General features: G+C 56.7%; 1 protein-coding gene, 1 long non-coding RNA gene and 3 pseudogenes across 10 annotated transcripts; 2 read left to right on the forward strand and 3 right to left on the reverse strand.

Moving 5' to 3' along the window:
- The first annotated feature begins 9,596 nt into the window (after window positions 1-9,596).
- On the forward strand, window positions 9,597-47,033 carry LOC129523503 (alpha-2-macroglobulin receptor-associated protein-like). Of its 9 annotated transcripts, XR_010129860.1 has the most exons (10): window positions 9,631-9,859; window positions 17,070-17,214; window positions 21,975-22,096; window positions 23,182-23,302; window positions 23,966-24,124; window positions 25,963-26,045; window positions 27,299-27,475; window positions 32,067-32,178; window positions 32,574-32,738; window positions 34,609-35,338. XR_010129860.1 is itself a non-coding variant. In XM_063695515.1 (8 exons), the coding sequence occupies exons 1-8, from the start codon at window positions 9,656-9,658 to the stop codon at window positions 29,251-29,253; spliced, it is 1,098 nt and encodes a 365-aa protein (XP_063551585.1). In that variant the 5' UTR covers window positions 9,631-9,655; the 3' UTR covers window positions 29,254-29,660. The 9 variants fall into 9 exon arrangements, 1 of the variants encoding a protein (XP_063551585.1); XR_008677309.2 differs by lacking the exons at window positions 32,067-32,178; window positions 32,574-32,738; window positions 34,609-35,338 and adding exons at window positions 28,177-28,333; window positions 36,789-37,214 and having other exon boundaries at window positions 9,597-9,859; XR_010129859.1 differs by lacking the exons at window positions 32,574-32,738; window positions 34,609-35,338 and adding an exon at window positions 38,018-47,033.
- Window positions 47,034-47,970: 937 nt separating this feature from the next.
- On the reverse strand, window positions 47,971-78,755 carry LOC129523573 (protein Dok-7-like; annotated as a pseudogene).
- On the forward strand, window positions 56,470-67,021 carry LOC134756760 (uncharacterized). Its single transcript, XR_010129862.1, has 3 exons — window positions 56,470-61,519; window positions 61,945-66,249; window positions 66,379-67,021. It is a non-coding gene; the product is annotated as an uncharacterized lncRNA (long non-coding RNA).
- A 14,138-nt stretch (window positions 78,756-92,893) lies between the features above and the next one.
- On the reverse strand, window positions 92,894-100,396 carry LOC129531871 (hepatocyte growth factor activator-like; annotated as a pseudogene).
- A 2,080-nt stretch (window positions 100,397-102,476) lies between these two features.
- Window positions 102,477-114,788, reverse strand: LOC129531489 (regulator of G-protein signaling 12-like; annotated as a pseudogene).
- Between the last annotated feature and the right edge of the window lie 17,882 nt (window positions 114,789-132,670).

Consider the following 132,670-nt stretch of genomic DNA (forward strand, 5'->3'; position numbering starts at 1 on the left):
TTTTACCTTGAAGTTCGTGGTTCTTTAATTCGTGCTCCAAACTGTGAGTCAACCTTTAAAATATATGATATTGAAGTTCTCCTTCAGCCTCCAGTCTTTCATCAGAGTTAAATCCAGAGATTTCATGAGCAGTAGATAAATCTGCAGTAGAGAAAAGTGCTCCAAAGGTGGGCACGCCAGGCTCCCATTTGGAGCTGTTTATAAATGCTTTTATGTAGACCCCTCCTAGATGACGAGGAATGGCCTCAGAGCAACCCTGGGAAGGATGAGGAGGGGTCCGGGGACTCCAGACGAAATCGCACAGCCACCTACCGTGTGAGTGGAAACCCATGCTGCTTCTGCCCGGCCTCTAGGATCCGTGTTCAGGGGAAGCCACGTCCCTGCGGTCATAAGACGTGATTGTTCAGACCAATGGATGAGGCTGAGCAGAATCATTTCATTTCCCCCGCACTTGCCAAAGGCAGGGACTTTCCTGTTTGTCCCTGCCTGATATGCAGGAAGGGCTCAGAACTACTTAAGAACAAATCAATGAACCTATGGCTTTATGACAAATACCACAGAAACAACCTTAGAAATGGGCTGAGGAGGCTGTCTGGCCTCTAACAAATGACCTCATCTCTCTGAACCTTAATTTCCTCATCAGTAAAGTGGCAGTGCAGCCCCTCCCTCACAGGACGCTCCCTGGCAGAGTGCAGCCCTGCCGTGCAGCAGCCGGTATGACCTCGTCCTTGTGATCAGGAGGGCCCTGCTGAACTGTTTCCACCCCACAGGTGCCTACGAAGCCCGGGAAATGATGTGGCCTTCCTGGAGCCATGCAATTGCACTGTTGTCACCAGGAAAAGGGCCTGTGGCACCCACCTGGCCACTCATGTCCTAAATGAGACAGGCCCTCTTCATCGGCCTCAGTGGCTCATTGAGATGAGGACTCGGGAATTTTGCTGTTTAACAGAGCAACTGAGCACCCAGGTGGCTGCCCCACCAGAACCTGGAGACGTTTCAGGAGACCTGGGAGGGAGGCCCAAGCCTCTGCCACTGCACCAGGCCCTGGCCAGAGGGCTGGGCTCAGAGCCCTTTTCTTTTCATTTTTATTTTTTATTTTTTAGAGACAGAGTATTGCCCTGTCTCCCAGGCTGGAGCACAGCAGTTGAAACCATACCTCACTGCAGCCTCGATCTCCCAGGCTTAAATGATTCTCCTGCCTCAGCCTCCAAATAGCTGGGACCACAGGCATATGCCACCATGCCAGCCTTATTGTTAAATGTTTTGGGTAGATCCCATCTCCCTGTGTTGCTCAGGCTGGTCTTGAACTCCTGGGCTCAAGCGTTCCTCACATCTCAGCCTCTTGAGTAGCTGAGACGACAAGTGTGTGCCACCGCACCTGGCCCCAGAGCCCCTTTTAAACTGCAACTCACAGACTCCAAGTTAGACTCACACAGAGAAGATCTAAATATGTGTCTCCTTGAGGGAGGCTGAGGAGTGGAGGAGGATGAACTCTTACAAAACATCAACCTTTTTAAAAATGTGTTTTCAGTAATTGCTGTTCTGCGCCAAGTTTTATCCTAGTGGGAGTTTCATGTCGGAATTACTAAGTAGGAGTTCATAACAGACAAGTTAATCACCCTTGTGTAGGGGCGAGGCACCGAGCGATGATCTCTGTACCCAGGTAGGTGCTTCCTGGATCTGCACAAGCACAGGAGATGGCAGGTGGGGAGTGGGTGGGGGGTTATGAAGGGCAGCTGAGGAGGGGCAGGGGGCAGGGGGAAGCAGGATCTCTGATGGTAGAAGGGAGTGGTCACTACATCCCTAACACACCCCCTTCATGTCCCTGCTATAGCCACACACCACGGGGGAAAGGCTCCAGGCCAGCCCCCATCCCCTCAGGACCATGATGCGGGCATCTGCAGAAACGGGTGGGGGCTGTCTGGCCTGAGAGGCCTAGAGCCAGGAAGAGGTGGTTTAGAGCTGCCCTCCTCCTCCAACCTCAGCCCCAATCCCCTTCCTCAGCAGCAGATCCCACCTGAGTCTCTCCTAGGCCTGTTCTGGACACGAAGTGGGTATGAGACATTCACCATCTATTCCTTTGCTCCACCGTCACCAGAGGCTTTGTGGTACCTTATTTTTGAGAAGAGGCAACATATTCTAGGACTAGGCTGGGAACAACGGAGAAATTCATCATGCATCCCTCCATTTATCCATCCATCCATCCATCCATCATCCATTCTCCCACCTACCCACTCATTCCCCATCCAGCTACCCACTCATCCATCCATCCATTTGTCCATTCACCTACCAATCCATTTATCTATCCATCCATCCCCATCCATCCATCCATCAATTATCGATCCATCTATCCACTCATCCATCTATCCACCTACCAATCCATTCATTATCCATTCATCCCTGTCCATCCATCCATGTATCTACCTATCAATCCATTCATTATCCATCCACCTACCAATACATTCATTATCCATCTACCCCATCCATCCATTCACCTACCAATTCTTACATTATCCATCCATCCCCATCCATCCATCCATCCACCCACTCATCCACCTATCAATTCATTCATTATCAATCCCTCCCCATCCATCCACCCACCCACCCATCCATTCATCATCCATCTATCCCCATCCATCCATCAACCCACCCACCCATTCAGCATCCATCTATTCCCATCCATCCATCCACCCACTCAACCACCCATCCACCCATCCATCCATCCACCCATCCATCCACCTACCAATTCATTCATTATCCATCCATCCCCATCCATCTATCCCACCCACCCACCTATCAATTCATTCATTATCAATCCCTCCCCATCCATCTATCCATCCACCCACTCATCCATTCATCATCTATTCCCATCCATCCATCCACCTACCCATCCATCCATCCCCATCCATCCACCCACCCACCCACCTATCAATTCATTCATTATCAATCCCTCCCCATCCATCTACCCATCCACCCACTCATCCATTCATCATCTATTCCCATCCATCCATCCACTTACCCATCCATCCGTCCACCCCATCTACCCATCCATCCATCCACCCCATCTACCCATCCATCCACCCACCCACCTATCAATTCATTCATTATCAATCCCTCCCCATCCATCCACCCACCCACCCATCCATTCATCATCCATCTATCCCCATCTACCCATCCACCTACCCATCCATCCATCCACCCATCCATCCACCCACCCACCCACCTATCAATTCATTCATTATCAATCCCTCCCCATCCATCTACCCATCCACCCACTCATCCATTCATCATCTATTCTTATCCATCCATCCACTTACCCATCCAGCCGTCCACCCCATCTACCCATCCATCTATCCACCCATCCATCTACCAATGCATTCATTATCCATCTATCCACCCACCCACCCATCCATTCATCATCCATCTATCCCCATCCATCCATCAACCCACCCATCCATTCAGCATCCATCTATTCCCATCCATCCATCCACCCACTCATCCACCCATCCACCCACCCATCCATCCACCCACCCATCCACCTACCAATTCATTCATTATCCATCCATCCCCATCCATCTATCCCCCCACTCATCCATCCATCCATTCATCATCCATCTATCTCCATCCATCCATCTGTCCCCACCCATCCACCTACCCATCTACCCACTCATCATCCATCTGCCTACCCATCCAGCCACCCATCCATTCTTCATCTGGATGGACAAATCTTCATTGAGCACCAATTCTGTGCTGGGCAACAGGAGACAGAGATGCAGGAAACACAATCTCTACTCTCAGAGAACATGCTTTCCAGGGACAAGAAGACATGGACAGAAGCACCAGGTGAAGATGCTAGGACATGGCTGATCTGTGGTCCATATTCTGTTGGGGAAAACTGGGGGCCTGGGGACATTGGTCTAATGAAGAGAAGACTTGGAGGAACTGGCATATGCTGCTGAGAATGTTTGGTGTCCACCATAATACCTGGGAGGGGGGAGGGAGGACAGAGGGGTGACCACAGTGAAAATGTGGAGGGATCAGTGGATTGTAAGCCCAGCCATTGAATTAATGTTTAGGTGAGGCACTGCAGAAGTCAGCTGGACACAATCAGGAGTGTAAGTGTTAAAGAAAGAGGAAAGAAACACAAAACGCAGCCTTGGGGTTGACATATCTCTGGCCGGAGGGGAGGTTATCTCCGGGCTGGCATGCCTCTGGTGAGGGAGGGGTTTGGAATGTTTCTGGTCTGAGATGTTATTTGTGGTTTTTGGTCATGCTGACCTTAGCCATTAGGCTGATGCCCTTTGGATTTAGGCAGTTTTTGATCAGGGTGAACTTAAAATGGCAGTGCTTGTCCAAGATGGCGATACTCCTGCTCTGTCAAGGAGGTCACAGCTGCTGGTTGGCCACTCAGAATTGTCTTCGTGGAGAGAGAAGTCTTTATGGTTATGGGCCACAATATCTAGGGTGTGGCCATGGGAGAGGAGGGCTGGGGTAGTTTTGAGGTCAAGACCATGAAAGGAGAGCAGGCCAGGGTTTTGCAGGGATCACCCCCTGGAAACAGAAATCACCAAAAGTTATAAGAAGAGGAGGAGTGCTGGAGAGCGATGCGGTCCTTGAGGGGCGAGCGGGTGTCCATCTCCAGTTACAGCACAGTCAAGGGGATTCTCAAAGTGTCGACAAAAAAGAGTCAAACCCTGTAAAATATTTGAAGAGAGTTATTCTGAACCAAACCTGAGTGATCATGGCCCATGATGCAGCCCCCGGGAGGTCCTGAGAACATATGTCCAAGGTGGTCAGGGTGCAACTTCATTTTACACATTTTAGGGAGACATGAGACCTCAATCTAATACATTTAAGAAATAAATTGGTTCAGAAAAGCAAGAGAACTAGAAGGCGGGGGGTGGGTGAGGGGGGACTTCCAGGCTATAGGCAGATTTAAAAATTTTCTGGGTGACAATTGGTTGAGTTGATTTAAAGACCTGGGATCAATAGAAAGAAAATGTTTGGGTTAAGATAAAGGATTGTGGAAACCAAAGTTCTTATTTGCAGAGGAAGCCTTCAGGTGGCAGGCTTCAGAGAGAATAGACTGTGAAATATTTCTTATCAGACTAAAGTGTGTTGATGTTAATGCTGGAGCGATAATCATGCAAGTCCGATCCCCACTTCCCATCATGGCCTGAACCAGTCTTTCAGATTACATTTTAAGAGTGCCCTGGCAGAGGAGGAAGTCCATTCAGATGGCTGGGGGGCCCTCAGAGTTTTATTTTTGGTTTACAAAAAGTTCAGGATATGGGGGACGTTGCTCATGGCTGGTCAGGAGCTCGAGAGTGGAAGGGTTTGAGGGAACTGGGGATGGGGGAAGGGGTCTGAGAAGGGGATATACAGAGCTGTCTGGGGCAAGGGGTGGCCTGGGGGGACTCGAACTTTCCATACAGAGGGAGAAGCAGCATAATGAGCTTCATCCTGGGGTCCACAGTGGCAGACAGTGGGGAAAGCAGTGACAGGGAGTTTGCCAGCAGGGGAGGCAGCTGAGGGTGGTCTTACTCAAAGACCCTCCCTGAATGCTGGGAACTGGGAAGGGGTTGGTTTTGCCCAAGCACATGAGGTCTCACTTGTCTTCAGGCAATAGTGGCTGCCTGAGGATAGCGGAGGCTCATTGCCCTAGGCCAAGTGGGAAAACTGCCTCACCTAGAAGGTCACACCCTCCCCCACAACCCAGTGCCTGATTGATGAGGGGAGGGAGAGGAGACACAAAATGGTCCTGGCCTTAAGGCAGGGACAGCCATGAGGTGCAGTGCTCCCGAGCTCCCCTTCATCCAACCAGGCTGAAGCACTCACAGCCTTGCTCAGCTCTCTGCACCAGCTCTCTACCCCCACTCTCCTTTCCTAGGAGCACCCCCTCCATAATCACCTCCACAAGAATTCCATCTCAGCTTTGCTTCCAGGAAACCTGACCCAAGACAGAGGTTGTTGCAAGGGCAGAGGCCACAGGCATCCACACCAGCCTCTGTGCGTTCAGTCTGTGAGCGGCCCAACGCTCCCCATGCACTCCTCCTTAAAGCCTACTCAACCCTGGGGTCTGCAGGCAAATTCCTCGCGGGTGCCTTCCCTTGTCCTGGCTGCCGCTCTGCTTCCTTTGCAAGCTCCTTCTCGCACCCTTGCGCTGGCTCCCTCCAGAGGGCTCCATCCCCTGTCCACTGTGCCTTCGTGGGTGGTGCCCAGATCTCTGTCTCCTCTGCCCTGGACCCCTCTGCCCCTGACTGGCAGATCTATAGAGTTCAATGCCCCTGGAGGGCTCCACGTCCATCCCACACGGACCCGGACTCTCATCTTCCTCCTGAGCGTGCTCTCCCCGGAGACCTGGCATTGGAATTCGCCCTGCCACCTTCTGGTCTCCCCAAGTGGAAACCTGGGCGTCAGTCTGCACACTTGTCACCAAATTCTGTCCTTTCCACCTTCACATGGACTCTCCATCTTCACCTCCTCGGTGTCTCTATCTCGTCCCGATCACCGTCGCCTCTCCTCTGGCGGAGAGCACCAGCATTCCCACTGGTCTCTGCTTTTCCTCAAATGCATCTCTGTGTAAATCTCCCCTCAGGATCACTCTGTGGCCCCCACTGCTCTGGGTGGAATCTTCTTTCCAGTGGCGTTTCAGTCCCCTGGGTCTGCCTCACTCCTCACCACCGTCTTGTGCTTCTGCACTGAGCTCCAGCCAGACCACCTGCCTGCAGCCACCTGGCGCTACCTGTTCCCGTGTGCTTCCTGCCTTTGCCTGGAGAGAATAACAATCTATAGTCCAAACTCAAGGACAAAAACAAACTGCTTTTTGGCTGTGGTGGCATGAAACCCCAATAAGTCAATGACAATGCTGCATGCTTCTGAAAGCTGGCCAGTCAGGGATAGCCCCACACTACAGAACAGGACCAGGCAGCAAGAACCTTGTGCCCCTGAAGTCAGGCTGAACACTCACTTCTGAAAGCTGGACAATCCTCAATCCCAGGCTTCCCAAGAGACTCAATTTGTTTTGCTCTGAGAGATGGTCCTATAAGCACAGTTCCCCTTTGCTCTAGTAAGCAAGATACTCAGCTTCAGCACTGACCAGCCTCACAATTCGTCCTCACCAAGTGGAGGGCCCTCTCTCCGGGTTCCTCCACGGCCGTATCTGTCTCTGTTTATACACCTTCCCCTCAGCACTTAGAGACATGGGCTGGCATGGGGGGTGATGGCGGCAGGGGTGAGAAATAAACTTTCAGCCCTAGGTGAGGAGCCCAAGAGGAGAGCATGCCGTCACCTGGAGTCTCTGGTCTGTGCCTGGCACCTGTACTGATTGCATTAACCACTGTGATTTTTTAGAAGATGTACTACTTCGAAATGTATAATACATACGGAGAAGTGTATGAAATATGTACAATTTAAAGATAAGGAAAAATGCATGCCTGTGTGCCCACCACCTAGTGAAGAAATACAACCTGGACACCACTTTGGAAGCCTGTCTGTGTTCACCCATCGCATTCTCCCTCCTCCCCCAGCCCAGGTATCCTCCATCCTTTAGCCATCCCCTGAATTTCTTTAGTTTCATTGCCTGTGTATGCAGCCACGAATAAAACATTGCTTAGTTATCTGGGAAACCGGGCTGTATAGGAAAAGGGCTCTTAGAACCCCACACCACTGTCAGATGCAGGATCCCAGAAGACTCTGCTCCCAGTCCAGCTTCCAATTCCTGTGGGTTTATAACGGGCCTTTCTAGAGACACTGGGGGCAGGATTCACAGAGCTGGAACATTTGCAGTGAGGACCACATTCCAGATGACCAACAGGGACATGCTTGGGGGGGACAGGCCAATTTGGACTGTCCCCTTCTAAGCCCACCAAGACCTACCTGTAGCTCTCAGGAGTGGGGTCAGGGCAAAACATGTATGTGGGGTAAAACAGGTGACCTCTGATTCTAGGCACCAGGAGATGGAGAGAAGAGCAGGAATGAGGGAACAGAAGGGGAAGGCAGGCACAGGTGAGAATCTAGGCCAGGCTCACCTGGCCATTCTGTCCTGAGGCTTAAAAACATGCAACGATGGCAATGACAGCATTTGATCTGTCTCTGGAGTCACTTCGCATGAGGTCATTCTCCCTCCACCACCCTCCTGGGGGATTCCTTTACCTCCTCTCCCCCATACATCCCATATTGGGAACTTGTGCTTACAGCTAAGATGCAGTAACAGACTGAATTTACCCTCTTGCCTGAAACAACTCAACAGCTGGAAAAAAAGAAATGAAACGATGGCTCTGAAAATACTAGAAAAGCAGCACAGGACAGCAGCAGATCACCTTGATTCCAGGGACCTGAAATCTTCTCTGGAACAACACAAGATACAATTTAAATGTAAATTAGGGTAGGCCCAGTGGCCCACGCCTGTAATCCCAGCACTTTGGGGGACCAAGACAGGAGAGTTGCTTGAGCCCAGGAGTTGGAGAACAGCCTGGACAACATAGGGAGACCTAATTTCTACAAAAAAATTTCAAAAATTAGCTGGGCGTGGTGACACGTACCTATAGTCCCAGCTACTTGGGAGGCTGAGGCAGGAGGATCGCTTTACCCAGGAGGTCGAGGCTGCAGTGAGCCATGATCATGCCACTGCACTCCAGCCTAGATGACAGAGACCCTATCCCCCCACGCAAAAAAAGGAAATGAATTAACATTAATTCCTCTCAAGATGCCCAGGCTCTATTCACCCCCTTTGTCATTGTCCCTCCAGTTGGAAATTCCTCCCTCCCCCGGCAAAATCCCGCCCACCCTTGGAGGCCTTTTCAGATCATTCTTGCCAGATGAGCTCCCCTTGTCCCTTCTCTGAGCCCAAAGGGGCCCAGCTGCCGTCTGTCTCCCTCCTTCCCGTTGTTTCCCGCGCTACCTCCAGGGCACTTCCCAACTCACTGGCCAAGCCCCCAACGAGCGGTCTATGCTAACTTTGGCTCTGTGAATTTCCTAGAGTGTCATGGGTTGGGGAAAAGCGCGCGAAGTCCTTCCTGCCTTGCAGCAGGCGCGAGAGCAGGCGCTTGGGACGCGGGTTGGGGCAGGGGTCCCGGGACGTAGGGGGACGTCTGCGCGGTCCTGCGTCCCCGGGACAACCTGGCCTGGGCTCACCCACGGCCAGGCGCTCCGCGGAGGGCAGAAGCGGGCTGGGCCAGGCTCCTCAGCGCCAGGCCCGGGCGGCAGTGCCAACCCCGCAACAGCACTGGACATGCAAGAGTCGGCGTCAGTGCGCTTGAAGCCGGAGCATTATCAGGCTCAGCCAAACATGGCCCGGTTCTTGGGCTTTCCGCTCTTTCTGTGGGGCAGAGAGGGAAAGAGGCCTCGAGTCGTGCGGGCTCCAGGCTCCGGGCTCTGGGTGAGGCCTGATCCCTGCTCCCGCCCGGCCACCCTCATTCTCCAGTTGTATCCCCTGCCAGAGTCTGCAGCCTCGGGCCGCAGCGTGGTTGCCTGGGAAACGCTTGCGCCTGCGCAGGGCTTCCTAGGCGCTGGAGTCCGCCGGCGGCCTCGCCGCTGCCGGCCGCTCACGGAGGAACTACAATTCCCAGGAGACCGCGCGGTGGGTGGGGGCGGGGTAGTGGGCGGGGCATCGGCAGGCTAGGTTCTCTCCGCGCAGCGCCAGTCGCAGAGGAAGATGGCGCCGCGGAGGGTCAGGTCGTTTCTGCGCGGGCTCCCGGCGCTGCTACTGCTGCTGCTCTTCCTCGGGCCCTGGCCCGCGGCGAGCCACGGCGGCAAGTACTCGCGGGAGAAGAACCAGCCCAAGCCGTCCCCGAAACGCGAGTCCGGAGAGGAGTTCCGCATGGAGAAGTTGAACCAGCTGTGGGAGAAGGCCCAGCGGGTGAGCGCGGCCCGCGGGCGGTGGAGCGGGGCCTGGGGGCGGGGGCCGTGGTTGGGGTCGTTGGAGCGGGGCCCAGGGGTCGGAGGCGGAGGGGGGCGCAGCCGGGGCACCTGTGCCCCACGCGCCCTGTCCTTGGCACAGCCTCCCCCAAGTGTCAGGTGGGGCGCCCCGACCCCTTCTGCAGCAGGAAAGGTACCCGTGCCGGCGACGACGCCGTGTGAAGCAGGTGGCGGCCGGCACCCCGAGGGTCAGTGTCGCCCTCCCCAGCCTGGGCGGCCTACTGACCCGAGCGTAGGGACAGAACCAGGCTAGATCACAGGTCTCCTGCCTCCCGAGCCTTTGCCTGTTCCCTCAACCTTATCTCCCTATGTGGGGGAACAAGAAAAACAAAATGTTGGGTAGAAAGACGTGTCCAGGGACAGAAGGAATCCCAGTAGCAAGCCTGTGCTTGTTCATTTGAGCGAGAAATGAGGAGGTGAGGAGATGGGATCGGTTTAGAGCACATAAAACGCGACCTTGGGAATGCTGAAAGTCAGTCTTAACAGGGCGCTCACCTGACCTCTCCTTCATTTGAGAGATGAGGGTACGGAGGCCCCGAGGGGAAAGGGCACCCCCAAGGTGGCTCGGCCGGTGGGGCTCCCCGGGACAACAGCTTCCTAATTGGTGCGTGACCCTGGGCCAGCTGCTCTCTTCATTAAGATACGGTTGCTTCATTTGTTAGGTGTTCCTGAAAACACCTGAAATGGGTGTTTTCGAACTATGCCGACCATCTGGGCCTCATTATCTCATCCCAAATGCAGGAGTCAGATTAGATCTCTGTCTCAATAGTCCAGTTTTAAGCATTCCTGAGTCTTTGAGAGGGAAAGTAAATGATTTGCAGAATAAGAAGGAACTTTTGGAACGAAAAGGGAGAGGAGAAACAGGTGGGGGACAGATAGACGGTTATAAGACTGCGTGGGGATGGGGATTGACGCCTGGGCATCAGCTCCACAGGCCCTTCCTGAACTGCTCCTGGGACCAGCAGTCAAGCCCCATGCGTAATGTTCAGCCTGCGGAGGTGGGAGAACGCTCTGGGCTGGAGCGGCAGGGCGGCTTCTTGGAGGAAGGGATTCTGGAGGGGCTGGGGACACGGCTGGGTTTGGATGTGTTGATGGCCTCCCAGCAGCAGGGAACAGGTGTGACCAGGAGCAGCCGGGATGCAGTGCTGCCTCCCCGTGCCCACTGCACTGGGCATCTGTTGAGTGGGTGGAGTCCCCCCTCCCCATGAGGAATGGGGAGCCCGAAATAGACTCCCTGACCAATTGGAGGTGGCGCTGAGGAAGTGCACTCGGGCCCAGGAACCCCAGCGGCTCCCTTTACTTTTGGGTGCTGGCCCAAGTCTTCCACCTGCTCTGCAGGGCCGCCCTGGTGCGCTCCACCTTACCTCCAGCCACCTCCAGCTGGTCCTCTGTCTTTGTCAGCCCAGGCCCCCTGCAGCAATATGCCTGCCCTCAGGCTGCCCCTGCACTGGTCCGGCTACCCTCGGGCTGCCCCTGCACTGTCCCCCGGTGCTGGGTGCTCGCCTGACCAGTTTCAGTCTTGGGTCGGGTCATGTCTCCTGAACCTCCCTGAGGTTCACTGGGTACCATGGTAGGGCGAGCTGCTCACCTCCACTTTGGACTGAGCCTTGGACTAGATGATCTTTCTGGTCCCTTTAAGTCCTGAAGTTCTAGTTGTGTGGGCAAGTCTTTTTTGCTGAACAGAACGTGAAATTCTTCAAGGGTGAGAGTGTTTTGGGGGATTTTGTGTGTCTTCCCCCCTTCCAGAGAGCCTGGTACTATGGCAGGCAGGCCTGCAGAGCCCATTCGTCTTGATTTTCCTTCCAGATAACAGAAGCTTGGAGGGTGGCGGTGCTGTGAGGGTGTTCTATCCTGGAGCCAAGTGTGCAGGCGTCAGACCCGTCCGGGTCTTTTTGAGGTTCTCAGTGGCGGTAGCGCATCCCGAGTGGTCTTTGTGCTGTGGCTCTTGCTGCCGAGCGTGCCAGGGCCCAGAGTGGTCAGGAGGCAGGAGGAGCCACAGTCAGTTCGAACGTAGGGGCAGAGAATTGTTCGTGCAAACAGTCACTCCAGTTGGCTTCTTACCCCACCTGACTCGCCGCTGTAGGTAGGTATCAGACGGAGACGGGGTCTTGGATCGCCCCCTGGAAGATAACTGAGGTGAGGGCTGCTTTTTCAGAGAAGCACGTCCTGCCCGGCTCTGCAGCCACTGCTCTCAGCCTCCTGCGACCTGCGCTCAGCAGCCAGGATGGTCTTGTCCTTTCTTTGGTTTGCTTCATGAAAACATCGTGTCCCTGTTTTCTGCATGTAAAGCCACATCCTGGCATATAGGATTGCGTAGTGTGTCAGTAGGCATAGGGTGAAGGGAGCGTTTCAGGAAACCTTTGCCTTTGATGGGCTGTGAGACCTGCGTTGAGGTTGCCGCCAAGAAGATGCTGAGACCCGCTTTCATCAGGCGAGACCCGGCCGGGGGGTGCTGCTTCATCCTCTCCAGCAACTTGAATCTTGACTTTCTGTGACTCTCCCAGTTCCTCTTTCACAGGCGGGCTCCACTGTGTTGCAAGACTCCTGAGCAGAGGCTGTCCCTGGAGCTTTGGAGGTCGGAGGCCATGTAGAGCCCTTGTGCTCACAGACGCCTTCTGAGGACTCTGCCTCTTCAGAGCTCTGTGTGTTGTGTTGATGCTGAGGAGTAAGCTCCAGGGTCTGCATGGTCCAGCTGCGGTGCTCAGGGACACACTCGTGTACCTCTTGGTCTGGGCTGCACGGTGCCATGAGCTCGGAGTCCTTGGCCATAGGTCCTTAGTTTTTTTGGTTTTTTGTTTTTTTGTTTTTTTTTGAGACAGAGTCTCACTCTGTCGCCCAGGCTGGGGTGCAGTGGCGTGATCTCGGCTCACTGCAACCTCCGCCTCCCAGGTTCAAGCGATTCTCATGCCTCAGCCTCCTGAGTAGCTGGGATTACAGGCATGCACCACCATGCCCGGCTAATTTTTATATTTTTAGTAGAGACGGGGTTTCACCATGTTGGCCAGGCTGGTCTCGAACTCCTGGGCTCAAGTGATCCTCCCGCCTCTGCCTCCTAAAGTGTTGGGATTACAGGTGTAATCCCAGGAGGCACCACACGCAGACGGTCCTTTGTTCTGACATGAATGGTGACTGCAATGAGAGTGTGTGAAGCATCTTGTTCTCAGAGGTCTGACGAGTGGAAACTGAGATCTGCAGAGAGGAGCCCTTAGAGCCCCACCCCAGCTCTCAAGCATCCCCCCTGGCTTGAGAAGGGCCTCTGAGGATGGGCCAGCCAGTGGCCTCCATGGGCACCTAGGACTCGCCAGGCCAATGCATGACCTCACAGCAGCTCAAGGTGGGTATGGCTGTGCCCTTGTCCATGGAGCTCAGGTGGAAGGAGCTGGGGCACAGTGGCTGGGCTGGGACAGTGCATGCCACCTGCCGTGGTGAGACAGGTACAGCGTGCCAGGAAGCCTTAGTCACCGCCACAGCCTGCTCCTCATGGTGGGTGCCTTGCAGTCTGGTGCAGGCACTCAGGTGAGCGCTGGGAGGATGGCACGTGCCCTCTGAAGAGGTGGTCCATTGGCGGTCCTGGTGGCATTGGAACCTGCCCAGCCTGAACTGTGCTGTGTGTGCAGGTTGACACCAGTGGTGTAGCTGTGGACCCTGGCCTGGGTTTCCTGGGGCGTTGAGAAGCAGCAGCAGGTTATTGGAAAGTTCCAGAAAGCTCTGCTGGCATGCAGGTGGTGCTGTGTGGGGAAGGGCCACTGCTGAGGTCCCGAGCAGTGCTGGGCCCTTGGGTCTGGTCAGGAGGACATGGTCGGCTCTGCTTGTGTCTGAAGACACAGGACCGGCGTCGTTTGATCAGCTGAACCGGCTTTCTTGCTTGCATGTATACCCTGGCTGTTGATGATTTGCCTCGCTGCTTCATGTTTGACAGGTTCTTTTCTGCAGTTGGTCTCCACAGGGTACTTCTAACTTGATGCATTAACATTTAACTTGAGAGAGGTGAAAGAATCCAGACGTGGGGTCTGGGGTCTGCACGTGACCTGCTGGTCTTCCTCTGTGCAGATCTGGGGCTGCTTTCTGTGGTGGTGCTGCCAGGCTGGCCCCTTCCGCGCTGAGCACTGGCAGCCACACATCAGGGGAAAGGGAGCTGGCTTTTGTGAGACATGCGGTGTGAAATTTAGACCCCCTGTTGCCTGAGAGTTGGGGAATCAGAGGGAGAAAATGACTTTCCCCTGTGGGTTGCAGATTTTACAGCCCACGGAGCACCTGCCCTTGATTCTCCCAGCACCCTAGGGAGGCAGACAGGAAGCCAGTGAGGACCGCAAGTTACAGGGGTTGGTGCCTGGCTGTGAGCCTGCCAGGACGGGCCCAGGACTTCAGCAGCCCTGGGTCTTCAGCTCCGCTTTCCAGCGGGCAGCCCATGGGCAGTCATGGGACACCTGCGTCCTCTCCCCTGCAGCCAAAGAGGGCAGACCTGGGGCCCCTCAAGGCCAGCACACACTTGAGAGCATGGGCCTGGATTGCCTGCCCCAGGGTGCTGCTTCTGGCTTGGACCATCACTGTGGGCCTCGCATCTCAGACCCTCCTGGGCAGTGCAGCGCGGTAAGTAAGGTGTCTACAGGGTAGCAGCAGCCACGGGGAAGTAGAGATGGCAGCAGACCTGTTCCTCCAGGAGTTTGGGTCACAAACAAGATAGGCAGGTGTGGGCTCCCCCTCCTCCTGAGGCACAGACTGCCCCTCCTGAGAGTTCATCGTCACTCAGGTGCCTCATTGTCCTGGGTCCTCCTGCTGGGAATGCTCAGATCAGACCTCAGGTCTCCTAGGGCCTTCCAGTGGACGCCGCAGGCGAGTGTCCAGGGCACAGAGGGGCACGGGGTGGAGCTCTGGGGAGAAGGGGCTGGGTGGATGGGGCTGGCTGGGGAAGAGGCACGCAGGTAGGGGTGTGTCGAAGGCTGCCAGGGAAAGGGTTTTCAGGTCGGGACAATCCTGGAAAGCAGCCCCTGCAGAGATGGGGGCGCAGAGCATCTACCAGGAGGGCCCAGACAAAAGACTGCCCTGGGACCACCCACCAAGGGTTAGAGAACCTTCTAGAGAATTAGAAGCTTTCCTCTGCCCTAGGCCCTGCCATTCATTTTGTGCCTACCGTTTGCTATCTGTTTACCATTGGGGATCTTGGCTCAGTAATCTGAATTCGTCCCTAACTAAATTTTAAACTCCTGGAGGGTGGGGCCTGTGTGGCTACGGCAGCTGCGGATAGTCAGGCTGGGCTTCTGAGAGGAGAGAGGGCGGAGCTGACAGCCCCAGCACCCAGCTGGAGACAGGGCCTGTGGTCAGGGGTCTCCTTCCTCCCAGGCCCAACACAGACTGAGCTGCAGGGAGCAGGATGGGCTCAGTCTAGATACAGGCAGAGTGAGGCGAGGAGGTTCCGGAGTGTAGGTTGTGCCAAACACACAGAATTGGCTTCGTGTGAGTCTTGAAAGAAACGTGTGCCCCTGTGCGGCGTGGACCTGAGGGCTGGGCCTCCTGAGGTCTTGGGCTGCAAGGCAGTGTGGGCCACAAGGCGGCGCGGGCTGCGGGACACTGGGAAGGCTCGGGCCGCAAGGCGGCGCGGGCTGCGGGACACTGGGAAGGCTCTGGCTGCAAGGCGGTGCGGGCTGCGGGACACTGGGAAGGCAGCCGGCTCTTGACGCTTCCTGGGGATGTTCACTGTTTTACATAAACTTTATTGAAATATAACACACATACTTTGGATACTAGCTTGTGTTGTATTTATGTTAGAAAATAGCTAATGAAATATAGATAAAAGATTAATATTTCAAATCTCTAAGGGGAAACAGACTCCATATTGAAACACACATGATCAGAGGCAGGCGTTAGGTGATGGGCACCTGGAGCTCAGAGGCAGGAGCTGGGGTTCCCTCCTAGAGCCACGGGCAGCTCGTGAGGACCAGCCCCGGGGGAATGTGAGAATGCAGGTGCTCAGAGAGGGGGACCCTCCTGAGAGCTGAGAGATTTGGGGATCTGCACTGCACAGTGCCGAGCACTTCCTTTGCTGCAGGACTCCACAGAGCCTTTAATGCGCTGGCGTCACGACAGGCATGCGGTGCAGCCTCCCCAGTTAGCCAGGGACAGCACCCTGTCTCCGTGAACCCTGGTCCCACCTCATGACACGTTCTGGTTCACACAGCTGGGCCACTCTGCTCTGCACGGAAGAGCCTTCGCTTCCCTGAAGGGCTGGCCTGCCCCAGCACACGCCTCTTAGCGGCCGGGCCAGCCCCGAGGCCAGAGTTGATGAGAGCTGGCCGGTGGGTTTCCTTCTGCTGCTTGCCTCGGCCGCCTGGCATTCTGGCCCAGTCATTCTGACGTGGGGACACTCTTGGCCTAAATCCTGTCTTTGCAACCAAAAAGCAGTGTGCCCAGCGGTCACCTCACTTTTTCCCTTCTCTCACCCAGGGTCCCAGAGCTGGGAGAGCAGGGGTGGGATGAAGGAAGCGTGGCCTGCCCTGCGGAGAGGGATGAGGGTGGGGCGGGGAAGTTCCTCAGCCCCAGTGCGGCAGCTCGTTCCGGGGCGCTGCCTGTGTGGTCTACGCCAGCAGGTAAGTGAGAGGGTGACAGATTCCTGCTCCAGAAGGATCTGGGGCTGTGTAAGAACTGTCTCAGCAAGACAGTTCGGATCATGATACACTTGAGAGGTGGTGACTGAGGGTCTTTGGGAAATGAAGATGGGGCAGATCTGAGATTACAGTGATTTTTTTTAAAAAAGAGCTTCTAGGTGTCTGTGTCCTTGCAATGTGTATCTGCAATGGTAATGCAGTGGATATCTTCTTCCTGCTCTGTTTATCCGAGTGCCCGATGACTGTCCTCAGGTGCTAGGGTGGGGTGTCCTGTTACAGCCGGACAGGAATGAGCAGCCGCTGCTGGTGGGGAGCCCCCGACGGACTTGGGGTTTCCAGATCGTGTATACAGACAGGCCTAGAGAATGGTGTCCATGTTGAGTTCTTGTCTAAACCTGTGGGGTTTGAATCCTGCGGACAGTGACCCTGACTCCACCTCTTCCTGGTCTCCCAGGACCTCCCAGTGGCCAGCCTCTTCCGAGGTCAGTTTCCCGCTGTGTCCTGGTCCGTCCTGCTCGTGGCTCACAGGCTCCTCCCCTTCGTTCGCAGCTGCATCTTCCTCCCGTGAGGCTGGCCGAGCTCCACGCTGATCTGAAGATACAGGAGAGGGACGAACTCGCCTGGAAGAAACTAAAGCTTGACGGCTTGGACGAAGATGGGGAGAAGGAAGCGAGACTCATACGCAACCTCAGTGGTACGTTTGTTTCTTTCCTAATGCAGGTCGAGTATCCCTCTTCCTAAATGCTTGAGAGCGGCAGTGTTTTGGATGTCGGATTTTGTTTTTGGATTTGGGAATATTTGCATTATGCTTAATCTGGATATCCAAAACGAGCCTTTCCCCGAGCATCCTGAGTGCCCAGAAAGCTTAGGATTTGGGTTGGGGGCTCACCCTCATGAGGGAGGTGGCCACTGGCTTCAGAGGTTGGCGAGGCTAACCCTCATGAGGGATGGTGGCTGCTCGCCTCAGTGCTGTGGGCTACGCCTCTGACTCCTTGGCTCTTGGCCAAGGGGCCCATTGGGCACAGCCTGCGGGGGGCTCTCCTCTGAGCACAGATGCGCCCTTGGCCGTGGTCTCGGTTTGCTGTCACAGGTGCCATTGGCACGCCAGAGGGAGGGCCAAGGCAGGGGCACTGGGTGCAGGAAGGGACCGGAGGACAGCAGGAGGCTCTGTCACCCAGAGGAGGAAGCAGTCTCCCCTAGCATCTTGAAGTTTTGGGGACATACTCCAGATGTTTTCAGAATGGACACTTGGTTGTGATGCACTTAGTGAGCCCTCGTCCCTGTGGGTATTCAAGAAGAGGCAGGACAGTCGCCTGCTTGGTACCAGCATACGGAAGACAGGTGTGTCCTCAGAGCCAGGAGGGTTTTAAATGACAGAGTTGCGACTGTTCCTTTTGGACCCCTCTCCTCCACCATCTTCCCTCACCACGGGCCCGTCAGCAGGGCACTGGCGGGCAGAGGACGCACACCAGGTGGGCCCGTGGGACTGGGGTTGGGGCTGCTCCGGAGAGTCGAGTGCTCAGCTGCCTGCTGTCAGCTATGTGTAGCAGCCCTAGGAGCTGCTGCGCCTCCACCCAACTGCTGCCCCTGGGCCTGACCCCAGGCACCCCTTCCCTAATCCCCTCCCCCGCTGCTCCCTGTGTGACCTGGGCCCCCGGCATAGTCCCCTGCCCCCCACCTCCATTTCCTCCTCCTGTCTCACAGGACAGTGGTGTGAACCAAGTGGGATACTCCCCACTGGGGTGGGGGTGGGGGTGGCTGCCATCGCACTTGTTGCTGTCGTGAGGGTGGCCCCAGAGCCCTGGCCATGTCTGGAGTCTGCTGTAGCCCTGCTTTTCACATGTGCTGATGGCCTCAGGCATTGCAGCGCCCGGGTTGTCTCTGATAAGGAGAGGAGGTGTCTATGGAGTTCCTTCGTTAGGCCTGATGCTCTAACACCTACTCCTCAAAACTCATTGTCGTCCCATTTGACAGGCTCAGAGAGGGTGATTTGTCTGGCGTTGCAGAGCTGAGTAGTGCAGCAAAGATTTGGAGCCAGGGTTTTCTGACTCCTGAGCAGGTGGTCTGTTCCCAGCCACCCCTCTTCTACCATTGGCAGGCATCAGCAGACATGTCATGTGGCTGCGCCTGGGTTAAAGACAGAGGGCCGGCTTCATTTTTGCTGGTTTATGCCGCCATGTTCAAGAGTCTGGGTGGGACGTAAGCCAAGACATGGCGGTAGGGACTGCCTGGGGAACAGAGACATGGCTGAAACAATTCTGGATGGTTGCATCCCCACCAGCATGTCTAGTGGGCCATTCCCAAGGGCCAAGAAAGAGCCTGTCCTGGAGGTGCCCCCAGGAAGAAGGGACTGGCTATGCAGCAGGGCAGCATTCGGGGCCTGGAGGAGACAGAGCAGCTTGCAGGGGGCACAGAAGTGGGCTAAGAACCAGCTCCCTCCTGCATGCCAGGCAGTGTCCTTGCAGAGTGTCCAGGTCTGTGGCCCAAGTGGAGCTGTCTTGTTTTCTGCCATTGCCTAGTGACCTGGCAGAAAACTTAGTGGGACTCTAGGAGCCGGCGTCCCAGAAGCAGACCGTGCCCACGCTCAGGAGAGAGGCTCGTCCTGGCCGGTTGCCTGCCATCTTCTGGGTGTGGCCCCTGGACCCCCAAGGTCCCCCGTGCCATTATCAAGTCTGATACCATACCTGGGGGACCAGCCATAGCCAAGTGTGCCTGCCCTTGGCACCCTCCATGCTGAGGTCCACCCTGAGACAGACGGGCCACGCTCCACTCTGCCCTGCCCTGCTCTGCTCTGGGGTTCGCTCCTGTCCTCACCCCCACTGCGCCCCCAGGGCCACTTCACTCCCCAGGCAGGGAGTGTGGGGCGGCGTCCGTCCTCCCCAGGCAGGGAGTGTGGGGCGGCGTCCGTCCTCCCCAGGCAGGGGGTGTGGGGCGGCGTCCGTCCTCCCCAGGCAGGGGGTGTGGGGCCGCCTCCGTCCTCCCCAGGCTGGGGGTGTGGGGTGGCGTCTGTCCTCCCCAGGCAGGGGGTGTGGGGCGGCGTCCGTCCTCCCCAGGCAGGGGGTGTGGGGCCACCTCCGTCCTCCCCAGGCAGGGGGTGTGGGATGGCGTCCGTCCTCCCTAGGCAGGGAGTGTGGGGCCGTGTTCATCCTCCCCAGGAGCTCTAAGGGCTCGGTGCTCCTGAGGCCGCCTCCAGCTTCAGTGCTCTGTGACTCCATTCCATGCAGAACCCAGCACCTCCAGAATCCAGAACCTTCCATAGTCCCTGCTGCTGATCGCAGCCTTGGGCACTCTGCCTTTTGATGGGGTCTGACCAGCCACTTTGGGCTCTGGCTCAGAGCTTTTGGCTCCAACTAGGAAGGCTTGAGCCAGGCTAGCCTCAGAGCCCCAGGACATGGCCCACCCTCCCTGTCTCCCCCTCTCCTCCTCTCGGGCTCAGGGGTGCACAGCCTGGGATTGTGACCTCAGTGCTGCTGAGCAGTGGCTGGACTTGGGGGTCTGGGCAGGACGGCCTTCACAGGCAGGCCTGGCACTGGCTTTCTAAGGCCAGGAGGCATCCAGGCCACTTTTTTAAAAAGTTTGTGTATTTTTGTATGTATTTATTTCATTTATTTTCTCATCCCCCACAGCCGGTATTATTTATTTAATTATTTATTTATTTTAAAAGATGGGGTCTCACTTTGCTGCCCTGGCTGGTCTTGAACACCTGGGTTCAGACGGCCCTCCTGCCTTGGCCTCCCAAAGTGCTGGGATCACAGGCATGAGCCACCGCGCCTGGCCTAAAATAGTTATTTCAGGTATAAATTCCCTGCCATGGAAGACAGGCCCAGCATGTGGTTGAGCTTTGAAGCGTGCATCTACGGGACCCGTGCCCAGCGCCAGCAGCTCTTGACTGCTGTCAGGAGAGACGGCTTTCCTCAGGGACAAGACCACAGGCTGGTTTTTCACGCTTAGGAAGATCACAAGCGCTTCCAGGCTGGAACACGAGAAGCACATGCTGCGTGTGGCCTTGAGACCCCCATGGCCCAGGCTTCCAGACAGAATGAGACAGGAGGGATCAGAGGCCAGGGTGGTGTCGATGAGAAAGGAGGCCTGAGGCTTTCGGGGTGTCCCTGGAGCAGGGACAGTCCCCAGGGCTGGCAGTGACAGAGGATGGACCTTTGGGAGAGGTGCGGGGGGGGGGGCCTGCTGAGCCCAGAGCATGTGGAGGCCCCGCTGGGAGTAGTTCTGTCCAGTAGGGTCACGGGTGAAGGTGAAGGCCCAGAGGAGGCGCTGGGGTCCAGGAGTCACCATCTGGGTGAAGAGGTCCCGGGGTGAGGGGAAGTGTGAGGCGAAGGGAGGCTCCGAGCCCAGCATCTTGGGAGAGGCCTACTCAGGGCCCTCTCAGCCAGGAGGGGAAGGCAGGACCCCATTCTGTGGGAGGCGGGGCCCTGGGAGAATTCCCCCAGCCCCCAGGAAAGGGCCAGCAGGCAAGCCCACCGCCAGCTAAGGAGGCGGGTGGGGTTGCATGGGCCCCGGATTCCAGGGGACTTAGTAGAGGGCCTGTCACACAGAGCCACAGCACAGGACTTGGAAGTGGGAACTGGGGCCTGGGGAGAGCTACTGCCGGAGGGCGAGGCCAGCCCCCAGGCTCTGCTCTCACATCCCAAGTGCAGGACTTGTCTGCAGCTGAGTCCTGTCGGCACCAGGGCCCGTGTCGAGCGCCTGCTTTCATATCATGTTGGTGGCAGCGTGTGGTGACAGACACAGCCCACAGATGCCGAGTCCCCCCTAGGGAAGCGGGGCTAGGGGAGCACCACGTGGGCAGATCCTAGAGGGCTCCCCGAGTGGCTGGGCCACAGCACACTGCAGACTAATTATTCCTCCTGGCTGCTACCGGTAACTTTTTGTTAGAAGCTGCTGACACTGACGTTTCTCCTTTAGAAACTGTTTTTCCTCCCAATAAATATAAGATGTGTGCTGTCAGAAAGCCCTGCCACCCTGCACAGTCTGCAGGTGGCCTCTGTCCTGTGGTCCTTAAGAGTTTTTGCCCTATGGTAGCAGGTGAGGCTGCAAATTTTGTTCTTGAAAATCCGTGCAGCTGGTCGCTAAAGACGGGCCAATCGGTAACCACTCTTACAGCCCAGCCCACCAGCTGCTTCCGACAGCTGCGTCTCACGGGGACACAGCTTGATGGAGGACTCCAGCCGGTGTGTCCCTGGTAGGAAAGAGGGAGGTCCTGGGGGTGTCCCGTGAGTTGCCAGACCCTTTCCTAAGTGCTGGGAGACCACAGACCCCACGCTTGTTTATATTCTTGTTCTCCCCAGATCTCCAGTGGTCATCCAGGAAACGGGTGAAAGGAAACTACTGGAAAATGAGAGGCAAACCTGTCTCACCCACCGTGGCAACCCAGATGTGTTGGCTGTTGACTGTTTTTCACAGGAAACCATATCAAATAGAACCTCCCCTCTCTCCTAGTCATCTTGGCCAAGTATGGTCTGGACGGGAAGAAGGACGCTTGGCAGGTGACCAGCAACTCCCTCAGTGGCACCCAGGAAGATGGGCTGGATGACCCCAGGCTGGAAAAGCTGTGGCACAAGGTACTCTTCGATTGTTTGCATACCTTGCAGAATTGGTGCCGTTACGCCGAGTGTTAAGGCGGGGGCTGTGAGGGGCAGTCTCTGCTCTGCATGGGAGCCGGGGTTTGGGAAAGTCTCAGGAAGACGGCGGCTTCCTAAGGAAGCCATTCCACTGTCGTTCTGTGAATCTTTTCAGCTTTCCTGTTAAGAAGATTCCTTGCTCTTTGAGTAAAGGAGCTCTGTTTGGCCTGCAGCTGTCAGACCTTCAGCTCAGGTCACGTGTGGTTAGGGACGGTGATGTAGCATGGGCTGCGTTCTTTACTCCGTGTCGGATTTTTAGTGTAGTGAGTGGTGCCGTGGACGTGCCTCTGTGATTAGAAGGGTGCCCTCGTGTGTGGGGCTGGCCTTTCACCCTGTGCCTGGGAAGGGTGCGGGGGCCTGGTGCGGGGCCAGGCGCTGGGACCCAGCAGGGCCTGGTGGGCCGTGGCAGGGTGTTTACCTGCCGCAGCTCCCCCATTTCCAGCGGCTCCTGCTCCAGAACAGTTTCTCTGGATCACATTGATTTGGGGTCAACAGTTAGACTTCTTGTACTAGCCCAGTTGCAGCTCATTGTCCTTGGCCAGGAGAGATGGAGTCGGTAGAAGGGGGCTGAGAGGGAGAGAGGGCCCTGTGTGGCCTCCCTGGACGTGTGTGAGCCACGTCACCCCACAACCGGGAGGCAGGTGGGATGACAATGAGGGGCTGGCAGAGGTCCCCCTAGGAAGGTGGCCTTGCTGTCCTCACCACCTGCAGCTGGGAGAGCCAGGCAAGCCCAGGGTCACCGGGCTGCTGCCCTGTCCCCCTCCTTGGGATCTTCTGCTCCCCACCCCAGCCAGCTCGGTAGCCGTCCCCTGTTGAGCCTGGACACGTCCAGGAGAAGGGTGGTTGCCTGCCGGCAGCTCTTCTCCGGTTTGTTTTTTGTTTTCCTGCCCTTCGTGAGGCCAAGAACCTGGCCCGGCACTCACGTAGGCAAGGGCCTGCCTGGCCATGAGGAGTGGTCGGCTGAAGAGCGGCCCTGGCCACACGAGCCCGCGGCGGGTTCACTCCAGGCCTTGTTTCCCTCTTAGGCGAAGACCTCTGGGAAATTCTCCAGCGAAGAACTGGACAAGCTCTGGCGGGAGTTCCTGCATCACAAAGAGAAAGTTCACGAGTACAACGTCCTGCTGGAGACCCTGAGCAGGACCGAAGGTGCCCCCCGCCCCCACCCCCTCCTGCCCCCCACCCCTCCTGCACCTGAGGCTCGTTGTGCTCAGTGGGCAGCCTCGGCTCCCCTCGGGAACACGGCAGGGGCAGGGGGGCGGCACCAGACGCCCTCTCCCAGGGTTCCACCGGACTTGTGAGTGGGGAGGTTGCTGTGCAGGCAGGGCTGGCTCTGGGAGTCGCCCGCCTGCATTGGATGAACCAAGTCTCACCGGCGCCTGCCCCCACCATGGGCACAGCTGCTGCCTTTGTCAGACCTGAGCTTCACTGATGGGTCCTTCATTCTGGACTCGTGACCCTCCCCAAATGTGTGACTTTCCCACCCCACAAAGCTGGAGTAAAATGGAGGGTGACCCAGCAGAGAGGGGGCAGGGCAGGGGTCCAGAGTCAGCCCCCAGGGGACCTGGTGCCCCAGCTGTCACCGCCAGGCGCCACTTGGTGCGCGTGTCCCGGCGTCTCGCCTGTCTCGCCTGGAAAGGAAGCTGTGCCAACGGTCGTTTCTGCGGCACTGCAGGACCGCGGAAGGGGGACATTTTCAGCCCAGAAATGAGAGCGAGTTTGAGCTCCCCAGCAGTGGGCATTATAGACAGTGGTCTGGGCAGGCAGGGTGAGGACTCCCAGCCTCATGGCGTCCTGCCTTCGGTTTTACAGAAATCCACGAGAACGTCATTAGCCCCTCGGACCTGAGCGACATCAAGGGCAACGTCCTGCACAGCAGGCACACGGAGCTGGAGGAGAAGCTGCGCAGCATCAACCAGGGCCTGGACCGCCTGCGCAGGGTCAGCCACCAGGGCTACAGCACTGAGGCCGGTGAGTGCCCGCCGGGGACTGTTGGTTCCCGAGGGTGGGGCCGTCTCTGGTTGTGTTTTGGGGACAAGCAGGCAGGTGCTTGTAGCGACGGGAACCCGGGCCTGTGGACGCAGCGGAGACCCTCGGCGCGCTCAGTCTACCCAGGGGTGGTCACAGGCCTCGCTCCCAGGAGCTGCTCCATGAAGGTCACTCGCCGTCCCCAGCCTTGTACCTGGAGACTAGCGGAGGGCAGTGGCGGTAGCGGGCCTGGGAGCAGCCCTTCCCAGCGTCTCCCCAGCCTCAGCAGCACGGCCCCTCCCATGCTGCTGTTGGCCAAGAACAGAGACCACTTGTCAAACACAGCTCTGTCTCCATCTCATGCCACCCACACCGTCCATCAGTCCCCTTCAGCCTGGCAGGGGCAGGACGCCCGCTGAGGCCACAGAGCTTGTGGCTCCATCTCAGCAGCTCATCTCCCTCCACTGCAGGCCCTCAGTGGCCAGGCTCTGCACCACTGCTTCTTGCCCCGGACCCGGGCCAGAGCCTTGTGCAGGGTTTACCAGAAGCCTGCTGGCCTCACTCACACAGCTTCCGATTCTGTACCTCATCCTCCACGTGCACACTGAGCGCCAGCTGCACACCAGGCACTGCTCTAGGCTCGAGGAGGCAGCAGCCGCCAGGAGATGGCATCTGTGCCCTCATGGTGATAAGACAGCAGGGCTGGTCTCTGTCCCCGGTGCCAGGCAGAGCCACCGCCTCGTCTCCAGGATGGTCTGGCCAGAGGCAGCCTCCAGCACAGCAGTCAAATGTGTCCACGCGGGCCCAGGTCCCCTTGGTTGGCTGTGCTGCTGTCACCTGAGTGCCCTTGGGCAAGACCCCTCACCACCCACCCCCAAACCCAGGCTCCCTTAGCCTGACCTGGTGCTGGTGACTGTGTCAGCTGTAGGCTTTTGGCCGTAGTGTTGGGGGCTGGACCACCTTGTAGGCCTGCGATGCAGTTTGCTGAGTGCCTGTGCTGGAGAGACCCGGATGAGCCTGGCTATAGTCCATGCAGGAAAGGGCGACTCAGCCCCACACACTCCTCTTCCCACCTCGGGCTGTCCCCAAGGCAGTTGTGTCCAGCGGCTCCTGCAGTTCTCTTGCGGGTCTGCCTGGGCCTTCCAGCAAGCCCCTCCAGCCCAGGGTCCTCAGGGTCCTGAGCAGGAAGGGGTCAGCAGAGGAGGGAGCAGGGGCCACTGTTGCGGGGCTCCATGGGCAGGCGGCTCTGGACTACTCGCTCCTGGATGGAGAGTGGTGATGGCCCCGGAGTCTCTCACTGCGTCCCTTCGTGAGCACCAGGGTCCAGGAGCTGTCTTGGTTTGTTTGGCTCCTCCCAGGAGCCCGAATGTTTGACTTTCATGAGCACCACATCCTGCTGGAGACCCTGAGCAGGACCGAAGGGAAACAGCCTGTGCCTGCGTCTGGACCTGGCTGAACTTGCAGGCGCCCCCACCCGAGGTCCTGAGCAGCCTCTGCACACAGGCCACGTCCATCCTCTGCCTCCTGCTTCAGAGGCAGCCAGGGCGGGCTGTGGCGCTTCCCAGGCTCTGATGGAGGCAGGTGTTTCTGGACACAAAGGAGAAGCAGTTGTTTGGCCAAGGGGACAGAGAAGCCACATTTCAGCGAGGTCATGTGAGCTACTGAGCAGATGCCCTCTGTGCCCCACGAGACTTTGAGTGCACACACCCGTGTTTCACACACATGCAGGTCGCGCCTGCAAACCCTCATAGGCTCCACACACACTCAGCGTGGTTGCCGCGGGGCTGGCTGTGGTGTGCACCCCGGGTGCTGCTGAGGCCACTCTTGCTCCTCCCCTGCAGAGTTCGAGGAGCCCAGGGTGATTGACCTGTGGGACCTGGCGCAGTCCGCCAACCTCACGGACAAGGAGCTGGAGGCGTTCCAGGTAAGGAAACACGGCCCTCTCCTTCTAGCTCTCTCCTGTGGTGAAGATTCTCTTGCAGTTTCCGGGTAAGGAAATGCAGCCCTCTCCTTCTAGCTCTCTCCTGTGGTGAAGATTCTCTTGCAGTTTCCGGGTAAGGAAACGCAGCCCTCTCCTCCGAGCTCGCTCTCTCAAGATTCTCGCAGTTTCTTCCTTAACCACTCGGTGAACCTGCTTGCGTTTTCCTCCTCATCTGCGTGGGAACTCGTGTTTCAGGGGCGGGGCCAGGCTCTGGAGGGAGGGGCTTTGGTTCTTTTGTCCGTGTCCACGTCTGAGCGTGGCCTTGGTGCGGGTACTGTGGATGGTCAACAGTTGGTCGGGACCCAGCCACAGTCTGGGGGGAGGGGACCAAGGACACTACCGGGATCGTTTAGGGGTGTCACTGCTTCCTGAGATGGAGGCCCAGGGAGGGAAGGAGACCACCTCAGGTGGCAGGGGCTCCTGGGGCGTGTGGAGTGCCAGATCATTCTGAGGGTGGAGAATTCATCAGCTCGGTGAGCACCCAGCAGGGCTGTGAGGAGTGGGGAGTCCAGCGGGGGTCCTGGGTGGGCAGCCTTGGGTATGGTATCCGGCCGTGAGTTCACCCAGGGTCCCTATAGCTGGTGTCTGTTGGGAGGGAGGTGGGTGTGGTCCTGCCCTCATAGGACTTGGGACTTTCCTGGCCCCAGGAAGGGCCCTTAGCATCTCCCCCAGAAAGGGGTCAGGAGCTTCCCTCTGGGGCTGGGGCACCTTAGCTGGCCGCAGGCATGTGCATGGGGCTTGGCAGGTGGGGCCACATGGAGGGCCCTGGGTCTGGAGCGTGGGGTCAAGGCAGGGCAGGGCGCCTACAGGAGCAGGGACAGAGCTGCAGTCCAGCAGCAGTGGAGCCCAGGCAGGCTGGGGGGCAGGGTGCAGAGGCAGCCACCACAGAAGCACAGCCCCTGGACATGGGGTCTGGCTGGGAACGAACTGGAGGCCCCCCAGATTCGGGGGGCGGGGGTGCCATTTGCAGAGACAGGGAAGGGGTCGGCTTAGGGCTGCCGAGGAGGCGCGGGCTGGGACCCGTTGCTAGTGTGATGGCCTCCCAGCTGCCGCCCCCTCATTGCCCATGTCACCGCAAGGCCTGTCCTGCCCCGGGTATGGCGCCGTCCCTTGGCGTCCTTGCAGTTCACCCGGGACCACAAGATGGCATGGCGAGCATGGGGAGGGAACACTCACCTATGGAAACCTTGTTCCAGGAGGAGCTCAAGCACTTCGAAGCCAAAATCGAGAAGCACAACTACTACCAGAAGCAGCTGGAGATTGCGCACGAGAAGCTGAGGCACGCAGAGAGCGTGGGCGACGGCGAGCGTGTGAGCCGCAGCCGCGAGAAACACGCCCTGCTGGAGGGGCGGACCAAGGAGCTGGGCTACACGGTGCGCACGGGTTCCAGGACCGGGGAGGCCACAGTTCCCCTGCAGGAAAGATGAGGCTGCCCACATGCAGCTCAGGGCTTCCTGTAGATGGGGTGTGGGCCCCACGCTGTTGTCTTCCCTGTCCGAGTTGAACCCCAGGGCCACAAGTGTGTGGGGCACTGAAGGCCACAGCAGCCATGCTAGGGGAGCCCCCCGGGCTTGTAGTGCAGTCCCCCGACCCTCAGGTGTGAGTGCAGGCCCCGGCAGGCCACTGCCTCGTCCTCCTGTGACCAGGATGGGGCGTGACCTGGATACCCACAGCCAGCCCATGAGTCAGGGCACTCTCCAGCCCTTGAGACAGGCGAGCCCCCTTCCCCACAGCCCCTGGGATGTGAGGGGAGGAGGGGCAGAGCCCAGGAGAAGCCGAAGCCAGCGCACGGCCTTGCCACAGAGGCACAGAAAACCTTGGAAGCTCATGCCAAGTTCTTTCTGGAGGGAGCTGGGGCTCAGGAGCCCCATCTGTGCCCTTTAAACTTTGAACTGCAGGCATGTGTTACCGATTCAAAAATAGGAAAGGCCTAAAAAATAAATGAAGGTAGAAGTTCTGATAGGAGAGGGTGGTGCGGGTCTGCCTGGCAGAATGTGCAGGAGAGCAGCCTGCGGCCCTTGCCCGTGGGCAGGAGCTCAGGTCCAGGGTGAGCACCACCATGTGGGGTTTGCAGGGCGCTACCGCGAGACGCGGGGATGGAATGCTAGCGTGCACCTAGCTTCACCTGACCACGGCAAAGCTCGGTGTTGGTTAAGAAAGCCGTGTGGCACTGCCTGAGGCGCCCGCACCGTTGGAGCAGAGGTCAGGGCCGCTGAGAGAAGGGACCTTCGGTGAGTTATTCACCCTGAGCCACGGGCTCCTATGTGGAGAGGGAGGTGGTGCCCACGAGCAGGGTTTTGTGAGAATCCGGGGAGAGCTACAGTGACCCCGGCCCAGGCTGGGCTGACGCAGCACCTGCTGCCACTGGGGTGGTATCTGTGGGGATGCTCTGGGCTGTTGTGATGTGAGGAGCTGGAGGTCCCTCTCCTTCCCTCCCAGGCCCTGAGGAGGAAGGCGCCTTTCCCAGAGCTCTGTCCCAGTCTCTCTGGTCATTACTTTTAAAAATAACACTGTGGGGCTGGGCACAGTGGCTCACACCTGTAATCCCAGCACTTTGGGAGGCTGAGGTGGGTGGATCATCTGAGCTCAGGAGTTCGAGACCAGCCTGGGCAACGTGGTAGAACCCCATCTCTACCAAAAATAGAAAAAATTAGCCGGGCGTGGCGGTGGGCACCTGTAGTCCTAAGTACATGGGAGGCTGAGGTGGGAGGATCACTTGAGCCTGGGAGGCAGAGGTTGCAGTGAGCTGAGATCATGCCATTGCACTCCAGCCTGGGTGACAGAGCGAGACCCTTTCAGTAAGTAAATAAATAACACCATGGGCCTATCACAGAGACCCTGAGCTTTCCACTTCAGCATGAACTGCTCCTGGCTGGTGGCTCTTAGCGTTCTTTGGTGGGATTTTCTAGTTAGCACTGAGCTGCTTTTGTGATTTGAGCATTTCTGGGTGGGTGTGGAATTGGAAAGTCAGATGTGCAGGGCTTGCGCCTTTTCCTTTTGGATCGCGCGTCTCCTGACGTGAGGCTGAGCTCACAGAGCTGGCCTCGAGGCGCGCTGTCCCCAGCTGATGAGACGTTTCTGTCCACATGTGAAGAAGCATCTGCAGGACCTGTCCAGCAGGATCTCCAGAGCTTGGCACAACGAACTCTGAAGGCATTGGGGAGCCCAGCCAGGCAGGGAAGAGGCCAGCGTGAAGGACCTGGGCTCTTGGCCGTGGCATTTCCGTGGACAGCCCACCGTCAGGGTGGCTGGGGCTGGCACGGGTGTCGAGGCAGGAAGGATTGTTTCTGGTGACTGCAGCCGCTGCCGTCGCGACACAGGGCTTGGTGGTGGTAGCATTTGGGTCTGAGATCGGCCCAGCTCTGACTGAAGGGGCTTGGCTTCCACTCAGCATCAGTGTGGCAGTCACCACCCCAGTGAGGACCTCGATGTCCAGCTGCTGTCAGGTCTGATAGTCCTCTGCTAAAACAACACGATTTACATAAAAAATCTTACACATCTGCCACCGGAAATACTATGCACAGAGTCCTTAAAAAATAGAGTGCAGTATTTAAACCACCCGCTTGTTGGCTGGTCACTAAGTGTCCTGGTGGCTGGGGCCGGAGCCAGTGCTCGTGAAGGGATCGCGTCATAGCCAGCTTCCCCTCTGGGCCCCGTGGGTCTTTGCAGCCAACCTCCTTTTCCCGTGAGACGGCCCGGCCTGATTTAAAGCCAAGAGCGCTTGAGTTGAGTTTGAGGGGAAGATGTGGAGCGTGTGGTTCTGTGGACAGTCAGAGACTGTGGCCTGGAGGCAGCGTCTTTCAACTGTCACCTCTGCAGCTCAGGGACCTCAGGAGACCTCACCAAACCTGCAGGGCCTCCGTGTCCCTAAGTGTGCTGTGTAAACGCCCCATCTCACGGGGGAGAGACAGCCATGGAGGCCTTCCTCTGACCATAGCTGATGGACTGGCGGTTGCTCAGGTCCGGCTCCGAGCATGTTCCCGTGTCTGAGCCTGGAAGAGGCTCGGGTCCGGCTCCGAGCGTGGTTCCCTTCCCGTGTCTGAGCCTGGAAGAGGCTCGGGTCCGGCTCCAGGCATGGTTCCCTTCCCTTGTCTGAGCCTGGAAGAGGCTTGGATCCGGGTCCGGTTCCGAGCGTGGTTCCCGTGTTTGAACCTGGAAGAGGCTCCACCAGGCGTATTGTGTTTTGACTGCAGCTGAATCTTGGCTTGACTGTTGAGATCTGCCAAACATCTGCTAAGCTATCATTTCTGAGAAAGGTCAAGGCTAGAGGCAGCATGTCGGGAGTTGGTGCATCAGGGTTGGAAGGGCCCCAGGGTACAGCATGTGGGTGCCTGTTCCTATGTGGACTTGTGTGTGTGTGGCTGGTGGGGCGGGAGGTGGATTCTGGTTCTTTTTTTTCCCATTATCCTGAGAGCCTTAAGGTACTCAGTGTGTTGGTGAGACTCAGCCCTGTCATCTAGCAGAAGCGTGTTCCTTTTCATTGCTGTATAGTATTCCATTGCATGACTGTCCTGTGCTCTGATTTTAATGCACTTTATTGTGGGTGGATATTTGAGTTGCTTCCTTTCTGGGGTAATAACACTCACTTGGAAATAGCTGTGGTGAACACTCGTGTGGGGGTGGGGGTGGGGGCCGACTCTAGGAGCACCTAATGGATCTTACGAAGTGTGTTGTCCAAGTATAGAGATGATTCCAAAGTGGTTGGACTATGTTTCTTTCTCCCAGCCGGGTGGAAGGAGAACACTAGTGGATTGCTGAGACTTGGTGCTCGGTATTTTTAATTATGGACAGCCTGGCTGGCGTTTTGTGGTGTCTAATTGCGGAGTAGCGTGTCTTACTGTATAATGGCCTCTTTTGTATGTGGGAGACCATGGTGTTGAGGGGAGGCAGTTACACAAAAAGCCCAGATACCCAGTGTTAGTTCCATGGGTGTGGCTGGTCATGGTGCGCACTCACGAAGGACGTAGGTGATGCCCTCCACTCCGCAGAGCCAGTCCCACAGGGGTACCCATTCTGACTCCTACCACCGCAGCTCCCTACCTCCCGCCTGCCATGGGTTCCACGTGCATGGCTCTGGGCAGTCTGTGTCTTTGCGTGCGTCTGTGTATGTCTGCGTGTATCTGCTTACATTCGCTCAGCATCTGAGATTCACCCAGGCTTTTGCGTGGATCAGCGGCAGACTCCTGATTGCCGCGTGGCGGCCTGTTGTGTGGGTGTGTTCCGCGTGTGTATCCAGTCCCTACTCAGGAGTGTACGTTTCCAGTGTGGGTTGCAGTCAGGATCCATTTCTCCCTTAACTTTTCAGATTATTTGCTGCATAGGCTTTTTTCTCCTAATTTGGCGCCTTTGTCAGAAATCAACTGACCTACCTGTGTGGGTCTGTTTCTGTTTGTCCTTATGCTCTTGCCATTGCCACACTTTAGACAAGGTCTTGCTCTGTCCCTCAGGCTGGAGTGCAGTAGCGTGATCTCAGCTCACTGCACCCTCGACCTCCCATACTCCAGCAATCCTCTCGCCTCAGTCTCCTGAGTAGTAGCTGGGACCACAGGCGTGTGTCACCACACCGGGCTGATTTTATTTTTTTTATTTTTATTTTTTTTGTAGAGACGGGGTTTTACTATGTTGCCCAGGCGGGTCTTGATCTGGGCTCAAGTGATGCTCCTGTCTCAGCCTCCCAAACTACTGGGATTACAGGTTGTAGGTGTGAGCCATGGTGCCCGGCCGCCACACTGTCTTGGCTACATTTGGGTTTATAATAAACCCTGAATCGAGGTGATGTGCATTTTCCGACTCTTCTTTTTAAAGATTCTTGTGGCTGTTTATGTCCTTGGTGTTTCCATATATGTTTTACAATCAGTGTCTCAATTTCTACCAAAAAAACATGCCTTCTGGAATTTCAATAGCAATTCCCTTGAACGCATTTTTGAATACCTTTTCTGAATGTCTTGAATACATGTTGGGAAGAATCGGCGTCTTAACAGTCTCCAGTGTCCACGCGTTGACTGCCGTGTGTGACTCCAGTCGGCGTCTCAACAGTCTCCAGTGTCCACGCGTTGACTGCCGTGTGTGACTCCAGGTATTGAGTTCATCTTCAACTTCTCCCAACAGTGGCCTGGAGTTTTCTGTGCATGTGTCTGGCATGTTTTCCTTTAGATCTAGTCCTAGGTGTTCGATATGCTATTGAGGACTGTGTATTTTTATTTCATTTGTCACCTGTGCGTGGTGCTTTAATCCTGTGCCCTAAACTCCCGCCTTGGCCATGGCGGTGTTTCTGTGGACTCGTGGGGTTTCCGTGTGCACACGCGTGTCCTCTGTCTGACAGTGGCTTTGCTTCCCCTTGTCAGTCTGTGCCTCGGCTTCTCACTGCACTGGTGAGGTGAGCCGGCGCTTGCTTATCTTATTCCCAGTCTTGGTGAACATGGGCTCGGTCTCTCCCGGCTCAGTGTTGGGTTTGCACTGGTGCACTTACAGGCGGAAGAGCTTCCTCATTTGCTGAGGGCTTTTCCTGAATCCGTGTTGAATGTGGTCAGCTGCCTTTCCTGCACCTAGTGAGATGCTCATGAGGTCACTTCCTTACCGCATTACTGTAGTGAATTACGCTGACTTTCATATGCCAAGATGACCTGGCATTTCCAGGTAAGTCCCTGTGGCCGTGGTGCATTGGCCTTTTCTCTGCATGGCCAGATGAGATTTGCTCATACCGGGCTAAGGACCTCCTGTGTAGGAATGCTCATGAGGGACACTGGGCTTGGATGTTCATTGTCTTGTCATGTGATGTGTCTGTCATGGTTTGATATTGCATTAAGTGGGCCTCCTGAAACAAGTTCTGCTATAGTTTGTATAGGATTGGCATTATTTGTTTCATAGAGATGTGATGGGTGAAGCCATCTATGCCTGCCATTTTCTTTTTGCTTAGGTTTTTCATTAAGAACTTGATTTTTAAAAATAGACATGAGGCCTGGCATGGTGGCTCACGCTTGTAATCCCAGCACTTTGGGAGGCCAAGGTGGATGGATCACCTGAGGTCAGGAGTTTGAGACCAACCTAGTCAACATGGTGAAACCCCGTCTCCATTAAAAATATAAAAATTAGCAGGGTGTGGTGGTGCATGCCTGTAATCCCAGCTACTCTGGAGGCTGAGGCAGGAGAATCACTTGAACTCAGGAGGTGGAGGTTGCAGTGAGCTGAGATCACACCACTGCACTCCAGCCTGGGCAACAGAGTGAGGCTCTGTCTCAAAAAAAAAGACATGAGGCTTTTGGATTTTCTGTTTCTTCCTTTGTCATTTTTTTAAAGATAGATTTGTCGCAGAATTTCATCTAAGTTATCAAAACAATTTACATAAATCATTCACAGTTATCCTCTGTGCAGTGATGTCCATTCTCATTCCTGCTCTGGGCCATTTGTGTTTTCTTTTCCCCCTGATCAGACTAGCTAAGAGTTTATCATTTTTACAGATATTTTCCCCAAAGAAACCTACTTTTGGGTCCATTGATTTTTTTTTTCTGTTGTTTTCTTTTTCATTGACTTTTGCTCTTTTCTTATGAATTTCCTTTCTTCTACCTATTTTGTGTTCAGTTTGCTGTCCTTGTTTTAGGTTCTTTTGATAGAGGCTTAGATCATTGATGAAGAATATGAAAGAATGGGATAATACAGTTAAAAACTTGGTCTACTTATGCCCATTAGAGAAAACATTCTTAAGCACGCGTGGAATCTTTTAAAAATGGACGAGGTCCTAGGACCCAAAGCAAATGTCAGTAATTCGCAGATGATAATGTAATGTATAAATATATGATATGTAGGTAAATAATACAAATCACATTCTTTGGCCAGAGTGCAATTGAGGAGGAAATCAGTAACAAAAAGACAATTAAATCCATTTGATTTTTTTGTTTTCGTTTTGTAGTAACTTGCACTTCCCTGGTGCCAGAGGCACGACACCTTTTTGTCTGCTCTTGGCCATTTGGGTGGCGTCTTTGGGAAGGGCCTACTTAATTCTTTTGCCTATTTAAAAAACTGGGTCTTGGAAATCTTGTCTTTTTTTTTGAGTCAGGATCTTTCTTGCACAGGCTTGGAGTGCAGTGGTGCGATCATAGCTCACTGCAACCTCAAACTCCTGGGCTCAAGCGAGCCTCCCACCTGGGTCTCCTGAGTAGCTGGGACTACAGGCATGCATCACTATGCTCTGCTAATTTAAAGAAAAGGTTTTTTTTGTAGAGACTGGGTCTCGCTGTGTTGCCCAGGCTGGTCTCGGAGTCCTGGTCTCAAGTGATTCACCTGCCTCCACCTCGCGGAGTGCCAGGATTACAGGTGGCGGGAGCCGCCACACCCAGCCTGGTCTTAGCGTTATTCCCAGGTCTAGGTGTGAGTCCTTCCTCAGATATGTGTTGTGAATAATTTCCGGTCCTCTGGCTTGCTATTTTACTTTCTTAATGGTTATCTTTTGGAAAGCAAAGGTTTCCAGTTTGATGAAATCTAATTTTTATTTGTTATTTTTCCGTTCTAGTGGTCTTTCTATTTTCTCATCAAATTGAGACTTTGGGGAAACTACAGAGCAGCAAACCAGGATATATCCTCTTAAAAACAGCTCAAGCTGGCCGGGCGCAGTGGCTCACGCCTGTAATCCCAGCACTTTGGGAGGTGGAGGTGGGCGGATCACGTGAGGTCAGGAGTTTGAGACCAGCCTGGCCAACATGGTGAAACCCCATCTTTACTAAAAATAAAAAATTAGCCAGGCATGTTGGCAGGCACCTGTAATCCCAGTTACTTGGGAGGCTGAGGCAGGAGAATGGCTTGAACCTGGGAGGCAGAGGTTGCAGTGAGCCGAGATCGCGCCATTGCACTCCAGCCTGGGGGACAAGAGCAAGACTTCGCCTCAAAAAAAAAAAAAAAACCCAGCTTGAGCCAAGTGTGGGTGGCTCCCGCCTGGAATCCCAGCACTTTGGGAGGCTGAGGCGGGCAGATCACTTGAGGCCAGGAGTTTGAGACCAGCCTGGCCAACATCACAAAATCCCATCTCTACTAAAAATACAAAAATTAACCAGGAGTGGTGGCAGCATCTGCCTATAATCCCAGCTACTCGGGAGCCTAAGGCACGAGAATCACTTGAAGCTGGGAGACAGAGTTTGCAGTGAGCCAAAATTGTGCCACTGCTCTCCAGCATGGATGACAGAGCAAGACTCTGTTTCAAAAAAAAAAAAAAGCTTGAAAATTAAAAAATATCTCAATAATTATGAGATGCAGTGATTTTTTTTTTTACTTCCCTAAGCTGGGTTTCCAGGTATCTCTAGGTTCAGCTCCTCCGGGGCTGGAAGTACATGAAGGGCAGCATTGCCCACCTTGACCAGAGGAGGCTCGGAGCAGGGCAGTGGAAGAGCTGGTCCCAGCTCAGCCCAGCCTGCTGGGTCAGCATCCATCTGAAAGGTCATCTCTACCCAGGAACTTGGTGGCTTCCAGCTCCACCCTAACAGAAACCTCCCCAGCATCTTGCCGAGTTGTAATCTAGGGTGGTGGTATAGACGGTCTTGGGGTAGCTGGTATAGACGGTCTTGGGGTAGCTGGTATAGACGGTCTTGGGGTAGCTGGTATAGACGGGCTTGGGGTAGCTGGTATAGACGGGCTTGGGGTAGCTGGTATAGACGGGCTTGGGGTAGCTGGTATAGACGGTCTTGGGGTAGCTGGTATAGACGGGCTTGGGGTAGCTGGTATAGACGGGCTTGGGGTAGCTGGTATAGACGGGCTTGGGGTAGCTGGTATAGACGGGCTTGGGGTAGCTGGTATAGACGGTCTTGGGGTGGCTGGTAGTGGTGCCGAGGAGGTGTGTGGGCTGGTGCTGCAGCTGGAAGCGCACCTCAGCCATGGTGTTGTGCCAGGTGTGGTTGGGGATGCAGGGGACCTTCCGGCCGCAGGAGGCCCCTGCCAGGCACAGGCAGCTGCGCGGTGTGGAAGAAGTGCCGCTCAGAGTCGTGCTTGACAAGGAAGTACACCTTACTCCTCTCAGTGGTGAGGGGTCAAACCACTCCTTCCCAGCGATGGGGCCAGCAGCCTGGCGAGGGCTAGGCACCGGGGAGGGATGCTGGATTTGGAGCTGGGGGGAAGGGGTCACCCTGCATTGGGCTCCAGTGCTCCAGGTGCCATGCCTGCTCCCCCACCACTGCCCCCGCTGCCGCCGCGGGACCCCAGGGGCTGGGGCTGAAGAGCAGCCTCGAGCCGGGCTGTCCAGGATGCGGTCACCCTTCTTCCTCGTGTCCGTGAGCTCAGGCACAACCTGCAGCTTAGCCAGCCCACTATGGCTGCGTGCGTGGCAGGGCCCGGGCCACCATGGCTGCGTGCGTGGTAGGGCACATGATTATTTTAGCCTCTGGTATCACTAGCCATCCCTAAAGTCTCCAATGGTCTGTTCCTGTCTTTCCCTCTGGTTCACTTGTGGGGTCATGTTGTCTTCTGTTCTTTGTTATTTCTTATTTTTTTCTTGAGACGGAGTCTTGCTCTGTCGCCCAGGCTGGAGTGCGTTGGTGCGATCTCGGCTCACTGCAACCTCTGCCTCCCAGGTTCAAGCGATTCCCCTGCCTCAGCCTCCCAAGTAGCTGGGACTATGGGCACCTGCCACCATACCCAGCTAATTTTTCTGTGTGTGTGTGTGTGTGTGTGTGTTTTGTTTTTTTTTTTTTTTTTTTTTTTTTTCAGATGGAATCTCACTCAATTGCCCAGGCTGCAGTGCAATAGCGCAATCTTGGCTCACTGCAACCTCCACCTCCTGGGTTCAAGAAATTCTCCTGCCTCAGCCTCGCAAGTAGCTGGGATTACAGGCCCCTACCACCACAGTGGGCTAATTTTTGTATTTTTAGTAGAGACAGGGTTTCACCATGTTGGCCAGGCTGGTCTCGAACTCCTGACCTCAGGCAATCCGCCCACCTCGGCCTCCCAAAGTGCTGGGATTGTAGGCATGAGCCACCATGCTTGGCCTAATTTTTCTATTTTTAGTAGAGACAGGACTTCACCATGTTGGCCAGGCTGGTCTCAAATTCCTGACCTCAAGTGATGTGCCCACCTCGGCTGCCCAAAGTGCTGGGATTACAGGCGTGAGCTTCCGTGCCCGGCCTGAACTGTTAAGTGTTTGTGAAGAATTATTTGGGGGCCTATTTGAGAGCTGTTATATGGATCATCCTCCTGGAGAGGGTTCTTAGCCTGTGAGACCGGGTTTGGGGCTGAGGCTTTCTGACCCACACAGGTCATGCTGACCCCTGAAGGGCCGCAGGCCACATCTTGCCAGGTGAGCACTTTCCCCGCTCACATTCAGGATAGGGCGAGGGGGTTGGTACCGATTCACCCTGAGGGCCTAGATTTGGGGGCTTCAGCTTGCTGCAGATAGGTGCTCCCTTCACTCTCACCTGAGGCTGGGCTGGAGCCTGGTGTCTGCCCCACCCTGCTGGTCAGCCCCCCAGGACCTGAGCCCCGTAAGCCTGGACTGGCCACGCCCTGGGGCAGCAGCACTGGGTGCTTGGCGCTCACGACCTTCCTGGGCCCCTGCGTCCCTCACTTCTCCCTTGTTTCTACCGTCCTGGCTTGTCAGATTCCCACAGCTCTTAAGGAGAAATTCAGTATTTACTGCAGCATGTGTTTTCAGTGTGATGGTTCGTTCAGGTACCCTAGCCTGTCGTTGCTGGAATTGGAAATCTTTGTTGTCTGCTGTTGTTTTGTGAAACAAGCGTGTGAGGTTATAAGTTTCCCTCAGCGTACCACACTAACCACATTTCCCGAAGTTTTGATGTGTAGTATTTTCACTGCCATTCAGTTCAAAATATTTTCTCATTTCAAGTATGATTTCTTCTTTGATCCATGTGTATTTTTAAGTTGCTAAGTGTACTTACTTTGGCCGGGCATGGTGGCTTACGCATGTAATCCCAACACTTTAGGAAACTGCGGGGGAAGGATCACTTGAACGCAGGAGGCTGAGGCTGCACGTCACAGGGAGAGACGGGCCGCGGTGATGTACGAGCTTCCTGTTGATAGGCAGTTAAGTTGGTTCAGGATAACGTGGCCTGCCTGGCACGGGTATTCCCAGAGTCACAGATGCTCACCCGTGCCAGCGTTGGCTGCTTGGGACATGGGGACGGCGAGGTCCCCACACCCCACATGTGAGCTGCTGGTAGCTGGGCTGAGCCCAGGTCCCATCCGTGTGTGGGGCGTGAGTGTGCGGTGCCATCGGGTCTGCACGGGCCCCGCCTCATCCCAGATGCTCCAGGCTTCCTGCGGCACAGGTGCCGAGAGGGACCAGCCTGGGCCTGCTGAACAGAGGGGGTGGTCTAGGGCAGAGGCTCCTGCTCTGACAAAAGGGAAGGTGACAGGCAGGAGCACCAGGAGGGACAGCACGAGGACAGGGCGTGGGGTGGCAGCCGAATGGGTGGTGTAGCTCGAGGGCAGTGGGCCAAGGCCGGGGCAGTCTCAGGCCCAGGGATGGAAGCCCCATGCAGGCACAGGTTGGAGTCCTGGGTGCCTGAGACACGATGGCCCGTGTGCTCCACCTCCTCACATCTTCAACAGCTTTGCAGAGATGACCCTGTTGGGCTTTGGCTGCCGGTCACAACTCCAGGGGAAGGTCAGCCTTCCTGTTCAGTTTGTCCAGTCACAGCTCTGGCCTTGAGTGGCTGTCCTGGGCCAAGGGCAGCTGCCCTGAGATCAGAGCGACCCCGCCTTGGCCAGCATCATCCCTTCCCACGGCTCCTCCACCACACAACTGGGACCCATGGGTGCCAGATACAGCGTGGGCCATCACAGCCTCCCCGGGCACTCTGCTGGAGGCCTGGGTGTACCTGAGCCCCATACCACGCCCCGCCGTGGTGCCCTGGCTAGGTCTGACTCTGACCCCTGCTTCCTGGCTTCCCACAGCCGTGGGACCAGCCCCAGCCCCACATCCACACTCTTCGTGTGGCCATTTCCTCAGGACATGGCCTGGCCACTCCATCGTGCCGAGAGGATGTGGCCCAAGGCACACCCAGACACAACTGGGTCTAGGCTCCAAACCCGCCCCCACAGCCCCACGATCCCATCAGCAGCAGAGGGGCTGACCCTTTCTCCCACTTTGTGAACAGGAAGCCTGAGCTCCAGCAAGCTAGGGTCACGGGGAGGGGTGGGGCTGTGCCACCCAGGTTGCGTGTCTGAGCTGGTGCATGTGGCCAGCCCCGGAGGTGGACATCTCAACTCTGCCACCCTAAGGGCCCGACACGGCTGCAGCCCTGGATCAGGGTGCAGGCCATGCCTTGCCCCAACTTGCAGCTGAAAGTCTTGTCCATGGACCCTCCAGGCTGAGAGCCCAGCCCTGCCCTGTCTGTCAGAATGCTCCCCAGGGCCTTTGCGTCTAAGCGGGAGATCTCTGTCCTGGCCCCAGCTGGCTCCGGTTGACCCTGCATCCTGCCACCTTGACGCCAAGCGTCCTCAGCAGTCACATGTGGAGCGGGGGCGCCAGGAGGGCCAGTGCTCTGAGCCTGCCCACTGAGGGCCCCGCTGAGCAGCAGTGGCAGCTGCCTGCCATACCCGGGGCAGGCCAACCACAGACTCTCTGGGTCCTTGGTGGGCTCCTGGGGGAGGGGCGGGGGAAGGACGGGCAGGAAGATGAAGGAAAGGGACGAATACGGATGGAGCCAGGCAGAGCAGAGAGCCCCATCTCCAGGAGCAAGGCAGGGGGCCCGCCCGGTGCTTCCTCCTGCCACAGGGGTTGAGGGCATGCAGGACGCCCACCACCTATGCACATAGCCCCGTCACCTCACCCACCCCCAAGCCACAGCACCGCATCGACGCAGGAGGAAGCCCCAACCCCGTGCCACCAAGGAAGGCAGCTCTGCTCGCCCCAACCCCAAGCACCCCCAGGTGAAGACATCAGACCCATGTCCAGGAGCAGAAACCAGGAGAGAGAAAATAGGCATTGTCAGAAACAGAACAGTCACAATTTTAAGCTCTTTACATGACTGGCTGTAATAGGTCCCAAGAAGTGGAGCAGTCAGGTGGCTGGGAGAGTCCAGGCTCCGTCCCCAGGTGCAGGGTGGCGGTGGCCCAGGCAGGACAGCCGGGAGGCGGGGAGGGGATGCCGGGAGTGTCTGAGCCGCCAGTCTCAGGAGCGGGCATGGTGCCGACAGTGGGAGCGGGCACTGGGTCCTGGCTCTACAGGGCCGCAACACCCAGGTGAAGGGATGAGCATTTTGCCAGGACACGGCTGTCATCCGTGCAGTCACCCCCAGGGTGAGAGGGCAGTTTGCCTCCCAGGCACCACAAACCATGCTCCCAAACTCCTGGGCAGCGGCCTCTGCCTGAGACGCCACAGCAGCGACCAGAGCTGCCTGATGCCTGGAAGCAGGGCCTCAGTCGGCCTGGGGTCCAGAGCAACTCTTTCAGGCCGAAGGAAGGGTCAGCCCCAGACACCTGCGAGGCAGGAGGCCTGGCCGTGGGCCCTGAAAACTTCCTGTTTGCACCATGGCCCGGAGACCGGCCATGCCTGCTCCCGCGACTGGGGGCTCCCTGGGGACCAGACCACGGCCAACAGAAGGGGCCGGCCTGCCGGGGGCCACGGGGCCGCACAGCGCACCGGGTTTGCGGTCAGCTCCTGGCGCTGTGACCTCACTGCGGGGCTGCCTTCCTCTGCTCCAGCTCCGACAGCTGCTCCTCCCGGGCCCGTGCGTGCCACGTCCCCACTCTGTGCGCCGTCTCGGTGGCCGTGATGTCGATCTGGGCGTAGAGGGAGGCGCCAGCCCCTGAAAGAATTCTGCAGTGAGCGGCAGCCTGCGCCCCCGAGCCACCCAGCCTTGTGACCCTGCCCTCCACACCAGTCCCCCAGCCAGGCCCTCGGAAGCATCTGAGTGGGGACACCTTCAGGGGATGTGGCCTGGCCAGGGATGGAGTTGGGGACGTTTGCCTCCTGGGGGGAGGCTGTAGGAAAAGCTCCCTGGCCAAGGACTGCTGGGTGGGGCTGGGGGCTCAGGGCCCTGAGGCTGTGGTCCCAGCCCCCCACTGTCAGGGCTTCCACGCAGGGCGGGGACCCACCTTGGACACCCTCGCTGGCCGCCTGGAGCTCCAGGCCCATGTAGTGCAGCTGCTTTCTGGAGGATGGGCTGATGGGGATGTTCACGTAAGTGGGCGACTCACCGCGCGGCCTCTCTGGCCCTGGGCTGTCCACAGCCACGGGTCCTGGGGATCCTGTGGGGGGAGCGGCTGTGAAGACCCGGTGGGGACCGAGAGGGGCACAGATCCCAAAGATTGTGCAGTAAAGAGCTGCCCACTCTGCTTAGCCCCTCCTCCCCGCTCCACCTCTCCTGCACCTTGGAGGTTCCCGCTCCATTTTCCTGACCATCCATCTTTGGCCCAGCGCTGCCCCATCCTGAGGCCCCCCCACACTGTCCACTCCTGGTCCAAGTACCCACAGAGCAGAAGGAAGCGCTGTCCCCTCCACTGTGCCGCCTCCCCTGCAGGAATTGCCGACCCCCCCATGGGCCCCCCAAGGCCCACTCTTCTGTCCCTGCGCCCCTCGCCCCGCACCTTCCCAACTCTCTCCACCAACCGCCCCTCCTTGGCTGTCCCAGCACCTTCTCTCCCTAACCCTCCCAGGCCAGCACAGCCCTGCTTTGTCCTGGCCCCCAGCACCTCCCCCTCACTGTCCTCCTGGGTCACCCCCACCTGCTGCAGGCTCCAGGGACCCCCTCCTCTCCTGCACACAGGCCCACGCTCCCTCTGCGTCCCCTCCAGGACACCCAGGTGCCCCACACCCTCTCTCCCCTCATAGGAGCTACTCCCTTCCCCCCACCCCCTTCCTAATAGCTGATGGTTCTGTCTGCAAACCCCATTGGTGCTGGGGAGGGCAGAGCAGGAGCAGGATAGGAGGGGACCCCACAGGCCCGGCTGGGTGGGACTTGAGGCAGGCTCCCACCTTAGGGGGTTGGACACACACTGGCCCCTCCTCTGCAGGCCTGAGGGCTCCACACCGTGGGCACCCAGGTCCTACAGGAAGGACCCCGTTCTCCAGTGCCGCCTCCCATTCTTGTCATCAGGACCTCGTGAGGGAATGCACAGCCACGTGAGGCAGGGGAGGTAACAGCAAGTCCCCCCCATTCCCTGAGCCAGTGGCTGGGAGACACAGTCAAGCCCCACCCACGGTGACCTCCCCACCCCCAGCACACTCCGAGCCCTCAGAATTCAGGTGGGGGCTGGGATCCAGGGGGTGACAGCCCTGCAGGTCGGCCTCCCTGAAACACCTGCCTGTCCGGGGGAGGGGCCTGACTCGAGGCTGGGCCTCCCTGCCCCAGGGATGCATCCTCAGCAGATCAGGTTCTCCTGTGGCCACCCGCTGCCCGGCACCTGCTGCAGACATCCACTCTGCCTGGCTTCTCTCACCCTTGTCCCCGTCACTCTCTGCAGCAGGGCTAGGGGTTAGGAACTTTCACTTGCTTGCTCCCAGTGGGGAAACTGAGGCCAGAGAGACCTGACTCGCTGATTCTGCAGGCAGCAGCCGGGACAGAGCGAGACGGAGCCCAGGTCAACGAGGGTTCGCTCACCTGATTCCATGAACTAAAGCAACCAACACAATTCTGCCCCAACCCTGCCTGGCCCTGAGGCCCTGGGGAGACCCCCCTCCTGCAAATGTGTGGTCCTAGAGGGCTGGTCCCCTCGGAATGCCAGGACCCCTTCATCGAGATGAGCCACAGAACATAGCGGCCAAGTTCTGGTGCCCAGGCAGGCACCTGGGCCAGCAGGGACAGGGCCGGCAGGGCCAGCTGCCTAGAGGAGGGGGCATGGCTGAGGGGCTGAGGCCAAGAGGGGGTGGTGGGAGAGGCAGGTGGGGTGAGGGCCTGGGGAGAGCTGAGGGAGCGCCGGGGCCTGGCGTCTGGAAAGGGGACCTTGAACCCAAGGGGCAGGGCCGGGGCTTGCCCACGGTGGGGCTGGACACCCCCCTGCAGCCTGGTACCTTGTTTTAGGATTGCATCCGTTCTTCCAAGTTTGCTCCCAAGGGTGGGCGGTGAGGGGTGAGGGTGGAAGCAGGAAGGAGCATGAGGTCTGACTGCAGGGAAAGGGGACGAATGTTCCCAACACCACTCGGAGTCACACGGGGGCTGTAAGCAGCGCTGGGCCAGCAGTGTGTCCATATCTGCATCTCCCCCAAGGCCACTGGCTCCAGGGCCCTCAGTGCTCCTCCTCCCGTCCCCTCCTTGGGACTTGGATTTTGCTTCGGCTTCTGTGAGCATCGCTTCCAGTACCTCGGATACTCTTTCAGTGAAGCAGCAACCGGGAATCGGCTGGTCCTTCTGCACCCTCCTCCCAGACCCCGCCCTGGGCTGGTGGCCCGACATTACCACTTGGGCCTGGCTCACCTCTGTCCCATGACAGACCCCAGGCGCCCCTCCTGAGTCCCCTGCCTCTGTGGAAAAGATTCACATCCTCCAGCAGATACTGGGCCTGTCCCCTTGATCCCCACACCTGTGTCCCAGGGCACCCCTGTCTGGGTAAAAGACATCTGAAGGGTATGGGTGGCCTCGGGGAGGCAACAGCAGGCTGCCCAGGAGGACCCTTGGGGCAGGGCTGGCCCCACCACCTCTGGTCTGGTGGCCGCCTCAGCACGCTGGACTGCAGGGATCGGTGTCCAGCCCAGGGCCAAGGCCAACTGGTGGGGGCTTACCCAAGCTGCCCCTGCCTGCCTGTGGCCTCGCCCCCATCCCTGACTGTCTTCTCCAGGCCTGCCTGGGCCCCTCCCCCAACCCTGGGTGTCCCCTCCAGGCCTGCCTGGACCCTGCCCCCCTGTAGGTGCCACCTGCCTGGGAAGAAGGGATTGAGGAATCCAGGGTTCCGCCCGCAGTGGCTCCTATTCCACAAGGAAACAGGCACAGAACTGGCCCGATGCCACCCATCTACCCCATGCCAGCCGCCCTCACCTCCAGCCTCTCTCAGCCCTGCCCAACCTTCAGCAGGGCTCTGGCCCCAGTGACTGCCAGGCTTCTCTAGGGAGACCCTGGGGATCTGTACCTTCCCATTGCCTCCCTGCCTGGCCCTCCCTCCCAACCTGGCCCCAAAACTGCACCTGCCAGGGCACCAATGCCCTGCCCCTCGCCGAGTCGCTTACCAGCAGCCCAGCCTCCACAGGCCCCCTCCGCTGTCTGAGGACACAGCCCCTCCTCCCTGAGCTGGGGCTCCTCGACCCCAACCCTGACTGCCTTCCTGCCATGCCCCCTCCCAGGAACAGGTCCACACTCAGGGCTTGGGGGACCCACGGACCCCAGTCTGTGTCTCCCAACCTTCAGTCCATCCTCCAGCAGCCTGCCCTCTACCCACTGCCCTGCTGTCCACACCTGGGCTGGGACTCACCCCCACTGCCACCCAACACCCACTGCCACCCAGCAACCACTGTCACCTGTCACCCAATATCCACTGTCAGCCAACAACCACTTTCACCACATTGCCCACATTCCCTGCTGGCAGTGGGCCCCCCACCCTCCCCACCTAGCCAAACTCTGGCTGCCATCTGCACCCACCCAGACTCCCGCCTCCCTGTCCCCGAGCTCTGGGGGACCTGCTCCAGGTGCCTACCTGAATGTGCTGTCGCAGGTCCCGGGGCTGAGGCTGCTGCTCCCTAGACCAAAGAGAACCTGGGTCAGTGCATCCTTCAGTCTTCCCCTCATCCTGTGCCCGGGGGGCCCCCGAGAACAAGGACACTACCCCCCAAGAGTGACACAGGCTGGGGGACCCGGGCCACCTGCAGGGAGTCCAGCCCACAATACCTGATGCCTTCTCTCCAGGGCCCTTTGCCCCACAGCCCCCAGATCTCCGGGCCACCCACTGCCTTGACCACCCAGCCTGGTGGTAGCCCCCATAACCACCCATGGGGGAGCTGGAGGCCTCAGCATCTGGGAAGGGGGCGGTTCCGAGCCCCGAGGCCCAGTCCAGCCGCACTATTTTGCTATTAGAGCTTTACTGGAGGAGGACCGTGCCCATGCAAGGTAGTGTCTGGGCTCCAACCTCAGAGCTGAGCGGCTGCTCCGAGGGCGCCTGTGATTTCCTTTCCTGTCCTTGAGGGTGTGGGCCCTGCTCTCAGCAGCTGGCGGGGAAGGCTCCACAGGGGGGTGCCCCTGGAAAATGCCCCACTGGGAGGCCCCAAGTGAGATGAGCAAAGTTCCCTGACACTGCAGGTGACCTTCTCCTGGGCCTCTGAAGTGGGCCATGCCTAACGGGGTGCCCCAAGTCCCTGGAGGAGCCTCTGGTGGGGTCTGAAGGGCGCTTGCAGGAGGGACAGCGGCCCACAGCTGAGCAGAGGCTTCCTGCCCGCCTCCAGCCCGGATGAGCAGAAGCGGGGCCAGCCCAAGACGATGTCCCACATGGGCTCCGGCAGCCGGCAGCTAGAAAGAAGGCGCAGCACCCTCCTGTTCTGAGGGGCCTTGTGGGTGGGGGCTGGGAGGCCGGAAATGGGGGCTCAGCACCTAGCACTGGTGCAGGCCAGACTCAAGGGCAGACAGTCACAGGGCTGGGACCCTCACACGAGGCCCCCTGAGCAAACTGAGCTGGTCTAGACTTTGAGAACCTTCGACAACAGGCCGACACCCCCTGAGCTCATCACATACACAGGCTCCTGAGGGGGGCCCTCCCCAGCTGCTCCTGGGGGGGCCAGGCGGGCAGGTGTGGATGGTGCAGAGCCCGAACCAGCGAAGGTCCACCCTGTCCCCTGCCTGGCCAGGCCCAGGTGCTCCAGAGGCGTCAAGAAAATAGAACCAGTGTCTGCCCCATCTGGTTGCCCCTGGCCTGAGGAGAAGCCCCCAGCCTGTTGGCCACCCACCTGGGAACTGGGTACTGAGGCTGGAGACCCTGGGCTGCCATAGCAGGCGGTGGCCGGAACCTTCAGACGCCCGGAGCGAGGCCCACTCACGAGCATAGTGACGACAGGCAGATGGCCCGGCTGCATCCCCACAGGGAAAGGCTGTCCAGGGGCCCAGCCCCCACCAGGCAAGAGGCCCCATGACTCCACGCCACCCCCAGGCCACCGCTGTGGGGTGCCTCAGTCTGCTCTAATCAGAGGGACCTTGCCCCCACTAGCCTTGGGCAGGTGACCCGTGGGAACACAGAGGGCTGAGCGTGGATGAAGAAGACTCCGGCGGGAAGGGCCTGGCTCCCCAGCAAAGGAGCCACAGCCTCACTCGTCCTGCAACAAGACTGGCACGGCCACCTCCGGAGGTGACAGCAGCAGGGGTAATGGTGACAGGCAGCTATTGAGCGCCTGAAGAGTGACCTCATCAGACCCTCAGTGCAGCCCAGTGAGGCGGGGTCTGTCATCCCGTTTGCAAGAGGAAACTGAGGCTGAGAGGGGTGGGGCTTGCTAGGGTCACCCAGCCAGCAGGTAGTGGATGTGGCCCAAACTCAGTCCCCAAAGCCCACACTTGCTCACCAGGCACTGCTGCAGAAGCCCTCCAGAACTCCCCGCTCAGTCAGTCCCCGACAGGGTGGCAGGCAAGGGGGCAGGCGGGCACCCACACAGATGTGCAGGGGTGACGACTGAGACAAGCCTGGAACTTGGCCCCATGTTGGGGAGACAGGCAGGGCAGGGGCCCTGGGCTCAGAGCCAGCCTCCTCCTGAGGTCCGCCCTCACCGGGACCTGAGGAGCCCCGTGCCTGAGCCTGAGGGACTACTGCAGACCCCACTGTGGTCTCCAGGACACACCCAGGGATGTGCCACACATGGACACACCACACATGCACATCCCTGCCCGGAGCTGCCTCTCCGCACACCACAGCATTCAGGCCCAAGGCTCACAAGACGGACGAGGCCTCTTGCACTCTCTGAGATAAAGGCCAAGGAGGCTGGGCCCGGGGACTTTGCATCCAGGCAGAGGCCCCACGTGGAGGGCGGGCGAGGAGGCGGAGAGAGCTGGGCAATGGACTAGGACAAGGTGGTAAGAAAAGAACATTTTATTTCCAGTCTAAGAATGTATTACAAACAGTGTCTGGGTTTAGAAGCGGACGACAGTGAAGGGACAAAGAGAGGTGTTCACAGGGAGCTGCTGGGCTGTGGTCAGGGCAGGCTCCAGGCTGTGCAAGAGGAAGCCACCCAGGGCGGGGGACAATGGGCCCAACACAGCCCCACCTCTGACGCAGGTGAGCCCAGCTGCTGAGCACCAAGCAGGGGCTGAGGCCTGGGCCAGGGGAAACACAGGCCAAACCAGCCTTCGGCCCTGCGAGGAGGGTCAGACGGGAGCCAGCAGAGCTCCCACCAGGGGCCCGAGGCACAGGGCCTCTCCGAGTGGGGTCAGCAGGCGAGGCTGTTCTGAGGACACCACCTGCCCCCGGAACCTTCCCACGAGGGATTCACTGGGGAACAGTGGGGCCCAGAACCCCGAAAGCCATGCAGCCTCCTGAGCTTCAGTTTCCTCCCATAGATGGGGATGAGGCCCAGTGCACACCGAGCCCAGGGGGGCTGGGCTGGTGGAGCCCAGGTGGCCGGAGCCTCTGTGGTAGCTTGGTGCTTAACAGGTGGTGTGACTGCCCCAGAGAGGTGATGGGGAGAACCGGCCACCCACGAAGGGGGCGTGAGGCCCAAGGAGGACAAGGCCAGCGGCAGGGCCTCCAGCCCTTGGCACCCCAGTGCAAGGCGTGAGCCAGCAGAGGTGCAGCACTCACCTGATCCTCAGGGGTGGGGGACACAGAGTGAAACAGCTGGGCCTTGGGGCTCTGGTGACCCCGACCTGCCGGACCCAGAGCCCCTGCCTTCCAGAACTCACCTCCCCAAGTCAGCCCCTTCCTCCACTGGCAGCCACTGGGCACGCCCTCCAGCTCCCCTCTCCGGGAGACCCCTGGTCCCTCCCACAGAACGCAGAGCACCCGTCTGCAAGGAGGCTGGCACCACCACCTCTCCCATCTGGGGGCAAATTCAGCCCCTTTGCAGCCGCAGGGCCGGATCTGTGGCTCTCAAGGAGGGGGGTTTACCTTGAGTCCTCCACAGACTGGACATGCCAAAAAGAAAGCCAGGGGTGGCCCCGCGTGGGAGCTGCCTGCATCCTAGGGCTCGCCGGGGGCAGGGCCAGGCAGTGTGGCCTCACTGCCCTGGGGTCCTCCATCACCAGGCCCCGCCGTCTCGTGCCCAGCCAGCCAGAGGGCCACCCGGCGGACGTCTGGCTGCCTGAGTCCCTGGCCGCACTGTTGCCGGGGCTGCCCTGCGAGGTGGGGCTGTGGTCTCTGGGAGCCAGGCGAAGGCTGCGTGGTGTGTCATAGTGGGGCCGCAGGGAGGTGGGCACCTGGTACTCGACTGTCCCAGGCAGGCAGATGCACAGGCTGGGCTCAGGGGCCCCCGCTGCTGGCAGGCTGAGCAGTGAGCCCAGTTCGTCCGTGGCCCGCCACACGTCCAGGCTGCTGTCCGCGTAGGACGAGAGGCTGCCGGAGTAAGAGGAGTGGCTGCCAGTGGTGATGCCGCTGTCCGAGGAGCTCTGGCGGCCAACCTCCTGCAGCTGCCGCGGACGCAGCGGCTTGGGGGGTGGCCTTGAGGCACCCACCATGGCTTCCCCGGGGGCCTGGGCAGCTGTTGGTCTAGGCCCCTCCTGCGACGTGCTGGCCGACGACGAGGATTGCTCTGGCCATGCGGTGAGCCGGCTGCTGGTGCTGACGTCCAAGTGACTGGCCTCCGAGGATGAGCTGGACAGGCTGCGGTCATCCCCTGAGACAGAGCAGGAAGCCAAGGCAGTTGTGGGGGTACAGGGGTCTGGGCAGGACGTGGCTGATGCCTGGTGGACCCCCACAGGCCAGCACTCTCTGGTCTCGCCTCACCCCTTCCAGCCCCCAAGCCCCAGGGGCTACAGCAGAAACCTGGCTTCACCAACAACAACCCCTCTGCCCCTCATCCACTCCTGTTCTTTATCCGTTCCTGTCCTTCTGCCACCTGCTCTCCTAGGGCCTGCGCCCCTCCCTCTCAGCACCCCTGCCACTACCTTGGTCCCAGCCTCCTCCCCTAGAGCTCCCCACCCTCCCTGCCTAACAGACCCACGCTCCATACCCAGCCATCCCGACTACCTTCCAGGGCCACCTGGGGCAGCTCACCCTCCGCACCGTCACAGCCCCAAGGCTGGTCTGGACATCCCTTCCCCGAGAACTTCCCAGGCCCTGCCAGCCTGGACACGAGGCACCAGCTGTGCCCACACACCTCGACTCGCCCCCTGCCCTCACCATGCTGGCATCCTTCCCTCACTCCCGGTCTCCCTCCCCGCGGGGGATGAGAAGCACACCCAATGCATATCTCAGGCTGCCTCCTGCCTGCCAGGCCGGGCCCCTCCCGTGCTCTTGGGAAAGCCACTTTCATCTCTGCTGCGTCTCTAAGCTGCCTGCTCTGCCTTCCAGGGCTCCCAAGTGGAAAGCAGTTGTGAGTCACCCCCAGGAAGGCAAAAGCTCATTGCAAACCTGAGTCCCCTCCTCCTGGGGCAGGGCAGGAGGGGAGACGACCACTGTCTGCTCGGTGCCCTCTGGGGGACAAGCAGTGATCAGAGGGCACTGGCCGGAGCAGCATGGCTCCTGCACTTGGCCCTGGGAACACAGGTCACCCATGCAGCCACCCTTTTGGGAGCACAGCGGCCCCTCCTGCTCTGCCAGCCCCTTCCACCACCTCCTCTCCCCACAATGGCAACAGAGCCAGAGCCACTGGCAGCTGAGGAGGTGCCTCTGCTCCTGGGCAGCCAGGCAGCCAGCTCACCTGCCTTAGAGCCTTTTATCTGGGCACAGAAGGTAAAACCAACACGCAGGGCCTTGGTCTCCCCCGGCCACAAGCTGGTGGGGGAGGAAAGGATTCAAAGGCTCTCAGGGCAGAACCACCCTTCCCATCAGCACCTCAGACCAGAGTTTAGTAAATGTGGAACCGTAAGTGAAGGAAGGAATGAATGAATGGGTGGGAGAAGGAAGAAATGAATGAATAGAGAAGGAAGGAAGGAATAAGCAGGAGGGAAATGAAGGAGCAGGGGGAGAAGGAAGGAATGAATGAGCAGGGGAGAGAAGGAAGGAATGAGTGGGGGGAAATGGAGGAATGAATGGGGGGGAGGAAGGAATGAATGAGCAGGGGGGTGGGGAAGGAAGGAAGGAATGGGGGGAAGGGAGGAATGGGGGGAAGGAAGGAATGAATGACAAGGGGGAGAAGGAAGGATGAATGAGCAGGAAGAAGAAGGAAGGAATGAATGAGTGGGGGGGGGAAGGCATGAATGGGAGGAAGGCAGGAATGAATGAGTGGGGGGGCAGAGGAAGGAATGAGCGGGGGGGGTGGAGGAAGGAATGAATGAGCAGGCGGGGGAGGAAGGAATGAATGAGCAGCGGGAGGAGGAAGGAATGAGCAGGGGAGGAAGGAAGGAATGAGCAGGGGGTGGGGAAGGAAGGAATGGGGGGAAGGGAGGAATGAATGAGCAGGAGGGAAATGAAGAACGAGCAGGGGAAGAAGAAAGGAGTGAACGAGCAGGGGGAGCGGGAAGGGGTGAACAAGCAGGAGAGAGGGAAGGAGTGAATGAGCAGGGGAGAGAAGGAAGAAATTAATAAGCAGGAGAGTAATGAAGGAATGAATGAGTGGGGGGGCAAGGAAAGAATGAGTGAGCAGGGTAGGGGGAAGGAAGCAATGAATGAGCAGGGGGAAAAGGAATGAATGGGGAAGGCAGGAATGAATGAGCGGGGGAGAAGGAAGGAATGAATGATCGAGGTGGGGAAGGAAGGAAGGAATGAATGAGCAGCAGGAGAAGGAAGGAATGAGCAGGGAAGGAAGGAATGAATGAGCAGGGAGAAAAGGAAGGAATGAATGAGGGGGTGAAAGAAGGAACGAATGAGGGGGGAAGGAAGGAATGAGCAGGGGGGTGGAGGAAGGAATGAATGAGCAGGGGCGTGGGGAAGGAAGGAATGGGGGGAAGGGAGGAATGAATGAGCAGGGGCGTGGGGAAGGAAGGAATGGGGGGAAGGGAGGAATGAATGAGCAGGAGGGAAATGAAGAAATGAACGAGCAGGGGGAGAGGGAAGGAATGAACGAGCAGGGGGGAGAAGAAAGGAAGGAATGAAGCAGGGGAGAAGAAAGGAAGGAATGAAGCAGGGAGAGCAGAAATGAAGGAATAAGCAGGGAGAGAAGGAAAAAACGAATGAGCAGGGGGAGAAGGAAGGAACAAATGAGCAGGGGAAGAAGGAAGGAATGAGCAGGGTGAGAAGGAAGGAATGAATGAGCGGGGGGGGGAGGAAGGAATGAATGAGTGGGGGAAAAGGAAGGAATGAATGGGAAGGCAGGAATGAATGAGCAGGGGGAGAAGGAAGGAATGAATGAGCAGGAGGGTAATGAAGGACTGAATGAGCAGGGGGTGGGGGGAAGGAAGGAATGAATGGGGGTAAGGCAAGAATGAATGAGCGGGGGGGCAGAGGAAGAAATGAATGAGCAGGTGTAGAAGGAATGAATGAGCAGAAGGAAGAAGGAAGGAATGAATGAGCAGAAGGAAGGAATGAATGAGCAGTGGGAGAAGGAAGGAATTAATGAGCAGTGGGAGAAGGAAGGAATGAATGAGCAGGGAGAAAAGGAAGGAATGAATGAGAGGGTGAAGACAGGAATGAATGAGGGGGGAAAGAATGAGCGGGGGGGTGGAGGAAGGAATGAATGAGCAGGGTGGGGAAGGAAGGAATGAATGAGCAGGGTGGGGAAGGAAGGAATGAATGAGCAGGGGAAGGAAGGAATGAATGAGCAGGGAGAAAAGGAAGGAATGAAAGGGGGTGAAGAAAGGAACGGGGGGGAAGGAAGGAATGAAGGGGGAAGGAATTAATGAGTAGGAGGAAGAAGGAAGGAATGAATGAGCAGGGGGGTGGGGAAGGAAGGAATGAATGAGCAGGGGGGTGGGGAAGGAAGGAATGAATGAGCAGGGGGGTGGGGAAGGAAGGAATGAAGGAGCAGGGGGTTGGGGAAGGAAGGAATGGGAGGAAGGAAGGAATGAGCAGGAGGGAAATGAAATGAATGAGCAGGGGGAGAAGGAATGAATGGGGGAAATGAAGGAATGAATGAACAGGAGGAAGGAAGGAATGAATGAGCAGGAGGGAAATGAAGAAATGAATGAGTAGGGGGAGAAGGAATGAATGAATGAGCAGGGGGGAGAAGGAAGGAATGAATGAGTGGGGGGAAATGAAGGAATGAATGAACAGGAGGAAGGAAGGAATGAATGAGCAGGAGGAGAAGGAAGGAATGAGCGGGGTGGTGGGGGAAGGATGAATGAGTAGCGGGCGGGGCGGGGTGGGGGGGGAGTTGGGGGAAGAATGAATGAGCAGAGGGAGCCTGCAGCCCCCACACATGCATGGATGCCTCCTGAGCTCTCCCGCTGGAGGCTTAGCCGAGGTCCCACAGCCCAGGTCAGCCCCTGGCCCTACCTCCACTGCCCGGCCTGCCCGCATGTGAGAGGAGGCTCAGCCGCTTCTCCAGCTGTAGGGTTTCCAGGGCTTCCTGGGCCACACGCTCCTCCACAGTCGAGGGTCCCGGGGGACTTGGGTCTGCAGCAGAAAGAAGACTCGGTGGAGGAGGTGGCCACCACTGCCCACCCTCGCCCGCAGGCACCAGGCCCAGCCTGACTCAGTGGTTATCCCCCTCTATGGAGTGGCAGTCCCCTGGGAGTCCCCGCTCCTCCCGATGCCTCATCCCAGAGGCTGGGCCTCAAACGCAGACACCCACACCACCCCTATCCAGGCCACCATCTGCCCAGCTGGGTCCCTGTGCCCGTGGATGGCCCTGCCACCTGCCCACTCACCAGGACCCCACGCCGGCCAGACCCCTCTTCCTCATCTTCCTCACCACTGAGTTTTTCAATTTTCTGTTCCAAAAAATGACCAGCCCCTCCCCCACCCCCAGGGCCGGCCTCGCTGCAAGAGGGGCTGCCTGCCCCTCATTCACGGTGCCCATTTCTCACAGGCTCCCCTTCGCCTGGGGAAATGCCCGCCCACCTTGCAGTGGCCCCACCATTCCCTGGGGTCTCGGATGGAGACTCATACTGTGCCCAAGGCTTGGAGCATGGTGGTCTGCGGACCCTCGGCCCCACCTAGCCCCTCCCCTCAGGGCTGCATCCAGGGAGCACCAGCCTAGCCCTCTCTATTCATCGTCCATGTGTCCTCTGGGACTGAGTGGCAGGAAACCTCCCCTTCCTGCCCAGGCAGAGTGGGACCTCTCACTGGCCCCTCAGCACCGCTGCGGCGAGCCTCAGCATCACTGCCTTGGTCCCCAAGCCCCCGCCCATGCTGGGATGTCCCAGGCACTAAGTGATGTGAACACTGGGCCAAGTGGCTACCTTGCTCCAAACAGCAGGGCTCAAGACCCTGCCCCTTCCACATCCACAGCACCCACGGCCACAGCCATCCCAAAGAGTTTCCCTGGCAGGGAAGCCACAGCCACACCCACAAGAGCAAACCGACCCCGTCCTGCTCCAAGTGGCCTCCTCTGGGCCTCCAGAACACACCTCCTGACACCCACCTTGGGGGCACCTGCAGGACTGAGCCGAAACAGGTCCAAGGACCTGCTCTCCCCAAAGTCCAGGAGCAGTGGCAGCATGAAAAGTTTACACCAAATTCTGCAGCACACAGAGGACCAGAAGGTACAGTCCCCAGCCTGGGACACCTAGATCAGAGCCTCAGCGGACAGAACCCAGCCTGGCGGAGGCTGGAGCCGGACATCCCGACCCCATAGTCAGCGCTCCGGAGAAACAAACAGAGAAAGCAATGGTGTCCCTGTCCAGGTTCATATCTAGGCTGAAGAGGCCCTGTCCCTGATAGGACACTGTCCTCTGCTGACACCTTCAGCCCACACAGGTGCTCAGCTGGGGCCTGTGTGCAGTCAGGATGCAGGACACAACCTCCCACCATTTCCCGTCCAGTAACTGGTGGGCCAGCAAGACACGGATCGACTCCCAGCTCCACCACACACCCCCTGAGCCTCTCACCCTCGTCTGCAAAATGGGGTGCAGCAACGGTGCACCCCCGTGGAGGCCAGGCCAAGAAGGTAACATGCACACCATGCTCAGAGCGTGGTGGACCCCGGACCTCTGAGCCCTTCCCTCCTGCTCCTGGTGGGTCTGGCTGCCTCTGGGCCTCGGTGTCCACATGCGGAAGACCAAGGGGCTGGACTTCCTGCATCTCTTGGCCCCTCCAGTGGGTCACAGCGGGCTCAGCACAGGAGGACGGCAGAAAGCCCAGAGCTTGAGGATGCCGCCCGCAGGGCTCTATTGTGGGAGTCCTGTGATCACGGGGCTCCAGTGTGCTGCCAGCACAGGCAGACGAACCCATCAGCCCAGACCCTCCAGTAAGTCCAGCCTGCGGGCGTTGGGCCCATGGCTTCTCTGGCGGGGTGCTGCCCAGCATAGTGTCCCAGCTCAACCAGCACCTCCGGGTGGCCTGAGGCCCCCACACACCTGCAGAGGCACAGCTTGGGGGCACAGCTAGCGGGGGGGGGGGGGGGGGCACAGCTGCAGGCCAAGGCCCTGACAACAGAGCTTTCTGAGAGCTCCCAGCTGACTCTGACAAAGATGTCCTGTGGAGTGGGGTCTGGGACTTCTGGTCAGCCCCACCCCCTCCAGCCGTCAGCAATGGCCCTGCCTGGGGCCGGCCCGCGTGCTGCCTGCGGTGGAGCCTGTCCCATCTAGTGGCTGTCCCAGGCAAACCCTCCCTGGCATCCTCTGCCCAGTACTGCTTCCCTGCTTCCCTCTGCTCCCCGGGAACTGCCTGAGGGGAGCAGGAGAGAGCAGGGAGCCCTGCTCAGCCTCCTGCTGCCCCTGCCCGGCCCTGTCCCCGCCCTGCACTCTGCACACCCTCGCCTTGCACAGCCAAACACACCGACCACGTCATCCACGCTGACCACACCATTTACTCCTGCCTGCAGCCGCTAGGCAGGAAGACACCTGCAGGGGTGCATCCACTAGGCAGGAAGACACCTGCAGGGGTGCAGCTGCACCATCCAGCATGGCAGGGCAGCGGGGAGGGCGCTGGCCATAGGTGCCACCTCCCCACTCCCAGGGCTGCCCCCAACGGGACTTTGCTGGTGTGGGCAGGGGGCGTTGGGGGCTGTGGCCAGGAGAAGGGAGGCCCAGGTCCCGCCCCATATGCCGCTCGCCTCTGCCCTCCCAGTCACCCTTCCCTGCCACGCCAGGGCGGGTGTGCCAGTGCCAGGAGGCGCCACATGTGAGCTTGCTGCTCACCCGCCACGTGGCCTAGGCCTTGGCCTCACTTGGACATTGGGTGAAGCGCTGCCCTCGTGGAGCTAGAGGAGCATTTGAGAGAGCCCATGGAGGCACCTGGCCCCGCACCTGCCCCGACCTGGGGAGCCCCACCGTGCCCAGGCACCAGAGCCCCTCTGGGGTCCAGCAACATCCCTGGCCAAGGACTCCTGCAGAGAGTGCCGCAGCCACAGCCAAGGAAGTGTGGGTGAGACAACACGAGACCCCCTCAGCCCAACGTGTCCTGAGACCCCCTCAGCCAGGGGACCTCCCGAGGTGGCCTTGGGCCTAAACACCGGGCTCAGGCAGAGCCAGTCCGGACCCCAGCTGCAGAGTCAGACCAGCTGCCCCCGGGCCACCGAGCTCGGGCAAGGCCTTCCCTGCTCCTGGGCGTGGAAGATGGTGGTGGTGGGTCAGAGGGTCTCTTACTGCACAGTGGCAGCTGTGGCTGACTGTCCCAGTCAGAAAGCTCTAGGCCCAAGCATTCCAACAGCTCGGACCCCCGAGGGAGAGCACCTGCAGGTACGAGCCCAGCCCCCGCTGCTCTGAATCCCTCAGCAGGGCTTGCGGAAGCCCAGGCTGCAGTCCTGGCCTGGAAAGGCTCTGGTTCCTTAGCTGGGGTTGGGGAGGGTGGCCATCTAACTGGGCTGACAAATCACTGTCGCTCCCCGCCCCAGGACGTCGCACAGCCCGCTGAGCGCACCCTCCCCGGCCGGCCAGGCTCCCACACGCACCTGGTAGAACCCGCCGCAGCCCAAAGGGGCCCTTGGTGGGGGAGATGCCTCGGACGATGCAGTCGAACAGGAAGCTGATCTACTCCCCCTCAGCCGAGGACAGGAAGAAGACGCCAGCCCCTGCAGAGGAAGGACAGAGACAGGTCAGCCTGGCCCGAGCGCAGGCTGGGGACCCTGAAGAGGAGGAACGCAGGAAACCGGAGCAAACTCCACCAAGAGCTGACAACGGCACCCCGCCTGGCCCCACGAAGTCAGATGCCCAGAGCCGACACCCTGCCTGGCCCCATGAAGCCAGGTGCCCAGAGCCGACATTCCGCCTGGCCCCGCGAATCCGGGTGCCCAGAGCCGACACCCCGCCTGGCTCTGTGAAGCTGGGTCCCCAGAGCCTTTGGACTCCCCAGGGACCCCGCCGCACCCTTCAAACTTGGGCGTTGGGGTGAGTGCTGCCCCGCCCATCCTAGGTCCTGCAGCCGACAGGGCATGGGGAGGAGGAGGGAGGGGGTGCCCTGCCCTGGACAGTTGGGTGCCCCCGCCCACATACCTGCCTTCTGGGCTGGCTTGGGGGGATGGGGGGATGTGGCTGCTCTGCCACCCAGCAGGCGCTTGATCAGTCCCTCCTCTGCCCCAAGGTCCCAGCAACCCTGCCCCCACAGCTGTCTTGATGGCAAATGAAGCAGCCAGGAGACCCCAGAGACATCAAGTAGGGTCCTCTCAGGGCTCCAAGGCCACAGGAGAAGGGAGCTGTGCCACCTGGAGCTGGGGTCACATCCCAGGACGGCTGCCATGTGACCACACTTCCTTCCCCCGGGCTGTCGTGAGGGCTGTGTTCAGATGTTTGTAAAAGGTGTGGCACGGCACCTGCCCACACATGCCGCAGCCATCACTGCTGGCCAGCACCGCGTCCTCCCCACCTCCTCGGTCATCTTTCAGGGGAAGCTGGAGCTGCCAGTGTGTGGGTGCCGCCCTGAGGCCATGTGCAGCATCCTGGGGCCAACATCCACCCCTGCACCCCCACAGCAGCAGGAGGGCCCCCGGGGACCAGCCCAGTGTCACTGGCAGAGCGATGCGGCCGCCACCCGTGGAGAAGCCCCTGCTGCGAGTCACGGGGGCGCTGCCCTCCCGGCCAGGGGTGAATGAAGCCCTGGCGGCCGCGTGAATGGGCCACTGGGCTGGCTGCACCCGGCTGGACACTCCCGCTGGCGTCACCTCACAGGAATCCCGCCTGCTCCGGGGCCTCTGCCCATTGCCCAAAGAAAGGTACGCAGGAGGGAAGGCGCCGGGGCGGGCAGGAGTCGGGGGGAAGGGAAATCTCGGCATTAGAACCCCCGCTGCCTGCTGCCCAGTCACTCTCTGCCTTCACGGAACACAGGCTGTAGATTCCAGGGACACGGAACTTGGGCCAGCCCCGACACGTGGCGACGCTGCCGGCCCCTTGGCAGCCACCCTGGGCACACGAGGGCGAGCGGCACCTTGTGCTGTGGATGCTTCCTTCCACATAGTGTCCCCAAACCGGGTCACGGGACAGCGCCATTCCTACTTTAGCAAAAAGGACACTGAGGCCCAGAGAGGGCACGCCACCTGTCCACCATCACACAGCCACGAGGTGGACTCAAGTCCAAGTCCCCTGGCCCCCTGAGCACCTCCTGGCCCGACAGAGCTTCCAGTCCTGCTGTGGGTGAGGGGTGCTCCTGATCAGAAGTGGAGGTGGGGCATGGAGGGGAGGCCAATGCCTGCTGCGATGCCATCCAGGAGGATGCCCCGAGAGGCTCATGAGGGCTGTGATGGGGTGGGGCCCCCAAGCTGGGTAGGGTGGGCAGAAGAGAGCCCGCACCAGGCCCTGGGGGCAGGCAAGGAGAAGGCCGTCATGCTGTCTGCTGGCTGGCTCACTCAGTGCCAGGCAGTCGCTCCCTGTCCCCGTGGTCCACCCCTCCCTGTGAAGGGCTCAGCGGGCCCAGCCCCAGCTCTCACGAAAGGCCAGGCTCTCTAATCCTGAGCTTACAGACAGCTGGCAGTGGCCGCAGGACAATGAGTCCCCCGACTATAAAAAACCACATTACGGAAGGAGTGGAGCCGGCCCCGCATTCCATGGGGCGTCTGCAGAGCGTCACTCACCCTGAAGACACGGTCAACCGGGCAAGGCCTGGAGCACAGCCCACCGCCAGCCTCGGGCTCCCACGTGCCCACGCGACACCCTTGCCAGCCACCCCCATCATCCATGCCAGCAGAGCTGACATCAGTGGCCCTGGAGGAAGATGCCCATCTCCAATGCTGGTCTGCCAAGGTCTTGGGCCATGGCCTCCCAGGACACCACACGACTAGGCTCTCGCTGGGCCTCCCTGGGTTCATGCTCCACCCCTGCCCGCAGCCTCCCCGCTCCCACCCAGCCCCCACAGTCTTGGGAATGCGCAAAGCTCCCTCTGCACACCAGGTCTGCCTGCCATCTCCACTCAGGAGGCTGCCGTCCCCACCCTCCACACCCCTACATCTCCACTCAGGAGGCTGCCACCCCCACCCTCCACACCCCTACATCTCCACTCAGGAGGCTGCCACCCCCACCCTCCACACCCCTGGCCACCTAGAACACCCCGGACCTTTCCAGACTCAGGCCACATAACGACACCTTTCATGATGCTTTTCTTGGCCTCTGGCCCCCTTCAGTCCCCTGACCCCGACAGCCCCTCTGTGGTGCGCTCACGGATGCCTCCTCTGGGGCAGAGCCCCACCTGCTGCTGTCCCGGCCGCCAGGCTGAGCACCTTGCCAGCAGGGAGCCCAAGCCGTCTGTGGTCTCAGTGTCCACCCAAGCGCCCATAACCAGGAGACCCCCAGTGCTCAGCCTTGGGTGGAAAGACATAGGTGAGAGGCTGCTGACCGCCCCCCTGCCCCTTCCCCAAGACAGGGTGCGCATGTTTCCTGTTTGCCTGTGTGTTTGGGGAAAGGGGGGAGAACAGGGCCTGCCCCATTTTGCGGTACCACACAGGTGTGACTGCAGCAAAGCCGGCCACTCTGTTTCCCCTATCCCTGCCCTCGGAGGCTGCTCCTTCTCCAGAGGCTGGTCCACTCCCTCCCCGGAATCAAAGCCAGCCAGTGATGGCTCTGGCATAAAGTGGCACGAGGGATGCTCTCCCAGCCCTGCCCCAAGACCATCAGAGGCCTGGCAGCTTCTGCTTCTGCCCTCTTGGAACCTATTGAGAAGCCCAAGGTGTCCTATCGGAGGGTGAGGTTCCTGGAGGGAAACTGAGGCAACCCAGCCAACAGCCGGCACAGCGCTTTCCTGGGCCTTTGGGCCCCACCATAGCCAAATGCCACTGCCCGAGGGACCCCAGGCAGCACCTCATGGGGCAGAGATGAGCTGTCCTCACTGAGCCCCGTCCAGATCCCTGGCCCACAGAATTGCCAGCCAGGGAACAGCCACCAGCCGCTAGGTGTGGCAAGGTAAATAGGAGTTAGCTCAGCTGTTAGAGCGTAAGGGGTGGAGTGGGGTGAAAAGGGCACGTCAGACATCTTTGAGCACAAACGGGTGTCCCAAAGGGCTGTGTAGGAGCCCTGTTGGGGGGGATAGGAGGCATGAGGGTAAGAGGAAAGAGCATGGGAGACGCAGAGAAGCAGGACAGAGTCAGCACAACACAAGCAGAAGGCCAGGACCTGCGGGGCTCAGGGCGGCGCCAACTCTGGACAGAGGCTGGGGTTGCTGAGCGGCGGGCAAACCTCACCCACGTTACAGACGCACCTGCTTCCTGAGAAACACGTCTCCAGTGAAAAAGCTGTTGCACTAACTCCAGGACTCACCGGATTGAGAAAGAAAATGCTCCTCCACGCAGACATTTAATGAGCCAATTAGATCTAAGATGGTTTCCATCTGAATATTCTTGAGTGCCCTCGTGGCTTCCACGCAGACATTCAATGAGCCAATTAGATCTAGGACGGTTTCCGTTTGAATAATCTTGAGTGCCCTCGTGGCTGCCCCTTGATGTCAGAATCTTAAGTGCTCATAATCCCAGCTCCTCAGAGAACAAACATCGGGGTGACCAGGGTGTCCTGCATGGCTCATGCCAGATAGGCGTGGGCAGGACTGAGAAGTCTTGATAACATGACCCTCAGCCCTCTCCATCCCCCAAGGTGGCAGCTTCTTGTACACTTGGGAGTGGCCCCACCTGGTGGGTCTCGGGCGGAGGAAGGCCTGGAGCCTGGCAGTGGGTGTTGGCTCCCACCCCTCCTCTGCCCTCCTGAAGCAGCCCCAGTCCAGGGGCACCACTCTAGAAGGCCCCCCTTCCCGGGCCGGCCCTCCTTCCCTTTTCCATCACCACCTTGTTAACATTCCTGCAATCCACAGGGTTCCCATCCCCCAACCAGTCAGCTGCTGCCTGGGGCAGCCTCGCCCTCCATCTTCTGGACCTCAACCAGAACCTTCTCTGGCCCCTGCCAGCCTCTTCCTCCAAGCTCATCTGCACCCCGGGGTCAACATTAGCATATAAAACACTCCCCCTGCTCAAGCACCTTCAATGGCTCCCTGCTGCTCCGAGACAATGGTGCAAACACTGGTCCAATTAGCCAGCTCTCTACAACCCAGCCCTGTCTCCTCCTCCTCCTCTACCCTCACGCCTCCTATCCCCACCTAACAGGGCTCCTACACAGCCCTTCGGGACACCCATTCGTGCTCAAAGATGTCTGAAGTGCCCTTTTCACCCCCCTCCACCCCTTACCCTCTGACAGCTGAGCTAACTCCTATTCACCCTGCAGAAGTCCCCTGAGGCTCACCCCTCCAGAGAGCTTCCCCCCAGTGCCCCAGCCTGGGGTCTGTGCCCCTCCTGGCTCCCCTCGCACCCTCTGAGGACTGAAAATGCCTCATTCAGTCTCACGCAGCCTCTGAGGCCGAACCATCTGATCCCTAGGCCCAGCGCCCGGCAATGAGAAACCGCTGAAGGCGCTCCCTGCTGCCTGACAGAGGCCAGGGTTCCAGCCAGCTCTGTCCAGGCTGCCCCCGCAGGCTGCAGTGGCCAAAGGTGGCCGGCAGGGGGCTCTCCAGAGCTGGGCAGATGCCGCGTTCATGTAGCAAGAGCCTCCCTAGTTCAGGTTTTCATTCTTTACTCTTTTTTTTTGAGACAGAGCCTGGCTCTGTTGCCTTGGTTGGACTGCAATGGCGGGATCTCAGCTCACTGCAACCTCCAACTCCCAGGTTCAAGTGATTTTCCCACCTCAGCCTCTGGAGTAGCTGGGATTACAGGCACCTGCCACCACACCTGCCTAATTTTTGTATTTTTAGTAGAGATAGGGTTTCACCATGTTGACCAGGCTGGTCTCGAACTCCTGACCTCAGGTGATCCTCCCACCTCCGCCTCCCAAAGTGCTGGGATTACAGGCATGAGCCACTGTGACTGGCCACATTCTTAATCATTTTTAAAAGTCAAAATGAGTTTCAAATGCTCCCGGTGGCCCCCAGAGGCTGGGCGAAGAGGCAGATATGGTCCTTGGACTAGACCCAGCTGGAGAGAGCAGGTAAGGGGGGAAAAAGGGGGCACCTCCAAAAGTTTCCATTCACCCTCAAGGCCCAGCTCAAACGTCCCCCTGCGCCTCCAAAGCCCTCCCTTCCTAGGCTCTGGGTGGGCTCACCCTCTCTGGGGCCCACCACTGTCTGTGCTGCAAGCTGAGCCTGTCCCAGGGCGAGTGGCCCTCTCTGCATCACTCTCCACCACGCACAGTCCGTCCCCGAAGGCGGGGCCCAGTCACTTGCCCGTGTGTGAGGCTGGAGCCCGCAGCCCTGAGCTGTCCACAGACCATAGCCTGCCATGTGCCAAGTGCGCTCGAGCCAAGCTCCAGGAGTCCACACTACAGGCCCGTGACCAACAGAGATGGGGAATTGGGCCACACTGGGGACCCGGGGGTTGCTGTCACCAAGCCACCTCCTGTCCCATTCTGAACAGGCAGCTGTCCACAGACCTCCGCTCCCCAGGCACCAAGACCAGCCAGGCCTGTCTCCACCCGACCCCACCAGGGCCCCCGTGATGCACACCCACGCCCAGCGTCTCAGGATGAGTGAGGCGCAGCCATCGCCTTGGGCCAGGGTCACCCTTTCTGCTCTCTGCAGAGCTGGCTGTGGTGGGGCCAAGTGAGGCGATTCTGGGGATCGGGGGCCAGGCTAGGACCTGTCCCTGGGGAAGGAGGGAATGTGAATTTCCTACACCCAAGAACTTCCAGGGCCTTCCCACGACTCCAGCCCAGCTGTGACCTCCAGACTGAATGTGACGACACCCACAGACTTATTGGGATTCAGATTCTGGATATTTCTCCATCCCAGTGGCCCCGGTTGTTGGTCAAATGGTGGCCCACAAAATGTGTTCACATACCAGGGCCTGTGAACAGGAGCCTCTGCAGATGGAATTGATGGTCTCGGGATGGGGTCACCCTGGGTCATCCAGGTGGGCCCTAAGTCCACAGACTGCAAGACTGAAGAGGAGGCCCATGCAGGAGCCAGCAGGCGCAGGGACTGGAGTGGCACAGCCACGAGCCGAGGCCGCCAGGGCCACTAGCGGCTGGAAGGGGCAGGAAGGACCTTCCCATGGGTCCTCCCCAAGAGCTTTTGGAAAAAGCCAACCCTGAGGACCCCTTGATTTGGGACTTCTGGCCTCCAGGCTGCAGAAGGAACCTGTTCTGGACACTTGGCCCTCTCTTGGGGGTCATCTGCTACAGAAGCCCCAGGAAGCTGATGCCGCTGCCCCTGGACCACCCGAGTTGCCGGCTCCCTCCCGCCAGAGGCCCCAGGCTGCCCACACATGCCGCAGACGCCCCGTCCCTCCAGCCACACGGCCTGCACTCAGTGCTGCGTTGAGAACACCATCGCGTGGCGGAGTCTAAGACCCAGCCTAAACCACCCAGGGTGGTGGCCACGCCTGTCTCCAGGAGGATACAGCCCAGCAGGGCCTGCCGGGGACAGGGATGGGTGGCTCGGCCAAGCCTTCCAGCCTGGCCTCCAGAACCCACCTGCCCTACGGGGTGTGCAGCCATCGGTGACCGAATTCCCAGAGCCCTTCCTCTCTCAGGCCAGGGTACCACCGGGGACGAGAACATTCAGCACTGAGCTGCAAAGGCAGGTTCTGTGGGGCCAGCCCCTGTTTGCAGGTTCTGTGGGGCCAGCCCAGTTTGCAGGCTTGTGGGTTCTGTGGGGCCAGCCCGGTTTGCAGGTTTGCAGGTTCTGTGGGGCCAGCCCAGTTTGCGGGCTTGTGGGTTCTGTGGGGCCAGCCCCCATTTGCAGGTTCTGTGGGGCCAGCCTGGTTTGCAGGTTTGCAGGTGGGGCTGCTCTAACAGCTTGCCCCGGAGAGGCAGCAGTGACACAGACGGCCCCACAAGAGTGCCCCCGGCTTTTGAGCAGCCCAGGAAAACGGCACAGTAGCCTCGCCCTGGGGAGAAGCACAGCCCCAGGTGTGGGATTGTTTACCAGCGGAAAAGGGGCCACCCACACCTCGGCAGGGATGTGAACCTCCACGGCCTCAGAGGAAAAACATCCAGTGTCCCCATTCCATTATGGCCCAGACAAAATAAGCAGGTCTCCAAGGAAACGGGTCCTCCTGCTGTGCCCCGGCTTAGAGGGTGAGCACGCGGCGCCACCCCGGCCGGCTGCCTGCCCGTGCCAAGGAATTCCACAGACAGAAAGGAAGGTATGGGTCCCCCTCCTCCAGGCACCCCCAAACCTAGCACACAACAGACAGGACAGGCTGCCCGTGCCAGGACAACTACAGCCTGCAGCTCTGGCTTCCCACACGACAAAGGACAGGGACGCTGGGCCCACCCACTGTGCCCAGCCACCGCCAACCCACTCCCCAGTGGCTCCCGAAGCCCCAGTACTGAACCTCTGGCCTGCCGCAGGGAGGGCCTGGGGGCAGATGGGACCCCGACAGGTGTCCTAGCTCTCCCGGGAACCACCCCCCACCCCACCCCGCTGCACCAGCTCACAGCTGGCGTAGGCCGCAGCCTTGCCCATCCATACTGGCTCTCCAATCCCAGAGGGGCCAAGGCCCTTTGGACTCTGGCTATGGCCCCTGCCAGCCCCAAGGGCCGAGACTCCGGGCCAGCTCTGCCCCACGTGCCTCCTGCAGCTGGCTGTGTATGCCCCCAGTCCGTGGAGCCTAAGCCTCACTGCCCTGTTCCCCTTTCAAGGGTTAGATGTCGTCTCCTCAAAGGCCCCAGCAGGGCTGGCTCCTGCCACAAGGCCCACTGGGTTTGCTCCCAGCGCCCAGCGCAGAAGGTGGCAGAACATGGCACCCAGACGGGCTTGCGCCCGTGCCCCAGCTGGCCTTTGCAGGATGAGGTCCCAGGCGGCCAGTGTGGCCCGTGTCCTTGCCTGCGTTTCCTCCACCCAGACACATCCAGGCTCCACCAGAGCCCCCACCAGTGTGAGCCAAGTGCAGTCCCTCAGTCCTCTCAGCCCCAAACCAGGCCCACAGGAGGTCCCTCTGCCCGCCTTCAGCCCGGCCAATGAGCAGCTGCCCCTCCAGAGAGAAGAGAGGAGGCGTCACACCCTCCGCGGGGACTGCAGGTCCACAGGGCAACCTGGCGCATCTGCACCCAACATGGAAGAAAGTGGAGGGGGTTGCTGGAACAACCTGCTCCTGCAGCAGCCCCGGCGGGCACCTCAGACTCTCTGGGGAGGGCCGGGTGCCTTCCTGCTCCCATTTCCCTCACTCCCCTGGCTGAGGACAGCTCTCAGGCCTTCACAGGCCCAGAGGACTCAGGCCATCCCCACCCACGGCCTGGCCACCTCACTGGGGACATTAGGGCCGCTCTGGGCGGCCCACAGGTGGGGTGGCTGGCATGTCCACCAGGAATTCTTGGTCCAGGAATGTGTTTCTGCGGTGCTTATGCAAGAGCTCACACTCCCCACTGCTAAATGCGTTTGTTCTTTGTTTTTTCCTTTCCATGAAATCTGGATATGAGCGGCTCTGAGGCTATGTGGCCTCAGGCCCCGCCTCGTATCCCTGAACTCTCTCCCTCCAGTGAGGAAGAGCAGAGGTAGCCAAGGCCCAGCCTCGACACTCCACCCTGAGGTTCCTGCAGGCAGAGGACCTCGGACATCGAGCATGGGGAGACTCCGTCCACCTGCCGGCGCATTCTGGAAATGCCAGCAGGCCAGCCTGCAAGTGGGGTCGGCCGGCCCGAAGCCAGCAGTTCTCGGGGGAAGTGGGGGGTGCTGCTGCTGCCCAGTGACCCCACACATCCGTACTTACAGTACCCACACCTGGTCCCACCTTCAAAGATGAATCCGCTTGGCACGGCCCCGTAGCGCTGGAGGTCGGACAGCTTCCACTGCCCCGTGACAGCCAGGGGGATGTCCCTGGCCAAGACGAGGACATCATTGCAGAGGTGCAGGGTAGCCGGGCCGCTCTCCAACTTGGTGCCTGGAGCCACTGTCACATGGAACCTATGCACTGCGGGCAGGCGGGGCGAGAGGGCATCATGGGTGGGCAGTGTGAGAGGACATCATGGGCGGGTGGGGTGAGAGGGCATCACGGTCAGGCTGGGCGAGAGGGCATCATGGGCAGGCGGGGTGAGAGGGCATCATGGGCAGGCGGGGTGAGAGGGCATCATGGGCAGGCGGGGTGAGAGGGCATCACGGGCGGGTGAGGTGAAAGGGCATCACGGGCAGGTGGGGTGAGAGGGCATCATGGCCAGGTGGGGCGAGAGGGCATCATGGGCAGGTGGGGCGAGAGGGCATCATGAGAGGAGGCAACAGGGGCCACTGTGGACAGGTGGGGTGAGAAGGCATCTCAGGAGGAGGCAGCAGGGGCAGGGGCCAGGCTGGGGCAGGTGGGGGCAGCCGCCCAGGTGTCAGCCGGGGAGGCAGCGACGGCAGGATGAGCAAATGGCACTCCTCACAGCCACGAGGGGGACTGGTGGCTGCACTTCTCTCCTTGCCATCCTCCCAGGAACTATCTTTGTTCAGGGGCAAGGAAGTCTCAGAGGGGCCTGACCTCGGACCTCCACCTCCCTCCCCTCCACCACGGAGGTGCTAGGGAGGACAGGGCAGCTGAGTGCCCTGGCTGGGCTCCCACCCCCAGCACCTCCTCTCCAGGAAGGCTCTCTCTCCACAGCTGTGTGGCTCCATCACAGAAGGGGAAACTGAGGCTCAGGGAACCCCCAGCCTCCAGTTCGGGTGTGGAGAGTCTGGAGTCTGCATCGAGGCCCCAGCCTGGCCACGGGAACCTCAGGGCACCACCGGCCCTCTCTCCATCCAGGTGGCCATTCACCCGAACCCTGAGCACCCCCATGGTCCTGTCCACTGGCTCTGCCCAGGCCCCTGCCCCTGAAAGCCTCAGAGACGACAGTGGTCCTGAATGCTGTCCCCGCCTCCCCTGTCTTCCCAGGTCAGCACGCCAGGCAGACAGCAGCCTCCCCACCAGGGGCCCCACCTGCTCCATCTCCAACCCCCAGAGCCAAAGGGACCCCTGTTCCCATCCCACCTCCCCCTTCTCTGCCTCCTCCACCTGCTCCAAGCTGTGGCCTCAGGCGCATCCTTGTCAGGCCACGTTCTATCAAGATGAAACTGCCTGGGCGGTGCCCAGCAGCCTCTGTGCCATGGCCCTGCGCCAGCGGATGAAGGAAGCAGACCCATGCCGCTGAGCCAGGCTGGAGGGAACCCCCAACGGGAGAACTTTCTGGAAAGATGCAGTTCTTCCCTCCTAATGTCTCCTTCCCCTGCGCCCTCCTGCAGAGCCAACCGCACCTCCGCCCACTAAGCTCCCAGCTTCTCTTTCCCCACTCAATGGAGCAGGAGGGGCTGCTGCCTTGGGGCCAAGACTGGGGGAGCGGGACACTCACCTCCAAGGCCAAAGAACTCAGCCATCAAGGGCCAGGATATTTTAATCAGTATTTTAAAAAGTAAAGTTATGCAGAGTCCATGCTGATCAAAATAGCAAGTTTTTTTGTGTTTGTTTTTTTGAGACAGGGTCTCACTCTGTCGCCCAGGCTGGAGGGCAGTGGCACAACCTCAGGTCACCGCAACTTCCACCTCCCAGCTCTTTTTTTTTTTTTTTGAGATGGAGTCTTACTCTGTTGCCCAGGCTGGAGTGCAATGACGCGATCTCAGCTCATTGCAACCTCTGCCTCCCATGTTCAAGCGATTCTCTTGTCTCAGCCTCCTGAGTAGCTGGGATTACATGTGCCCACCACCACACCAGGCTAATTTTTCTATTTTTAGTAGAGACGGGGTTTCACTATGTTGGCCAGGCTGGTCTTGAACTCCTGACCTCAGGTGATCTGCCCGCCTTGGCCTCCCAAAGCACAAGGTTTACAGGCATGAGCCACTGCACCTGGCCATCATTTTTGTATTTTTAGTAGAGACGAGGTTTCGCCACGTTGCCCAGGGTGGTCTGGTCTCTATCTCCTGGGCTCAGGTGATCCACCCACCTCAGCCACCCGAAGCACTGGAATTACAGGTATGAGCCACCGCGCCCAGCCTAAAATAGCAAGTTTTTAAAGCGAGGGCAGCTGGGGCTGCTGGGATTATTGGGTGGGTGCCAGGGTAGGACCAGGACTCAACTCAGTGGACATTCTACTGTTTTGCTCATTATGGGGTTTTGGCACTGATTTTGGTTTCTTAGGAGATGCAGGATTATGCTTGCTCTGCCGCTGAGTGCCCAGGGCCCCATCACCACCCACCTCTGCTCACAGCCCCAGGGCAGCTCAGCCCCCAGAGGCCCCCAGGCACCCATTCGAAGCCCCTGCAGGGCTGGGACTGACATTCCACCTCTTCCTGGGCCGGTTCCGCAGGGGAGCACTCCCTTCCCCTCCCTCTCCCCTCCTTCTATTCCCTCCCTCCCTCCCATCCTGTTTTGGGGGGAAGCTGGGGTGGGACCGCCCAGCCTGGGGCTCTCCTTCCTACCCAGGCTCTGGGCTCCACTGTCCAGTGTAGGAAGCAAAGGGCAGGGCTTTGGGAAGCCACGTCCCTCCAAAGGCCACCAGCTTGGGTTAAAGGCTCCAGTTGTAACTAACAGTCAGGCTAGGGAGCTCTAAAGACACCATAGCCCAGCAGACTCCCCCTCCCAAACCCTCGTGGGCACCCCCAGGCTGGAGCTCAGTCCACCCTAAGGCACCCATGAATGTCCCATCTTCCTGCACGGTTCCCTGGAGCCACTCCCACCTCCGCAGCCCATGTTGGTGAGGGGCCCCGGCACACCTGAACAGGGAGCCCCCGCCCGGCCCCGGCCCCTGTCACTCACCCTCACCGAGCGCATAGCGGATCCGGGCATCCCACGCACACATGGCCTCGTGGCTGTCAAAGCCCAGCATGATGGCCTGGGACAGGCAGACAATGGCCAGCGTGTGGGCCAGGCCCTCGTAGGGCAGGCCGGGCTCCAGCCCGCAGATGTCCTCTAGCGTCAGGCTGCTGCGCTCCCACAGGCCCTTGGTATGCTCCGACTTGTCCTTGTAGACCAGCATCAGCAGGCAGTCTGCAAGGAGCGCGGCCATCAGGGACGCCAGCCAACACCGCCTGCCCGCACCCTTGGCGTCCCCGGGGAGGCCGTGACAGTGCAGAGACCCGGGCTGGGGTCATGACCTCAAGCCAGCCACTCAGCCATGCCAAGGCTTCGACTCCCGGCATACAAAATGGGGCGATCCCCTCCCCTTGCAAGACCCACGGGCTGCAAGAGCAGAAATGAACTCAGAATATTCATGTCTGTGCCCGGCCCCCGACGCTGGCTCCCATGACTCGGTTCTGGACCTTCACCTGCGGATTTGCCCTGTCCCAGGCCCTGGAGCGCCCTGGGCCACACTGAGGGCTGCAGGATCTGTGGTCAGGGGCTTGGGGGCCCAGCGTGGGGCCTGCCCGGTGGCTGTGGCCTCCTGCCCTGGTTCTGCCAGCCCGCTCCTATCCTGCCGCCCTGCCAGCCACACCTGTGCCCACTCCCTGCTGCCTCGAGACCCACCGCCCCTCCTGGTTCCTTTAGTTCTCAGGGTGTGGCTGAGCTTCAGCCCCAGGGAGTAGGGGAGGTCAATGGGCCTTGGGTCCCATCCCCATCCACCCGGCCACTGCCCAGCTCAGCAGGCCCTAGTCTCTTCCTCGGCTGCTGGGGACCTGCCTGCGTTCTGCCTCCCGGACCCTCCAGGGCAACTCGGGTCCCCGTCCCCACCCCCACCTTCCCATTTTCCAACATCACTGTCACCACAAGCAACCGGCTGGTGCCATCCACTCCACCAGGTGCAGCTGAAACCTGGCACAGCACAGTCCCTGTGTGGCCTTGGGTGAACCACCTGGCCCGGGGACACTCCTGTGAATGGCGGGGGCAGCAGGTCTGCCTGAGAGAGCAGAGAGGATGGCGCAGGAAGACTCCCGGCCCTCCCGCCATGGCTCCAGGCTTGACAACCAGGCCTCCTCCCACCTAGGCCCCGGCAGCTGGGCTCCAGGATACCCGGCTTCGGCGAGGGTGTAGGTTTTGGGACCTCATACAAACACCCCAAATCCCTGTGAGCATGCAGGAGGGGATGGGGGAGAATGTCCCCGAAGAGGATTGCAGAATGACATGTCATCTGAAGCTCTGAAAAGCAGGTGCTCACTTCACACAGGCCCTGCAAAGCCACGTGAGAACCAAAATCCCAAATGAATTTGACGCAGACACTCATTTTTGCAATGGAGTCCAGAGCAGACATGGTGCTCAGCTTCCCTCCCCAGCCGTGCCCACCTCCCCGGGCCACATGGCCACAGCCCGCAGAGCCAGGGTGTCTGTGTGACCACAGGGGCCAGCGGTCAGCAAGCTTCCTCTGCAAGGGGCCAGAGGGCAAGCATGCAGCTTTCAGGGCCACACAGGCTCTGCGGCCACTGCTCAGCACCGCCACCCTTGCTGCGTGAAAGCAGCCTCAGACCATGTGTAGACCCGTGGGCGCAGCTGCATGCCGGGAAACTTGATTCACAAAAGCAAGGCGCGGTGTGGGCGCGGCGACAGGGCGTTCACTTCCCATTGGAGGATCTGTCCGCAGTGTCTGAAACGTTTACAGCTAGAAAAAAGCTAGGCATTCCCAATTTGAGAAAGAAGCCCCCTCATTCCCGCACCTACAGAACTCTGCCTGCCCAGCTGAGGCTTTCCAGACAATCTACTGGCCCCCTCTGGAAACTCCAAGGCAGGAAGCAGGACGCCCGGCCCCAAGAGAGAAATCAAACACAGCGGCGTAATCGGAATTCGCTGTAACAGCAATGTCCCCCAAATGCAAAGTCCCCCAAATGCAATGTCCCCCAAATGCGTCACCAGAGCACCCAAGAAATGACGGTGTGTGGGAACAGCATGAACACGGTTGGCTCCGCGCAGGATGGGGGCCCCAGGGCCGCTTGAGCCGGAGGACAGCCCACAGTGTCCACCCTCTGCAGTTGAAGTATGTTGTGAGATCGCTGCAGGGGCCCGGGCCACCTCTGCCTCGGGGGACCCTAAAAAGCTGAGCCACACCCATGTGGAAACTTCCACTGAGGATAATCACGCACCACACAGACCACCCCTTCACTCCCTTCCCCTAAGGGGCAAGGCCCCTGGGAATCCCTGCTCTGACCTCCCAGCTGCATGGCCTTGGGATCTTGGCCTCAGTTTCCTCATCTGTGACCTGGGGACAGTGGCACCCCCACCTGCAGCAATGCCGTAAGGACCATCTGCAGGAAGGTGTGGAGGCCCTGTGTGCAGCAAGCACTCAGTACATGCTTGCATATTCAGGTACACATCTGTCTGCATTACCAGCTGTAAGGCCAGACCGGCTTCCCTGCAATCTGGCTGCCCACGCACAGAGGGACCAGGTGACCCATGGCTCACCCTCAGTGCTCAGCAAGGGGCACACACTGGCCAACCATCCACCACCTTCCACCTCGAGGGCCTCAGTTTCCTCGGAGCCTTGGTGGGCTGATCACCCAGAAGTCAGGCAGGGACCTTTCCTCCCCTGTGGCTCTGCTCTGTGGTGGTGGCACCTTGGCCACACCCTGGCAGACAGCTCCGGCACCTGATGACAACCAGTTCCTTCCATTGCCCCCAACAAGCACCTCCTTTGTTCAACAAGTTACATTCCCAATAATACAGTCAGGACTGGGGTCAGGAGCTTGCCTGTAAAGAGCCCGACGTCACCCTTTTGGCTTGATTGAGCTTTAAGTCTCCTTTACCATACTTAGCTGGAAAGCAGCCACAGATGACACGTGTGGGAATGGCTGCGAGCCAATAAAACTTTATTTACAAAAACAGGTTCCGGCAGGATTTGGCCCAGAGACCACAGTGAGCTGACTCCTGGCCAGGAGTTGAATTTGCCACAACGGCTTCTCACACCTTCTACAAGCCAGCCAGCCCCACCCTAGACGTCTACCCCTGCAAGGCTGGTGGTGGCGCGCATGCTGAACCCATGCTCGACCCTCAGACCTTTTTCTGATTCACGGACGCCACCCCTCAGCCTGATTTTTCTGGACTCTGTCTACAAATGCAGACTCACACCCTGCACCTTGGGAACGCCTGAGAATCCAGGAGCACTTACGTGGAGGGGCTGAGCGTGGCCCCCAGCAAGACGTGTCCACTCCCGACCCCGGAACCTGTATGTCCTTATTTGGGAACAGGGTTTCTGCATATGTAATCGAGTTCACGATCCTGGATTATCTGAACGCAGCAGCAAGTGTCCTTGTAAGGGGCAGAACAGGAGGCGCAGACACAGGGAAGGTCACCTGAATGGGGACGGAGGCAGGGACTGGAGCGCTGAGGCCACAGCCAAGGGACACCTGTGTCTAGCAGGAGCTGGGAGAGGCAGGAAGGAGCCCCTCTGGGAAGCCTGGAGGGAGCGTGGCCCTACCGCCCCCTCGACTGCAGAGCTCTAACTCCCAGGACTCAGTGGGTGAATTCTCGTTGTTTGAAGGCCCAGCTGTGGTGCTTTCTTCTGTCGGCCACAGGAAACTGACGACCACCCAAACCACCGATTTCATTTTCAAACATGAACACAGAAGCGGAGAGGTCAGAGCTGGGGTTCCACTCGCCCCTCCTGCCTGGCGGAAGCTTCTCCGGCAGCTGACGCCCACCCCCTCATGCTCAGGCCGCCCTCTCCTCATCACTGACAATAAATCGATCCTGTTTTTAAAGTGCATCTCTCGGGGAGTGCCAGGGGGCAAAGCGCTGCAGGAACTGGAACCAGAGAGATGGAAGCTCCAGGCCCAGGGCTGAGACCAAGCCAGGTCAAGGCCGGGACACCAGAGCCCCAGGATGCAGCGGCTCTCCCTGGGACACAGCACGTGTGCCGGGGAGACACAGGTCTGAGGGACTCAGGAGTGGATGGCCACCAGCCAGCTCCCTGGGCGCCAGGCCCAGAGGGCCCCAGCCACACCCTCCCAGGAGGCCTGGGCACCTGGGGGTCTCTCACCCAGCGGCTGAGGAAGCACTATCTGCCCTGCCCACCCACCCTCCGGCTGGGGGTCTCTTGCCCGGCGGCTGAGGAACCACCATCAGCCCTGCCCACCCACCCTCTGGCTGCGGGCATTGGCTGCAACCTGGCCAGGGAAGGCTTTTGCAGAACTTGGAGGGTTCCCGGGGCTCTGGCAGGCAGCACTGGGCTGGGTGGAGGGCACCGGGTCGTGATGGTGAAAGGAGACAAACGAGGAAGAGGCACCAGGAGAGGCCAACCAAGGCACAGAGACCATGTGGAACAAGCAGGCACACACGCACACTCTCACACACACACTCATAGAGGCACACTCACGGACACGCACACACATACATGCACACTCATACACACAGACACACGCACACTCACACAGATGTGCACACACACTCATACATGCATGCATACACAGGCACACTCACAGGCACACACACACTAATACATGCACACACACTCAGACATGCACTCATACACAGGCACACTCATACACGCACACTCACACACACATGCATACACAGGCACATGTACACTCATACAGGCACCACACACACGTGCACAAAAGCACGCACACTCATACACACTTATACACACACAGACATGCACTCTCATACACAGGCACACACATGCACACACACAGAGGCATGCACACTCATGCACACAAACATACACGCACACACACACTCCTACATGCATACACACACAGGCACACACAGACATACATGAACACACACAGGCACACATACATGCACACACACGCACACAGACACACACAGGCACACATACAGGCACACACACTCATACAGACACATACACAGGCACACATACATGCACACACACAGGCACGCACACTCATACACACAGACACACAGACACAGGCACATACACTCATACGTGCACACACACACAGGCACATGCACACTCATACATGCACACACACACAAAGCACGCACACGCCAATACATGCACACTGACAGACAAGCACACACATTCATACATGCTCACACAGGCACACTCACACTCATACACTCACACAAGTCACACACTCATACACACACACACGCACATGCACACTCATACATGCACACAGAGGCACACTCATACATGCATACACAGGCACACAGACACACTTGTACATGTACATTCACACACAGGCACACACACTGCTGCACACCCATGCAGACACCGGCACACACTTGCACACACAGACACATGCACACAGACAAGCATTTGAGCTCACACACAGACACACACTCACACACACAGGTATTCACACGCATGTGCACACGTGCACACACTCCCACAGGTATTCACATGCACACGCACACACACTTGCACACATACACCCCTACACAGGTATTCACATGCACGCACACACACTTGCGTGCACACACCCCCACACACAGGTATTCACATGCACGCACACACACACTTGCACACACACCCACACACAGGTATTCACATGCACACACACACGTGGACACAGACATGCACTTGCACTCATGCTTGTGCACACACACACAGAAACGTGCACTCACGCACTCAGTGCTGGGGTCTGAATCTGAAATTCCAGTGTTGAAATCTTCACCCCCAAGGCGATGGGTTAGGTGGTGGGGCCTTTGGGATGCGATGAGGTCATCAGGGTGGAGCCTCAAGAACGGGACCAGTACCTGATGAGGGGGCCCCAGGGCGCTTCCTCCCCCTACCCCATATAAGGACAGAGAAAGCGCCACCTATGCAGCAGGACATGGTCCTTACGAGACACCCAGGACGCGGATCCTCACCAGACACCCAGGCTGCCTTGATCTTGGACCTCCAGCCCCCAGAACCGTGAGCAGTGACTGGCTGTCGTCTGAGCTACCCAGGCTGTGGCATTCGCTAAGAGCCGCCTGAGCTAAGACAGCCACATAAGCCCACACTCACACATTCACTCTTACACACACCCAAATGCTCACACTTGCTCACACGTGCACACGCTCCCACGGTGTGTACAGGTGCACATGTACATCCTCACACACACGCACGTGCACACACGCTCCCCCTGCATTCACCTCCACAGCCACAGGGAAACGAGGAATCCAGGATGAGCCCTGGGACTTGGGTGGGGGAGGGATGCCTGGGGACCCTTCTGGGGTGGGGGCTGGGGTGGGGGGGTCTTCCCTGGACACGTGGGGCTGAGAAGCCCACCAGACACTGGGCGTCGATGCACACAGGCAGTTGGACGCAGGCTTCTGGAGATGTAAAAATAACTGTGGAGTCATGAGCACACGGAAGGCCTTACAGCCAGGGCGGAGAGCCGGGGAGGGTGGGAGGGAAGGAGGAGGAGGGGGAGAAGCCGCAGGGAAGATGGAGTGAGTAGGCGTGGTGACCCAGGGAAGGCAGGGGCGTGTGTGGGCCAGGGACGCAGTGGCGGGGGGGGGGGGGGGGGCCCGCCCACACTGAACACGATGGGAGTCCGCAGAAGTGGCTGCGGGACAGCCTTTGGAGGTCACAGTGACCTTGAGGCTGTGCCCTTAGCAACGCAGGTGGTAGCCGCCTGAGGGGACCCTGCTGGGGGTGCAGCAGCCTGGAGCCGCCCCCAGAAGCCGGGCAGGAGCAAGGGGGGCGGCCATCGACCAGGCCGGCCTGCTGATGCCTCCTCGGGCCAGGCCACAGCCAGGACACACGAGACCAAGATCCAGTGCCTAGCCCTGGACCCATTCACAATCTGGTTCGGGAAGGAAACGCGTGAGGGTGCCCCTGCCCGGCACAGGTGTTGGAGGTGTGGTGCAGGTGGGCCCCCCAGACCACAGACATCACCAAGGGCAGTCCAGGACGAGGCTCCAAATGCCAGGGCCAGGCCCCCGCGCCCACCTCTCCATCGCCCTCAAGAGCCCTGTGAGTAGACGAGGACGCAGGTGGGGAAGGAGCCGTCCCAGGTCACCGCTCCCACATGTGGAGCTGAGAGCTGCACCCCAGCTCTCTGATTCCCTGTCCTGACGCGGGGGCTGAGGGAAGGTCGCCCTGTTCTTGATGTTTCTATGGGGAGAGGATAACTGGCCACCACCCACGCCCGGTCTTCAGCCCGGAGCTGGGATGTCAGCCCCAGTCCGTTGGGGCAGGAGCCAGACGTACAGGAAATCCACCACCAGGAGGCTCTGCTCCGGAAGGGCCGACCCAGTGTCCACCCCCAGCCCCTCGTTAGCAGGGGAGCTGTGGAGGGCAGGGCCCCAGGACAGCACTAGCCGTGGGGCAGCTCCGGGGCTCACAGGGCACCTGCCAGGGGGCTCCCGGCTCCTGCGCCATCTCCGTGGGGTCCCTCCTGCAGGCCGGGCTCAGTCCCACCAGGCTACCTTTGAGGGCGATGCAGAACTGGGAACCCTGCCCTCCGGGAACTCAGCATTAGAACCGAGAGCAGGGATAGGGGAGACTAAGCAAGGGCCCAGCCATCAGCCCGGGGGCAGGCGCAGAACTTCCAGCCAGCTGTGGGGGGCAAGGTTTGGGTTGGTTGGGGGGAACTGGGCTCTGCCCAGCAGTCCGTGTCTTGGGCCAGATCCCTCGGGTTTCTGAGCTTCAGCTTCCCCCCACCATGGTGACTCCAAGACCCTGCCAGCTCCAGGACTCGGGCCCTCCCGGTGGCTTTTCTGAGCTGGATGAAGCCCCCAGGGGCAGCCCCTGTGGGAAGCAGGCCCCCTCAAGTGTCTGGCCCGGGGCCACACCCTCCACAGGATGTCAAGAACACTTTCCTCACCACCCCCAGCCGCCGCACCAGGGAGGAAGAAGAGAGGGGCTGGGCCAGGCGCCGCTGGCATGCAGGGCCACCAGCAGTGAGTCCTGGGCCACGACTGGACACAGACCACCCTCCTCCCCCGGGGCCCTGCCCAGAGAAGGGACGCAGACACACATTCCGCCGTGAGGACGCGGTGGAGACCTCGAGGAACGTGGTCCCACTGCAGGGCACCCTGCAGTCCCACACCAAGGCAGACGGCCTGACGTCCACTGGCCATGCCGGGCGCTGCGGCTGAGCAGCCCTTTGATAAAAGGGTTTCCCTTTCATTCGCTAAACCTTGTCATAACAGAAAGACGTGCTCACGATTGAGAAAAACGCAAGGAGGAGAAAGGAGCCAGTGGAAAAGGTGCACATCGGGGCCCTTCCCAGAAGGAAATCACCACTGGTAACAAAAAGAACCCTGCCTGTCTTACAAGGAAGCAGACGGGACCCTTCCTCTCTCCCTCACACCAGGAGTGCAGGGTCTGTGCTGTCTGCTCCTCCAGGGCTGGAGCCTGCTCCCTCCACGCCGGGCCCATCCACAAGGGAGGTGGTCTCCAGCGCTGAGCGGGAAGGCAGCTGGGTGAAGGCAAAGGGGGCAGCATCCAGGGAGGCTTATGAGGGGCCGGGGGAAGAGGCATCAGGGCCTCTGAGCAGAGAGGAGGTGCCAGGCTGGCCTGGTCAGGGTGGGGAGGTGGGCGTGAGAACTCCGCTCTGTCCCATCCCCTCATCTGACCGACCTCTGGGTAACCCCACAGGGTGTCAGTTTCAACCCTAGGCTGCTGGAGTGACCAACACAGAAAGCAGGTGTCCAAAGCAATGGGTCCCAGGCCAGTGAGTCAGTGGGTGCTAGGGACACCTGGCCGCAAGGCTTGGAATGAATATCCACCCAGAGGGGGCATGGCACCTTCCACTACCCCACATCACCTCCCACGCCAGCCCCACAAGGCTGCAGATCTCAACTGCGCGGGATACGGGATAACCCAGCAGACGCTCGGGAGCCACCATGTTCACCTACAGACTCACAGATTGTCCCACCTGGGGGACCCATTGCAAACTCCTGTCACTCCACTCAGGCACTCACCGGCCGGGGGAGCACACCCTCTTGAGGCTGGCAGGCCCTGCCTCCTGGGACTGTCTGATCCAGAAAGAAAATCCCTCCAAGAGGGACAAAGACCTCTCCCCCAACACTCCTCTTTGGGGGCTGCTGTCCCGGGTGCCTTCCTGGGCTGCGGCCTCTCTGGAGGGTCTGCACTGGCTCCAGCCCAGCACCGTCCACCAAGCATCACCTGCCCCACCACGGCCCCGACCCAGCCACAGCTGACTAAAGCCTGTCATCCGCCCAGCCTGGCAGGGCCTCTCACTCTGCCCAGACCCCATCCCTTCCTATACCAGGTCCCCTGCAGCCCCGGAGGACAAAGACGCCCTCCCAGGCTCTGTTGGTGCCCCCACAGCTCCAGGCAGGAGGTCTGGGCATGGAGGGCTGAGTGGAGAAGTGACCAGCGTGCAGTCCAGGCCCTGCAAGGGGAGGCGGAGGCAGGCAGCAAGTGCTTTCCTCCAGGACCACCTGAGGCCCTGCAGAGGGGACGCAGGAGGCATCCCTGCCCCACACCCTCCCTGGGAGTCACAGACACCCGTCCTGGAGGGCGCTCTGGCAGCCCCCTGGCGTACAGCCCCCCATGCACGCAGGCCGAGCATCCCACCCAGACCCGGGCCTGGCCGGCTCCGCCGCACCTGTCCTCTGGAGCAGCTGCAGGCCCGGCTCAGCCCTCCCTACAGGCCCAGCGCTGCAGGCGGCCTGGGCTGCCAGACCTGGGGGCTCCGTGCTGACCCTCCCCAAGCTGGGGTGCTGGCTCAGAGTGGGGACTGCGGGGGACCCCTGCCTCCTCCCAGACGACTTTTCCCCCAGCAATGTGGCAGTCACTCTGCCCTGCCCCACCGCAGCCCAGCCTCTCCTCTGCCTGGGAGAGGTCCAGGGTCAGCGCTAACCCACGCAGCACCCCTGGAGGCTGGGTTCGGGGTCCCTGCTCTGAGCGTTTCCACAAGCACAGCTCAACCCTCAGGCATGTGGGGCTTTGCTTCTGGGGGGCCCCTTGCTGCTCTGCTGGGGGTCTCAGGGCCTGCGTCCCCTCCGCCTACAGGGCCACCAGGCAGCCCCCTCGGGCCTCAGTCTGCCCTCCTGGAAAGAGGGTTCTTCCGTCCAGGGCCCCCACCTGCGCTCCCAGGGGCGCCGTGGGGTCCGGGTCCGCGCGGGGCTCTAGGGTTTCCCGGCGGGGTGACAGCGGCGGCGATTTTGGGCAAGCTGGCATTACTGCCCCGGGCCTCGGTAACCCGTGTCGCTAGGCCCCCCGCGCCCACCATCCCCCGCCCGCCCCGCTCACCTGCCACGGGCGACGGCTTGCGCAGCACCAGCCACCTACTCTTCCACTGTGGGGACAGGGGGGAGCGTGAGCCGCCGCCCGCGCCCGCGCCCCACCCCCGCGCCCCCGACGCGCCCCGACCTTCTTGCGGTCCCGCAGCTTGACCTGGCCCTCCTCCACCAGCGCCGCCTCGGTCATCTTCTGTCATGGTTCCGCGCCGCCGCGCTCGCCCCGGCGCCCCAGCCCAGGGTCACTTTCAAAATAGCTCCCAGGGCCCTGGGCTGGGCCAGGAGGGCGGGCCCGCGGGCAGGGCGGCGACACCGGCGACTCCACGGCCGGCGCGGGCGGGGCTCCTTCTCCTGCGGGCGGCTCCCCCACCCCCACGGGCCCCTCTGGCCCCACCGTCCCGCGGCGGCCACTGGAGCCGCCCGCCCTCTGGAGCAAGCGCGCCCTCTGGAGCAAGCGCACCATCTGGGCTCAAACGCTCAGACCAGCGCCTGGGGTGGGGGGTCGGGCGGGGACTTCTCTTTCAAAAAGCAGAGAAAACCACCCAGCAGACATCGGCCCGGCTCTGGGCACTGCTCCCAACTTTAAAGTTGCTCTTCAAACAATCCGGCTTCCCAGACTGGCATCTGCCCCTCCCACTACCCCAGGGGTCACCAGACACCCCGACAACAGACTGGCCACGGGCAGCCCAGGCCCAGGATGCTCTCACATCCCCAGGCTTCCCCCACACTGAGGTGACCCCTCCCCAGGCAGGCAGTAGGGGTCGAGGAGCCCCTGGCAGCCTCTGTCTCTTCCTCCATTTCTGTTCCCATTAAAAGCCTGCAGGGACCCCAGTGCAGGTGGGCGGGTCCAGGACCCACATTGCCACCTCAGGTCCCCAGGTCTCCACCTCTTCTGCCCCCATCCCAGGCAAGAGCAGGCCCTGGTTAGGCCAGCCGGCTCCGATGGGCAGAGGAGCTGCCTGCTTTGTAAAGGACCCGCCAGCAGCCCTCCCAGCTGGGTGGACTTTGCGTTTCTGGACTCCCCCTCCTTGACCCTGTGGCTCCAGTCCAGCTGTCCCCAAGCTCTGGCCTGGGCATTAGATGTCACACCCAGGTTCTTTTGCAGAGAGGCCATGTGCTTTGGGGAACCTGGCAGGTCTGTGCCTTGGGTGTCAGCCCCATCCGAGAGACGGCCTCCACCACCCTGGGGTTGGGAACACCCAGCAGATACGGGAACAGCAGTGGGGAGGGGCGATGGCACCCTAGAAGATAAGCACCTGGACAAACAGCAAAGCTCCGTCCACATGCCCTACCCTAGACCCCATCCTCACGGGGCTGACGGTTCTCGGGGGAGAAGAAGGAAGGGGTAGACAGTGTCCCGTTAGGGAGGAGACTTCTTCATTTCATCCCATCCAGACCCTAGGCTGGGCTCTGTCTGCCTCGTACTGAAGAGGAAATGGAATCAAGGCAGCGTGAGGCCTCACAGCCAGGACTGAGCCACATCGGCTGACCTCAGAGCAGGGCTCAGAGGCATCGGGAGCCCTGGGCGCCCCTCCCCACTGCCCCTGTGATCCAAGAGACAGGTCTCCGGTGGGCCACAAGGGTTGGCTTTGATGCTTCGGTGATGTCTTATCAGGGCCTCATGTAAGGCAGGAGACACCAGGCCCAGGAAGCAGAATTTTGCATCCCCCACCCACCCCCGCAGTCACCTGTGCAGCCACCAGCCGCCTTCTGCACAACAGTTGCTGGGTCACAGAGCCCCATTCATGCTCCCCACACATCCCAGGCCCCCAAGGGGCTGGCCCAGGACAGCCGGTGCGGAGGTGGGGGCCGTTGGGGCTGTAGCCACAGACACATCCGCTGCCCTGGGCGCCTGGCACTTGCTCATCCCTACAGGGAGAGGCAGGGCCCCGCTGCATTTCTGAGTGCTGGCCTGGGCCCAGGCTCCTGCCATGCCTGGCAGCTGCACCTGCTCCCACCCAGCCTGGAACACACAGGATGCCGGAGGGTAGACAACTCCCTTCCCTGCTCCACGCGGCTCCAGGGCTGCTGAAAGGTGGAGGAAGCTTCCTGCAGGAGGAGGAGGTGGCCTGGCTGCCACTCCCGGACTGGCCGAGAGCACTGTGACCCTGGGCAAGCTCCTGCCCCGCTCTGTGCCTCAGAAGTTATAGCCAGAAGTTTCCCCAGAAGTTATAGCCAGGGTTGCTGGTTGCAAATGGAGAAATAGGCTGGCCACTGAGTAGGAAGGGGTTGATTGGAAGCAAATCAGGTCTCCAAGAACCAAGGGGAAGGCTGGAGAGCTGGTAGGCAGTGAAAACAGAGCCACGTCCTGAAAGAGGAGGACACCACAGCTCAGCCCCACAGCACAGCTGGGCTCCACACGAGGGGCAGGGTCACCACCTTCAAAGGAGCCCACAGTCTCAGGTCACAGCAGCACCCCTGTCTGACCACAGAGCCCTGCTGCGGCTGCCATGCTGCTGCTGGACACTGGCCAGGGACACTGCCATCTCTGCCAGACCCCATGGTCGTGGCACATTGCCGCCCGCCAGTGGCTCTGTGGCCAAGGGACCTGTCCCTGACTAGCCACACCACCTTCAGCCACCGTGTGATCTTACTGGTCTCAGCTTCCTCTTCTACCTTGATACTGTGATGAGCCCCAATAAGATGGTGTCCATGAGCATCTTTCAAAATGATCCAGGGTTTTCCAAGGTGATTCCAAGGGGATGATGGGGACCAGGGGTGGGCTGCTTTGTCTTGCATCTCCAAGTGGCCTGGTGTGTTGGAGAGAAACACGTCAGCTGAGTGTGGCAAGCACTGTACCCTGTGGTCACACCCGTTTGTGCATCCACATTTCCCAGTACCACCACCCCCGCCCCCATCAGGTAAGGCTGTATGAGTGAGTTCTGGCCAGTAAGGCATGGGTGGAAGGGGTAACCAACACTTCCGGCCTGCCCATAGGATGCCTGATACAGTTCGGCTGTGTCCCCACCCAAATCTCATCTTGAATTGTATTAATAATATTAGCTCCCGTAATCCTCATGTGTTGTGGGAGGGACCCAGTGGGAGGTAATTTAATCATGGGGGTGGGGTTTTCCTGTGCTATTCTCATGAGAGTGAATAAGTCTCATGAGATCTCATGGTTTTATGAAGGGCAGTTCCCTGCACATGCTCTTTGCCTGCCGCCATGTAAGAGGTGCCTTTGCTCCTCCTTCACCTTCACCATTTCCCTTTGCCTTCAGCAAGCACCTCAGCAGTTCATGTTTTTTTTTTTTTCCTGGTGGAGTGACCCAAACCTTCATTCCTGAAGTGTCTGGGTGATTTGTAGTCCTGCCTGGATTGGGCTGTTGTAGTTTCCCATTGACCTTAATCACAGGGCATGGTAATATTAATAGACACCCTAATGGATCTTTTGTAATTCTATGCATACTCTTACTTACCTCCTTTGTGGAGTTGTAGACTGATTTCATCTCGAGAGTCTGGGTCAATCACCCCAGCCAACACCGTAACTCCTTCTTAGCCTGTTGACTTAAAGGTAGGAGGATCCCAGAGTGTCCAGGTGGCAATCTTAACTTCTAGCTTAATGGAATAGTTGTGTCTCCTGGTGGCAGCGTTCCTCCCTCTGGAACTAAGACCTCTAGGCCAGCAGAACATAATGTCATGGGAACAGGAAGCAAACATTTTGCTAGTGGATCACTAGGGGTGATGGCAAGTGGTGCCACTTCCACTTCAGTGCCTTGATTCCTGGACCCGTGCATCCTGGCTAAGGGAGAAACAATATCATATCTTGGATGCTGATTCAGAGCATATGTGGCCTTCTGGAGAACTTGGCCCCAGCCCTGCAAAGTATTGTCACCTAGTTGGTGGTGTAATTGTGACTTCAGAAGGCCATTCCACCGTTCTATCAATCCAGCTGCTTCAGGATTATGGGGAACGTGGTAAGACCAGTGAATTCCATGAGCATGAGCCCACTACCACACTTCTTTAGCTGTAAAGTGAGTGCCTTGCTCAGAGGCAATGCTGTGTGGAACACCATGATGGTGGATGAGGCATTCCGTGAGTCCATGGATGGTAGTCTTGGCAGAAGCACTGCGTGCAAGATAGGCAAACCCATATCAGGAGTAAGTGTCTATTCCAGTGAGGACAAACCTCTGCCCTTTCCATGGTGGAAGAGGTCCAATATAATCAACCTGCCACCGGGTAGCTGGCTGATCACCCTGAGGAATGGTGCCATATTGAGGCTCAGTGTTAGTCTCTGCTGCTGCCAAATTGGGCACTCAGCAGTGGCTGTAGACAGGTCAGCCTTGGCTAGTGGAGGTCCATGTTGCTAAATCTCCATGTGTAATCTCCATCCCTGCCACCATGGCCACTCTGTTCACGGGCCCACTGGGCAATGACAGGGGTGGCTGGGGAAAGAAGCTGAGTGGTGTCCACAGAACAGGTCATCCTACCCACTTGATTATTAAAATCCTCCTCTGCTGAGTTCACCCATTGGTGAGCACTCACAGGGGATACAAATATCTTCCATTTTTGACCACTCGGAGAGGTCCATCCACATACCTCTTCCCCAAATTTCTTTGTCACCAATTTTCCAATCATGCTTCTTCCAAGTCCCTGACCATCCAGGCAAACCATTGTCTACGGCCCATGAATCAGTACATAATCACACACCTGGCCATTTCTCCTCCCATGCAAAGTGCACAACCAGGTGCACCGCTCCAACTTCTGCCCACTGGGAAGATTTCCCTTCACTGCTGTCCTTCAGGCATGTCCTAAAAAGGGGCTGTAGTGCCGCAGCTGGCCACTTTCGGGTGGTGCCTGCATATCCTGCAGAAGCATCTGTGAACCAGGTCCTAGTCTTCTCTTCCTCTGTCAAATGATTGTTGCAGGCCGAAAGAGTGAGGGTCACGATCAACTCAGTATACCACCAGAGGCTATACGAGTAAACAGCAAACTGTTCTCATAAAAGCAGGTTGTTGGTGAAAAGACAAACCACATATGCTGCCCAGAAGGACTGCTGACAGCAGTCACGACCCACGCACAAGTGTTTCTTGTGATTAGGCAACTACGAAGCCTGTTAGCAATAATGTGAACCTGTGATCAGTTAAGGAGCTGACCAATCGTTACCTCCTGCTCCCTGCTCTTTCTACCCAACATGAAGGGCTATAGAAGCTCAGGGTGGCTGCCCTTGCTCACTGGAAACTGGGAGCCCTCTTCTTCCCCTTGCTCTTCCTTTAAAATAGTTTCTTGTTTTTTGTTTTCATTTCTACATTCATCCTCCTTCGTTCAGTCCCGTAGTAACCATGGCAAACCACGGCAAATGATCACAGGGAACTCCCCATGAGGCCATCGGTGCAGGCTGGGGGAGAGGAGGCAGGGTGGCAGGAGTGGAGACCATGGGCATTTGAGCCACTTCCTCATGTAAAACTTACTTGTGCCTTCAGGATCTGCTTGAGCCCAGTCACACATATACCACTTCTCTTTGATGACGGAATGCTGCTGTGCATGACCCACTTTATGGCTAGATGGGTAGGAAAGCACCCAGTTCATGACGGGCAGTTCAGGTCGCATGGTGACTTGATGACCCATAGTCAAATGTTCAGTTTCCACCAAAGCCCAGTAACAGGCCAAGAGCTGTCTTTCAAAAGGAGAGTAGTTATCTGCGGAAGATGGCAGGGCCTTGCCCCAAAATCTGAGAGGCCTGTGCTGTGATTCACCTATGGGGGCCTGCCAGAGACTCCCAACAGCATCCCTATCTGCCACTGACACCTCAAGCACCATTGGATCTGCTGGGTCATATGGCCCAAGTGGCAGAGCAGCTTGCACAGCAGCCTGGACCTGTTGCAGAGCCTTCTCCTGTTCTGGACCCCACCCAAAGCTGGCAGCCTTTCAGGTCACTCAGTAAATGTGCCATAGTAACACACCCAAATGAGGACTGTGTTACCTCCAAAATCCATATAGGCCCACTAAGCATTGTGCCTCTTTCTTGGTTGTAAGAGGGTCCAAATGCAGCAACTTATCCTTCACCTTAGGAATATCTCGACAGGCCCCAAACCACTGGACCCCTAGAAATTTTGTTGATGTAGAAGTTCCCTGAATTTTAGTCAGATTTATTTCCCATCCTCTGGCACACAAATGTCTCACCAATAAGTCCAGTGTGTTTGCTACTTCTTGCTCACTGAATCCAGTCACCGTAATGTCATCAATGTAATGGACCAGTGTGATATCTTGCAGAAGCGAAAAGCGATCAAGGTCTCTCCGAATAAGATTATGACACAAAGCCGGAGAATTGATATACCCCTGAGGGAGGACAGTAAAGGTATATTGCTGGCTTTGCCAGCTGAAGGCAAATTGCTTCTGGTGGGCCTTATCGACAGGAATGGAGAAAAAGGCATTTGCCAAGACAACGGCTGCATACCAGGTACCAGGAGATGTGTTAATTTGCTCAAGCAATGAAACCACATCTGGTACAGCAGCTGCAACTGGAGTGACCACTTGCTTAAGCTTACGGTAATCCACTGTCATTCCCCAAGATCCATCTGTCTTCTGCACAGGCCAAATGGGAGAGTTGAGTGGGGATGTGGTGGGAATCACCACCCCTGCATCTTTCAAGTCCTTGATGGTGGCACTAATCTCTGCAGACCCTCCAGGGATGTGATATTGTTTTTGATTTACTCTTTTTGTAGGTAGAGGCAGCTCTAATGGCTTCCATTTGGCCTTCCCCACCATAATAACCCTCACTCTACCTGTCAGGGAGCTAATGTGGGGGTTCTGCCTGCTACTAAGTATGTCTATACCAATTACGCATTCTGGCACTGGGGAAATGACCACAGGATGAGCCCGGGGACCCACTGGACCCACTGTAAGTCAGACCTGAGCTAAAACTCCATTAATTACCTGACCTCCATAAGCGCCTACTTTAACTGGAGGACCACAATGACGTTTTGGGTCTCCTGGAATCAATGTCATCTTAGAGCCAGTGTCCAGTAGTCCCCAAAATGTCTGATCATTTCCCTTTCCCCAACATAGTTACCCTGGTATAAGGCTGGAGGTCTCCTTGGGGAAGGATGGGAGAAAGATTAACAGCATAGGCCGGGTGTGGTGGCTCACGCCTGTAATCCCAGCACTTTGGGAGGCCGAGGTGGGTGGATCATGAGGTCAGGAGATCGAGACCATCCAGACTAACACGATGAAACCCCATCTTTACTAAAAATACAAAAAATTAGCTGGGTGTGGTGGCAGGCACCTGTAGTCCCAGCTACTTGGGAGGTTGAGGCAGGAGAATGGCGTGAACCCGGGAGGCGGAGCTTGCAGTGAGCCGAGATTGCACCACTGCACTCCAGCCTAGGTGACAGAGCAAGACTCTGTCTCAAAAAAAAAAAAAAAAAAGAAAGAAAGAAAGATTAACAGCATAAATTGTCAGTACTGTAGTGGAGTCCTTCCTCAAGGTGACCCGGCCTCCCCTTCATTCACGGGGTTCTGGGTCTGTAAACTGTCTAAAGTCTGGAAATTGATTGAGGGGCTGTGACTCTCTGTTTTTATAATTCATATTAGTCTTTTGTCCATTCGACCTAGAAGTTTTCTGCTTATATAAATTAAGCAGGATTGCAGTAGGCTTCCAGTCAATTTCACTTTTAGGAACACCGTGATTAATTAGCCAACGCCAGAGCTCTACACAACTCAGACTATTCTGATTGCCACTTTGCCTCTGCTGTCCATTATGGTAGCTGTGCCCACCCTGCCTTTGATGGTTGAGTGCCGCCACTTGGCCCCTGCCACCTCAGGATCCAGTTATTCCCATCATCCCATTAAATCATATTTAAATTTTGTAGTTGAGTGACTGTGGTTCCCACTGTTAGATCTGACATACAGAGAAGAGCAATTACAGGGCCCTTCAAAGACGCAGGTGCTGCCCTCAAAAATCTATTTCGCAAGGCATTGGTCAAGGGTATATCTTCAGGACCCTCCCAGCTGGGATGAGTAGGTCTAAAGTGACTAATCCACTCCACCACCTCAATCTCCCTAAGCCTTTGGATCCCTTCCTCTACATTAAGCCAAGGGAGATCAGGCATTTCCAACTTGCTCACAGTGGGCCATCTTTTAATCCATATTTCAGCTAACCAAGCAAATAAACTATTAGAACCTTTTTGAACTCCTGAGCTGTGACATTAAATGCAGAGTCCCTGCTTAGTGGGCCCAAATCAATAAATCCAGCCTGATCCAACTCTATGTTCCTTCCACCATTATCCCACACCCTTAATATCCATTCCCATGCCTGTTCTCCAGATTTCTGTTTATATCGATTAGAGAACTCAAATGGTTATTTTCAAGTGTAGCACACCTCCTTATGGGTCACACTCTCAACCTCACCTCTAGGCACCCACTGGGACTTTAGTCTAGTTATAGGTCGAGAAACAAACAGGGGTGTTAGGGGTGGCTCCTCAGGAGAATCAACATTATCTTGTCTGGCAACTGCCTCAGGGGAGGCCATCACTGTTGCTTCAGGCAGTGCAGGATTTATCTCCTCAGACAATGGTGGAAAGGCTGATGGCAGCATGGGTTAGGGAGGGAATGTTGCCACTACTGGGGATGGGGAAGCTCTTTCTTCTGGTGAAAAATATTCATCAGAGTTTACAAACTCAGTGTCCCCAGCTTCATCAGGGTCCTCCCACACATCCCCATTCCAAGTTGCAGGGTCCTATTCTTTTCCAATCAGTGCCCTCACTTTAACAGTAGACACCTGGCGAGGCTGTGCACGTACCTTTCATTGCAGGTCAGTCACTCGCATGGTAAGAGCTTGTGTCTGTTTTTCCACGATTTCAGCTCTTTCTCTAAAGGAGATAAGACTCTCAATGAGGGCAATCTTAGAAGATTTGAGGCTCAGTGTCTGCTTCTGAAGCTGAGAGTTAGAATCCCTGAGTTCATCATTTTCTTTCATCACTTTGTCCACTGAACTTTAGGAGCAACCAACCAGCTTCATTAGTTCTTTGGTTCTCCACATGTGGTCAAAGGTATTATGTATAGAGTCACTAAACTCATTGCCTCTCATGAGCAGTGAATCAAGAGTGTCAAATGCATTTAGTTTGCATAACTCTCTAAATAGTTCATGCCAAGGACTATCGGTGTTCTCCATGCCATTAGAAGTAGAGTCCTTAGCATTTTTGGGTCTAGTCATATTAAGCAGGCAACTCCAGAAATCCCAAAACCAACAAAAGAACTCCATCCTTAATATTCTGTTCTTCTAGAACCACTCCTGGTACCAGGGCTCTCTAGAGGGACAGAACTAATAAGATAGATAGACATATATAAAGGGGAGTTTATGAAGTATTAACTCACATGATTGCAAGGTCCCGCAATAGGCTATCTGCAAGCTGAGGAGCAAAGAAAGCCAGTCTGAGTCCAAAAACTGAAGAACTTGAAGTCCAATGTACAAGGGCAGGAAGCAGCCAGCACATGAGAAAGATGTAGGCTGGGAGGCTAGGCCAGTCTAGTCTTTTCATTTTTGTGCCTGCTTATATTCGAGCCACACTGGCAGCTGATTAGATGGTACCCACCCGGATAAAGGGTGGATATGCCTTCCCCAGCCAAATGACTCAAATGTTAATCTCTTTTGGCCACACTCTAACAGACATACCAAGGATCAATACTTTGTATGCTTCAATCCAATCAAGTTGACACTCAGTATTAAACATCACAGTGGAACTTCCTGAGAGTGGGTCTTCCTCTCCCAGTCCACTGACTCAATTGTTAATCTCTTCTGGCAACACCCAGAAACACCCAGATACACTCAGAAACAACAATTTATATCCTTCGACCCAGTCAAGTGACACTTCATATTAACCATCACAACCAGGAACAACTTTGTGTCAACGAATATAAAAAATTAGACAGATGAATTTTTTTTTTCTGTGAGACAGAGTCTTGCTTTGTCACCCAGGCTGGAATGCAGTGGCAGGATCTCAGCCCACTGCAATCTCCGCCTCCCACGTTCAAGCAATTCTCTTGCCTCAGCCTCCTGAGTAGCTGGGATTACAGACACCTGCCACCACACCCAGCTAATTTTTGTATTTTTAGTAGAGATGGGGTTTCACCATGTTGGCCAGGCTGGTCTCAAACTCCTAACCTTGTGATCCACCCGCCTCGGCCTCCCAAAGTGCTGGCATTACAGGCATAAGCCACCACACCTGGCTGACAGATAAATTTATAAAAGCATAACTTCCTGTAACTGACTCAAGAAGAAATAAAACTAGTCCCATAACTATTAAAGACATTGAATCAGTAGTTAAATACAATCCTGTAAAGAAAACACCAAGACAGGTAATTTTATGGGTGAATTCCATTTAACTTTCAAAGGATAGATCCTTCCAACTATATACAGAATTTTCCAGTGAATTTTGCTAAAAGAAGAACTTATTTTACGAGGCTGGGATAGCCTTGATAACAGTCATTCAGAGAATATAGGAAAGGAAAATTATAGGCCAATCTCATAAACATACATGCAAAACCCTAAATAAAATATAAATTTTAAAAAGTTTTTAAAAACCAATACAGCATGTATCAGTCAGGGTCCCAATAGGCGGGCACACACAGTGGAACAGTTCAAGGAGGGTTTTTATATACAAAGCTGTGGTCAAAATGTAGACAATCACAGTCAGAAACTCCGGAGCCCAGGGCTGGTTAAGGTGGAGGGGCCACACCAGTTCTAGAATGCTGGCAATGGCAGGAGTGGACCCCGGAGCCTCAGAAGGAGAAAGTTATTTACATCCTGAGAGCAGCGCTGACCTTCAGTCCCAGGATGCAGCCAACCTGAGGGTATTTGTTTGCTACGGGGACCATAATAAACTGCCACAGATTGGGTGCCTTCGACAAGAGAAGCTTATCACCTTGCAGTTCTGGAAGCCAGAAGTCCAAAACCCAGGGGGCAGCAGGCTTGGCTCCCTTGGAGTCCAGCAGGGGGCACCTGCTCTAGGCCTCTGGCCCTGGTTTGTGGACGGCCATCTTCTCTCCAGGTGTCTCCCATCGCCTTCCCACTGTACATGTCTGCGTCCTGTAAAAAGAAGCCATTCAAAACCAAAGCTGTTGGAACTTTAAATTATTTTGCATCTTCAAGGAACATGATTATAGGACCTGAGTTGCGTATGACAGGCAGCTGTAGCTTAGGCAGCTGTAACCTTTGTTCCTCTGATTATATATTAGCTTTTTCTTTACCTACATTGTTCTGTAAAATGTTATAAAAGACTACAGGACACCAGGGGAAGACCCCTTCCCTCTTCATGTTGATCTTCACTGTAGATTTGCTCCCCTCTGACTTCTCTTACACAGAGACCTCACTGGCCACCACGTTGTCTAAGACAGAACGTTCAATAGACTCTTTCAAATTGGAAAAGGAAAAGAAAACAAGCTGTGATTAATCAAATTGCTGTGACTCATAAACCAGCCTTGCATGGGAAGCACTGTAACTCTGTTCAATTTGTTTATTTTCTGCCTGTATAAGCAAGACCTTCACTTTTTGGCTTTGGGGTACTGGCTCTAATCCTCTGGAGTCTGTGTGTCCCGAGTGGCTATTTTCAGCTTCGTGCCTGCATATGCTCTTTTAAACTGGATTCTGATCCTTTTGATTATTTCAGGTGGATAGTCCAAATTTTCTCTTCTCATTAGGACACCAGTCATATTGAGTTGGTGCCCATCCTAATAACCTAATTTGAACTTGATTGCCTTTTTAAACATTCTATCTCCAAATACAGTCACATGCTGGGCTATTAGGGGTTAGGACTTCAACATATGAATTAATTAATTTATTAAAACAGGATCCTGCTCTGTACCCAGGCTGGAGTGCAGTGGCGTGATCATGGCTCACTGCAACCTCCACGTCCTGTGCTCAGGTGATCCTTCCCCTTCAGCCTCCTGAGTAGCTGAGACTACAGGTGCATGCCACCATGCCCGGCTAATTTTTTTGTAGAGACTGGGTTTCGTCCTGTTGCCCAGGCTGGTCTTGAATTCCCACCTGGGCCTCCCAAAGTGCTGGGATGACAGGTGTGAGCCACTGCGCCCAGCCATCATATGAATTCTAGAAGGACATAATTCCACCTGAAACACTGAGGTGACTGACCCCAAAGAAAGGGAGCCAGGAAAATACATGCCCAGTCTCTCTCCCCTGCCTCTGATCTCCCAATAGCCCAACAAGAAACAAGAGAGTGCACAGCCCATTGCAGACCAGAGAGGCCAGCCTCCCGTGGCAGAGCACGATGGGAACAAGCAGGGCACAAGTGGGAGGGGCAAAGGGAAGACCCCAGCTCGCACTTCAGCTCAATACCATCCACTCCAGGAATACAAGGCCAACCTGAGTTAGAAAACCTATCATGTGCCAGGCGCAGTGACTCACGCCTATAATCCCAGCACTTTGGGTGGCCGAGTTGGGCGGATCATTTGAAGTCAGGAGTTCAAGACCAGCCTGGGCAACGTGGTGAAACCCCATCTCTACTAAAAATACAAAAATTAGCCAGGCGTGGTGTCAGGCACCTGTAATCCCAGCTACTCGGGAGGATGAGGCAGAAGAATCACTTGAGCCTGGGAGGCAGAGGTTGTGGTAAGCCAAGATCGTGCCACTGCACTCCAGGCTGGGTGGCACAGCGAGACCCTGTCTCAGAAAGAAAGAAAAAAAATGAAGAAAAGAAAGAAAGAAAGAGAGAGAGAGAGAGAAGAAAGAAAGAAGAAAAAAGAAGAAAGAGAGAGAGAGAAAGAAGAAAGAAAGGAAGAAAAGGAAGGAAAGAAGGAAGAAGGGAGGGAGGGAGGAAGGAAGGAAGAAGGGAGGGAGGGAGGAAGGGAGGGAGGGAGGAAGGGAGGGAGGAAGGAAGGAAGGAAGAAGGGAGGGAGGGAGGGAGGAAGGAAGGAAGGAAGAAGGGAGGGAGGGAGGGAGGAAGGAAGGAAGAAGGGAGGGAGGGAGGAAGGGAGGGAGGGAGGAAGGGAGGGAGGAAGGAAGGAAGGAAGAAGGGAGGGAGGGAGGAAGGAAGGAAGGAAGAAGGGAGGGAGGGAGGGAGGAAGCAAGGAAGGAAGAAGGGAGGGAGGGAGGAAGGGAGGAAGGAAGAAGGGAGGGAGGGAGGAAGGAAGGAAGGGAGGGAGGGAGGGAGGGAGGAAGGAAACCTATCATGGAAGTCATCATGTTAGTGAAGCCAAAGGGAAAATGTGTACATTGATCTCAACGGAGGCCGAGGAAGCATGTGAAAATGCTCACCGCTCACGGGGGAAGGGTCAGGGACGGCTCACATCGGATGTGGGTGAAGTGGGGCTGAAGCCATGCGGTTCAGAGCCCCAGAACCAGCTGCTGGAGGCCCCCACACTCAGGAGGAAGAGCGGCTCCACTCTCAGGATCCTGGGGCACAGGTGCCGACCTCAGTCCCCCAGCCACTGCCCAGGCTGCACCAACACTGTGGCGGGGGCAGGGGTCTTCAGTGGCAAGTTCGTTCTGTGAGCTCGAAGGCTCTGAGGCCCATGCACGGCAGCAGGGGCCGTGGGAAGAAGGGCCTGGCCATGTCTCTCTTCCCTCTTTGCTCAGAACCCGGCTTTGCTTGGGGCGGTAACTGTGTGGCCCCAATGCCCCCGTTTCCTGCCCTCCCAGCCTCCTGTGCAGCCTGGGGTGGCACCAATCTGCTGGGGAAGGGGCTCCTGACAAAAGGGAACAGCTGTAACTGCAAACCACCGCCTCCCCGAGACCAGGACGCCAGGAAGGAGGTGGGGCGCAGGAGAGAAGGTCCTGGGTGCCTCGAAGCAGGGAGGAGGCCTGCCCCACACCAGCCACACTCCCGCCCTCTCCGCTCTCTGGCCCCACCTCCCCCTGTCTCCTGTCCTCCCTGGCTGGAGGGAGGGTACGGCCTCTGCCAGCCCAGCAGTGACCCTCTAACTGGGCCCCATCTAGCACGTGGGCCCCTCCCTCCCTCAGCCCCCACAGAGGCAGCCTGTGGCCTCCTCCCTCCGGGCAAGTGCAGCCCAGGCTCAGGCAGGCGGGCTGCCATCTGGAAGGCCAACGATGGCCTACGGGTGTTCCCGTGGGGCCGCTCTTTCTTCTTCGGGTTCAGTACTCCGTGCACCACGCGGATCGGACCCCTCCACGCCTGGGGGCCTGGACTTGGTTTCCACTTCCTGCCCTGGGACAACCCAGGTGCTGAGCCCGGGCCTGGGGCTGGCCTGGGAGGGGGCTGGACTCTGCTGGGGCCTGGAGAGGCCCAGACCTCATCCCCTGACAACTCTCTGGGCCGTGGGGCCAGACCCCACTGTGGGGCCACAGGCTCCGTCTCCACTGAGGACTGTGTGGGCTCCAGAACGGCAGCCTAAGGCCTGCTGCGCATAGACCTGGGCCCCAGTCATGGCCTGGAGGGGAAGGCGGGGCCGCAGGCAGGGGCCAGGCAGCGTGGGCCGGGTTCTTGGAAATATCTTTATTGTCAGCAAGGCAGGGAATGGTGGGAACCAGGGTGTCCCGCTGGAGGGTCAGGAGGGAGCCACAAGCCGCCTGGGAGGCCGTATCCGGTCGTTGATCCAGTCCACATAGTTGGCCACGCGGGTGTAGACCCCCGGCTTGTGGAGCCGCCCGCAGCCGTCACCCCAGCTGATGATGCCGTAGAGGTAAGCCACGCCGTTCTTCTCGCAGGCCAGGGGCCCCCCTGAGTCCTCCTGGGCAGAGACACCAGTCAGAGCCACCCTCCCAGGGGCCTGGTTCAGGGACCCCCCTCTCCCCCAAGTGGCAGCTTGGGGACAGAGGACAAAGGCATTTCTGAGCAAGGGAGCTGATCCACTCTCCTGAACCTCATGAAAAGATGTCTCATTCCCTGGGGGCAGCACTGGCTGGGCCAGGGCATCCAACCACGTTATTCCCCTTCCTGAAGCCACGGTCCCCCTCTTCCCACCAGCATGAACCCTGTGTGGACCACACAGCCACCCTGTGTCCCAGCATCTCCTGAAATGACTTCTTCACTCCCTGGAAAACTCCTACGCATCACTCAGGACCAGTGCAAACACTCCGTCTTCCAGGAAACCATCCTGACTTCCCCTATCGAGGTCCAGTGACAAGCCCTACCCACTCTACCACTCCTGGGCTTTGTGGCCTTGGAAGAGTGAATTGACTGCCTGGGGCTCAGTCTCCCCAGCTATAAAATGGGGCATAAAAGAGCTGTCGCATGCCAGGGTTGCCGTGCCGCCTGAGCACACAGGCCTGCAGAGCCCAGGACGTGGTTGGGCTGTTGGGCTTATTGAAGGTTGAAGAACTTATTGAAGGTTGAAGAGCTGGCTTGAGAGAACTCGGGGCAAAGGGGCCTTTGGTGCCTAGTGTCACACGGAAAGCACTGCCTTGGGCTGGACAGCCAGGAACTGTCCGGGCTCTGTGGGAACCCAGGCCCCTCTCAGAGCCTGGGTCTCCCCTTCTGTGTGGGGAGGATGCCCTTCCGGCAGGGCTCTGGGTGGCCCTGGGGTGCTGGCCACCGACAGTAAGTGTGCTCCCTGCCCAGGGGTCCCTGGCTGGCCCTGCCAGGTTGGGGTGCCACCAGGCTCTGGGCTCCCCAGGGGCAAGCATCTCGGAGACTCAGGACCAGCTGAGCCCCCACCAGTCGGGTCCTGGTGGGGCGGGCACCAGCTCACCTGGCAGGCGTTGGACTTGCAGTCGAAGTAGCCAGCACAGAGCATGTTGGGGCTGATGTCGGCGCCGTAGACCTCAGGGCTGCTGCACTTGTGGTCGGCGACCAGGGGGACCAGGGCCTCCCGCAGGGAGCTGGAGTAGCCGCTCACGTCTGTGGGACATGATGCCCTCAGCATGACACGCACACCGTGGCTGGCCACTGTCCACCCTGGCGGGGCGCTGGGCGCCCCTCTCCCAACTCACTCTCATCCAAGTGGCCCCAGCCCGCAATCTGGCACTTGTGTCCTGCAGGGAAGGTGCTGCCGGGCTCGGGCAGGCAGATGGGCTGCACGAACTGTGAGCGTGTGGCACAGCGGTCCCCTTTCTTCTTCAGCCGGATCAGGACTGATCAGAAGAGCGGCCAGGGTCAGCCTGTGGTGTGCGGGCTGAACGGGAGGCTGTCGGGGCCCGTGATGGAGGGAGGGTAGCCAGTGGGTTCCACGGGGCAGCTGGGAGATCCAGAAGGGAGCGGTGCCCTGTCCTCCCTGCCCTGCCCCCAGCTTACCCCGCACCACATGTCTGCCCAGCTCCTGCCCCTGTCTGGGCCTGGCCTGGGGAGCACAGGGCCCACCTACCCAGAGTGCGGCCACGACATGCCGGAGCTCACCAAGGTCATGGTCGCTGGGGTTGAACACCGAGTACAGGGTGTACGGGATGTACTTCTCGATGCCGAAGGTCTGTGTCACGTCCGTCGTGCGGTTGAAGAAGTGCTGGCCCAGCACCACAGAGACGCTGTCCCTGGGGGGGCTGTGCAAAGGAGGCTGGAGGCTGCATGGACCAGCCCTCCCCCGGCCACCGGGCTCACCTCTCCCCACCCCCTGTCGGGCCCACGGAGGCCAACGGTGTGGGACCCTGGTCCCGGGGAGGGGTCTGAGCAGGTGCCCGGGTGTGGGCTGTTGATACTGGGGAGACAGGGACCACCAAGCAGGGGCTATTGTCAGTCACCCCCAGATCCAGGCATGGGAGCTGAAGTGCGGTGCCATCCCTCCTGACAACACTGGTCACAAGCCCTGGGGGGAGTCTCAGGCCAAGCCCAGGCAGGATCGGCTGCAAGGCCGACCCGAGTGGGTGGAGACCTGGCCTGCTCAGGCCCTGCCCCAGCTTCCATCCACATTGTGGGGTCCCCAGATGCAGCCCTCACTCCTGCTGGGCACAGAGCCCGGGCCCCTGAGCCTGGCTCCCATCTGCTGTGTGGAGGTCGCTCCACCCTGCCTCGGCCTCCTGCCCTGGGCTCCATGTGGGGAACCCCATTTCTCCACATTTGTAGGCCCAGGAGCTGCCTGCTGCAGGTTCTGCAGGGCCACGCAAGACCCCACCCTGGGAGCTGTGGTCCTCGAAAGGCCGCCAGACCCTCGGCTGGCCGGACCCCTGCCCCTAATTACTGGGGTGCCCATCGAAGGTGGAAGGGCGTCTGGCCCAGGCTGCTCCATCTCAGGGTCTCCCCACTTGAGGCCCGCCTCCCAGAGTGTGGGCCTGGGTGGCTGTGCGCCCCCACTGAGGGGAGCCGGCTGAGTGGGCTGGGCCTCAGTTTCCCTGGCTGTGCTTGGGCTCCTAGGGCTCTGACGCATTGTCACTGCGCTCCCTGGCTCCCTACTGAGAGCCAGGACTCTGGGAGGGGCGGGGCCTGCGGAGAGGACAGGACCTGGCCCACTGCACCCTCCGCAGGCGCTGGGTCCTCTGTGGAAACGCCACTGACCCCTGGCCTCCCTCAATAGGGACAAGGTTTCTGGAGTGTCCATGCATGCCCAGCTCAGGACTGAGCCCCAAGACCCAGAGGGGTCAGAGAGGGTTACCGGGGACCCCGGGAAGGGGTCAGCAGAGGCACCAGGATGCGGTCCGCAAGCAGGTGGGGACAGGTGCATAGTGACGCTGGATGGTGTGCGGGGCCTCAGGGCAGGTGACTGGGGCCCAGAGGAGGTGCACCTGTGGGAGAAGCAGTGGGCGGCCGACACCACCCAGCAGGTGTGGACCAGGCTCCCGGCGCAGAAGCTGTCCCTGATGTAGATGGCGGCCAGCCAGGGGTGCGAGCCGGGCAGCGAGGAGGAGCTGCCGATGATACGTGGCCGCAGGAACGTCCTCTTCTTGTGCCTCCTGCCGCAGGCCTGGCACCCCGGGGAGGCTGGCTCAGACAGGGTCGCCAGGAGATCCGGTGACAGTTGGACTCTGGTGAGGGATTCTGGGAGCAAAGGTCACTGGGTCACACCCCTGGGGTTCACAGGGCCAGCCCCCTTCCACACACAGGCCCTACCCGGCATGAGGCGCTGCAGAGGGCCATGGCCGGACCCCCTGTCCACGCTGCTCAGGCCCTGGCGCCCGCCCATCTCTGCCCTCAGTTTCCAAATCTGTAGAATGGGGTTTGGTGCCCAATCCCGAGGCTCTGTGAGGGCCAGAGGGGCTGGACACACGGAGGCCTTTGTGGCCCCCTCAGCAGCCTGGAACCCCACAGCCAGCCCCAGCATAGTCAGAGACCCCCACATGAGAGCCCCGGGCTGGCCCCGCCGGGGTCCTAGGGAGCCGGGGGGCCTCTCCCCAGGGCAGGAAGCAGGTGGCCTCTGGGGGGGCCTGCCCGCCCAGGGTCTGATGCCAGGGGTGCCTGTGGGGAGCCTGCACGCTGTCCTCCCTGCACCTCCCTGAAAGCCTTCTGGGGCCATCCTGGGCATGGTCCAGGCTGGGCAGGTGCCACCCCAAGGCCGTCGCCTGGTGACCAGCCCCCTGCAGCGGGCTGCTTCCCCACTGTGACCCCAGTACCGACCCACTGCGTGACCTTGGACCAGCCTGATCCCGTGAGCTCCAGTTTCCCCATTTGTCAGAGATGCAGTAGCCAGGTGTGGGGAGGGGCTAGGAGGATCACAGGGAAAACTGCTGTGACCTCGGTGGGGCCCAAGGCAGCACCCCCTGCCAGCCGCGCACCGCAGGCCTCCAGGCGGCAGTACTCCCAGGAGAGCGCGCTGTCCTTCACCAGGTAGCACCAGGGCCTCTCGTCATTGTCCGGATTCCTGCGGTGCATAAGCGCGGGCTGGCAGGGAGTCACACTGTCCCTCAAAGAGGGCATGGGGAGGGGGCATCGGAACCCCCAGCAGGGCGGCTCCCCACACCTGGAGCAGTGGGAAGACAGTGGCCCTCCCTCGGGCAGCCTCCCAGGCAGAGGTTCCGGGGCCTGTCTGGACGGAGCTGGCCCTGCCTGGGTCCTAGGGAGCCGGGGGGCCTCTCCCCAGGACAAATCCTGCCTGTCCCGCGTGCGGCGGCCTGGAGTGGCGTGGTGCTGACCGGCAGTAGGCATGGGGGCCCAGGCCCAGCAGGGCCGCGGCGCCCACTGAGTCCACGTGCAGCTCCTGGTAGAGCAGATCGGAGTTCCAGGCCAGGCAGCTGAGGCCCGAGGCTGAGGTGCTGGCCACGCCATGGTACCCAGTGCCGTTCCCCAAGAAGCAGCGCTCATCAGGCTCTGCGGGCAGAGGGGCAGTGAAGGCGGCCCACGGTGGGTCCACCCGGCACTGCCCCAGGGCACCCCGGGGGGCTGACCCACTCACCGATGTTGCAGAGCCATCCAGCGAAGCCTGGTGGGCAGGCACACATGGTGGTCCCGGTGGCCACGATCAGGTGGCAGGTGCCCCCGTTCAGGCAAGGGCTGCTCAGACAAGCTGGGGGCAGGGCCGAGGAGCTGGGCCAGGGGCCGTGCAGTGCCCCACGACAGCGGAGTCGGGGTCCACCCCTTGTCCCTTGTTTCTGGGTGACCTCAGGCCATTCCTCCCACTCGGGTGGGGACAGGGACACCCGTCGGGGGTCAGCGGCACGGCTCACACCCCATGGCACACCTGTACGTCGGGTGCCTCCGCACCAGGCCCGGCCCCCCAAGCACTGGCACTGTTCCACGTGGCCCTGGCGCACGCGGGCCCAGCGGTCGCCCGCCTCCAGGTACTCGTAGTGGGTCTCATCAAAGCATTTCTCTGAGGGGTGCACGGTAAGCCCTCACACCCTGCCACCTGCTGTCCCCATGCAGGGCCCCTGCCCTGCGCTCGGGAGCCACCTGTTCTCCCATCCTCCGGGGGCTTGCTCCGGCCCCTGGACCCCCGCGGACCTCCGAGGCCCAGCTCACCTGTGCCGCAGTCCTTGCCGGTGAAGGCCCGGGGGCAGCTGCAGTGATAGGACTGGGGGTCCTGGGTATTGGAGCAGGAGCCTCCATTGAGGCAGGGGCCGGAGGCACAGGGATCCAGGGCAGCTGGGGACATGCGGGAGGGGACGTGAGGGGTGGAATGGGAGGCTCAGGGTCCCTCTGTGACATCCTCTGCTTGCTAAGGCCTCCATCAGGCCCCAGTGAGGGGCTCTGAAAGCAAAGGGGCCCTCTCTACTCCCCTCGGGGTGCAAGGTCCCTGGGAGGGGCACAGACCTCCCCTTCCTCCCAGCGTCCCCCACTCAACACCTGGGCCACTGGCCCAGCTGTGCACGTGGCTTCCTGGAAGCCTGACACCCACACTGTCAGGCAGCAGCCCCCTCCCATGTGTCCCAGGACCCGTGTGAGCAGGGCGGCTGGCACCGCACCCCACAGACCCTGCCCACCTGTCCCCTGCCTGGGGCACGCCTGTGTGGCTGCAGGGCCCGGCCTCACCACCAGGCGGCGCCTTGGCCCCAGCGATGGCCGCGCAGCCACCATGAGACGCAGGTCCCGCCTGGGAGAGGCTCTGGCCCTAAGTGGCACCCACCGGGGTTAATCCCAGAGCCCCTCTTCTGCTCCCCTCCAGCCAGGACCCCTGCCCGGGTCCGCCCCATCGTTCCCTTGGCACTTCTGGCCTGGCCCAGTGCCCCCTGCCCGCCCCAGGCTACCCAACCCAGCACCCACCTGGGCCCCCTGGAGGCGGGGTGGCCTCCACACAGTAGCCCCAGGCCCTGTGCCGGTCCTAGTTGTGAGTTGTGGCACACCTGGGGGGCGACACCTGCGTGCGTGGGGGTCCCAGGCAGAGGCCCCCCACCCCACCCCACCACCCTGGAGGTTCTCTGGGTTCACTGGGTCTGCCTGCTGCGTGGTGAGCGCCTACTGTGTGCCCGGCTCCCAGAAAAGCAGGCAGCGTGGGGCAGGTGACCCCAGCTCGGGTGCCCCGGCTGCCCGGACCCACCACTTCCTGTGTGCACTGCCCTCCGAAGTGCAGGTGTGCAGCATGCGGCCCCCGTAGCGGAAGGGGAACCTGCAGGGCCTCCCGTCCTCGGTGAGTGCTGTGGGGAGGGGGTGGCAGGGTCAGGGCTCCCTTGAGGGGCACCCGAGCCCCTCAGGACCTCCAGCCGCAGCCATGCTCCTCCCACCCAGCCCTAAGGTGAAGCATGACACCTCCTCCCAGGCCCACCTGACCCACCTTGGGCCTGGGGGCTACTGCTCCAAGGAACTGCCCTGGGCCGGGGCGGGAGCCCCCCACTTTGGGATCCCTCTGCCTCTGGAGCACTTGTTGCTGGGGTCTCAGAGGTCACAGAGGTCACCAGGATAGTGGGGATCGCAGGGGTCGCTGTGGCATTAGGTTCTGGGGACTCCGTACGGTTCTAGGAGGAGCAGAAAGGGTGTCAGTGTGGGACAGACCCTCACACTCAGGTCCTGCCGGGCAGGAGGTCATAGCTCTGAGCCTGTTTCCATACTGGGGCCCCCAGATCTCGGAGCAGGTTCCAGGAGGACACACGACATTCCTGAGGCCTCAGCCAGGCTCTGACACCTTCCCCGCCCTCGGCCCCTAGTTAACACCTGCTCAGGGTCACTGCCCAGGCCCAGGCACTGCTACCCACCAGGCTTAAACCCTGACGTCAGTTTTTGGTGATGGGAGCAGCTAGGAGGCCCTGGGAGGTTCCCCCAACCTCACGCATCCAGACCCAAAAGAGGTCCAGAGAGAGGGGGCAGCCCCCAGACCCATAGGGGCCCAGGCCGGCCGCACAGGGATGACAGCCCCCAGGTGGGGCTCCGTGAGCCCAGGCCCCAGCCTCCAAGGCCAGTCCAGCACCCACCTGCCCTGTGAGGGCCAGCTTTCAACGTGAGCCCCCTGCTCGGACCCCCGCCCCCTCAAATCCCCACGCTCTGCAGCGACCCTCCCTCTGGCCTCCTCCCAAGGACCCCAAATAGCCACTGGGAACCTCTGGCCGCACTGCGACAAGGTCAGTGCTCACCCCGCCAGGCTGGGGCTGGAACCCCCGTGGCAGCAGCAGCAGCAGCAGGAGGAGGAGGAGGAAGGGGCCCAGCCCCAGTGGGGGGCAGGGGCTGGGGACCCAGGCCCAGTGCCCCATGGCTCCTGAGCTGGCCTGAGGTGCAGTGGGAGGCGGGAGCAGAGCGGCCAAGGCAGGTGGGGTCAAGGCTTCGTGGAAATGATTAACCCTGGCTGCCTCCCACGTCAGGCGGGCCCAGCTGGAGAGGAAGTCCCCGAGTCCCCTGGCCCCCACACCTGCTGCCCACCTCACTTTGACCCTACCTGGAAGCCCAGCTATCTCTCTGGCCTCAACCTGCACTGGTCCTAGTCCTAGACCTGACATGGTCCTTGGGCCTCTGCTTAGAAGCCTCCTCCAGGAAGTCTTCCAGGATAATGCAGATAGGTTGGGGCCTAGATGATCTGGCGCTGCTCCCAGTCCCTGCAGGCCACAGAGCTGGCCACCATCTGCCTGTGAATTGTCCATGATGAGAGCCGCTATGGATGCTGAGCCTTGGAGGTGTCCAGCTCTGTGCCCAGCACAGCACAGACAGTAGCAGTGGGGATGGGATTGTCCCTGTCCCACAGACGGCAGCACTGGGGGCTCCTGGAGGGTTCGGTGCTGCCTCCTCTCGGTGGCCCCAGGGCTGGCCAAAAGGCCAGGCACAGGGAGGAGAGGGGCCACGCAATGGCTGAGTGTAGTATAGGATGACCTGAGATCCCGCCCCACCTGCCTGTTCTGACTCTGGGGGTGGCCAGAGCCCCCCAGCAGCCCCTGGAGATGTTCAGAGTGTCCCTTCCTCCCTGTTTCCCAGACAGACCCAGGAGTCCACTCCAAGAAGCCTTTCCAACCCCAGCTCCCTACTGCCACCTGGATGGTACAGGCCAAGTCTGTGGCAGCACAACCCTGGGCCAGGTACCCTGGGGCCTGGGATGGAGCTGGAGTCATGGAATTCGTGACTTGGGGCTGTGGGCAGAGCTGCCTGAGGAACCTCTTCTGCAATATTGGAGCAGCCTCTACGGCACCTCGGGTTCCTCCTGAGTCAGCAGCGACATCCCAGGGCTGCCGAGGTGGGAGGAGGGGCGAGTGAACCACTGTGGCCTGGAGACCAGCGAGGGCTGAAGCTGCCTCCCTGTATCCCCTAAACCCCCTCTCTCTGCCCCCCATTTGCTTGTCTGTGCAGAGGGAGAGAGAATGGACACCCACTGACCACCCAGCTTGACACCGTGGGCCCCAGGGGGCACAGTGGACATGGAGGCGTGGTGGGCCCTGGGGGCACAGTGAATGGGGGGTTGGGGGTGGGGGGGAGGTCATGGTGGGCCCTGGGGGCAGGATGGATGCAGGCTTGTGGTGGGTCCTGGGGGCGCAGTGAATGCAGAGGTGTGGTGGGCCCTGGGGCCACAGCGGGCACCGTGATGGGTGGTACACACAGCTGGCACTGGGCTTCATCTTCCATTCCGACCCCTCCCCCAGCCCCCTTCCTAGAGCACCACTAAGTGGGGTGCATCCACTCCCTGGAAGCTTCTAGAACAGCCCCAGGGGACTGGCTGTGCTCTCGGGCCTCTAGGATGCTCTGAGGAGCTCACCAACCACCCTGTACCGAGGGTGCTCGGCTTCAGGGGTTCCATCAAGGCAACCTGGGGAATGGCCCTGCCTCTTCTGACTCAACCCAGCCCCCAAGGCCCCGGCCTCCCCTGCAGCCACACCTGGCTCCCCTTCTGTAATCAGACCCTCCTTAGCCCCAGGGCTTTGGCACGGGCCCAGGGCTCTTTCTAGACTTCCTCTGCCGTCCAGTTGCAGTTTACGTGGTCCCTCCCCAGAAAGGCCCTCAGACCACCCTGCTAAACAAGGCTGGGGCAGGGTCCCCACGTGATGGCGAGAGCCAGTCTCTGCCATCTGGTCCTGGCCCTCAGGCCCCAGGAGCCAAGCTTCCCTCTCCTCAAAGCCCCCTTGACCTTACCCTGGGGCACTTCTCCTCCTCAGGCCCCTCTGTTTCCTGCACGACCTCCTGGGGATGTGCTCGGAGTCCCCAAGAACGAGGAGTCTGTGTCCCCAGCACCCAGCACCAGGCTGACGCTTGGGTCCTCAGAAATGCTTTATTGGGCAGCAGGGGGCCAGGGCCAGGGAGCCCCATGGCCAGCATGGTGAATGTCCGGGGCCAGTGCCTCCAGCGAAGTCACCCCCTGCCCTCCTGGCTGGGCTCCTGAGGGTGTGGAGGCCAGGGTGGCCCCTCTGAGGCCCACAGAATCCACCTGGGCTGCCCCACCCCGACATGTCCACAGGAGAGCTGGCCAGGCCAGGGCAGCTCAGACGAAGGTGGCGTGGTGTGCGCTGGTCTTGGGCTTAGCAGGCTCACCCGGGATGGGGCCCAAGCCAGGGAGGTCTGACGTAGGAGGCCCACCACTGGCCTGCGACCTCCCAGGGCCAGCCCGTGCCTCCGCTATGCCACCATCCCGCCCGGGCGCCGAGCCAGTTACAAGATCCACATCGATGATTCTGTTGACTGGGAGGCCTCGGCTGCCATGGGTCCCACTTCCTGTCACAAGGAGAAGAGAAGCTGTCACTTGCCTGGCCCGGCCCTGGGCCCCGGAACCCACCCCCTACCCTGAAGGCCCCTGCACAGTCAGCATGGGAGGGGTCCCTGAAATACCCCAAACACATCCCAGAGGCAGCTGGCCTCCCGCTGTGGGCCTCCAGGCTGGGGCAGGTATGCCCAGGGGAGGTGCAGTGTTCCCAGAGCCCTCCACATAACACCTGCCACCAAGTGGGGGAGCCAACCCACTCAGAAACCCTACCACCCTGCTTCCCCACTGCAGCTCAGGAACAGAGCTGGGCCCCTGGTGGAGCCCCCGCCCCAACTGCCCCCCTAATTCTTCCTGGGGGCATCCTCAGGGCCCCCCCCAGGCCCAGGGCCCATCCTCAAGGGCCACCCCCAGGGGGCTGAGCACTAGGGTTCAGTTCCAGATAGGCTGGACCCTCTTGGCCTGGTGGAACGGGCCCTGAGCCCTGCGTCTGCTGCCCCATCCCACCCTACCAGGCTGGCCACCTGCTCGCCCACCTGGCTCGCTGCCTCAGCACCGTCTTCACCGCACACACCCTGCTCTGGGCCTGCCGGTCGTGTCCCCTCCCCCTCCATCCCTGGCCCCCCTACTGAGGCCCCTCTTTCTGGCTGGTCAGTGACTCTGGCCCCACTTCTGGCTCCAATGCCCACTCCAGCCCCAGGAGATCCCAGCTGCCTGAACCGGCCTTGGAAGCTTCTAGACCCAACATGGGCAGGCCATCTCCTTGCCAGCACCCCCAGGAGGCCTCCCTACCCAGGGCGTCACTGCCTTGCCACATCTGGTGACCTCCACGTGGACCCCTGGAGGACACAGTTGTGTCTATGCCAGGGTGGAGTCCCCAGGGGCCAACGAAGGCTGGGGCCAAGGAAAGTGAACGGTGCACGCAGAGTGGCTGAGTTCACGTGCCGCCCAGAGCTCCACGACAGGACCCCAGGGCCTGGGCAGGGGCAGTGAAGCCCCCGTGCTGGGAGAGCCCAGCCCTTCCCCGCCCAGTGACCCCACCCCCCATCTGTACGGTGGGGGTGATGTTACCGACCCGCCCACTGACCCCACCCCCCCATCTGTATGGTGGGGGTGACGTTACCGACCCGCCCGGTGACCCCACCCCCCCATCTGTACAGTGGGGGTGACATTACCAACCCAGAGGAGCAGGCTTCGGGGGCAGGTTCCTGCGTGCCTAGCGTGTCTCCCAGGCAGGGGTCCAGGAGCTCCCTTCCTCAGTGAGCCTGGGTCTGAGGCCCTGAGACAGTCATGTCCATGCCAGGGTGGAGGCCTTGAGGCGCCTATGGGGTGGCAGGGGCCCCAGGCCTGGGCCCACAGCAGACAGGCTGCAGGAAGAGCCAGCCCCCGGCAGATGAGAACCAGGGACAGGGGGTCCCTGCTACCAACTGCTGCCCTCCACAGGTGAACCGAAGGCCTGGGAAGGTGAAGACCCTCCTCGATCTACACTTCTGAGGTCCCTGAAATGGCCGCAGGGTCCTTGCTGCCCCAGCAGCTCCGTGGCCACCAAGGTCCCCAACCCCAGCGTGCCCCTCCTCACCCTCAGTCCAAGCTTCCGCAAGCGGCCTCCATGAGGCATCTGTGAACAAGTCCGGGCTGCGGGCGGAAGGTGTGGCTCCCCTCTTGAGCGTGCCCAGCCCGTTCTCTTGAACAGGTCCCAGCAGTGGCCCCAGAGGCCCTCATCCTGGCCTCGACGCAGCAGCCCAGCCAGCATGTGGGAGCTGTGTGGGGCCTGTGTGTCTTACTCAGCCAGGCCCGGTGGAGATGCCATCTGGAGGCGCAGGGGTCCATGTGGAGCAGCTGAGACTAGAAACTTCTCCCAGTCAGGCCTCTGCTCATTCAACAAGTGTCCTACTAGGTTCTGCCAGGGCTAGGAGCTAGCCCTGCCCCCAGGGGACAAGGGGACAGTTCTGCCCATCTCCTTCTTGTCACCAGGTCCACATGGCTCCAGATGCCAGGCTGCAGGGCTGGGAGAGATCAGGTGTGGGGAGAGGCAGGGGTTTGCCCCCCCTCGCCGGTCAATACCGTGGGCATTTGGGCATTTGCCTGGAGTGTTCATAGGGCTCTGAAGGGGCCTGCAACACCACACATGTCCAGAAGCCCGGCTCTACCCCACCAGCCCCAAGTGGACAGATGGGAGGACAGGCCCCTGAGGGCCCCAGGAAGCTAGCGTGCTCAGGATGGAGAAACACTTGTTTCTGGAGACAGGACAGCTCTGTATGGACCAAGGATGTCCACATCACAAGGAGGGGGCCACAGCCAGGCCCTTCCTGCTTACGGGACCCAGCCTCGCCCTCCTGTGCAGGGCAGCCATCCCCAGGCCTGTGACTCAGCCGCCTGGCCCAGCCCTGAGCAGCACGCAGCCTCACCACCTACATGCCAGGGCCTGCCCAGGGAGCACCTTCCTGCCCAGCATTTCCCTGGCAGGGATGGCAACACAGAGGACCCAGCAGAGCCTGCACCACTTCCAGAGGGGCCTGGCCTCCTGGTCTCACTCCTGGTGCCACATCTCCAAACATCCAGACCTGAGGCCACACTGGGATCTTGTTCCCTGCCGCTTGGGCCACCTGTGAACCTCTCCCCGGCGCCCCACGGCTCCCTGCCCTCGGCTGGCTGGTCCTGCCGGCTCCGACTGTGCTGTCCAGCCTTCCCAGGAGGGGGTCCTGCTGGAGGCCCCACGAGATGCAGCAGGAAGGCCCCTCTTTCCACATGCGCAGGCCCGTCACCGGCTGCCGGTCGCCCCCAGGCCTCCCAGACACTTGTCCATGAATGTCTCTGTGCCAGCCACTGCCAGCTGCTCTGGTCTAGGCCTCGGGCAGGACCGCGCCCTACCCTGGTCCTCAAGGCTGAGTCAGGAACCCTGGCAGGCACAGTGGGAGCAGGGGCTGCGCTGGCCTGGCCGGGGCAGGGGCATGGCCTGAACCCTCCCAGGCTCTCCTTCGAGACCCAGGCCTGGCACCTCTCCCACTGCCCTTCCTGCCCCCAGAGGGACCCCGTCCCCCAGGCACTTTGCTCAGCCTCTGCCTCCATGCTCCAGATCATCTGTGCTGCCAGGCGCAGCCACCTCCTCTGTTAAGCCTCCCCAGCGCCCCTTGGAATCTCGCAGGGCACAAGGACACCCAGGCATGGCTGAGCCGGCTCACACTGAGAACACCGCAGGAAGGGGGGAGCGAGGGGAGCCAGAGGCAGGGACCCTACAATCCACTGTGGCTCCCAAGGCCCCTTCCCTTCCCAGCCTTCCCACCACAGCGCACCCCACGGGCTCCTGCTAAGGCCTGTGCACTCCTGCTGATGGGCCCCCATGGGAACGAGAGCCCCCCCAGAACCTTAGTTCCAAAGTGTGACCCCCCAAGGTCCCCCTGTCCGTGTGGGTCCCCAGCCAGGATCATGACTGTGTGTGATGGGCTGGGCCTGGGATAGAGCTCCTCAAATATTTGCTGGGCATTGGCGAGGGAGTGGACAGTGCCCAGCAGGGTGCACAGTGTGGTGAGTGGGGAATAGGGGAGTGGGGGTGACTCAGGGCACAGGAGTGCATGTGGCAGACCCCAGGGAGGGGCTTCAGGCCGGAGCTCCAGCAGTGCCGGCTGAGATGGGCACAGGTGGCCAGTCCTGGAGGGAACATGGGGGTAGGCCAGGTCACGGTCACTTGCAGGCCTGAGACTTCCACTCTGCAAGACCTGGCTGGAACTTCAGGTGGAAGGCAGACACTTCAGGGGAGGAGGGGGAGCAACCTAGGGTGGCTTCTGGTGGGATCCGGGAGGACCACGTGTCACAACCAGGCTGGGGGCTGTGGAGGAGGGCCCAGGCCAGCTGGTCAGTTCAGGAATCCCCTGGGGAGCCACGGAGCTGGGCAGGAGCCAGGAGATGCTGGGGGGAGACAGGGCTCTGGGGAGACGGGGCTCTGGGGAGAGGGGGCTCTGGGGAGAGGGGGCTTTGGAGAGGCACCTAGCAGATGCCCTCAGCAGCTTTGCAGGCCTGAGACCAGTGGCAGGCTCCTGGGGCTGTGTCCCCAAGAAAACCAGCGGTCTCAATCCACATCAGAGTGAGGGGGTCTAAGCTGCATCTGCTCCTGCGGAGGGCGGGGCACAGGAGCTGCCAAGGAGGCCTCTCTTGGACAGAGCAGGAGCCAGGTGGGGCTGCATCCTCACCCGGTACAACACAATGGCCGTGCCATGGGGGGTACTTTCACCCCTAGGGTGAGGGGCGTGACCTCACTTCCAGGCTGCAGAAGCCCCGGCAGGCAAACATCACACACCTGGCAGGTAGCTGAGCTCCGGGGGCCCTGAGGGCAGCCACTGGGCCCAAATGTGTTCCTAGGGGATACTGGCAGCTGTGACACTGGGGCCTCCAGGTTGAGTGACCCCTGCCCCTGCCCAGTGAGCTGCCCCAGGGGACCCCAGCCCCAGGAGAGCTATGCGGGGACCCCTCCTGGGGTGGTGCCTAGCATCTCCCTGCCAGCAGGTGGAGTCCATCCTCTTGGGACGTCTGCACCAGGAGCTCAGTCAGGCCATGGGGCTGGGTACTCAGCCTTACCAAAGGGGCTGGGAGGAGCCACTGGCCTCCAGCCCCCAGCCAGGACCCCTGACTGTCGCCTTGCAGCCAGCGGGGCAGCAGTGAGACCACCCAGCTCCCGGGCTTTTTGTTGGAAACCAAGCAGATCTGGTTAAGAAGGCAATTGGGAAATATCACCAACACAACCTAAGAACCCGTTTTAAGATGGCGCGTACGGAAGGAGCGCTGTGCACTGGAAACTCGCGTGTGGGTGCACGCGACCTTTTGAATGCCTCTCTCCTTTGTGAAAACACAAAGCGCAGATGCCTGCTTCTGTGCAGGGGCGGAAGATGACTGCTAAAGGCGGGACACAGCAGTGCTGGAGGGACAGCTGCTCCCTCCCCACGAGAACAGAAGGTGAGCATTTTGGAGGGTCCCTGTGTCGAGACACAGATATGCACAAAACATGTGCCATGCAGACACATGGCAGGTGCACACCGACACATGCCACACGAACACACACCAGGCGTGCACGCACATGGGTATATCTGCCTGACACACTGGTATGGTTTGGCTCCGTGTCCCCACCCAAACCTCACCGTGAATTGTGATAATCCCCAGGTATCAAGGGTGGGACCAGGTGGAGGTGACTGGATCATGGGGGCAGTTCCCCCCATGCTGTTCTCATGATAGTGAGTCTCAGGAGAGCTGATGGTTTTATAAGCATCTGGCATTTCCTCTGCCGGTTCTCGTACTCTCTCCTGCTGCCCTGTGAAGAGGTGCCTTCTGCCATGACTGTAAGTTTCCTGAGGCTTCCCCAGCCATGCAGAACTGTGAGTCAATTGCACCTCTTTTCTTTATAAATTACCTAGTCTTGGGTATTTCTTCATAACAGCATGAGAACGGCCTCATACACACAGCACTGTGTGGACACATGCACACCCCTGCCAGCGTGCCCTGGAATCTCACGAGGGGCCTGACACTTCTCCCGCTTGCGGCCTCTGTTGTGTGTGTCAGACTGCTAAGGCTCAGGGCCATTAGACTGGGTGGCCTGGCAGCAAGTGGCCAAAGGGAAAGGAGACCCACCCACATGCCTCCGGGGACCAGACATGCATGGGGGCACCGGCCAGCCTGCAGGACCTGACGGGTCTCAGTGCGTGGTGCTGGGGCTAGACAGATGGGGTGGAGTGCCGCGTGGCGTGTGGCGCTGGGGCTAGAAGCATGGGGCTGTGCGGTGCATGACACTGAGACTAGAAGGGTGTGATGGAGCACCACGTGGCGCTGGGGCTAGAACAGGGTGGCATGGCACTTGGTGCTGGGGCTAGGACAGGGTGGCATGGCACGTGGTGCTGGGGCTAGGATGGGGTGGTGTGGCATGTGGCACTGGGGCTAGAAGGACAGGGTGGCACAGTGCGTTGCACTGAGGCTGGAAGGGCAGGGTGGTGTGGCACAGCTCTGTGGAGACTCCCCCTACCTCAGGGCTGTTGCTGGCAGCCCCCACGCGTAGCCGGCATGCTGCCCACCATGGCAATGGGGAGGGCGGGAGCCCGTGGGCTTGGCTGCACCTCCTGTTGTGTTTCTCACCCCGGACGCTGGGTCCAGGGTGGCTGCCACATTGTGAGGAAGCATCCCACAGCAACTGTCAACGTCGGAGAGCGTGACTCGGGATGACCCCCAAGCTCCTAAACCCTGACAATGGACAGGTCAGCACTCAGTCCAGGCTCGCCCCGGCCCACAGATGTGAAAGAGGTTCCATCAGGCCACCACGGCATTCACAGCCTGTTTCCTTTGCCGCCATGGGCAGGTGAACTCTCCAATACAGAGAATCCCATTAGAGTGGGGGTTCCAGAAGCAAGCTGCACAGAGCAGTTTCTGCCCCAAGGCCCCCCAGCAGGCTTGAGCCAACATCACAGGAAGACTGGGGAGGTCCTCAGCAGTTGTCCTGTGTTGCCACGGACAGGCACGTGGAGGACACACACCTACGACCTATGACCAAAGCCACTCCCACCTCCTTCTCCCACTCACTGGGTCTCCTCCTAGGAGACAGCCCAAGAGCCAAGGATCCAGGGTACCCACCTGCCCAGGGGCTGAGGAGCCCGCGGGGCAGGGAACCAGTTCTGGCCAGTGGCAGTCGGGGCAGCCACCAGAGCGCAGGGGGACCTGCTCCTCCCAAGGCCGGTACCACCCACCCTCCTGCCACAAACAAGTCAGGGACATCAGCCAGGGTGCTCGGCTGGGCCTGCGCTGTAAACCACCTCTGTGCTAATGGCCCTTGGCAGGCAGGAGAACTGACCCCCAACGTGGGTCTGTCTGGCCCTCCCAGGCAGCCTGACACACGCCACCCCTGTGCGCAGAGCCAGCCACAGCCCCAGGGCCACAGGGCCGGGGTGTGGGTGCGGGACTGCAGCCCAAAGGCCAGCAGGCCAGCTCATCTCAGCACCCGCCACCGGGCCACCAGCTCTTCTGCTGTCCCGCCGCACGGCTGTGCTGCTGGGAGCACACCAGGTGCTCAAGAGTTTTGTTCAGTGGATGGTATATTTTTAAAAGCCAGTAGATTATGGTAAATCCACTTAATCTCCTAAAAATGTGTGATATTTCCCCTAGATTAAAATACTTTTATTATTTTCTAAAGTGGAAACAAAGTTTCAAATGAGAAAGAAAATTGTAAGCCAGTCCAGTGATGATGTCCAGAATTTATTACTCCTGGAAGAACAGACTCAAAACACAGGTGACAGCCACACGGGTGTCCACCAAGACGGATGGAGGGGGACTCAGGCCAGGGATGGAGGCTGCAGAGTGGCACCGGTGGGCATGCCAGGCACCTTAGGCTTTCTCATCCAGGCGTGTCCTGGCTGGGAAAGGGGCCAGGTAGCCCCTCCCATGCCACACGTGGCCTCCAAAGGCCCAGATACGTACAGATCTATAGACGTGCACTCCCTGGTCCCCCGGCGAGGTCCAGGCTACAGGTCTGACAAGACCAAACCCCACGGCAGGCCTCTCACTGCTGTCAGCATCCTGGACCAGGGCACAGGACGGAGAGGCGCTCCCATCGCCCCCAGCAGCAAACCACAGCAGAGGTGTCCACGCACCCCTGAGCACACTCCATAACGCGCACCCTGAGCGGCTCCTCTCTCCAGGGGATGGCCACGCAGGCCACGGAGGCCACGGCCCTCGGACCCCTGGAAACACCTTTCCCTACCGGCTGCTGGGAGCCTCGCCTCAGTTTCTGGTATTTGTGGCTCACGGAAACATCCCTGCTGCCAGGCCATCCTGTTCACCTTCACACTCACTGAATCCCCTGCTTCCTTTGAGAAATGCCCGTGACACCTGCGGTCAGGGAGCGCTGCTGACGTCACCTCCACTCCTGAGCACCCACACCACCTGCTACGGGGGCCACCGGTGGGTCCGAGCTGCACTCTCAAGGCTCTTCCGAGGATGGGCCTGTGTCTGGGAGCCCTCTCCTGCTATGAACACAGCGGGCTTCACTTCCTCACTCAAGACAAATGCTATTGTTTTCCAGTCTTGAGACAGAAACACTAAAAACGATCGCTGTCCAGATTTGGAAAGGAATGCCTCCATTTTTGGAAACTCCCAGGCCTCACCCAGGGTGTTCCCAGACCTGGCTGCAGGCACTGCCATGTATCATTCCTGCAAGAGCCCCTGGGGACACCAGGATGCCTGCCCGGAGCACCTTGGGGGGACCATCCTGACAGACACCGGCCTGGGGCCACACGAGCCCCTCCTTTCCAAGAGGGCCAAGGAATCCCCCAACCAGCAGGTGAGGAGGGGGTCACGGAGACCACCAGCAAACAGTGGCAGCCGGGGGCCCACTGTCCTTTCTGACTGGAAGCTGAGCAGACCACGCCGACAGGGCCAAGGTGGAGGGATCAGAACCTGGAGGTACCTGGTCTGGAAGGTCCTGGCACGTCCTGGAGGGTGGAGGGCGGCGGCAGCAAGGTGCTGTTGGGGCTGCTGATATCCCCCTCCCCCATCAGGGTCAGCTCGGCCACGTGCTCATCCTCCACCGTCTGGATGCCCCCGGCCTCCGCTTCCTGAGACTGCCTCTTCCAGATCTGCACGGTGCCCTCCTGCGCGGGGGAGACGGGGGACTGGGGAGTGCAGAAGGGCCCGCTGGGAGACTTCTGCCCGGGGGGGTCGTCCCAGGAGGTCCAGGGGGGCTGGGGGCTGAGCCCGGGCTGGTGGACGGGCTGTCGCTGCTCTCCGGGGCCGGCTCCCACTGCTCGCCGGGCTGGGAGGCGCTCTCCCGGCCATTGTCTGTGGCACTTCTCTTGCTAAAGTCCTTGGCCACAGCAGCTGGAGTGGGGAGGGTGAGTTCTGTGGAACCAGGAGGTAAACGGAGGAACTCTGGCAACACCAGGTCTTCCTTCCTTAGGAGCCCATGTTGGTCATCTGCTCTGTTGCTCTGAGCTTTGGAAATAAGCTCAAAAAACTCTATTGGAAGAAAACCCAGAGTGACCGTGTTTTAGAGAGTTTCACATTAATGACTGTCACAGAAGAACATTCTAAAAAGCTCTCATCCTGGGCTGTCCTAACGCCCTATCAGCTGTGGGTCAACAAGAGCCCTTTTCCGTCCACACTATCTTCCCACAGACAGCGGAAGGGACAGCCCTGGGGCTTCTAGCATACTCTGTCTTCAGGAGTCTGAAAAAGCTGTGTACTCCCTAAAAACCACGCTGTATGAGGTCCAGACTTGAACAAACGAGACGCTTGACTCAACACGGTTACGCGCTGATGCCGTCTGAGTAGGAAACTGTGGGACTCTCTGGCCTGGGCTTTCAATTTAACACTTGGGGCCCTCTGAGCACTGGCCCCCTCCTCCGGTTGGTCAGCATCTGAGGCACCCCCCCGGGTCCCAGCTGCAGCTGCAGTCCTCAAAGTCGGGAGCAGAATGAACCCGAGGAGGGGAGGTAGAGGAAGGACCTGAGACGGGTGGTCTGGGAAGGGGCACCCTCAAATCCACGCCTGCCTCTCGGGGTCATTGCCTCTGGGCAGAGGGTGGTCCTCCCAGGCCTAGGGCAGAGGGGGCAACACGTGCTCTCCCTCTCCCCACTGAAGCTCCACAGCCCCGAGGGGCCAGGACGGGTGCCCCTGGGCCTCCCACTGCCCAGCCACTGCAGGGGCCTGCAGGCGCCTCCAGCTTCTTCGCTGGCTCCTCCAGAACTCTCCTTTTCTTACCTGGGCTGGGTTTTCTAGTGTAGCAGGCCCCAAGGCCACCATTCGAGGTAGATGGCATCTAAACTGGGCTTTCTCTGGCATTGGAATTACACTCGGAGTTTTTAACAACTACAAGGAATCTCAAATCTCCGACTTCACTGGTTCTCAGAAACATACAAGCCTCAAAGAGGGCGCGTGATTTACTTGTGCTTGGCGGCCAACAAAGGCTGGAGGTGTGTTTTAGTTTTACCGTGAGGTCAGACTCCACAGCCAGCTGTGACAAAGCCGTGACACGCCAGGTGGACTGGCAAGTACGCCCTGGATGAAAATTCAGGTCACGGTGACAGCTGTTGGTTTTGACTCTGTTTTCAATGCTTCTTCTTGTTATAAACTTCTGGAGAAAAAGGAGCTTCAAGAAAGGACTCATCTCTCCATCTCAGTCTTCCAGTGTGCCTGTTGTCTCTCCTGGAGGCCAGGGGTGTGCAGGCTGACCTTCCTCACTGACCCCCGTAGCCAAGAGAGCTCAGCAAGCCCACAGTCCTTCCAGGCCAGTGTGCTCCACCTCCCCTCACCTGGGTGCCCAGCTCTGCCTGGGGTGGACTCTCTAATGCTAACTGTGTCTCCAGTCATGCTGGGGACCCTGGCACAAGCCAGCGGCGGGGCCATAGGGAGGAACTGGGGTGAGAGGGAGGCAGAGCCTGCGGGGGCCTCTGGCATCTCAGGGCAGACAGTGCTGCTCACATCGGCTGCCCCTGACGCCCTAGGAGGCCTGGCACTCAGTCTCAAAACTGGGGTTTCGGTGAAGTGATCCCAACAGCCCACAGACTGCCCCCGGGAGAAACATGTCTTCCAGGCCACAGGGACAGACCGCAGTCACCCAGATGCTGACAGCTCAAAGCAGATCTACTGACTATACTGGAAACTAACTGTGCATTTACTAAAAATGTGGAAGTTTTAAAAAGTTCACATACCCTCTGCTTCGTCCAAATTAATTTTCTGATATTTTTTTTTCCCAGTCTTTGCAATAGATTCTTCTCTCTTTGAAAGCCGGGGATCCCTAGCATTTTTTCCATTTTCTCCTTTTATTTTAATAGAATTAGACTTGCCTAGTGTTCTTTCCTCTCCCTGCATTAGAAGAAAAGTCAAAGTTCTACTTTCATTTCAATACACGACAATACATCATGCATTAGTTAGAGAGTAGAAGGCTCTATGAAATAGATTGCATTGATACAGAATTTACATGCATTGCAGAAAAACCATTGCAACGATAAAGATTACAAACAAGAATAGCATTTAAGGCACAACCACTCCCACCTCAGAAGAAAAGAAAGCCAGTCCTTCACAGGTAAGAGGGAGCTGGGCATTGGCAGGGATGAGAGAGACCCCGCCAAGGAGTGTGGGGGAGACACACAGTGATAAGCAGGCGGTAAGGAAGCACCAGGGCACTGCGCAGGGCAGGCGGGGGCCACAGCGAGAGGAGCGGGGCACAGGGTGGGCCAAGGTGGGGAATTACCGTAGCCGAGTGGTTTCTGGAGCTGGAATTTACAGCTGTGTTCTGTTTCACTGGCACACCTTTCTGTTTATCTGTGGATGCTAAACATAAGAAAGCTTTATGACTTCAGGGACTCGCAAATCCATCTGAATGTTTCATAGACAACCTGCTCCTACTGTCTCTGAGAGCAAAGCTGTAGAGAAGCCACAAGGCATCTGCTGCCCTTATTCACCATGCACAGCCCTGAGGGGAGTCCCCATGGGACAGGAGAGAGAGGGCCCGTCCTCCACGCACACAGCCGGGCTCCGTACATCTAACTAGGGACTTGCTGGGGGAGTGATGTTGAAATTGGAGGTTTTACCATGTTGGCCAGGCTGGTCTTAGCTCCTGACCGCAGGTGATCCATCCGCCTCAGCCTCCCAAAATGCTGAGATTACAGGCGCGAGCCACCATGTTTGGCTGCTTTCATCATTTCAGACTGAGCTTGGAGAAGAACCTGAGGAAAAACATGACTTTAAAATTTTGATGAATGGAGAAATCTCTTTCCATTCACCTTCCTTTCCTCTATTTCATTCTTATTTTAAAATATGCAAACAAAGATATGGATACATCAGTTATTAAATAAACGTCTGTGTGATACCTATCCAGGTGAAGAAATAGAGCACTATTACCACCGAGAAGTCCTCTATATGCCCCTAACTGATCCTAAAGTCTTCCTTCCCCTTATTGGTAACAGATATAACAGATATCCACATTACCTGTGGATATCTGCCATCCTCTCCTTGGTTCTCTTTATAATTTTATTATGTATTTTATATATTTTATTTCTGTTTTGGAGACAGAGCCTTGCTCTGTCACCCAGGCTGGAGTATAGTGGCATGATCTTGACTCACTGCAACCTCCGCCTCCCAGATTCAAGCGATTCTCATGACTCAACCTCCCAAGTAGCTGGGATTACAGGCATGGGCCATGTGCCACCATGCCTGGATAATTTTTGTATTTGTAGTAGAGATGGGGTTTTGCATGTTGGTCAGGCTGGTTTAGAGCTCCTGACCTCAATGGCTGGCCTTATTATGCATTTTTTATATGCCTAAAGTAAAGTCTGATTTTGCCTGGTTTTTCTCTTACATAATTGGAGTAAAAGTCTGTATCCTGGTGCATCTGGCACCTTTTACTCAATATTAAGTATTTAAGATTCACACTTAGCATTGTTTCTGCATTCTATTAAAACAGTACACCAGCCAGGCATGATGGCTCACACCTATAATCCCAGCATTTTGGGAGGCCGAGGCAGGCAGATCACTGGAGGTCAGGAGTTCCAGACCACCCTAGCCAACATGGTGAAACTCCATCTCTATTAAAACTACAAAAATTAGACCACTTGGTGGCTAATGACTGTAATCTCAGCACTTTGGGAGGCCAAGGCAGGTGGATCATGAGGTCAGGAGATGGAGACAATCCTGGCGAACATGGTGAAACCACATCTCTACTAAAAATAGAAAAAAATAGCCAAGTGTAGTGGCACATGCCTGTAGTCTCAGCTACTCAGGAGGCTGAGGCTGGAGAATCACTTGAATCTGGGAGGTAGAGGTTGCAGTGAGCCAAGTTTGCACCACTGCACTCCAGCCTGGGTGACAGAATTAGACTCTGTTAAAAAAAAATTAGCCAGGTGTGGTGGTGTGTGCCTGTAATCCCAATTATTTGAGAGGCTAAGGCAGGAGAATCCGTTGAACCTGGGAGGTGATGGAGGTTGCAGTGAGCCAAGATCGCGCCCTGTACTCCAACCTGGGCAATAGAGTGATAGTCTCAAAAAAAAAAAAAAAAAAAAAAAGCCCAGGCGCAGTGCCTGCCACCTGTAATCCCAGCACTTTGGGAGTCCAAGATAGGTGGATCACCTCAGGACAGGAGTTTGAGACCAGCCTTACCAACAAGGTGAAACCCCATCTCTACTAGAAATACAACAATTTACAGGGATTGGTGGCACATGCCTGTAATCCCAGCTACTGGGGAGGCTGAGACAGGAGAATTGCTTGAACCCAGGGGGCGGAGGTTGCAGTGAGCCGAGATCACACCACTGCACTCCAACCTGGGCGACTAAACAAGACTCTGTCTCAAAAAATATATATAAATTTATATTTATATACATAAAATAAATATAAAAAATAAAAATAAATAAAACTACAGTACACCAGTGTGTATCCCTTCATTGTTGGTGGACATGTGGGTTATGTTCATTTTTGTCAGTTACAAATGATGCTGTTGTGAACATGTTTGTATTTCTATTTGGTTACCATTAGTGTGTATTTACATACAGTATAAACCAAGAGGTGAAATCACACGTTACAGGGAAACATATCTTCAGTTTTACCAGGTATTATTGGTTTCATCCCAATGTTAACATACCAACTGACAGTCCTACAATGTCTGATAATTCCCAAATCTTCGCATTCTTCTTGACACTTAATTTCGTCAAAATTTTAATTCGAGTCTTTTGGTGGGTATGTGGCAATGATTGTGATATTAATTTACTGGGCCTTTTCTTCTCTATAACAGGCCGTGTCAAGATATATGTGTGGTATGGCAGGGGTAGGAGCCCCTAGAGGTAGCATGGGCTCTGGAATCCTTAATCATCCTATGTGAAAAAGTTGGTGGGGCAGTGATTTTTTTTTTTTTTTTTGAGACAGAGTTTCGCTCTTGTTTCCCAGGCTGGAGTGCAATGGCACTATCTCAGCTCACTGCAACCTCCGCCTCCCAAGTTCAAGTGATTATCCTGCCTCAGCCTCCCAAGTAGCTGGGATTAGAAGCATGTGCCACCACACCCAGCTAATTTTTTGTATTTAGTAGAGATGGGGTTTCACCATGTTTGTCAGGCTGGTCTTGAACTCCTGACCTCAGGTGATCTGCCTGCCTCAGCCTCCTAAAGTGCTGGGATTACAGGCATGCACCACTGCACCCTAATATTTCCTATATGCAATGGTGTAGCCAGAGTGCAAAGCCGGTTCTTAATGATTCTGTCATCCAAATATTATATCTTCTCGATTCCCCTTGAGATATGCTCATTCCTCCATACAATTAAACAATCTCAATTACTCTTGAAGGAGCATAAAATCCTCCCTGTCTAATCATGGGTCCTTCCAAATTATTTGTTGTCTTGTGTTTAAAATATAAAAAAGAGAATGTAGATTTTGTTTTCTTCTTCCTGCTTAACCTGAACAAAATGTCATAGATACCTCCTAGCCTGTTGCTAAACCAAGGAGAGTCACTTGAATAATGAACAAGACTGGAGGGAAACCACATGGATAATTTATCATTACACTATCATCACATACATGGAACTCATCAATGAAGCTTATGAAAAAAATGAGTCATTTATGGAAAAGTGTAAAGAGAATATAGGAGACGCCTCAAGTGAAAAGAAAAAAGCTGCAGAAAATAATTACAAAAAAGAGTGTTAAGATGTAAACACAAATTCAGAGATTCAGGAACACGAAGGGTTAAGTTAAGGGAAAAAAGAGTTATCAATATTTTCTTATTCATTATGGAGAGCAGGATGAATTCTTAAAAGGTCAAATAATTATGAGTCTGATATATCTGATGATAATTTGTATTTTGTATTTCTAATGTTGTAAATGGTTGTTAATTCACAGTCATTATTCCTATTTCCTTTAGACTAGTGACCATGAGTTTGATTGACAAAAACCCATTGGGTTAGTATTGTTATCTGTGTGTGTTCATCATGCTAAGTGTTAAAATAAGTCCATCAATTTTTGTCTTGTGTTTGTTTTCATTTCCTTTTAGTTTAGTTTCTTTGGGACAGGGTCTCACTCTGTCACCCAGGCTGGAAGTGCAGTGGCATGATCACAGCTCACTGCAGACTCTACATCTCCAGGCTGAGGTGATCCTCCTACCTCAGCCTCCCAAGTAGCAGGGACTACAGGCATGAGCCACCACACGTGTCTAATTTTTGTATTCTTTGTAGAGACGGGGTTTTGATATGTTGCTCAGGCTGGTCTCAAACTCTTGGACTCAAGTGATCTGCCCACCTTGGCCTCCCAAATTGCTGGGATGATTGGCATGCACCACTGTCCCCGGCCTGTTTTCATTTTATTAATTGGCTGATTCATTCAGACACATAATTATCAAGTCAAATCTCACTCTTTCCTTAGCATTTCCCTTCCATTTAACTGAGAAAATCTATTCCTATTTTAAAACATATACGATTATTCGAGTGTGGTGGCACATGCCTGTAATCCCAGCTACTTAGGAGGCTGAGGCAGGAGTATCACTTCAACCCGGGAGTGATATAGTGATTATATATAGTATATAACTATATAGTGATTATAGTTTATAATTTTAACTATATCATTTCTCCTGCCTCATAAGTACCACTGGACAAGGTCCCTTTTATGAACTCAGCTGCTGTCAGAGGTAAATGTATTTTGAAGTGGAGAACAAAGATAAGTGCAAAATTGGCATGGAGAACTAAGGTAATTATGAAAGTTCCAGATACAAAGCGAGAGGGCTCAATATGCCAGCAGTTCTCTTCCAATCCATCCTAGCGGTCTTCTTTTAGGATTGCCTAAATAATGCAGGAGATGGGTGCAAGACACACAAGTGTTCCAGAAGCATGTAAACAAGGTACAGAGAAGAGGATAAGATAAAATAAGATAAGAATATTAGGAATGCCTTGTTCAGAAGATTGCCTACAGAGGCAAAAGGGACAGTTTCATTTTGCTGAGGGAAACAGGGTGGTAAGAACCCTCCTGGGGAAGATCGCCACTTACCCTGATACAGAAAGATGGTGTAAAATTTCATAAAGGGAGAGCATTAGGCTGAGATAGCTCCCATGGTCAGGGTTCCTACATAGACAAAATGAAACAAGCTTAGCCCACCAACAAGTGGCCCGCTGAGTATTAGCTGTGTAATGAGAGACCTACCACCAGGATAGTTCAAATAATGCAACTGCCCACATATTTGCCAATCAAATAATTTCTCTACTCTACTTCTATATTCACCCTATAAAAGCCTTCCTTACAAACACCTCCAGTAGATCCTCCAGCCACTTTCAGTTTGGAGCTGCCTGATCCATGAATCTCTGTTTGCTTAAATAAACTGTTTAAAATGTTAATATGCTTAAGTTTATCTATTTTTTTCTCATTTTAAAAAATTGAGATGGGGTCTTCCTATGTTGTCCAGGCTGGTCTTAAACTCCTGAACTCAGGGACCCTCCTGCCTCAGCCTCCTGAGTAGCTGGAATTATAGACATGTGCCTCCACACCCAGCTTACATTTATCTTTAAACAAGGGTTTGACCCCTTTCTGAAATATATTTGTGTGAAGACCTGTACCCTCAGTGATATGGCAGACTCATTTTAGACCATCGAGCACTTTTGTCTCTGGACCACAATTTGCCCTTTGTGACCTGCTGTATTAAAAAATTCAAGTGTAATTCAAGTTAGTTTACCATCTGCTGATCAGGGGAGATTGCTCTCAGTGCAAGTTCAAAACAGGCACTCACACCTTCATTCATACCCCAAATCTCAGCATCACACAATACACCCATGTAATAAACCTGCACAGATACCCTCCGGAATCTAAAATGAAAGTTGAAATTCATTAAAATTTTAATTTCATCTTATTACAAAACAAAGATAAATTTACTTCTTTCCAATTTTGATATATACATTATACTGACATACACACTGTATTCTATGGTGAATTATACTGATCGAATTTCACATTTTAAACTAACACTGAGTTACTTTGAAAAACCCTATTGGGTGATAATGTATTATGTTTTTAATATATTTTAATATAATTTTCAAAGATGTTGTTTTAAAATTACATCTATGTTCCATAAATAAATAAATATGTAAAAAATAATAAATGTTTGTATTATTTAAGTGAAGATTATAGCAATATTTTTGAATATCTACTTAACCTCAACTAGTTTTAATTCAGAAGTAGCAACTCCATAGAAATTCAACTTATTACTACCTTATTACTCATACTTGTCTCCTTGAAGAAGCTTCACTGCTATCATCCAGTTTAGACTGGGATGTCATAAATCTCTAGACTGAGTAGTATAATATCCACTGTTCAAATAAAATCAAATTATTATTATAATGTTATGACACCTCCAAATACAAAAAGCAAGCCCATGGATGTCAGGTTAAGGTATAGAGACAAATATTCCTACTTACTATATTTTAGGGCAGACATATCCCAGCCAAGATGATTGCAAAATGAAATGGAAACCATATGGTGGAAGGGGACTTGGGACTCACACAGATTGGATTTTCATTCCAACCCTAAAATACACAAGCTGCATGACTCTGGGTAGATTGCATATGATCTTAAACTTTCAATTTCCTCATCTGTGCAATGGCAGTTAATGCCTATGGGCTATGGCTGATGTGGGGATAAAAGAACCAACACGGATGCATGGGCAGGGCCTGTCCCATAGAGCAGCTGGCATCAACAAATGGAAGCCCCTTCCCATCTTGTCTTTGCGTGTACCACAAAATCCGGAATATGTGGGTATAAAAAGTACTCTTAAAAGAGACATAATTGGGAACGTTTGCAAAAAGAGATTGGAAAGGTGTCACATCTTGTGGCATGAGGAGCTGTGGGCATACACTTGAACTTTGTGCTGTGAGATATCCACAGAACTTCAGTAGCTGAAGAGAACAGTTTAGATGTCATCTTATTCATCTACCATAGAACTTCCTCTTCTTCTCTGAGATTTCTAGACAATAACTTTTACAGCTCTAATAATGCAGTTTTCTCCCAATTGTTTGGACTATTCTAATAGATACAAAGCAGTATTTCACCAGCAGATGCTACTGCAGTTTGTATGATGATTTCAAACTGAGAATCTATTTAAAGTTATGCAATACATTTTTTGGAAATACGGTGAAAGTAGTTTAAGTTTAAAATCCTATAAAATAGGTTTACAGTAAATAATTACTTGTTGCAATATCTATCATACTATCTTATATTCACACATCTGTTTGTGTCCTAATACATATGTATGAGAGTGAAAGTTACCTGAGGTCAGAGACTGTGCCATATGTTCCCTGCACCACTGGTGCCTATCTCAGCACATGATATACAGTAGATGCTCAATAAATACTTTCACTTAAAAAATGCACTGAGAATAAATCTTATTAGACATCAAAATACATATGAGTACAATCTAAGGACATGGTCAGGAGCTCAAAATTCAATCTTATTTATTTTTTATTTGGAGACAGAATCTCACTCTGTTGTCCAGGCTGGAGTTCAGTGGCATGATCTCAGCTTACTGCAACCTTCCTCTCCTGGGTTCAAGTGATTCTCCTGCCTCAGCCTCCAGAGTAGCTGGGATTACAGGTGAATACCAACACGTCCGGCTAATTTTTTTGTATTTTTAGTAGGCACAGGGTTTCACCATGTTGGCCAGGTTGGTCTCAAACTCCTGAGCTCAGGCAATCTGCCCACCTTGGTCTCCCGAAATGCTGGGATTACAGGTGCCAGCCACCACGCACAGCCACAAGATGTTTTAAAGTAGCTTCAAAACCCATTTGCAAATAGATGTATTCATAACAAGCTGCAAACAAGAAAACATTGAGCTTCATATAACAGAAGGGTTCTGCCTGGATTTGCATGTGGCCCCATCATTTGTTTGCTGTTGGGCCATGGTCAGGTTACGTAGCTGCTCTCTGCCTCCACAGAGGCTTATGCCTGTGCATCCCTCATCTACAAAATGGGAATAATAAGAATATCTGACAATCGGAAGTGGAGAAAATATATGTAAAGACCTTTGAAAAGGGCTTGTGAAAGCTCAATAATTGTCCTCAATAATTGCTCTCAATAATTGTCAGCTATCATTCAATCATAAACATAATCATGAAAATGTATGACTCAAAGAAAGATTCTGACTTCATATCCAGCTTCCCAGAAGAACCAGGCACTGGACCTGTGAAAAGAATGACATTGAGATGTATTTTCACATCGCTAAGTTGGTTTTTTCTTTGCCATTCAATTTCTGCAGTCCCTACTCTAAGCCAATGGTCCACCTTTTTATTTTTCCTCCTAAGATGTCTTCCCTTCTTGTAAGATTTACTTTTCCTTAAAAAGGGCCCTTTTCATCCACCCACTCTTTTGCCCTTCCCAGAAGTTGGTTAATGGGCACAAAAATACGGTTAGATGGAAGGAACAGAAAAATTTCTAGTGTTCAATAGCACAGTAGGGTGATGATCATTAACAATAACTTATATATTTCAAAATGACTAGAGGAAAGATGTGGAATGTTCTCAACACAAATAAATGATAAATGTTTGAGGTGATGGATATGCAAGTTATCCTGATTTGATCAGTGCACATTGTATGCATGTATCAAAATATCACATGTACCCTACAAATATGCATAATTGTCATGTATCAATAAAGATAAAAAGGCCTATTTCTCTTTCCTTTCTCCCCGCATTCCCTCCTGTCCCAGATATGTGTTGTTCCTGGTGCTCTCCTGCCCCCGTTCAGCCAGCACTGAGCCAGGAGGAAGGATCTCACAGGTCTTATCCTGAGATCAACCCTCCACCACTTCAGGTAATAATCCTCCTGCTTTTAGTCATTTATATCCTTTGGTTCATACATATTTTGAGTCAAGTACCTTCTAACTACTGATCTACATAATATTCCTTGGTTTTTAAAGATAATACAAAGTGGATTTTAGTAACAATCTTGAGTCATCACAGAAGCTAATGAAGTTGGGGATTCCACAAAGCCATCCAAGCATATAAAGCCCATTTCCTTGGGTCCCTTTTCCTTAGCTCAAGGCCACAAAAAGTCAGAACTTGAATTCCAGTCCACATTTGCATTATGTCTAAATAATTATGAGTTATAAATGAAGCTAACAAATAGTTAAATATGTTCTATTCTCCTATTTCGATAAATATACTGCCATAATAACCCACAAGGTCAAAGTCGAGCATAGAATTCTCTGATTTCTTGGTGCTCTGCACAGGAATGTGGTAGTAAAGGGAGAGCCGATCCTCAGCCCCAGGCTAAACTTTTTTCTTTCATCGTAGGTAGCCCTGTCCTCACTTGAGAAGCTTTGCATACCTCTGTGTGGGGGACTCCCTAGGCCCCATGCAAGCTCCATCCACAATTCTCACCCCTTCAGAAAGCAGACCCTTGGGCACCATTTGGACAAGCACAGTTTGCACTTTGAAATGGACCCAGGGAAGAGGCCATGCCGGCTCAGGCACATTTCGCCAGGGCCCTGAGTGCCCAGGGTGTGCCCTAGAAGAGAGGGTGAAGCTCTGGGTGGGCCAGGGTACAGTCAGTGGAGGGCCAGAGAGGCGCCTTCTCAAGTGCAGGATTCAGGGCCGGGGTCCTCTTGCCCAGATCGATGGCTATGATTGCTTAGTGCAATGGCGCTTGCATCATGTCTTCTCAGCTCACCTTTCATTCAGTCTCAGCCACCATGGGAAGTTCCATGGAAGCACAGGCTTCCCTTGCGCTGCCAGCAAACTCAAGGTACACTTTCTGCCCTAGGGCATCTCCATTATTGTAGGATTTTGCCTGAGCACAAATACAGCCCAGACACACTTGCAGGTTAACAGCCTCAGGGGAAGACCTCAATCAGTGTGGGACAGGTGGACAAATGCTTCAGGCTCATGTTTCAGGTGGACAGTTCTGGATAACTTTCCGGAGCCTCTCAGAAGGTCCTGCAGAAAAAACTGCATGGCAGGAGCCTCAATAGCATGCCATTATTTTGGCTTTTCTTTCTTGCCTGGCTCGCTCTTCCCACTTCTGACTCTTGCTTCTTGGAATCACTTCCCAAATAAACCACCCACACCCAAGTCCTTACTCCAGCTCTGCTTCTAGGGATACAGGCACACCTTGCAGATATTGCAGGTTTGGTTCTAGGTAACACAGTAAGGTGAATATCTCAACAGTGCAAGTCATACGAAATTTTTTGCAAGTCACATGAAATTTTTTGCTTTCTGGTGCATATAAATGTTATGTTGCCAGGCATGGTGGCTTATGCCTGTAATCCCAGCACATTGGGAGGCCGAGGCGGGTGCATCACCTGAGGTCAGAAGTTCAAGACCAGCCTGGCCAACATGGTGAAACCCTGTGTCTACCGGGAATACAAAAATAGTGGTGTGCACCTATAGTCCCAGCTACTCAGGAGGCTGAGGCAGGAGAATTGTTTGAACCTGGGAGGCAGAGTTTGCAGTGAGCCAAGATTGCACCACTGCACTCCAACCTGGGCAACAGAGCCAGACTCTATCCCAAAAAAAAAAGTTATGTTTAAGCTACTGTAGTCAATTAAGTGTGCAATAGCATTATGTCTAAAATATAATGTATATACCTTACTTTGAAAATACATGATTGCCAAAAAATGCTAACCAGCCTCTGGGCCTTCATTAAGTCATCATCATTTTGCTGCTGGATGGTCTTGTCTCAATGTTGATAGCTACTGACTGATCGAGGTGGTGGTTGCTAAGGGCTGGAAAGGGAGTGGCAATTTCTTAAAATAAGATGACAATGAAGTTTACCGCATTGACTGACTCTTCCTTTCACAAAAGATTTCACAGTAGCATGCTACGCAGTTTGGTAGCATTTTACCTACAGTAGAATTTATATCAAAATTGAAACCAATCCTCTCAAACCCTGCCACTCTTCTATCAACTAAGTTTATGGGATATTCTAAGTCCTTTGTTGTTCTTTCCACAATGTTTACAGCATTTTCACCAGGAGTAGATTCCATCCCAAGAAACCACTTTCTTTCCTCATTCATAATAAGCAACAATAATATATTATTTTATATATAGTATGTATTATTATATAATATAAATTATATATTATATAACATTATATAATAATATATAACATAGAGTATATTATATTAATTATATATTATATATTTTATCATAATATAATATGTATTATAATATATATTATATAAGCAGAAATGATATCCCTTGGTTTTTAAAGATAATACAAAGTGGATTTTAGTAACAATCTTGAGTTGTCACAGAAGCTAAAGAAGTTGGGGATTTCACGAAGCCATCCAAGCATAAAAAGCCCATTTCCCTGGGTCCCTTTTCCTTAGCTCAAGGCCACAAAAAATCAGAACATGAATTCCAGCCCACATTTGCATTATGTCTAAATAATTATGAGTTATAAATGAAGCTAACAAATAGTTAAATATGTTCTATTCTCCTACTTTGATAAATATTCACAGTATATTATGATAAATATACTGCCATAATAACCCACAAGGTCAAAGTCGAGTGTAGAATTCTCTGATTCCCTGGTGCCCTGCACGTGAATGTTGTAGTAAAGGGAGAGCCGATCCTGAGCTCCAGGCTAAACTTTTTTCCATCTAATTTCATTTATTTCCATTAAGATTGCAGCAATTTGGCTGGGCACAGTGGTTCATGCCTGTAATCCCAGCACTTTGGGAAGCTGAGGCAGACGGATTTTCTGCAGTTGGGAGTTCGAGACCACCCTAACCAACATGGTGAAACACCTTGTCTACTAAAAATACAAAATTAACCGGATGCAGTGGCACATGCCTATAATGCCAGCTACTCAGGAGGCTGAGGCAGGAGAATCAATTGAACCCAGGAGGTGGAGGTTGTGGGGAGCAGAGATCACACCATTGCACTCCAGCCTGGGCAACAAAGCAAAACTCCATCTCAAAAAAAAAAAAAAAGATTGCAGTAATTCACTCACATCTTCAGGCTCCACTTGTAATTCTAGTTTTCTTGCTATCTTCACCACAACTGTGGTTACTTCCTCTGCTAAGGTCTTGAACCCCTCAAAGTCATTTATGAGGGTCGGAATCAACTTCTTCCAAACTCCTATTAATGCTGCTATTTTTACCTCCTCTGGTGAATCATGAATGTTCTTAGTGGCATCTATCAGAGTGAATCCTTTCCAGAAGGTTTCAAATTGACTTTGCCCAGATCCATCAAAGGAATCATGACCTATGGCAGTAACAGCCTTATGAAATATATTTCTCAAATAATAAGACTTGAAAGTCAAAATGATGCCTCAATCCATGGACTACAGAATAGATGTTGTGTTGGCAGGCATGAAACCAGCATGCGTTTCCCTGTGCATCTCCGTTAGAGCTCTTTAGTCACCAGGCACATTGTCAAAAAGCTGAAGTATTTGAAATGAATCTTTTCTTCGGAGTTGTAGGTCTCAACAGTGGGGTTAAAATACTCAGTAACCCATGCGGTAAACAGCTCTGATATCATCCAAGTGTTGTTGTTCCATTTATAGAGCACGGGTAGTGTAGATTTAGCATAATTCTTAAGAGTTGCTCTAGGATTTATGGAATAGCAAATGAGCATTGGCTTGTAACAAGAAAGTCAGCCTGTCCTTTAAATATTTTTCTTTTTCTCGATATAAGGTCTCACTCCATTACCCAGGCTGGATTGCAGTGGCATGATCTTGGCCCACTCCATACTTGACCTCCTTGGCCCCACAATCCTCCCACCCCAGCCTCCTGAGTAGCTGGGACTAGTAGCAGGCACCACCATACATGGCTTACTTTTATTTATTTATTTATTTTTTGTTAGAGACAGGGTTTCACCATGTTGCCCAGGCTGGTCTGAAGCTCCTAAACTTAAGCCATTCCCCCACTTCAGCCTCACGAAGTGCTGGGATTACAGGCATGATCCACCCTGTCTGGCCTCTAAATTCATGTTATGGAGACTCATTTTCATAGTTAAAATGTCCTGAATTGACTGTGGCCTGTTGGGAGGTGGGATAGAGGAAACTACTTATGGAAAATGAAGAAAAAATGGAAGCACACCAGAAGCAAGAAAGTGTCATTCGATTTTTACATCAAGGACTCCATGGTAAAGAGAAAGAACAGGTAGCCTGCTTTTGTGGCTGACCATTGGACTGCAGACTGAAACTGCATCCACCAGGTTCTTCTGGATAGTCCCAGTTTTAAATTTTTGACCTGACATTCATGAACACAGTGCTACTGGTCAGACCTTTGTCCAGGTTTAAGCTTCAGAACATAATGTCTTCATGCAGTGGGAGGCCTGATTATGGTTATGATTCTGCCCTGGGGCATCTGCCCCTTCTGACCTGGAGGTAAACTTGGCATCTACTACTTACCTCTACACTTGAACAGCCAAGGATGGGCTGAGCACAGAGGCTCACATCTGTAACTCCAGCACTTTGGGAGGCCAAGGCAGGAGGATCGCTTAAGGCCAGGAGTGCAAGTTCAGCCTGGGCAATATAGTGAGACCTCGTCTCTGTAAAAATAAACAAACAAAACCGAGGATGGGTGGGTGACATGGAGCAGTTCAACATGGGAAACCATTAATCTGACAGCTGGAAGGACCCTTAGAGCAACACCCCGTTAACAGATGAGACTCTGCCCTGAGATTATAGCCTAAGGTAATGCATTGAGCTTTTCTAGAGATTCGAAAATAATCAATCCTAAAACCCCCAAGCATACTGCTACTGTCTGCTATTGAATAATGTTTTCTAGTCTGGGTGTGGTGGCTCCTGCCTGTAATCCCAACAATTTGGAAGGTTGAGGCAAGTGGATCACCTGAGTTCAGGAGTTCGAGACCAGCCTGGCCAACATGGTGAATCCCCGTCTCTACAAAAATACAAAAAATTAGCAGGCCACCATGGTGCGCGCCAGTAATCCCAGCTGCTTCGGAGGCTGAGGCAGGAGAATCCTTTGAACCTGGGAGGCAGAGGTTGCAGTGAGCCGAGATCACACCACCGCACTCCAGCCTGGGCTACAAGAGTCAAATTCCATCTCAAAAATAATAATGATAATAATAATATTTTCTACAAGCAAGGAGTTACTTTGTACTGTGAACTGGTGTGAAGGGATCTGCCATGTGTAAGCTTTTGGATTGATGACAGTTATTTCTAATTTTAAAAATAGCAACTCAACAGAAAATTGGGAAAATGCATTAATAGGGATTTCACAAAAGAGAAACCCTGCAAAACATAAAAATTTTCTCAACCTCATTAGTAATCAGGGAAATGTACAAGATACTACACATCTATTCTCTCCACAAGTATTAAGAAGTTTGACAATACGAAATGTATTAGTCCATATTCACACTGCTGATAAAGACATATCTGAGACAGGGAAGAAAAAGAGGCTTAATTGCATTAAGGGCTCCACATGGCTGAGGAGGCCTCAGAGTTATGGCCGTGGATGAACAACACTTCTTATACGGCAGTGGCAAGAGAATATGAGAAGGAGGCAAAAGAAGCAAAAGACGAAACTACTGATAAACCCATCAGATCTTGTGAGACTTATTCACTATCACAAGAATAGCATGGGAAAGACCGGCCCTAAAGATTCAACTACCTCCCCCTGGTTCCATCCCCGAACACATGGGAATCCTGAGCAATACAATTCAAGTTGAGATGTGGGTAGGGACATAGTCAAACCATATTATTCTGCTCCTGGCCCCTCCAAATCTCATGTCCTCACACTTCAAAACCAATCATGCCTTCCCAACAGTTCCCCAAAGTCTTAACTCATTTCAGTATTAACCCAAATGTCCACTGTCCAAAGTCTCATCTGAGACAAGGCAAGTCTCTTCTGCCTATTACCCTGTAAAATCCAAATCAAGCTAGTTACTTCCTAGATATAATGGGGGTACAGGTAGTTGTTCCAAATGGGAGAAATTTGCCAAAACAAAGGGGTTACAGGCCCCATGCAAGTCCAAAATCCAGCAAGGTAGTCAAATTTTAAAGCTCCAAAATGATCTCCTTTGACTCTATGTTTCACATCAAGGTCATGCTGATGCAAGAGGTGGGCTCCCACAGCCTTGGGTAGTTCTCCCCCTGTGGCTTTGCAGGGTATAGCCCACCTCGTGGCTGTTTTCATGGGCTGATGTTGAGTGTCCGCAGCTTTTCCAGGCTCATGGTGCAAGCTGTCAGTGAATCTACCATTCTGGGGTCTGGAGGAGAGTGGCCCTCTCCTCACAGCTCCAATAAGAAGTGCCCCAGTAGGGACTCTGTATAGGGGCTCTGACCCCACATTTCTCTTCTGCACAGTCCTAGCAGAGGTTCTCCATCAGAGCACCACCCCTGCAGCAAACTTCTGCTTGGACATCCAGGTGTTTTCAAACACCCTCTGAAATCCAGGTGGAGGTTTCCAAACCTCAATTCCTGACTTCTATGCATGTACACGCTGAACACAACATGGAAGCTGCCAAGGCTTGGTGCTTGCACTCTCAGGGCCATGGCCTGAGTTCTATGTTGTCCCCTTTCAGCCATGGCTGGAGGAGCTGAAATGCAGAGAAACAAGGCCCTAGGCTACACACAGCACAGTGAACCTGGCCCAGCACAGAAATCCATTTTATCCTCCTAGGCCCCGGGCTTGCGACGGGAGGGGCTGCTGTGATGACCTATGACGTGTCCTGTAGACATATTCCCCATTGTTTTTGGGATTAACATTCAGCTTCTTGTTACTTACGCAAATTTCTGCAGACAGCTTGAATTTATCCTCAGAAAATGGGATTTTCTTCTCTATCACATTGTCAGGCTGCAAATTTTCCAAAACTGTATGCTCTGCTTCCTTTATAAAACCGAAGGCCTTTAGCATCACCCAAGTCACCTCTTGAATGCTTTACTGCTTAGAAATTTCTTCCAGCAGATACGCTAAATTATCACTCTCAATTTCAAAGTTCTACAAATCTCTAGGACAGGGGCAAAATGCTGCCATTCTCTTTGCTAAAACATAATAAGGATTACCTTTGCTCCAATTCACAACAAGTTCCTCGTCTCCATCTGAGACCACCTCGGCCTGGACCTTATTGTTCAAAACACTATCAGCATTTTTGTCAAAGTCATTCAGCAAGTCTCTAGGAGGTTCCAAATTTTCCCACATTTTCCAGTGTTCTTCTGAGCCCTCCAAACTGTTCCAAACTCTGCCTGTTACCAAGTTTCAAAGTCGCTTGCACATTTTTGGGTGTCTTTTCAGGAGCACCCCTCTCCACTGGTATCAGTTTACTGTATTAGTCTGTTTTTACACTGCTGATAAAGACATACCCAAGTCTGAGAAGAAAAAGAGGTGTAAAGAAAAAGAACTGTAATTGGATTTACAGTCCCCCATGGTGGGGGAGGCCTCAGAGTCATGGCAGGAGGTAAAAGGCACTTCTTACATGGCAGCAGCAAGAGAAAATGAGGAGGAAGCCAAAGCAGAAACTCCTGATAAACCCATCAGATCTCATGAGACTTATTCACTATCATGAGAACAGCACAGGAAAGACTGGCCTCCGTGATTCAACTACCTCACCCTGGGTCCCTCCCATAACATGTGGGAATTCTGGGAGATAGAATTCAAGCTGGGATTTGGGTGTGGACACAGCCAAACCATATCACCACATGTGGAGAGACTGCGGATCAACAAGATCATCTCAAACTAATACAGGAGGTGAGAGTTTAAATTAGAACAACCACTTTGGAAAGCAATTTGGATTATCTTATAAATTTGAGCAGTCTCATATGTTATGGCAAAGTAATTCCTCTACCATAGGCCCTGGAGAAACTCTTGCCCATATGTACCAGAAGTAGTAAAAAAAAAATGCTCATGTAATGCCATTCATAATAGCAAAAATCTGGAAATAAGCCAACTGTTCATTAATAGGAGAATGGGTAAATTAATAGGAGAATGGGTAAATAAATTATACCCTTAAAAACTAAATAACATGTCATTTAGGGTAATCATATGTATGCAATAAAACAATGTGTTTTTTTTAAAGGAAGAGAATCCTAAACATAAATTCAGGGTAGTAGTTACCCTCGAGCTGAAGGGTGAAAATCAGGAAAAAGGACAGAGGAGGAGCAGATGTTAGGGTCAGAACCCTAGTTCTTTGGTTGTGTTGTAAGTTCACAAGTGATTACCATATTGTTCAAATACATTTACACAGAGGCGCAGGCACAGACAAGGGTGAAATAGGAGCCAAGGTGTGCTATGAGCCAAGGATTATAATTAATCCAATTTTGTGCACTTTAAGCCATTTGAAAAACAGAAAAGCAAAACAACAAAATATTTTTTAAGAAATTGAATATAGGGTGCTATGCTCTGAATGTGTCCCCCTAAAGTTAATCACCAATGTCATAGGATTAGGAAGTAGGGCTTTTAGGTAGTGATTCAGTCATGAAGGAAGAGTCTTCACAAATGGGTGTAGGATCCTTACACAAGGACTGGAGGGAGTGGGCTTCCCCTGTTTTGCCCTTCCGCCTTCTGCCATGTGAGGACACAGTGCATCTCCTCCTGAAGACACAGTGCACAAGGTACCATCTTGGATGAAGAGACCAGGCCCTCACCAGACACCAATCCTGCTGGCACCTTGATCTTGGACTTCTAGCCTATGGAACTGTGAGAAATACATTTCTGTTCTTCAGAAATTACCCAGCCTAGTGTATTTTCTTATATAGTAGCACAAACTCATTAAGGCACAATGCCTCTTGTCATTTTCTTCTACAATTTTCTTTGTTGCCTCTTTAGCACTGGGTCATTTTATATTTGATCCTTCATAATATCTCTTACTTTTGGTTTTTCACATTTCTGTTCCAAGTGTATTCTTAGATACATATTTTCCACTATTAGTTAGCCTCAGGGGTTGCCTGGGAGTGTGTTTCTGTGCCACCGCTGTAGGACTGTGTGTGTGTGTGTCTCCCATTCTCTCTTCTCTCTCTGTCTCTCACCCTCTGTGTGTTTCTTTCCCTCTCTCTGTCAGTCTGTGTGTGTGTGTGTTTGTGTGTGTATGCCCGCGTGCGTATGTGTCTTTGGACGAATGTGCTCTGTTCGCCAAAATGCGATTTTTTGCATGTCGGCCAGTCTTTGGTGAGCCTCTTTCTGCATCTCTGCCTGGGTCCTGTGGCCGGTTGTCCATCGTTTTCAGGGCGGTTCCACTTTGGGTTTGTGAAGTCCTCGATCACGTGAGGAGATGCGTCGGTCCCGGAGCAATCGAAGTCTCATCCCCATCCTGAGTGGCCTCTTTTCTAGGATCAAGAGGACCACACTCCAGCCCAGGACAAAACCCCACAGCAGCTCATTGTCCGGCAGGAGAGGAGCAGATCCACCTCCAAGAAGATGGTTGTACCCCTGCACGGCTCTTCTCTGAGCAATGAAGCCACACCACAATACAGTTCTGAAGAGGAAGCCAGGAATGGGAGACGGCAACAATCCCTGTCCCTGGAATGCTGCCCTCTCTGGACAAGTCACGCGTTTCGCACCCCTCCCCTTATGCCCGTGGCGGTGGCAAAGTCCTGTAACCTGCCTGGGCTCTGGCCTCTGCTCTTTCCTCCCTCTTGTTCTGTCTCCCCTGTTTCTGAGGGGCCTAGTTGCCTCTTGGTCTGGCTGAATAACTTCTACGAAGATCGCTTCCCAGTCCATCAGGGAGACACTTTCTGGAGATCCGAGACATGACTCTTTCTCTCTCCAAACCTGTTTCTGCTGGATTGGGCAGGTCTGATAAGCCTGGAACACTTGGCTTCCATGCGTGTCTCAGACAGGGAAGCTTCTTTGGTCTCCTTGTTTCACCTCATCGGTGGGTGGATTGCCTAGAACGAGCGCTAGATGATCATGACTGGCCTTGTCTTCTAGGACAGGTGGTGTCCCATTTCCTTTGCACGTCCTGTCTCACAA

The sequence above is a fragment of the Gorilla gorilla genome, chromosome 12 (genome assembly GCF_029281585.2).
Source record: "Gorilla gorilla gorilla isolate KB3781 chromosome 12, NHGRI_mGorGor1-v2.1_pri, whole genome shotgun sequence".
Taxonomy (NCBI): domain Eukaryota; kingdom Metazoa; phylum Chordata; class Mammalia; order Primates; family Hominidae; genus Gorilla; species Gorilla gorilla.

Coding starts and splice junctions, on each gene's coding strand:
- LOC129523503 (XM_063695515.1), top strand. CDS start 9,656: ATGGCGCCGCGGAGGGTCAGGTCGTTTCTGCGCGGGCTCCCGGCGCTG. Junction 23,303..23,965: donor GACCCTGAGCAGGACCGAAG/GTGCCCCCCGCC, acceptor TCGGTTTTACAG/AAATCCACGAGAACGTCATT. Junction 24,125..25,962: donor GGGCTACAGCACTGAGGCCG/GTGAGTGCCCGC, acceptor CCTCCCCTGCAG/AGTTCGAGGAGCCCAGGGTG.